At 55.7% G+C, this 133,800-nt stretch overlaps 37 protein-coding genes across 37 annotated transcripts in view; 16 read left to right on the forward strand and 21 right to left on the reverse strand.

Annotated features, from left to right (window-relative positions):
* Positions 1-3,082: 3,082 nt before the first annotated feature.
* D7B24_004984 (uncharacterized protein) lies at positions 3,083-5,477 on the forward strand (the record flags this gene model as incomplete). The annotated part of the gene is made up of 2 exons (XM_028639147.1): positions 3,083-3,149; positions 3,388-5,477. The coding sequence occupies 2 exons, from the start codon at positions 3,083-3,085 to the stop codon at positions 5,475-5,477; spliced, it is 2,157 nt and encodes a 718-aa protein (XP_028499054.1).
* A 3,061-nt stretch (positions 5,478-8,538) lies between these two features.
* ATG3 (E2-like enzyme) lies at positions 8,539-9,687 on the reverse strand (the record flags this gene model as incomplete). The annotated part of the gene is made up of 3 exons (XM_028639148.1): positions 8,539-8,592; positions 8,652-9,126; positions 9,176-9,687. 3 exons carry the CDS (start codon positions 9,685-9,687, stop codon positions 8,539-8,541), a joined length of 1,041 nt encoding a protein of 346 aa, XP_028499055.1.
* A 498-nt stretch (positions 9,688-10,185) lies between these two features.
* CWC24 (RNA-splicing factor) lies at positions 10,186-11,259 on the reverse strand (the record flags this gene model as incomplete). Its single annotated transcript, XM_028639149.1, has 2 exons — positions 10,186-10,643; positions 10,707-11,259. The coding sequence occupies 2 exons, from the start codon at positions 11,257-11,259 to the stop codon at positions 10,186-10,188; spliced, it is 1,011 nt and encodes a 336-aa protein (XP_028499056.1).
* A 2,660-nt stretch (positions 11,260-13,919) lies between these two features.
* On the forward strand, positions 13,920-19,414 carry D7B24_004987 (uncharacterized protein; the record flags this gene model as incomplete). The annotated part of the gene is made up of 2 exons (XM_028639150.1): positions 13,920-19,227; positions 19,281-19,414. 2 exons carry the CDS (start codon positions 13,920-13,922, stop codon positions 19,412-19,414), a joined length of 5,442 nt encoding a protein of 1,813 aa, XP_028499057.1.
* A 1,860-nt stretch (positions 19,415-21,274) lies between these two features.
* D7B24_004988 (uncharacterized protein) lies at positions 21,275-24,376 on the forward strand (the record flags this gene model as incomplete). The annotated part of the gene is made up of 2 exons (XM_028639151.1): positions 21,275-21,775; positions 21,848-24,376. 2 exons carry the CDS (start codon positions 21,275-21,277, stop codon positions 24,374-24,376), a joined length of 3,030 nt encoding a protein of 1,009 aa, XP_028499058.1.
* A 417-nt stretch (positions 24,377-24,793) lies between these two features.
* REV3L (DNA polymerase zeta catalytic subunit) lies at positions 24,794-30,005 on the reverse strand (the record flags this gene model as incomplete). The annotated part of the gene is made up of 4 exons (XM_028639152.1): positions 24,794-29,079; positions 29,146-29,242; positions 29,282-29,724; positions 29,771-30,005. 4 exons carry the CDS (start codon positions 30,003-30,005, stop codon positions 24,794-24,796), a joined length of 5,061 nt encoding a protein of 1,686 aa, XP_028499059.1.
* Positions 30,006-30,378: 373 nt separating this feature from the next.
* On the forward strand, positions 30,379-31,785 carry SLU7 (mRNA splicing protein; the record flags this gene model as incomplete). Its single annotated transcript, XM_028639153.1, has 1 exon — positions 30,379-31,785. One exon carries the CDS (start codon positions 30,379-30,381, stop codon positions 31,783-31,785), a length of 1,407 nt encoding a protein of 468 aa, XP_028499060.1.
* Positions 31,786-32,028: 243 nt separating this feature from the next.
* RPS9 (40S ribosomal protein S9) lies at positions 32,029-32,821 on the reverse strand (the record flags this gene model as incomplete). Its single annotated transcript, XM_028639154.1, has 4 exons — positions 32,029-32,440; positions 32,519-32,617; positions 32,697-32,753; positions 32,814-32,821. The coding sequence occupies 4 exons, from the start codon at positions 32,819-32,821 to the stop codon at positions 32,029-32,031; spliced, it is 576 nt and encodes a 191-aa protein (XP_028499061.1).
* A 341-nt stretch (positions 32,822-33,162) lies between these two features.
* D7B24_004992 (uncharacterized protein) lies at positions 33,163-33,868 on the forward strand (the record flags this gene model as incomplete). The annotated part of the gene is made up of 4 exons (XM_028639155.1): positions 33,163-33,198; positions 33,260-33,327; positions 33,397-33,444; positions 33,538-33,868. The coding sequence occupies 4 exons, from the start codon at positions 33,163-33,165 to the stop codon at positions 33,866-33,868; spliced, it is 483 nt and encodes a 160-aa protein (XP_028499062.1).
* Positions 33,869-35,115: 1,247 nt separating this feature from the next.
* SLA2 (sla2 Src like adaptor 2) lies at positions 35,116-38,578 on the forward strand (the record flags this gene model as incomplete). The annotated part of the gene is made up of 4 exons (XM_028639156.1): positions 35,116-35,147; positions 35,203-35,275; positions 35,421-38,309; positions 38,492-38,578. The coding sequence occupies 4 exons, from the start codon at positions 35,116-35,118 to the stop codon at positions 38,576-38,578; spliced, it is 3,081 nt and encodes a 1,026-aa protein (XP_028499063.1).
* Positions 38,579-44,043: 5,465 nt separating this feature from the next.
* Positions 44,044-45,263, reverse strand: D7B24_004994 (uncharacterized protein; the record flags this gene model as incomplete). Its single annotated transcript, XM_028639157.1, has 2 exons — positions 44,044-44,936; positions 44,999-45,263. 2 exons carry the CDS (start codon positions 45,261-45,263, stop codon positions 44,044-44,046), a joined length of 1,158 nt encoding a protein of 385 aa, XP_028499064.1.
* Positions 45,264-46,516: 1,253 nt separating this feature from the next.
* D7B24_004995 (uncharacterized protein) lies at positions 46,517-47,315 on the forward strand (the record flags this gene model as incomplete). Its single annotated transcript, XM_028639158.1, has 3 exons — positions 46,517-46,704; positions 46,757-47,058; positions 47,107-47,315. The coding sequence occupies 3 exons, from the start codon at positions 46,517-46,519 to the stop codon at positions 47,313-47,315; spliced, it is 699 nt and encodes a 232-aa protein (XP_028499065.1).
* Positions 47,316-49,395: 2,080 nt separating this feature from the next.
* On the reverse strand, positions 49,396-51,416 carry D7B24_004996 (uncharacterized protein; the record flags this gene model as incomplete). Its single annotated transcript, XM_028639159.1, has 6 exons — positions 49,396-49,451; positions 49,604-50,983; positions 51,038-51,170; positions 51,227-51,272; positions 51,328-51,340; positions 51,392-51,416. The coding sequence occupies 6 exons, from the start codon at positions 51,414-51,416 to the stop codon at positions 49,396-49,398; spliced, it is 1,653 nt and encodes a 550-aa protein (XP_028499066.1).
* A 526-nt stretch (positions 51,417-51,942) lies between these two features.
* Positions 51,943-52,793, forward strand: D7B24_004997 (uncharacterized protein; the record flags this gene model as incomplete). The annotated part of the gene is made up of 4 exons (XM_028639160.1): positions 51,943-52,136; positions 52,360-52,519; positions 52,585-52,592; positions 52,754-52,793. The coding sequence occupies 4 exons, from the start codon at positions 51,943-51,945 to the stop codon at positions 52,791-52,793; spliced, it is 402 nt and encodes a 133-aa protein (XP_028499067.1).
* A 312-nt stretch (positions 52,794-53,105) lies between these two features.
* Positions 53,106-55,559, reverse strand: APC5 (anaphase promoting complex subunit 5; the record flags this gene model as incomplete). Its single annotated transcript, XM_028639161.1, has 3 exons — positions 53,106-54,603; positions 54,659-54,752; positions 54,806-55,559. The coding sequence occupies 3 exons, from the start codon at positions 55,557-55,559 to the stop codon at positions 53,106-53,108; spliced, it is 2,346 nt and encodes a 781-aa protein (XP_028499068.1).
* Positions 55,560-56,484: 925 nt separating this feature from the next.
* On the reverse strand, positions 56,485-57,385 carry D7B24_004999 (uncharacterized protein; the record flags this gene model as incomplete). The annotated part of the gene is made up of 2 exons (XM_028639162.1): positions 56,485-57,221; positions 57,310-57,385. 2 exons carry the CDS (start codon positions 57,383-57,385, stop codon positions 56,485-56,487), a joined length of 813 nt encoding a protein of 270 aa, XP_028499069.1.
* Positions 57,386-58,184: 799 nt separating this feature from the next.
* On the reverse strand, positions 58,185-60,276 carry D7B24_005000 (uncharacterized protein; the record flags this gene model as incomplete). The annotated part of the gene is made up of 7 exons (XM_028639163.1): positions 58,185-58,928; positions 58,995-59,071; positions 59,124-59,549; positions 59,604-59,694; positions 59,763-59,895; positions 59,954-60,163; positions 60,212-60,276. 7 exons carry the CDS (start codon positions 60,274-60,276, stop codon positions 58,185-58,187), a joined length of 1,746 nt encoding a protein of 581 aa, XP_028499070.1.
* A 2,967-nt stretch (positions 60,277-63,243) lies between these two features.
* On the forward strand, positions 63,244-64,413 carry D7B24_005001 (uncharacterized protein; the record flags this gene model as incomplete). The annotated part of the gene is made up of 4 exons (XM_028639164.1): positions 63,244-63,501; positions 63,572-63,734; positions 63,792-64,053; positions 64,140-64,413. The coding sequence occupies 4 exons, from the start codon at positions 63,244-63,246 to the stop codon at positions 64,411-64,413; spliced, it is 957 nt and encodes a 318-aa protein (XP_028499071.1).
* A 1,206-nt stretch (positions 64,414-65,619) lies between these two features.
* SUI1 (Eukaryotic translation initiation factor eIF-1) lies at positions 65,620-66,419 on the forward strand (the record flags this gene model as incomplete). Its single annotated transcript, XM_028639165.1, has 4 exons — positions 65,620-65,647; positions 65,828-65,905; positions 66,118-66,210; positions 66,271-66,419. 4 exons carry the CDS (start codon positions 65,620-65,622, stop codon positions 66,417-66,419), a joined length of 348 nt encoding a protein of 115 aa, XP_028499072.1.
* Positions 66,420-67,047: 628 nt separating this feature from the next.
* Positions 67,048-68,298, reverse strand: D7B24_005003 (uncharacterized protein; the record flags this gene model as incomplete). The annotated part of the gene is made up of 2 exons (XM_028639166.1): positions 67,048-67,620; positions 67,720-68,298. The coding sequence occupies 2 exons, from the start codon at positions 68,296-68,298 to the stop codon at positions 67,048-67,050; spliced, it is 1,152 nt and encodes a 383-aa protein (XP_028499073.1).
* Positions 68,299-68,970: 672 nt separating this feature from the next.
* D7B24_005004 (uncharacterized protein) lies at positions 68,971-70,252 on the forward strand (the record flags this gene model as incomplete). Its single annotated transcript, XM_028639167.1, has 3 exons — positions 68,971-69,030; positions 69,104-69,479; positions 69,561-70,252. The coding sequence occupies 3 exons, from the start codon at positions 68,971-68,973 to the stop codon at positions 70,250-70,252; spliced, it is 1,128 nt and encodes a 375-aa protein (XP_028499074.1).
* Positions 70,253-70,564: 312 nt separating this feature from the next.
* D7B24_005005 (uncharacterized protein) lies at positions 70,565-72,332 on the reverse strand (the record flags this gene model as incomplete). The annotated part of the gene is made up of 3 exons (XM_028639168.1): positions 70,565-71,667; positions 71,724-72,073; positions 72,175-72,332. 3 exons carry the CDS (start codon positions 72,330-72,332, stop codon positions 70,565-70,567), a joined length of 1,611 nt encoding a protein of 536 aa, XP_028499075.1.
* A 1,871-nt stretch (positions 72,333-74,203) lies between these two features.
* D7B24_005006 (uncharacterized protein) lies at positions 74,204-76,789 on the reverse strand (the record flags this gene model as incomplete). The annotated part of the gene is made up of 1 exon (XM_028639169.1): positions 74,204-76,789. The coding sequence occupies one exon, from the start codon at positions 76,787-76,789 to the stop codon at positions 74,204-74,206; it is 2,586 nt and encodes an 861-aa protein (XP_028499076.1).
* A 1,561-nt stretch (positions 76,790-78,350) lies between these two features.
* MET3 (Sulfate adenylyltransferase) lies at positions 78,351-80,325 on the reverse strand (the record flags this gene model as incomplete). Its single annotated transcript, XM_028639170.1, has 4 exons — positions 78,351-79,698; positions 79,767-79,949; positions 80,005-80,032; positions 80,157-80,325. 4 exons carry the CDS (start codon positions 80,323-80,325, stop codon positions 78,351-78,353), a joined length of 1,728 nt encoding a protein of 575 aa, XP_028499077.1.
* Positions 80,326-85,593: 5,268 nt separating this feature from the next.
* On the forward strand, positions 85,594-88,607 carry D7B24_005008 (uncharacterized protein; the record flags this gene model as incomplete). Its single annotated transcript, XM_028639171.1, has 4 exons — positions 85,594-85,897; positions 86,004-86,024; positions 86,077-86,134; positions 86,192-88,607. 4 exons carry the CDS (start codon positions 85,594-85,596, stop codon positions 88,605-88,607), a joined length of 2,799 nt encoding a protein of 932 aa, XP_028499078.1.
* Positions 88,608-89,296: 689 nt separating this feature from the next.
* Positions 89,297-90,567, reverse strand: D7B24_005009 (uncharacterized protein; the record flags this gene model as incomplete). The annotated part of the gene is made up of 3 exons (XM_028639172.1): positions 89,297-90,099; positions 90,181-90,435; positions 90,540-90,567. The coding sequence occupies 3 exons, from the start codon at positions 90,565-90,567 to the stop codon at positions 89,297-89,299; spliced, it is 1,086 nt and encodes a 361-aa protein (XP_028499079.1).
* Positions 90,568-91,059: 492 nt separating this feature from the next.
* Positions 91,060-93,137, reverse strand: D7B24_005010 (uncharacterized protein; the record flags this gene model as incomplete). Its single annotated transcript, XM_028639173.1, has 5 exons — positions 91,060-91,556; positions 91,625-91,993; positions 92,053-92,726; positions 92,793-92,851; positions 92,913-93,137. 5 exons carry the CDS (start codon positions 93,135-93,137, stop codon positions 91,060-91,062), a joined length of 1,824 nt encoding a protein of 607 aa, XP_028499080.1.
* Positions 93,138-96,887: 3,750 nt separating this feature from the next.
* Positions 96,888-98,179, reverse strand: D7B24_005011 (uncharacterized protein; the record flags this gene model as incomplete). Its single annotated transcript, XM_028639174.1, has 4 exons — positions 96,888-97,149; positions 97,207-97,747; positions 97,893-97,992; positions 98,063-98,179. 4 exons carry the CDS (start codon positions 98,177-98,179, stop codon positions 96,888-96,890), a joined length of 1,020 nt encoding a protein of 339 aa, XP_028499081.1.
* A 1,195-nt stretch (positions 98,180-99,374) lies between these two features.
* D7B24_005012 (uncharacterized protein) lies at positions 99,375-100,442 on the forward strand (the record flags this gene model as incomplete). Its single annotated transcript, XM_028639175.1, has 3 exons — positions 99,375-99,438; positions 99,515-100,174; positions 100,258-100,442. 3 exons carry the CDS (start codon positions 99,375-99,377, stop codon positions 100,440-100,442), a joined length of 909 nt encoding a protein of 302 aa, XP_028499082.1.
* A 3,678-nt stretch (positions 100,443-104,120) lies between these two features.
* Positions 104,121-105,957, forward strand: D7B24_005013 (uncharacterized protein; the record flags this gene model as incomplete). The annotated part of the gene is made up of 4 exons (XM_028639176.1): positions 104,121-104,385; positions 104,442-105,062; positions 105,113-105,484; positions 105,539-105,957. The coding sequence occupies 4 exons, from the start codon at positions 104,121-104,123 to the stop codon at positions 105,955-105,957; spliced, it is 1,677 nt and encodes a 558-aa protein (XP_028499083.1).
* Positions 105,958-108,150: 2,193 nt separating this feature from the next.
* Positions 108,151-112,860, reverse strand: SRB8 (RNA polymerase II mediator complex subunit; the record flags this gene model as incomplete). Its single annotated transcript, XM_028639177.1, has 3 exons — positions 108,151-111,315; positions 111,373-111,577; positions 111,638-112,860. The coding sequence occupies 3 exons, from the start codon at positions 112,858-112,860 to the stop codon at positions 108,151-108,153; spliced, it is 4,593 nt and encodes a 1,530-aa protein (XP_028499084.1).
* A 2,301-nt stretch (positions 112,861-115,161) lies between these two features.
* D7B24_005015 (uncharacterized protein) lies at positions 115,162-115,801 on the forward strand (the record flags this gene model as incomplete). The annotated part of the gene is made up of 3 exons (XM_028639178.1): positions 115,162-115,198; positions 115,286-115,394; positions 115,549-115,801. 3 exons carry the CDS (start codon positions 115,162-115,164, stop codon positions 115,799-115,801), a joined length of 399 nt encoding a protein of 132 aa, XP_028499085.1.
* A 1,141-nt stretch (positions 115,802-116,942) lies between these two features.
* D7B24_005016 (uncharacterized protein) lies at positions 116,943-118,076 on the forward strand (the record flags this gene model as incomplete). Its single annotated transcript, XM_028639179.1, has 1 exon — positions 116,943-118,076. The coding sequence occupies one exon, from the start codon at positions 116,943-116,945 to the stop codon at positions 118,074-118,076; it is 1,134 nt and encodes a 377-aa protein (XP_028499086.1).
* A 4,736-nt stretch (positions 118,077-122,812) lies between these two features.
* On the reverse strand, positions 122,813-123,796 carry BGL2 (glycoside hydrolase 3 protein; the record flags this gene model as incomplete). Its single annotated transcript, XM_028639180.1, has 2 exons — positions 122,813-123,464; positions 123,531-123,796. The coding sequence occupies 2 exons, from the start codon at positions 123,794-123,796 to the stop codon at positions 122,813-122,815; spliced, it is 918 nt and encodes a 305-aa protein (XP_028499087.1).
* Positions 123,797-124,442: 646 nt separating this feature from the next.
* Positions 124,443-125,990, reverse strand: D7B24_005018 (uncharacterized protein; the record flags this gene model as incomplete). The annotated part of the gene is made up of 3 exons (XM_028639181.1): positions 124,443-125,371; positions 125,434-125,682; positions 125,747-125,990. 3 exons carry the CDS (start codon positions 125,988-125,990, stop codon positions 124,443-124,445), a joined length of 1,422 nt encoding a protein of 473 aa, XP_028499088.1.
* A 2,887-nt stretch (positions 125,991-128,877) lies between these two features.
* D7B24_005019 (uncharacterized protein) lies at positions 128,878-131,478 on the reverse strand (the record flags this gene model as incomplete). Its single annotated transcript, XM_028639182.1, has 5 exons — positions 128,878-129,155; positions 129,210-130,403; positions 130,453-131,065; positions 131,134-131,187; positions 131,242-131,478. The coding sequence occupies 5 exons, from the start codon at positions 131,476-131,478 to the stop codon at positions 128,878-128,880; spliced, it is 2,376 nt and encodes a 791-aa protein (XP_028499089.1).
* A 1,732-nt stretch (positions 131,479-133,210) lies between these two features.
* The window catches only part of CSM1 (csm1-like protein), a gene marked incomplete at both ends in the record, with an annotated part of 1,003 nt that continues 413 nt past the window's right edge, over positions 133,211-133,800 (reverse strand). The window contains 4 exons of the mRNA XM_028639183.1: positions 133,211-133,392; positions 133,452-133,557; positions 133,613-133,658; positions 133,732-133,800. The exon at positions 133,732-133,800 is cut by the window's right edge and continues 109 nt beyond it. Coding sequence (XP_028499090.1) covers positions 133,211-133,392; positions 133,452-133,557; positions 133,613-133,658; positions 133,732-133,800 — 403 coding nt within the window. The remainder of the gene's footprint in view (positions 133,393-133,451; positions 133,558-133,612; positions 133,659-133,731) is intronic.

A 133,800-nucleotide genomic window follows, 5' to 3' on the forward strand; every position in this document is an offset into this window, starting at 1 on the left:
CCCGGCCGCTTATTCGTTTTACAGAAATGTTACTACACGACTCGAAAGGGCTGACTGTAGTAGCCTGCGGGCAGGCGGACCTACCTAGTCACCCGTGCATCAGTGTTATGCTAATGAAGGCTGTATTTTCTTCTGCTGATCTAACTGGTGCTGGTATGTACGGGATGAAGCCCGTGAATGATGACGAGATCCCGATTCCCCGTATTCTCCTTGACAGGCTACGAGGCGGCCAGTTGCACCCACACCATGGATCGTGGGCCACGACATGACGTACCCTGCGTCTTGTCTATGGCATGCCGACCCAAATTCCCTGCGTACCTGTTTATGAGTCCTCGGTGCTTGGCAATTCCCTCGCCCGAGTCCGTGTTCGTGACAGTGTGTGTTGCGGCGCTCTCTCATGGCTGTATTGCCTTTGATAGTGAGACATTATTCGCAGGGTCAAAATGGCCAAAGCAGTGGAGTCCATGCTGACTGATCGATGTCAACAGATCATCTAGTTATGGCTTTGCAATGGATTTCAATGAGAGGCACACATCACAGAGCACATACAAGGGGGTAACTCTGACGTCTGCAGATGAGCGGGTCGGTGACGGATCACGGCAACGGTCAGGCAGCGTGCCTATCGTACGCGACGAGGGGGCTCTTTGATGATAGATGCGGATAGTCGAGTCGTGATCAATATGTAAGCCTGAATAGGTTTGTCGCATGATTAATTGGCTTGTGACCACTTGATGATTGTCTATCGGTCTGTCACGGGAAGAAAAGACTGGACGCCTTGACCAAGCCACAATCAAGCATCTGGTCAATTCAAGGGGGGAAGAGGGAAGAGATCATCTTTTGGACGGTTGGTCAGCGACGATAGGTGCCGCTTCAGCCGTGGGAATCCAATCAGGTCCAAACGGCGCGAGCGACCTAAGGTAGCTGCGAGCATGGCGCATCTCGCACCACAACTCGCGCGGCTCGTCAATGCTTCTGATGCGCTTTGCTTGCCTGTCGTGATGGAAGAGGCAGACTTCCGTTGGTAAGTCAGTCCTGCCGCCCTTAAACGTCCGTCATGTTGGCTGCCAAGGGATAAACAGTGTTGCCCCGATGTCGCGATGATTATATTGGTTCCTGCAGTCCGGAGACGAACCAAGCCGAATCCAGGCCGTGGTTGCATGGCATCATCTCCCCCACAATGCTCCCCACCACTCGGCGCCAGTCGCTGGAGAACAACCCCCCCTCTTCCTTCGATCTGCACTGTGGTCTTGAAGCGTCCATAGGTTTTTTGCACAGATGTTTCGTGCTTGGGGTTTAGTGGTCTGCCTGGCCAGCGGCATCCAAATATAACAGGCAAGGGGTTGTGCAGGCGCCGCTATCGATTGCTTCCGATCCATTACATGAACAGCTTATGTACCGTCCTCGATCGTGATTAAGGTTGGAGAAGAAGAAGACACGCAGTGCCACGAGGCCCAGGTGGCTCATCAAAATAAGGTAATAAGAGCAAGACAACGAAGTCCCCGGCTGTCGTGGGCGCTGTTTCACTGCGGTCGAGCCCAGGTCAGACATCTAGCCTGGTCTGGCAGCTTGAAGTCAATCACGTCGGGAGAGTCGAGGTTTGCCAAGACCGATTGAGACTGACCAGGTGAAGTAGGGCCGGATCAAGGTCCAAGGTAGCGGATACTTCGGAGACAACTGAGGCCTATTTGCTGCACCGAAAGCGCCACGGACATTCCTTCCTTCCCAGATGCGCCTCCAGAACTGCAGATGAACATCTTGTCATGCCCCCCACCTAGATGACTTTCACTTCGTGCGAGTGGCTCAAACCGACCCAACTGGGTGTCCTCATTCACCCAGCCCTCGCTCCTGCCAATGTTGGCAATGCTGCTTTCTCCCCGTCCCCGAAATCCGCACCGTGCCTGTCTGACCCCCCAGGGCCTTTCCCCCCCTTGGCCCCTGGCTCCCTGTCCATGGGCTCCTGCCCCCCAATGGTCCCTGTCGCCCCGCCCCGCTCTTGACGCTCGCAAAACACAAGCCTTTTAAGCCGAGCCAGATGACGACGGGTAGGCATCCCAGGGGTGCTCAACACAGTAAGGCGTCCAGTGTCCACCTAGAGGTTCAGCATCAGATCTAGATCCACTGGGTGCACCTGGCGGCGGCTTCTTGGTGACATGACATTCACTTCCCCGACATCTTTAATCGCTCACCTCGCTCTCAGTCTTCGCTACAGTCGGGCTTCTGCGTCTCCCGTCGTTCTTCCTTTTCCTCTCCTCCTTCCTCGTTCCCTTGCCGTGCCACGACGCCGGAGGAGGCTTCAACACATCCATTCTCACTCTCAGTCGTCGACCCCAGGCCCCCCAAGCCCCCTACCTGCCTACCACTATTATTATACTCATTCACCAGCAACCGAACGTCAGCTTTACGAACCTTGCCCCTGTCGACTGCGCCAGGCCAGCTCTCTCATTCCCAAGATAGCGTCGGATTGGACGGGTTCGCATTCATAATCGCCATCTCTCCTATGGGAACAACGACGTGGTGCCGTCGACTCGAACCCCCAACGCGTCCCCAGCACAGCCAAGCTCAACACGCTCCGGCTGCCCAGGATCTCACGGTGCTGCACGCCATATCTGACCTGACACCGACCAATCCACAACTACCTGACCAGGTGCCATAAACCTCCATCCTCAACTGCATCACTGGCACATCCCAGCTGTGCAGGAGCCATTGAATTTATTTTTTGGCAATGGGATAGGTCTGCACGTCGCACACTGCACCCACCTTTTCCCCAGCAATCCGCCCACGGTCGCACTGCGCTGCGACGCCGTTCAGCAGAAACTGAGTCGTACTTCGCCGGCAACAGCGACGCCCCTCCCACCATCACCAGACTGCTCTTTTAGCGGCTTGCCAGCGTCGCCCAACACTAGTCCAAGCTTCGGTCACGCCGCCCCACGTCCTGGTGCGCCTTACGAACAGTGCCGGACTGCGCTGCAAAGAATCCCCCTACCCTACGTTTGCGCGCGCTCAATCAATCATCTCCGCTACAGGCAGGGCCGGACAAGAAGATCAGATCAGTTCTGGCCTGCACATCTGCGCCACCGCAACAATGGCAGTCTCGGGAGTTCGCACTACCCCCAACGAGGCGCCGCCTCGTTCTCTTGCCCCTCCTTCTGGTACGTTGCTCGCGCTGTGCACCTCCTGCCACACACCCCAGTAGACCACGCCCCCCTGTTCGCCAGTTCGCACACTGCCAACCTGCCTCGGTGCTTGGCTCCCCAGCCCTGCGTCATGTCATCGATGTTTCCCACGTTCCTCCCAACTTTCTCCGCCTTGGCCCTTCTTTCCCTTTTATCTCGAATCCCTTCTCCGCTCGAACCTTCCTCCTAACAAATGTATCTGCATCCTTTATAGGCCAACCGATTCCAATCACGAATGGTCAGAAGCTAAACACGATCACTGCCTTGTCTTCCTCTCCTCGTCAGTACCCTAACGACCTGGCCAGTCCGATTCTCGAAGGGGACGAGACTGGAACTGATTCGCCCAACGACCACGAACCGGTCACACCCGTCAGCGTCAGGTACTCGCAGGAATTCACCACGCTGCCCACCCCGGATAAGCAGAGTTTCCACCACCACCACCACCCCACCACCCCTCTGGTCACGGCTTCCACCCCTTCGCCCGATCTCACCACTACCAGCGCTGCTGGGACACCGAGGTCACCGACAAAACAACCCGTTGCTGACCAAGATTTGGTCGCCACCTCTCTGTCTCGACGACCCACTGGTGCCTCCACAAGTAGCTTTAAACGCAGCATGTCGAATCTTTTCAAGCGGTCCAATTCCAACACTACAGGACCGAAACCTGACATGAAGGAGGCCAAGGGCTTTAACATGCCCAACTTTGAAGGGCCATCTGACACCACCGTCAACGAGTCAAGCAGATTTACCGCGGCCCGGAGGACATATTCAATGAATCAATCACACACAACAACTCGCTCAAACAGCCCACCGTCGCCGGGTTCGACCCTGGAAATGGTGAACACTAGTAAGACCCAGACAGACACCATGCCGTCATCGAACGATTTCAAGAAGAACCGCGCCTCCACCGGGTTCTCCTTGCGCGGGCGTGCGATTGGCTTTGCGCACGCCAACGGTACCGCCCGAGAGAAGCACTCCACGAAGGCAGCTCTCGGCCTCGGAGCACGTCGTCGCAGCTTTGACAGGCACAGCAAGCCCGCCATCGTGCCCGACGAAGTCTGCCATCCCCCCCACATTGAGCGATCGCCATGGGCCATGATGCCTGATGCCGGTACTGGAGTCAAATCCCGACGCCTGAGCATCAGCCTGCCGGACGACTTTCACGTCGAGACAGCCGATCTGCTCTCCGAGTACGAGTACCAGAACAAGCTCCTTGGCCGTCACGGAAAGCATCTCGGCAAGGGGGCAACCTCCAAAGTGACTCTGATGTGTCGCAAGGGCTTCCCTGGTGAGCTATATGCTGTCAAGGAGTTTCGCGGCAAGAGTAAGTCAGACACCACAGAGGAGTACGAAAAGAAGGTCAAGTCGGAATACAGCATCGCCAAGAGCCTGCATCACCCGAACATTGTCGAAACCATTCAGCTTTGCACCGATCATGGTCGTTGGAACCATGTGATGGAGCACTGTGCAGACGGCGACATGTACCAGCTCATCGCCAAGGGGCATCTCAAGGACCCTGCACGCGCGACAGATCGTCTCTGTCTTTGGAAGCAGACAGTGCAGGGCGTCAACTACCTCCACAGCAATGGTATCGCTCACCGCGATATCAAGCTTGAGAACTTGCTCATCATGAACGGAAGCAAGGTGAAGATCACAGACTTTGGCGTGTCGGAGGTCTTTTCTGGAACCCACCCAGGTCTTCGCGAAGCCGGCGGGCAATGCGGCCAGAACATGTCTGACGTACGTATGTGTTCTCCAGGCATCTGCGGCAGCGAGCCGTACATTGCTCCTGAGGTTTTGCAGAAAAAGCAATCCTACGACCCTCGGGGCATGGATGTCTGGGGCACAGCCATCATTATGATATATCTCACCTTTGGTGGAAACATTTGGACCAGAGCCGAGCGTGGCGCTGCACCCCTCTACGACAGCTTCTGCAAGGGCTGGGACAAGTGGAATGCGAAGCACCCCGAACCCGACGCTGTTCTAAGCGACAGGGACTACCCCTTCTTTGAGGCCTTTGATCTCTGCATCAACCCACCCGCTCTGCGACGCTTGCTGTTGTCAATGCTGAACCCTGATCCGGCTAAACGAGCGAGTATCGCAGACATCGCAGGCTACCGCTGGTTCAAGAACATTGAATGCTGCCAATACGACAGCTACGATGACCCAGCAAAGTACATTGATGCCTCGAAGAAAAACGCTACACACGTCAACGGACAGAAGAAGATATTCTGCCACAACCACCTGCCTCTGGCAAGTCAAGGTCATTCACTCGGCAAGATGCCAGGACAGGCGGGCTACTAATGAACGATTCAACGAAGTCATGATTTCCACATCATTCCGTGGCCCGAAAGAGCATCAATACGAGACATGGGCCTGGGTAATAACAAGGGAGAGGCAAGCTTGGCTCGACACAAGTTCCGAGAAAAGGCGTTTGCGTTTGGAAGTGCTGTGGCCCATTTCGAAGGGCCTTTGAAGGGGGAGTTGGGTCAAGTTTTCGCATGCACTTGGAATCGCGATTTCTGCTTCATTGTTTGACTGGCGGACTTCGGCGGACGACTCCTGCACTCTCGTGCTTGTCAAGCTGTACCTTAGACCTCAGATTGCGATGTTTTCAGTAAAGACGGCCAATGGATGAAGATTGGCATGAGGCGTTCTCAAAGTGAATCATCTCGCGCACGCAACAAGAGACTTATTTTCCCCACAAAGATAAGCCGAGGGTGATTGAAAGGGTTCGTCCAAACCCTTTTCATCACAGTACCTATGTAGGTGTGGTTCCTCTTTGCGTTTGAAGAGGGCGGACCGATTGACTATCGAGCGATGTGAGTGGCACGGTGTCCTAGCAAAGCCGACTTTCACTGTGTATCTCCCGCAGACCTCGAGTCGCGCGGAGGCTGTCACACAGAGTAGTCGTCAAGTACACGATACCTGTCGTGCTACCACGCAACAGAGTGCCGGTTCTGCACGCTGACGTCGTCTTTCCCCCACAGTTGGCGAGTTCCGTATGGCCGCGATGGAACGACAGGCTCCTCTCAGTCCGACCTAAACACCACATGCCCCCGTGGTCGGGGCTGGCTGGCTGGAACGGGCCTCCCACCCACCCTTGCGCCCCCCCTTTGGCTATTTCCCCTCCCCATCATCGTCACCATGCTCTCCCCACCTGATAGCTTCGTCTTCGATGAGGTGATAGAATTCCAAGGCTTGCAACCCCTCTAAGCGACCCCAACGCCAAGAGCCCAAATGGTCAGACGAGGAACAAGGCCTGTATGGCGAGATTGTACTGGGAGGGCACCCGCTACTGGTCCGCTTCCCACAGTTACGCCAGTCGTTCCATTGGCACCCAGCGGGGGGGGCCGATAAATGAGCAAGTCGGGGCGCCTCATGTAAGCTGAGCGTGAACAAAACGATATGCGCCTCGCAATCAAGGTTTAGGGAGAGAGCCTTCCTGGGCCAGGACCCTCTAGCGGCACCACTAAGAACGAAGGCGGGAGGGGTGGGCCAGGGTTGTATCAGGATAAGGTATGGACAGAGATGGGACACTACGCGAGCACGATGGCCGTCTCTTCAGCTCGAGTTTCCCGCCACGCTTCATCAGCTGTATGCTTTGCCAGCCGGTTTGCCGTTCGCGCGCAGGTAAGCTTGATTGTGGGAGAGGAGGGTGTGATCTGAACAGGCCTAGCGCTACTTTGTTCGTTGGTCAGTAGATGAAGGCGAGGTGGAAGATGTTGGAAGCGGCAGACTCAGGTTTGGGCTGCGGCGCCTCTACTACCTATCATTGCATAAACTCAAGCGACCGCCAAAATAAAGGGCAACCTCCCATCCCCAGATTACGCGTACAATATGGAGTGGAAGTGGCCTTAGGCCAAGTTCGGACTGCCTCCCATCGCGATGTTCACCACAATCCAGGAACGATTCAACACCCGCCAGTGTCCTATTCAAGGTCCCTATGCTTTCTACTTGGATGTCTGCGAATCTGCCGGCTACTCTGCCACATTGGAAGATTTCTATACTCAGTTATCGACGAGGAGGGATGAGCGAGTTCGCGAACCCAACGAGGCATGGGCGGACGTTGCTTTCCCTGCTCGCATGGCCATCCAACTGGAATTGCGCTGAGTGCGAGCCACCCACGCCCGGCGAAAGTTTCGAGAATGACGACTTAACCAGTCGATGGAGCAAGGTCTGCGACCTGTCTCGAACCATGTTGTTCGATTCCATGGTGCGGTTCTTCGACAGCTGGTGCAGGGACAGGCGCAGAATTGAGACCCAGGAGTACTTGGGTCTCAAAAAGATGTTTAGGCTTATCGGGATCGGAAACTGATCAAGTCTCCAGTCAACCGTGTTACAAGCGATACCGTGAATTCCGAGACAGCAACAAGGGACCTTGGTGCGAGCGGTGCGCGTCCAGTTCTGAACTGTTCAGGCTCCGTAGATTACACCTTGGATCATTAGCTCCTTCGCAGTGGACGAGGCTGTGACTGTTTGTGTTCGCCCGTTGCCGTCCCTCCCTGATGCGTCCAGGATTTCGCGCTCGCTCTCGACAATTTTTCGTCGGACGGACACGGGCATGAGTGCAGGTTTTCATGCCCTGTATCTCACTATGCAGGCCTTTATGGGGTTGTAGGGATGTCCGTAAAGGGGATTAACTCCTTGTCGCATGATTTCGAGCAAGGTGTGGATCTGGGTCCAAGACAACCCCCCCCCCCCCCCTCCCAAAGACAGAATGAGCATCTTCATTCGATTCTGACATTGCAGTAGCGGAGGCCGGGGGTAAGATGAGAAGGTATTGGTGCAGCAGGTGGGCTTGACTTCAGACTAGAAGCGGACCCAATGGTAAGCTCAGGTCGATACCCAATGGTCAGGTGAACTTATACCTCACTCAATCCTCTCGTGTTGGTTCTAGTAATGGGACGGGCTTACGGGGAAAGAGTCCATACAGCCAACTACGACCATTTTTGCAGGCGATATTGGCCATAACACCTACCGGTGGCGAAGCTGACCTATTAAATCAATGGGTTATCCTGAACTGACTGAGATATGGTATCTCCACTGTGGCCAGCCAACCGTTTGCTCTCTGATGGAATTATCAAGTGTATGTGCATATGAGCGTGACCGGATTGGCATCTCTTGGACGTACACGTTTCCAGCCGAGATCCAATTACATATCAACACTTCACTACTGCACGACGTGACAACAGTTCCACCGCGAGAATCCGTATGGTTCACAATGAAACAGGGTGATATATTTCCATCTGTCTACCCGATACCGTTGTCCGCTTCCCCACATCATACCTGTGATCCAAGTCAGAACTCCCAGCCAGTAGGTCCGTTCCCCCTTCTCAGCAGCCCACAGTAATTCCCGCGACGCCTAAATGCCCATGGTAAAGTCGTGCTCGATTCCAGGCGTCACACTGGCGATGAACTATGAGAAAATTGTTAGCAAACGATGACCATAACCAGAGCACGGGTAAATATATTGACCTTGAGAAACACCACCAGGTACTGGTCCACCCTAATCGCAACCTCCTGCTCATCGGCTTCGCTCTGCTCGACTTGCTCCCACTCGTCGTTGCCCTTGTCAGCAACCACCTCTGCAGCCTTGACATCGAGCTTGCCGATCTCATCGACAAGACCCTCCATCCCCTGCTCGCCGCCAACAGATTTGCCAGCCTTGAGCTTCTCGCGACGGATACGCAACGCGGCATCTGCGCGATCGAGCAAGGTACGCATGACAGGCGCGTGCTTGCAGGGATGCACGCTCGCCATCTTGATATTGTTGGCAAAGAAAGGGAAGTCCTCGAGTGTGACCGTCTTGTCCTTGTAGTCGCCTACGATATCATCCATCATGGACTTGGGTGGGAGAGGTTGTCCGTTGGGCAGGTACCCTGAGAGATAAAGGCGAGGAGTGCGGTAGTATGCAGAGTACATTATGTACAAGGTATATGTTCGTCGACCACTACTGCGGTTAGCGTCTGTGAAAAGCACGGCGCAAGATGGCAACCTACCTGTCGTGCCCGTCTGTGCCTACATCTCGGATGATGGCCTCGTCGTCGTCTTCATCGTCCTCCATATCCGGAATATCGTCTTCTTCCAATGCCTCACTCTCGCCGAGGTTCCCAGAATCGTCTACCGTCCTGACATCCCGTGCCTTGAGAGGCTGTGAGCTCGCCAGGCCGCCTGTCCGCAGCCAGCCATCCTCATCGTCGCCAACGCCGGATTTGCCTTCCACGACAGACTCTTCGTGGCCGGCATCGCCGGCAAAGTCGTCGTTAAGCCGGCGATGGCAAGGAACGTTGCGCGTGACGAGGTATTGCTTCCCCGCCGGGAGGTAGCTGGCCCTCCGGCTCGCATCGTCCGCGTCACCCCAAGACCAGGTCGGGAACTTGTAGACGAGATAGTCGCCCGCCGCAACGAACTCTTCCGGGGTGATCTGACCAGACTGGCGAAAGGTAGAGGTGTGCGTTACGGGCGTATATTTGTCTCGCAAGGTATTGACGGTTGAGTACAGAAGATTCATGATGGCGTCTTGGTTGACGAGGGCTATCGATTAACTCGGGTTCAACACGGAGGATATCGGTCTGATGTGTCGGGGGTCGTGCTGTGCAACACGTGTACGGATGGATCCCTCTGTAATTATGTAGTGCTCTGGATGCCTCTCGCCAAGTATGTAGCCTTTGCAATGTTTGATGATGAAAGGCTCTCAATAAGAAGCGATCAGCTGGATCACGGCAGGCGACAATTGTCAGGCAGGCAGCTTGATGGCCGTCCAGGGTCGATCACATGGATGGCGGGGTCGTCTGACGATTGGTGGGGCGATGGGTTGGCGTTGAGCTCTTATCTTATCTTCAACGTGCAGGCCCCGCTCGTCGTCATTATTAGGTCGTAATCGTGTCGACGTATCTACATGTACCTAGTGACAAAGACAGGCGAAGGGCGATGCAGAACTGAGCTTCTTCAGAATTTCATGGCAACGGATCATCATGAACCACAATCTGCATTGATTCTATCATGTGACTCATTCTTCCTCCTCATCGCTGACCTCCTCTCCAGCGTCTATTGCGTCCTGCCGTTTCTTCGCGGCTCTCGCTCTCTTCCTGTCGAGCAACTTCTTGAGCCTTGACGCCGAGTTGAAGACGCCGCTAGTCCCGCTTCCACATGCCGCGCATGTTGGATCTTTCCTGTATCTCTTGAGCGCGCAAGGCTCGCAGAAGTAATGACCGCATCTCGTTACAACTGGTGACTTGTATGGTTCTCTGCAGATGATGCAGGCGAACGGGATGTTCTCAAGCATAGCGTCTTCCTCCTCATCATCGTCGTCTGCCACCTTATTTCGATTTGCATCCGCGACGATGGTTCCACCCAAATTCTTCTTGCCTTTGGCAACATCCTCCCACTCCTTATCCAGCTGCCATCCCTGCTTGTAGTCCTCACGGGCATGAAGGAACTTGCAATTGTCGCCGAATCCGCAGAAGCCTGTTGTAAGGTTAGCAAGGGCGTCCTACGAGACAACGCAGAGGAGATCTGGAGACGACGTACCTGTCTGCTTGTAATCTTTACATGTATCCGGTGTGTAGTCAATCACCGTAATAGTCCTGATGTTGGTTGGTGCTTTGATAGGTCCGACTGTGCGACTGGGCGCATCAGGGTTTCTCTGGACGAAGGATGTCTTGTTTGCCAGGCCCTTGTATGTGCCGTCAGGTGCCGCACGCGTGCTGCCCAGAAGATTCTTCGAGGACATGGCACCCTTTGCGTCTTCATCGAACCAGTTGCTCGACTTGGTGGCGTCGTTGGCGCTGGTGATTTGCGTGTTGCGGTCGGCTGAGAAGACTGGCGCGGCGATGTCCTCGTTCGAGGTGGCGTTGGCTTTAGACGAGGCTGTGACTGCGCCTGTATTCTTCTTTCGACGCTTGATGCGGTGGCCGGCCTCGTCTTCCGATGAGGAGTAGTCGGAGTCGGAGTCGCTGTTCGCTGGTGGTGTTGCTGGCCTCTTGCGGATGTTGGCTTTGCCTTTTGCGCCACGGCGCTTGAAGACCGCGACGGGAGCAGGCGCGGCAGCTGCCTCGGTGCCTGTACCGCCGTTTGGCTCCATGATGTTCGAGCTGTGCAAGATGGCGACGAGGTTGTTGTGCAAAGTATTGAGTAGTCCGGAAAAGAAAGGTTGTCGACAGGGCGATGACACGGGGAATCCTTCTAGAATGCTGAAGACGAATGATGGATTGACAAGCCACTCGGACTAAGCCGAACGCTTTCGCCTCGCCGATGCTAAGCACCTGAGGTACCTAGGTTGCAGGCCTGTGCTGTGGCTGAGGAGGGAAGGTGAGTTACCCATCACATGACCTGGTTCATGGCCCCCTCCAATGACAAAGCAACTCGGGCCGCCCGCCTGCAAGGGAAGCGATCTAATAAAGAGGCGCCTAGCCAAGGTACCGAAGGAGTCAGACTGGCGGCAAGCTACAGGGTACCTATGCATTGATGGGACGGTCTATGATTGGACGAACTGAACATGACCCATCGAATGCCTAGTGCGAAGCTGGTGTGGAGCTCGTTCTGCTAAAATTAAGATTATGCGACACGATTCGTCCAAGGTTCGAAGAAACGCGACTTGTGGTTTTGTTTGTTGATGTTGATGATGACTTGTGTGTGTGTGTGTGTGTGTGTGTGTGCCAGTTGCTGTGTCGGCTGCTGACCCTGCTGTCATGGCATGGCGGGCGCCATGTCCATGTCCTTTGAGAAAACATTGGCCCTGCCGCTCATCGGTTGGCAGCCATGCCACTGGGTACATGATGATTTGTGCACGACCTACAATACGAAGCTCTTGAAACCGCGGGAACACTGGGGCCAGGCCTTGCTTGCTTCTGCCGGGTTCCTCTTCCTCGTCAGGACGCAGGGCAGAGCCCGAGTCAATCACATCTTGTCGGGACTGAGCAAATGTGGAGGAGATCTGATCCACGTTGTCTTGGGATCTGGGGCGGGAAGCATGTCTGACGGAGAGCAGATGACGGTGCCAATGAACACGAGCAGCACGAGCCGTGTGTTTAAAAGTTGTGTGTTCTTCATGCTGCTTCTGCTTGCATGAGACGAATGAGACCATCGTGTATACATGTATTGTGCTTCGCTGGCGTCACTCGGATGGCACAGGCCCGCAGATTGTGCGTCCTTGTACATGTTCACACTACGTCCCGTCCCATGCCTCCCTCGCGCATGGTACCTGGCATATCCAACATGGGGCATTGAAGTTGGCAGATTGCACGCAGGCGCCCCTCCTCACAGCTCGGGTCCTATTCGCTCCGCAACGCTCACGAAGCCCACAATGTGGTCCTGGACCTTGTCCCATGTTCACTTTCGGCCCTGACAAGGTCTCTACGCGCGCCTTGGTGGATCAACGGAGCGAGGGAGACCTCTCACATTGCCCATTCTGCGCATCTCTGGTCTGGCCCTGACCTGCCTGTTGCTCTTGAGGTACGCACCAAGCTGGCACTGGCAGTCGCTGAGACGGCAGCCGTAGGTACTTGCGCAAAAGTGAGGTGAGGAGGGCCTGCGCGCGCTGTGTCCTGGGCTAGGTCTGTTTAACCTCCGAGGTCACGTCAACAGAATTCACACCCATATCTCGATCCTCCTCTCTTTATCCTTCGATCTTCACCTCGACTCCGACCTCACCTACAGCTCCCCTCTCCTCTCTCTCCCCCTCCCCTCGTCCGCCTATCGTCCACGCGAGACAACACCAAACGACGCGGAGGGAAACGAGACGAGACGGCTTCCGGCAGCTCCCCGCCAGCATTCGTCCCTCTCTTGTTTGCATTGATCCCTTGACTTCTCTGCCCTATTCTTTCTTCGCACTTCCCCGAGACCTTGGCCATTTCTCCCTTCCGATTGCTCGCCATTCCTAGCCCTTCTTTCGGTCAGCAGCCCACTTTCGCCAGGCGGGCCTCCCTAATAATACCATTGTTGTCTGTCCCTGCTTGTTACCTCGAGAGGCTCTCGAGATTTTTTGTCTTGTCGTGGGGCACGCTTTCTGCTCTGCTCGAGCTTAGGTTGCGCAAGCGCGTCAAGACGTGACATTTGCGCGAGGTTGATAGGCTGTCAGTGTCTGATTTCCCCAACACGCTCCTTTTGGGCCTTTTGCTGGGCCACGGCATCGAATTGGCGGAATTCGGTCAAAGCGGGCAGTCAGCACGAACGTCCAGGTCTCATCAATCGGGCTACGCATTTCTGGGTTGTCTATTTCGGCCACCCTCACATTCCAGCGACGATCCTGAGTACCACCACAACAACAATCACGATCCCTCTAAACACGACAATTGCCGACCGATAGTTCCTTCCGATTGCAACCCTCGCCAGACCCTTCGACCACCTTTTGATTTCCGGGATCAGCCTGTCCTTCTCTCCTTTTCATGCCCGAAATTCGACCGAATCGTTCGCTCACACGTTTCTGATCTATTTGCTTCGACCGCGTCAAGGTATCGGCAGGGTTCGACTGGCTTCGCCTCAAACAGCTTGACGCTTCTGTCCTACCTTTCGATAGCCATACCCGCGACTCCCCCGCGCATCGCATTGTTTGCCAATCAGTTGCTGCTGGGAATTCGCCCTGAACCTGCAGAGAGACGTCCACAGTGCACCGGTACCCCCCTCACGGCGATCCGCCGATCGGGAAACAAAGAAACCGCCGAATCAACAACTGCCATTTGAAACCGCCTCGCATGGTTCGGACGAAGAGCACCTGAACGCGACGTTTGACCGCTGGACATCACCATGGCGGCATCTTTCGCCGACAGGCCACTGCTGCCTCCGGGCGATGCAGACGGCTCTAACGACCCTTTTGTGTCGCCTTCCGCACCGGCGCACCACCGATACTCCAACTTCGACAGCCAATTGTTTGCTCTTGGTCCTGCATCTTCCCCCGGCCAGGCGAAACGTGCGCTTGAGGCTCACCTCGCCGAAACTGAACGTCGGATGGAAGAAGCTGGCAAGCTAGGAACCGCGCTTGTCCAGCAGCGAAAAGAGCTGGCTCAGCGACTGAAGGAGGTCGAAAAGCTACAGGCTGAAGGAGATCTGACTGATGAGCTGCGCACGAAGCTTGCCGAGATTGAAAAGGAATACAACGATGTAGCACGGGAAACCGCGCGGGCTTTCCTGCCGAAGCAGAGAGTGCCCAGTAACGAGGCCGCTGGAGGTTCACCATATGTACCGGAAGGTCGCGGCGGAAGAGTGAGTCAAGCAGACGGAACACCGGGACTGACATGCACTAACATGATGATCTCGCAGCGTTCCGTCAGTCCATCGAAATTCGAGAGCCAAGCCACAGGATCACCGACAAAGCTCAGCGTCCCGAACCGAAAGATAAGGAACCAACCCTCGAACCGGGTGCACGATATCGAATTCGCAGCAGAGATCAGCACCTCTCTGCTCGCCCAGGTCCGCAACCTGCAGGCGCTTCTCGCCGAGAAGGATGAGGAGCTCCGGGATACGAAGGCCGAGAAGTCTAGGCTCGAGATCGAGACGGAAGGGTTCCAGCAACGGGTCAAGACCCTCGATGAAAGCGAGCATCGTTATAAGGACGAAAACTGGAACCTGGAGACGCAGATCCACGAGCTGATGGCCTCCCAGAAAGAGGGCACAGATCGCGAGAAGAAGATGACCCAGGCTCTGAACATCCTCCAGGCCGAAAAGAACCAGGCCCAGAAGGAACTCGACGAAGTGAAGCTCTCCCACGCGAAGTTGGCCGAGGAGCACGAAGCCTCCATCAAGCATCACGATATAGAGCTCGGCACGGCCAAACGCAGCGCCGCCCTCGCAGAAACCGAACGCACAACTCTGCAACGCAAGATCGATGACTTGATGGGCCAGAACCAGGAACTTGCCAAGGCCTTCTCGTCTCAACGCGGACGAGGCCTCGAGCGAGACCATCATATGGGTATGAGCGACGAAGACTTCGAGACCGCGAACGATAACGTCACACCGGAACACTCACCCCCTCCCTCGCCCATCAAGGGCACTCCACGCCACTCTGTTCTCGAATCCGAAACCCTCAAGACGTCCCTTCTTCATGCTCAGCGAACCATCCAAAGCCAGCGATCGCAGCTGCACCGCGAGAAGACTGAGAAGCTCGAGCTCAAGAGGCTCCTCCAGGACAGTCGCGATGAGCTCGAAAGGTCTCGCCACGATTCTGGTGGTCTCACGAACCGTCGCAGTCGCAAAGTCGATTCTAAAGAGTTCAAGAAGCCCGCTAAGACTCTGCTGGGAGGTCTTCGTTCAAGTCGCAGCGAAATTGTCGACGACCCTGAATGGGAAGAGCACTCCGAGGGCGTCAGTCCCAGACGCTCTTCCACCCACTCCACTCCCACGTCGCGCATGCCTGGGCCCGGCGCCTATCCTATGACCACCGACACGAGCGACCAGTTTGACACTGCCAACGAGACCAGCGATGCCGCTTTCGAGACAGCCAACGAACGTGGCACGGAGACTGAAGGCTTCCACACCGGCGCAGAAGAGTTCTCTGACGACGACGACGCCCAGACCGAGACGGAAAGCCCTTCAAGGTCCCGCAGGCCGCCAGCCTTGACGCTTGCTGGAAACCGAAACTCTTTCCACAGCACGGCGTCGACATCGGCCGACGAAGATATGGATTACAGCGACCTGAGAACGCCGGTAGCGCACTCTTCACAACAGAAAATGCGCCTCAAGGTCAGCCGCGGATTCCTCAACCGACGCTCGCGACAGGCGAGCGAGGAGCCCACCTTCCAGAGCAGCCCGGCCAGTTTTGCAACCAGCAGTGCCAATGGAACGCCCCAGCAAGCCGGTCAGAGTTTGTTCGCCGAGCTGGCAGAGCTCGAAGGCAGCGACGCCGAGTCCCTCGATGCAACGCCCAGTCGCAGAGCTAGGTCTATCACCCCTGCATCTGTGGCTAAGAGTTCGAGCACTACGCCCTCTGTGCTCGCTTTACCTCAACTTGCGATGGTCGACAGTGGCATCATGACCGACCCTGTGAAGAAGTCCCGCGAGCCATCGCCCGACCTGACGAGAACGAGACCTGTCATGGTCGACTGCGGCGTCATGACCGAACCTATGGAACCCCTGACCCCGCGATCCCCAGCCAGTGTCGTTGCTCTCGACAGGCCCACGTCTGTATCTTCTACGCTCGACGCCGGTACCAACTCAGGTCAGAGTGACACCACTGCCTCGAGTCTACCAGATTTCCCCCGCTCTAGGCCACCATCAACATGGTCGTACAGCGATGCTGGTGCACAACACGATCCTGGTATGGACAGAGAGCTGTCTCAGTTCCCTCTCCCACCCACAATGCAACATGGCTTTGCTCTGCCCTCAGCCCCAAGCCTGAGCTTCTCAGCCATTGACAATCAAGACATCGTGCCAGTCCCCGAACCCGTGGTACTCCCTCCCGCGCCTGCGGCGCTAACGCTCACCGCGTTGGACTCCACTGCCATTGAGCCGAAAGCCGAGCCTGAGCCCGTTCCTGAACCGGCACCGGCCTTGCGACTGTCGCCGATTCTCTCGGAGACGGTCGAGCCGAAGGTGGAGCCTGAGGTGGCTGTCCCGGTACCTATTTTAAAGTACTCACCACTGATGTCGTCGACCGTGGAGCCCAGGGCCGAACCTGAGGTTATCCTACCCGCTCCTGTGCTTGGTCTTTCTTCACACTGGTCCGAAGCTGTTGAGCCACGGTCAGAACCTGCGATGGTACCCCCGCCTCCTCCGCCGGCTCCTGAGCTCGCGTTTTCTGCCTTGGTCTCTGAGATTGTTGAGCCCAGAGCAGAGCCTGAAATGCCCCTCCCTCCCCCGCCCCCTATGCCGCAGCTCGTTTTCTCTTACTTCGTTTCCGAAGCCATCGAGCCGAAGGTCGAGCCCGAACCGCCTGTTCCAGTTGCTCCTGTTTTGAGCATGTCTCCTCTCTCCATACACGATATTGAGCCGCTTGCCGAGCCGGAGATCGAGCCCATTCTTCCCCTGCTTGCCCTTTCAGGCATCGTGTCCGAACATGTCGAACCTCAAGCTGAGCCGGAGGAGCCCGCCGTTGCCCTCCCGGCCATGTCCTTGTCTGCTCTGCACTCCGAGCATGTTGAGCCACGAGCAGAGCCAGAACCTGTTCAAGTTCCTTTGCGCCTCTCAGGTATTGAATCATGGGAGGTCGTACCCAGACCTGGCTCTCGTCCCGTCCCGCCATCCTTGACGCTATCTTCAGTCGTTTCAGAGGAGGTTGAGCCTATCACTCCTTCTCACCCAGACACGCTGTCGCCCCGCTTTGCCTTCTCGACCATCGACTCTGTCGAGACGCGCCCGTTGACCCCTCGCACCCCTAAGCGGGATGGCTTTATTCTCCCCCGAGGAATGGAGTCTCCCTTTGTCAACGCCGATCAACTGAGAACTCCCGATGACGCACTGTTTAGCGGAATTGCAGGCCGAGGGCAGAGCGGCAGCGACGCGGGACCTGTGATCGCCGAAGACGAGACTCGCCAGTCTCCAAGCGAGTCTCGCCACCCCGACACGCCCGAGTCCCAGAAGCCTTTCAAGGAAATCTCTTCCAATGTCGAGTCTCGGCCTGCTCGTAAGCCTGCAGTGTCCATGTCGGATCAATCAGCCCAGACTTCTTTGACTGCAGATGCCATCGATGATATGTTCAATGCCAGGTCGAAGAGTCACAACAAGTCCCTCTCGATGGGCAGCAGCTTTGGCACACCCGGCACCGTTCGTATTCGACGCTACTCACAGGACCAAGCCAGCTTGAGCAGTGTCCGGCGCATGTCTATTGAGTCACAACACGATACCACGGCGGCGCCTCAGAGACCTGGCAGCGCAAGCAGCCGTCGCAACTCAAACGTGCAACCCATGCCGCCGCTGCCGCAAAACCATATGGAGGTCATCGAAGCTGCTAGGAGCGGATCTGCGCACGGAACTCCTGGGACCGCCTCCGTCATGGGCCCACCTCTGTGGCCGGCCTCGGCCATGCGCGGTCAGCGACCTCAGACCCCGAGCAGTGTCCGGCCACAATCCCCCGTGTCCGTCAAGGGCACCCCGACACCAAAGGCCATTAGGACGGGTACCGCGGCACACGGGACCGCGATCATCCACTCACCGACCAAGGCCTCGGCTCGCAGTCGCCGCTCGTCCGTGTCTTCGTTTGCGTCCGAGATCGATACGCGCTTTAACATCAGGGCGAACGGTCTGGGCGTGGACGCGACAGGCTTCGGCCCCAACACGGATCCTCGCATGATCCAGGCCATCACGCAGACGATGATTGGCGAGTATCTCTGGAAGTACACGCGCAAGGCGGGACGAGGTCAAATGTCTGAGAACCGACACCGCCGCTACTTCTGGGTGCACCCGTATACACGTACTCTGTACTGGAGCGACCGCGATCCCTCGACGGCGGGCCGTGCCGATATGAAGGCCAAGAGTGTCTCCATCGAAGCCGTCCGAGTTGTGACAGACGACAACCCGATGCCTCCTGGCCTGCACCGCAAGAGTCTCATTGTTGTCTCTCCCGGGAGGCAGATCAAGTTCACCTGTACGACGGGCTCGAGGCACGAGACGTGGTTCAACGCTCTCTCGTACCTCCTTCTGCGTACAAACGATGAAGGCCAGACGGACGCGGAGGAAATGGCAGGCCACATTACGCAGGCAGACGTCGACGAGTTCAACCCCCAAGTTGGTGGCATGCGACCCACGGCCTCGGCGGCGCCCAGCACCAGGCCGCGTATGGCCCCGTCGCTGTCTTCTTACAATTCGCGAACGACGAGGAACCAGTCGCCGGCGATTGACATGTCGATGGAAGTGCCCCGGTTGACGCCAACTCACCAGAAGAATGCCACGCCGCAGCGGCCGTCGATTGGAACTCTTGGTCGGCTCAGCGGGTACTGGAAGAACAGCCAGGTCATTTCGGGCACATTTTCCAGCCTCCGCAGCCGGACAGCCAGCGGGCAGTACGGCAACAGCATCTATGAGGCGAGCGAGGTGCATGACAGTGCCGAGGATGTTCGCGAGATGATTGAGCGACAAGATCGCGAAGCAGACAGGCTGGAGAATGTCCGCGCCTGCTGTGATGGTAAGTCGCTTGCACTTGTACGTAGAAAGACGGTATAGACTAACGCCATACAGGACGGCACGACGTCGGCACTCTTCACCACCACTCGGCCCTCAAGCGATCCCGAGGCAGCCATGCGCACTCGCACACTGGACCATCGACAACACCGAGCGCCACGCCCATGAGCACCACCAAATCCCGCGCTTGAGCGAACCGGCGGTGGTCCGGCCTGGCTCGAGCTGTGAGCAAAGAAAAAAAAGAAGAAGCAACAAACCAAATAAAAACACACTCTCCTACCAGAAAAAAAAAAGAAACAGAAAACAGTACGCCATTCACTCAGTCTTTTCGATTGCCTTCTTGTCACTCGTTACACCAGAATTCAACAAAAACTGGGCTTCACGCCATGGGAATTATCATTATGACTACCTCGCGACTCGCGACTCGCGACGACTTTCACGACTCCCACGACCTGTGTCTTCTTTCCTTCTCCTGATGGAACACTATATCCTCCACGCCACCATCATTCTCTGCCTCTGTCTCTTTTCTCTTTTCTCTTTTCTCTTTTCTCTTTTCTCTGCGTCTCAGGGGTTGCGCTGCACAGCATAGCACCATCACACGGGCCACGGCCCAGAAACGATTTCCTTACCGATTGTCCTGCGTATTCTGCTTCGTTTGTTTGCCTCGGTTTGGCGCTTGACCAGGAAGAACGCTTATCGTCACCGCACCATCCGAGCAACACCTCAAACCAGAGGTGTGTGTTTGTGTGGAAGGCATGATGACGCGGTATGAGGGGACTTGGAGAGCGACACATTGACGAGATAGACACTTTTATTATCCACCAATGTAATGCATAAAGCTGCCGCCATGATGAGTGACGAAGAACGTGTGTACTGCTGCTTCGAGTGCTGTTTTTGCATCATGGCCGACATGGCAGGGCAGCACGATGCATACCTCGGTAGGGACATTGCAAGCAGCCCTAGGCAATCAGCCCTAGGCAATCAGAATCAGGTACGAGTGGATAGCAGTGCGAAGGCGGTGCTGTTGGCGTGTGTCGATCGTCCCTGTGCGGGACGATGACAGTAGCGTCGAGTGACGTGCCAAGGCTGGGAAGCGTCTCCACCAGAGAGAGCTTCGCATGGCGGGCGGCATGGGAAATCACATGACGTATTTCTTCCAGTGCCGAACTTGCCTCTACCGGCCGGCGGAGACTGGGCGCTTGGTGCGACGAGTGAGCTCTTCCAAGGCTCTGCGGGCCAATCCGACCGTGGACAAACCGTCCCGAAACTCGGGCGGCAGGTGGGCTGTCGTTTACGTCGTCTTTGCTGGCGAGTCCTGGAGCAGGTTCTCGGAGGAGAGGCCATTCGCTTTTCGCTCTGTGCGGTTTCCGGGGGGGGGGGGGGGGGGGGGGCGATGGAGACGAGAAGAGGTGTTGCGGGAGCATAATGATACGAGGCGGATCGGGGTTTTCGGTAGCCGGCTGCTGACGATCAGCCAGCCATCTCATTCCTTTGCAACTGCTGTCCCTTGCAGGTTAGACCGTCCAAATGTGTCGTTGATTGATGACCTGGTCCTGTGCCGGCAAAGGCAGCCAACTTGGCTGATGGGCATGTTTTGGGACCGGGGTCGGGGGACCGACTGAACGGTAGGTACCTCTCAACCCACCATCCGTCGTCAGCCGTCAGCGGTTACGTACCTAGGCAGGTAGGCATGCCTAGCTAGTGCCTGGCTCACAGTGCCCTGCTGTCCCCATTCCGGCCCCCCCGCTCCCCACCTCAAGGCTCAAGGCTCAAGGCTCAAGGCAAGGTACATGCTGGACCCTCGGTCTCAGGCCATCAAACCTTCCTCGTCACAACGGTCTGTAACCCACCGTCAGTCAACCACGTCGGTCGCCATCGCTCTTTGTCTCCGTATTCATTTGCTGCAAAACCTTGCTTAGATTTATTCATCTGGCACTGCTTCACGTACAGATGCCATCGCCGGCCCCTCGACGACCTGGCCTCCCGACCAGTTGCTAGCGCGCCTTCCTTCGCGCACCGTCATCGACACTGGCCCTAGGTCCGAAGGAATCATGGGCAGCTTCACCGGCTTCTTGTTCGCCTACATTCTCGGCGGCCTGACATTCCTCCCTCTCGTCGTCGTGGCCGTCCTTGCACACGCTCACTACACCCTGCCCTACCGACAAGACGTCGACGCTGACCGTCATGACCCCAACGCCATCGTCCAGCCTGACGACGACCTGGCCGGCCTCGAGGGGGCGAGGACGGCCCACAAGGCCAAGACCGAGGCGGAGGATGCTCCCAAGAGCAGGTCGACGCAGGACAACGAGGTAGCCTCTGGCTACTTTGCCGTGTGTCGAGAGTACACGCCCATGGGCATCAATGCCCGCCCCATCGAGCGGGCCACCCCCGTCGGATCCGCCACCGTGGCCGCCCCCAGCCAGAGCGTCTACCAGGCCATGTATCGCAGCATCTTTGACAGGAAGCAGGGACCTGGACCGCTCGAGACCAAGGCTGCCGCGAACCAACGACCCAAGAATGCCGGCAATGTCTTCTACGTCGTGCTGAGGTCGGTCTAGTCCATCCCCCAACCCTGACACTCTCACGCACCGACTTGTCTTTTTCGCTGTTGGGTGCCTCGGTAGCTGACTCTGTTGTGCAATCACAGGCACGGCCACATCATGCTGTTCGACGACGAGGAGCAGATCGAAGTGCGCCATGTCGTCTCGCTGGCCCACCATACCATCAGCATATACTCGGGAGGAGACGTCACGCCAGAGGGCGAGCTGTTCATCAAGAGGAATGCTCTGTGCCTGTCACGTCGGAAGGACGATGTCGGCGCCGACGGCCAGTTATCGAAGCCCTTCTATCTCTTCTCAGAAGACGGCTCGGCCAAGGAGGATTTTTACTTTGCTCTCCTTCGCCACCAGGAGCAATACTCCGAGATGGACCTGGACAAGAAGGCACCCAAGCCTCAGCAATTTGACGTCAAAAACATCATCACCTTGGTACAGAAGCTGCATTCTTCAGAAGACCACCAACAAACGCGGTGGCTCAACGCCATGATTGGGCGCGTCTTCCTCGGCCTGTACAAGACGGCCGACTTGGAGCACATGATCCGCGAGAGGCTCACCAAGAAGATAGCCCGAGTGAAACGACCCTCCTTCCTGACCAACATAGTCATTCGCAAAATCGATACAGGCGATTCAGCGCCCGTGCTGCTGAATCCGCGACACAAGGATCTCAGCGTCGAGGGGGAATGTGGCATGGAGGCCGACGTGAAATACAACGGCAACTTTCGCATGGAAGTGGCTGCCACTGCTCGTCTCGACTTGGGCTCCCGCTTCAAGGTGCGCGAGGTCGATCTCGTCTTGGCTGTCGTGCTGCACAAGCTTGACGGCCACGTCTTCTTCAAGATCAAGCCGCCGCCGAGCAACCGCGTCTGGTTCTCCTTTCAGACTATGCCCAAGATGGAGATGACCATTGAGCCCATTGTCAGCTCAAGACAAATCACGTACACCCTCATTCTGCGGCAGATTGAGCACCGCATGAAGGAGGTCATCGCCGAAACGCTCGTTCAACCATATTGGGACGATGTCCCCTTTTTCAATACGGAACATAAAAAGTGGCGAGGAGGCATCTGGCAAGGCGATGACGCCGTCGTCGTCTCACATAGTGTGGAGACAAACCTGGCACAAGAGGGAGATGTGGATACGGTCAATCGTTTGGAAGAATCCGGCGATGTTGACACGGCTGACCTAAAGCCTGTCGAGAAGAGCCACAGCGCTCCCCTATCGGACAACGTGCCACCGACAGGCCTCCTCGGTCGTAAGCTGGCAGGAAAGACATTGAGACCCTCGACAGCTGGTGTGTCGACGGGTATCGAGCCGAACAGTCCTACCAGCTCACGTCCCAAGACTTTGAGGTCCAACTCGATGTCGAGCCCGTCAGACCCTATCGTGGGCACCGACACTGCCCACGCTGATGTGTTTAAGCCGTCCTCGCCACCTTCGGATAACGCCTCGGCCATGATGGCAGCCCTGTCGGCCCGTTCCATGGGCTCAACGGGGCAGACACCCACAGCTTCACCAGCGCGTCCTGCATCCCTGGCCAAGGACACCGACCCCTCGTCCCCGTCTTCACGCGAGGACACCGACAACGAGAAAGAGACAGAGAAGACGCCTGTTGCAGCTGGTCGTCGTAGCACTGCCTCCTCTCTAGAGTCTGCGCCTGCCGAAGACCCCAACAGCTCAGCTGCCTCTTTCGCGTCTTCGCTCAAAGGATCCGTGAAGAGCAATGCTGGCTCGCTCAGGAGCAACGCCGGCTCATTGCGGAGCAACCCGGGCTCCCTTACAGGACTCTTCCGCCGCGATACCGCGTCGGATACTGCAAACAGCAGCTCTCAGGGCGAAGAACAAAATCAGAAGCGGGTCACGCTCGCCGCCGTCGCGAACGCGGCCACACAGGCAAGGCAATGGGGCTGGAACGCGATACAAAGGCACAAAGATGCAAGGAATGGCATCTCAGGAGAAGCGGAGCCCCCGCTAGATCTCAACAAACCGATGGGTCGGGGCAGGCCGCTGCCGCCGCCCGGGACCCCGCTCCCTCCTCCTGACAGGACGCAAAAGGTGACTCCGATAACCGTGCCGTCGAAACGGAAACCGGAGCCCACACCATCACTGCCCGATCGCCCGCAGTCAGATGACAGCATCAACAGCGCAGGCGAACGGAAACCTCCCATGCCGTCGCGAAGACACAGAGAGATACGAGAGGAAACGGGCAACAACGACCTGTTCGTCGTCGCGGCGCCGATGGAGTCGGAACCCTCCACCCCCTTAAACGAGGAGATGACAGACTACACCAGTCGTGCGCCAGCTTGGGAGGCAGGGGTGCAGGAAACAGGATCTTCCTCGGGCAAACCACGCCTGACACCAGACGAAGAAGACCACGCTACGCCGATGGTGAAGCAGGGATCAACCACTGGATTGACCAATTCGGCCAGCCGCAAGGCCGACAGTCCTATTGAGGCGCGGCCGGCTCAAGTACTACTAGATGATGACGATGACTTTTCCGGATGGCTGGACAACACCGAGGAGGAAGGCGGCGAACCCGAGGCGCCGCTTGCTGAAGCGAAACGAGATCTAGCTGCGGTGCCGGCTGAGTTGAGGAGTTAATATGGAATTGAGGCTTCAGGGATCATTTTGTTTCAACATTGAGTTAGGCACGAGAGCTGCATGCCAGTCAGGACCGGGAGTCTGGGTGCACATCCTGTAGTCACGGTATTATTTGATTTATTCATCATAGCTTGGGGCGGGGATGACTGGACGAATGTCGAATACGATGAACAGCTTGAGATGCAACCTCGGATTTGTTTTGACATTACTGTCGTACACACTCACCGTGGAAGCACGTCACGGGGGTGGAATTGCTTTATCGCCGACTTCGCACCGTTTCATGATCATACCTCCTGCATGAACCGCATGTGGCTCAAGGACAAAAACCCTTCATCTTCGCTTCGCTATGCAAACAAAATCAAGGGACCTTCCCAGCCTATCTAAAAAAGCGTATGGCTCGCACCGATCGAAAGCATCCTACCACTCCAAAGCCGCCCTGGCAGCCTCGGCGCCGAGCTCCTTGATCACCGGCTCAAGCACGCTCCTCTCGGCAGCTAGTCTGGTGGCCTGCTTGACCCGTGAGTAGAAGACGGGACAATCTTTGCTATCGCACGCCACGTCATCGAGAGGCGGCAGCACCGCGCAGCTACGGCACAGCTTGACGACGTCGAGATATCTCTTTTCCTCGCGCATAAGACGACTCTGCAGGTTGAGGATGCTCGGCGGGACGTCGCTGCGGCACCGCTCGCAGAGCGTGCCCTCGACCTTCATCTTGACGTCGCAGACGATGCACGAGGCCGACTTCATGTAGCTCTCGAGAGTTTTCCGGCTGGTTCCCTGGCCCTGGCCTTGCCCTAGGCCCTGACCCAGGCGCGTTGCTGCGCCCGTGCGCTGCTCGAGGCGGCGCACGCGCTGCACCTTGGGCATGTCGTCGTACCACTGGCGAACGTTGGCGCCCACGAGGTTGAAGATGCGCTCGAGCGGCGGGATGAGATTCTTCGATATGTAGTACTCGGCGTCCAGCTGTGATTGCGAGTCGCGCAGGAGCGTTTCGGGAGCGACGCAGCGGTCGATTAGTCGAGCGCCCGGCGCGCCGGTGACCACGACGTAGGGCACACGCTCGCCGTACTGCGGCTCTGCGCGGGCGTCTTCGAGCATGCGCTTCGTGCTGATCATGGCGCCCGGCGGCGGCGGGCCCTTGTCGCTGTACGAGCCGAGCTTGACTTCCTTGGCGAAGCAAAAGTCCTGAATGGAGACGGTGCCGCGCATGATCTTTTCGCATTGCGCTTGAAAGTATCCCTTGACCTGGCTCAGGTCGGCTGTCTCGAACAGGAGCTTCAGGGCCTTCTCTTCAATCTTCTGCTCGGCCGGGGTGCCGTCCCGTCTCACCGTTTCGATGCCTTTGGCGTCAAAGTCGGGCTTGACCTGGTTCTTGCTCTCGTATTTGTAGCCGACGTAACGCTTTTTGGCGAGAAGGACACACGGGTGGTAAACCTTCTCGAACTTGAGTTTGATGGGCCTCGGGTTCATGTCGGTAATCTCCTTGGCAATCTCGTTACCAATGTCGAAAGCCTGATCTTTTGTGATGCCCTTGAGGTGGATGAACAAGCTGTCTGTGTCACCATACACCACCTCAGCGTTCCACCGCTCTTGTGAGTGGATGAAGGCAATCGCTCTTTCAAGGGTCTCTCGTCCAGTCTGTACGATGCTGTCCGCAATCTCTGAGCAGGGCATGCGTCCGGAAAAAGAGGCCGAGGTGTAGCCGTATGTGACGTTTGCCAACAATTTGAGGGCCAGCTGTCTGTTGTTGAGGAGCTGCTGCAACGACCTGTCATCCTTGTCCTGCTTCATCCCGCTCTTAACCATAACTCGAGTTTCGAGGATCTCGCCAAGCATCTTAGCTAGCAAAGACTTGCGGATCTCAGGCTTCGCGAACATCATGCCATTGGGCGTGATGTTGATGTGGTCTTTCAGCAACTCGAGGAGTCGTTGATGTCTTTTGTACTCAGTAAATCCCATCTTGTTCATACCCCTCCAATTGGTGATACGACCAAGAAACGTGGAGTAGCACAGGTTATATGCAATCATAACACTTGGATACAGACTCTGAAAGTCCAAGACGAGCACTGGGCTGCTGTAGAAGGCGCTTTGTGGCTCCATAACTAGCGGTAAGCACTCTAGGGCGTTCTGACCGCCCACTTGCTGCCTGCTGGGAGAGACAAGGATGAAGTTCTCGGGCTTCGCAATACGAAACATGATGGACTCAACCTTATACTGGGAGCCGCGAGAGAAGACTGAGAAAAAGTCCACGCCGAGCAGCCGAGCCTGTTCGCTGGTCCGCGGAATCAGCTCATTCGCCTCTATGATGTCGATGTCCAGTCGTGTACGGCTCAGATAGTAACGCAGCAGCTTGCTCATATCGCGATGCATGCCGCTCTTGTACCACTTCGTGAGAGTGCTCCACGAATAGTGAGGTATACGCCGGTGCAGCAGATGCCATACGACGTTCTCCATGCTGTACTGCAGCAGGTTCAGCTCCCCGCGCATGGCTCTCCAAACATTGATCATGTGTCTGCCAGTAACGCGGATGGTCGACGTAGTATTGAAGCCCCAACGGTCATTCTCTTTGCCAATTCTTCCATGTGAGTTGCTTTTCATGCGAGAGAATTCGTCGCAGAGATCGTAATCGTACTTGACGCGGGCGCGTTCGATGAGGTAGCCCCAGGAGCTTCCGTGAACTTCGTATCCCGTCAAGATGTCGGGATCATGGGTTCGCACAATCTCCACCATCCGCACGAAGAGGTCTAATTCTTCCATCTCCTCGACTACCTCGACAGATGTTTGCCGTCGTACCCTCTCCGCCAAGCTCCCATCAGAGGAAAGCAAGACTATGCCTTGGATCATGGCCCCGGCAGCTTCCTGACTAACGCTTATCGAACCATCAGCTTTGATTGACCAGAAAATGCACTGGACCTCATCGTGCTCCGGATCAGGCACAAGATGACCCCTCGTGTTAACATGCACCTCCAAGCTCATTGTACTCATATACTGAATCTCATGTTTGATGCCACTTGACTTCTTCTTCTGGGTATACTTGAATCCGTGAGTGTTTCGTGGTGTTGGCCCATCAATCTGAGAGTAATGATGGTTCATCTTGGGGCTCTGCAATGACTTGAGCGCGGAATCTGATTTTGACTTTCGTTTCGTCTGCTTTGTCTCCCACCAGATCTTCACCTCTCTGTAACTGGGAGGAGGCTTGGCGATTTCCCAGCCTCTAAAGGAGCACATTGCGCGTTGCTCATCGCCAAGAGCTTCATCAAATGCTGGGCTGTCCGTTTCCTCGTACATGCCACCACCTTGCAAGACACGCTTAGGATCAAAATCCGGAAGGTAAGGTAAAGTATTGCTCTCCAGACGAAACTCTTTGCCAGCATACTCTCGAGGTTTCAGAGGGACGTCCGACTCATTGCTGTAGTACGCATCTTGATAAATAACGTCCGGCGTGTGGCCATCGCCGAGACTTGTGGTAACATCTGCCTTCGAGGGCGGCAAAGACCCAATGAGAAGAATGACTTTTCCGTCAGATACGGCCTGCAGTGCATTCAATGCACAGCATGATGTGTTTGACGAGCTCGAAGCCTCGTCTGCAATTTTGCCAACGTTGGTCATTCCAGCCAACGGGACTTTTGAGCCGTTCTCTCCTGTCAACAAAACAACTGTATTGAACAACACGTGTTTTTCTGGCGAGCCCGAAGATGAAAAGTTGTCTTTGTCGATCTGACTGAGACGCAACTTGGTATTTGGGTCGTCTTGGCTCTTGACAACCGGAAAACCCAATGCATGGCTGGCTCGCCCCGGCGGTAATATCTGTCGACCATTGGGTCCAGTCGAACTCCTGAATGTGGGTGACAACCACTTGCTCGGCAGCTTCGTTTCGGGGACGGAAGCAACATTCGGCAGAACCCTAAACTTGTCCTCTTGTTTTCTTGCAGCTGTGTTGTGCTGGGATAGTGTATGGCCGGAGTTCGGGCGCTTAGATTCGTTTCCCAACACAGCAGAGGCTCGTCGTTTTACAGACGTGTTGAACAGGCTCTTGGATTCCCGTGCTCCACGCCGTTTGCTGACCATGTTGTCGACTTCCGCAATCGCAAGCAGCTCTCTTGGAATAGGGATAACGTGAGGGATGCCAGTTGTCAGCCGACTAATGCAGACGCCCTTGAACGGCCCTACTACGGGTGTCGTCTCCCGCAGAATACCTCGTTGCCCGGCACTTGACCCTTTCCTGGGCGTCCTGTGAGTATTGAGAGTTGGCGCAGCCTCGTTAAGAATTTTTCTCGAATCCTCCTTCGCGGCAGCAGTTGAAAAGTTGACAGCTGGAAGCCAGTCCTCGTCAGAGTCGTTCGGGAAGTCGTTCGCATCAAGCAAGTGCTTGTCGATAATCTTTTGCTCGTCAACATCGATGCTGCTGGCTGGATTCTCATCAGGGGCGGTGATCTCTGTCACCAAACCAAGCGCAGGCATCAGATTCGCTGGAAATAAATCTTCGACTGACTGCAAAGCAGTCTTGACCGAGTTTGCCAAAGGATGCTGTTCGACGAAGGTATCAAAGCCGGGCTGGCTTTGATCTTCTTGGTCTCTCTCTGCATCGATCAGTCTTTCTAGGTCCTCTCGGTACTCCTCCTCGTGTATCCAGCCTGGAAGTCCTGTCTGTCGAATATTTGCCGACATGGATACGAGGACTTCGGCTGGAAAGGGGCTACTGCCTGGCTGAGCATTTGTCATTCGGAGCTTGCGTCTCCTTGTTTCGTCTTTCCAAAGCCCGGCCATACTGTTGACCAATTTTAGATCCGAGCGGAGTGGTTTGACGCGTTCAACAAAATCGTGATGTAGCAGACGTTCCTTGATTACTTTGCGATTGGTGATATCCTGAACGCAGATGTCGACTTCAATTGCGCAACGACTCACCCTAGGGAGGTAGAAGTCGTCCAGGATGCTCACTGGCGGGATTGATTGGTCATGCCACAAGTGTAGCGAGTTCCCCTCCTCGGTACAACGCGGTACGGGCGCTCTGAAGTGAACAGTTGAAGCATCGAGAAACCCACACCCGTAGAGATTGAAGTCGGTCATGAATTGCAACAAGTACTGGAGATGGGCCTCATAAGGTTGAAATTTCCGCTTCATGATGACGCCCTGTTGGAAAAGATCTGCCAGGCGTGTCATGACAATGGGGTTGAACATGTAGATCTTGAGGAAGAACCTGTAACCGACATGGAACCCATAAAACGGGATCCCCTTGACGAGAGTGATTCGTGCTACAAACTTGGCATTTCTTGAATACTGATCACGGCGGTAACTGACTGCCAGCGCATGATCAATGGAAAGATGTAAACGATAGATGTATGCGCCAACTATTTTGATTAGCGACACCGAGTCCGTGTGCCAGGTTGTCCTCACCTTCATCTTGTTCGAGGCTGCCGCTATACTCGACATACATGTAGGGAAACGCTCCATGAATATGCGCGCATACTTTCTGGCCCGTCTCGGTGGACCCAAAAGCCCTCACAATAGGGACTTTTGGTCCCTTCGCGGCTTGGGAGGGGTGGACATCGTTCCGTAGTTGGGGATCAAACCGCGTCGACGTGCCTTGATAATGGTCCAAGCAGTTCAACCTGACCCGAAAGAGGTCCATGACTGGGATTTTCAGATCATGGAGGACGTTGCATTGCTCTACTGAGCGGCACCATTATGGAGGAAGCCAGGGTGAGACCTAATTGCAGGAGGAACGTGACGCGACTCCAGTGTGAGATGACTGCCTGCCTGCTCCAACGTGACAAGACTTAGTCGCGCGATCACGTGACACATATGTTACATAAGGAGCTTTCCCCATTCAGGATGCTCGATGTTATCTAATCGTTGACCCGAACCTCCGGCCGTTTTTTGATCCTTGTCGCCATCAAAGGGAAACGCGGTTGCTGCAAATACTTCCAAGTGCTGAAGCGGAAAGGCCCAGGTGACAACGAGAACAGCCTTGTATCGTCAGTATATTATTTGCTGCCGCCACAATGCCACCCCCGCCACCACGTCGGCCGGACTCCAAGACTGGCTCTGGCGCAGGAGCCGCCTCGAAAGAAGAGAACATCTACATTCCCTCCTTCATCAGTAAAAGGCCCTTCTATGCCGGCGAAGAAGGCGACGAACAAAACGACTACCTCGAGCATCAGCGTCTGCAGAAGAAGAATGAACAATCACAGTGGTATGATCGCGGTAGGAAGGCTGGCCCGGCCGCCACCAAATACCGAAAGGGTGCTTGCGAAAACTGTGGCGCCATGACGCATAAGGCCAAAGACTGCCTTAGTCGACCAAGAGCCAAGGGCGCAAAGTGGACGGGGCGCGACATCCAGGCGGACGAAGTGATTCAAGATGTCAAGCTTGGCTGGGATGCGAAGCGCGACCGGTGGAACGGATATGACTCCAAGGAATACCGCAGTGTCGTGGAAGACTTCAACCAGATGGAAGAACTGCGCAAAAAGGCGTTGCCGGCCAGAGATGATGAAGAGGACGAAGGCGCGAACGACGGCGACAAGTATGCCGAGGAAAACGATATGAGCAAGCACCAGAGCACCGCGACACGGCAGCTCAGGTTGCGTGAAGACACCGCCAAATACCTCCTGAATCTCGATTTGGATTCCGCCAAGTACGACCCGAAGACGAGAGCGCTCATTGATGGCGGCGCCACGAATGACAAGGCGGCCGATATGTTTGCCGAAGAGGGCTTCATGCGCGCATCAGGCGATGCAGGCGAATTCGAAAAGGCCCAGAACTACGCGTGGGAGGCGCAAGAGAAGACAGGCGATACGAGCCAGCACCTTCAGGCAAATCCTACCGCCGGTCAGTTCTACCGGAAGAAGCAGCTCGAAGAGGCTGAAAAGAAACGTATCGAGAAGGAGAAAAAGCTCCTCGAAATGTACGGCGACGACTCGCAGTACAAGATGCCGGATGAAGTCAAGAACATGGTCACCGAATCAGAGCGATATGTCGAATACGACGAAAGCGGTCTTATCAAGGGTGCACCGAAGGCCGTTGCCAAGTCAAAATACCCTGAAGACGTCTTGATGCATAATCACACGTCTGTTTGGGGTAGTTGGTGGTCAGACTTCCAATGGGGATACGCATGTTGTCATTCGTTTGTCAAAAACAGCTACTGCACAGGGGAAGAGGGCAAGGCAGCTCTGGATGCCTCTGAGCGGCAGAGAACCGGCCAGGCCTTGCTTGAAGCTGCATCATCCACGAAACCGGCCGAAAACCCGCTCGAGACGAAGCCCCAGAGCGAGGGTGCAGCAAAAAAGAGAACGGCAGAGGAGATGATGGGAGGGGTTTCTGAGGCTGAAATGGAGGAATACAGAAAAAAGCGCACAGCCGCAAACGATCCCATGGCAAGGTTCTTGGGCAAAGACGAACTTGTACAATGATATGACAGTCATACAATAATGATACCCTTCACATCTTCACAGCTTTTTGCGACTAGTACACATGATGGGACAACTTTATGGGTGATATCGTGGACAAAGTTTTGCTTCATGAAGGTCATGCCATTGATCCGTTGGCTAACGCCTGAAGTATGAACCGCCCAATGTCCATGGTGGGAATTTCCACCGCCCGACGCGTTTTTAAGAACCACCCAAAGCCTGTAGAAGATTGAATTGACGACAGATTTACTCTTCGTCCTCATCCTCCTCACCATCGTCGTTCTTCTCAGCCGACTTGGCCTTCTTGCGACGAATGCGACCAGGGCGACCGCCGCCGAAGGCCGAGGTAAGAGCGAAGTCGATGTGCTTCTGCGAGTCGAGACGGACAATGAACGAGGGGACGTTCACGATCTGCTTGCCGACGCGGATGTGGCGCTGGCGGATCAGGACACGGGCGTGGTGGATGGACTTGGCGAGACCGAGCTTGTAGACGCAAGTCTGGAGGCGGCGCTCAAGGAAATCCTCGACCTTAAGGGCAAGGACGTAATCGAGCTTCATACGGGACTCGTCGAGAACACCGACACGGACGAGACGGCGAATGAGCGCATTGCCCTCGAAGAGACGCTTGGGGTCCTTCTCGTCAAGAGTAAGGAGCTGACTGCGACATGTGTTAGAGATTGGACTTTCCTCGACAAGACTTGGTCCTCGTATTTTGGTAAGTCGAAGAAGGACATACCGAGCAGCACGACGAATCTTGGAGAGGGTGAGCTGGACACGCCAGACCTCACGCTTGTTGCGGAGACCGTACTCGCCAACGAGCTTGAGCTCGGAGTCACTGGAATATCGAAGTCAGTTTGGCGCTCACACGACATGAACAGAAGCAAGCTCATGTTCAGTGGCCGGGAGATACTGACAGACGGGCGGCCTCGAAGGGGCGACGCGGGACGCGCGAGGTCTTGGAGTAGGAAAGACTGTTCAAAGTATGTTAGCAAGGCGTCGTCTCTGAGCCCGAGGTATCGTCGTCGACTTACGGAGCCATCTTGCCGACTTGGTGCTTCGCAAACGTGGTTGACGAGGATTTGCGACCAGACTACAAAGTTCACGAACTGGAAAAAAGACTGGTTGTGCGGTGTGGAGCCCAGCATTGAAAGCTCGGGCCATCGTAGTATCACGTGAGGAAGAATTGCCCTAAGCATAGGGTAAGAGCAGTCACCCCGCTCCGGCAAGCGGGACACCCAATCAGCACCGCCCTGTCCACCTGCGAAGCACGGCGCACACACCCGACATTTTTTTCGCCTTGAACAAGTCGTCGCTTCTCAAGATCCAAGATCCTCAACACCAAACCGACGACCACCCCTCCGACGACAATATACCGACAAGATGGGTCACGCTGCGGGTCTTCGCGCGGGTACGCGTGTATGTGACAATTTCAGAATACCAACTCTCGATTGAACGAAACGCTGACGGAAGCGCGCAGTATGCGTTCTCCAGGAACTTCCGCCAGAAGGGCATGATCAAGCTGTCCACCTACCTCAGGCAATACCGGTACGATTGAACCACGACAATTCGACTCGGCACACGAGAAAACGGAAGTTTCTAACACGGATATTGCAGCGTCGGTGACATCGTTGATATCAAGGCCAACGGTGCTGTCCAGAAGGGGTAAGACGACTTCCACAAACCACCTACGCACCTGGCGACGCAGAAGCTGTCGCGGTGTCGGATGTCCGAGACGGCTGCTAACACCAGGAACAGTATGCCCCACAAGGTCTACCACGGCAAGACCGGCGTTGTCTACAACGTCAGCAAGTCCGCCGTCGGCATCATCATCTACAAGAAGGTCAAGCACCGCTACATCGAGAAGCGCATCAACATCCGCGTCGAGCACATCAGCCCCTCCCGGTCCCGAGACGATTTCCTGCGCCGCGTCAAGGAGAACGCCCGTCTCCGCAAGGAGGCCCAGGCCGAGGGCAAGACCGTCCTCCTCAAGCGTCTTCCTGCCGCTCCCCGCGACGCCCACACCATCTCCCTCAAGGAGAACGTGCCCGAGACCGTCACTCCCCTCGCCTACGAGACCACGATTTAAGGTGTTGTTTGTGGGAGGTGCTGAAAATGGTTGGGAAGGCGTATGCGCTATGTCGTCGAGGGGCTTGATGGCCATAGAAAAGGGTCCGCCCCTCATCCGAGTCACGGGCGGCGGCATGGACAGTGGTCTTCGGCATGAATGGAAGATATCACTTGCTTTTCTTGTGCATGGGGTGTTACACGTGAATCGGACAAATTTCAGCATGGAAAGGCATCGAGGTTTCGGCAAGGTCCATAGGGAATGAAAACCATGGCATCTCGGTATTCAAACCTGCAGCCCACCGTGTCACTTTGCTCTAGTCAGCACCCGTTCGCCGCAGCCGCCTTCATGTTGTAACATTGCACCCAACGCGATGACCGCGGCGGGTGGGCTCGTGTATCTACATGATAAGTTCAATGACGTGTTCCTTGTGAGAGGTTCGATGATATTGTTAGCACTGAAGTGTCATACACTGCAAGATTGCCATAGTCCGGTCGCTCCCGCCTAGACACTAGGATATCCGCCGCTTGCCAGAGCTGTGACTATTTCCTTTGCTGAGTGACACCGCCGCCGCATTCTCTGCTAGGCACGGTGTCGTCGCACTGCCCCACCATCCACTCAGACGAAGCATCATGGGGGCGATGAGCGGGTTCAATTTGGCTCTTGCTCTCTTCGCCACACCCAAAGCCGGCAACTTTTCTCAAGGACGACAGCCTTCTGTGCCCCTGCGGCAGTCACCGCGTCGCCAATATTTTGGTGAAATTTACATTGCCTTGAGACGGTTTGAGACACAATCCTCTCCCCCGTGAAGAAATTGTCAAACTGCATTTCGTTCCCTGGCTGGGCGTTATGTAAGCCATAAATATGGGGAGCGAAGCCAACACCACCCACCTCAGGTACCTTCCAATTGGCGGCAGCCTGGCGTTGGGCGCATGAACGTCTTGGCGCAGCGTGCAGCTTGCGCATCATCGTCACCCAGCCACCACGCCGCCCACCACGAATCTCCTGGAGCTCCCACATTGACATTCGTCACTGCTGACGACTGCCACCCAGCGCTTTGCTTTCCAATTTGCAGCACCGAATCATTCGGCTCGCTTCCTTCTCAACGCTGCCGTCACGAAGTATCAACTGAAGAAGGCGACGGCTGCCCCTCAGCAATCGGAGCCTCATATACTCTCGTAACCGAGGCGCTGTGATACCGTCTCCAGCCATTTCCCCTCTCGACAATAAGGATTTTCGGCTAGCGCCACTCAAAGCCATCGGCCAAGATGTCTTCGTCGCTGCAGACTTCGCACACCAAGTATGCAACGCGCTCGTTCCGCCTCCGTTATACGACTGCTGATGCTCTGAACCAGGACCGACCAGGAGCTTGCTGTTAGTATCAAGAAAGCTACCAGTGCCGACGAGACGGCTCCAAAGCGCAAGCATGTCCGTGCCTGCATTGTATACACATGGGACCATCGGTCTTCTCAGGCATTTTGGTCGGGCATGAAGGTGTATGTCTCGCTTCCCCTCCTCTCCTAGCATCATACATGGCATTGTGCAGTGCTGACCAGATTTCCCTAACAGCCAGCCCCTCCTCGCCGACGAGGTCCAAACCTTCAAGGCGCTGATTACCGTCCACAAGGTCCTGCAAGAGGGCCACCCTTCAACACTTCGGGAGGCCATGTCGCAAAAGAGCTGGGTCGATGGGTTGGGCCGCGGCTTGGCCGGAGAAGGTGTCAGGGGCTACGCCCCGCTCATCAGGGAGTACGTCTACTACCTTTTGGCGAAGCTATCTTTCCATCAGCAGCATCCCGAGTTCAACGGAACGTTCGAGTACGAGGAATATCTCAGCTTGAGGGCGATCAACGATCCGAACGAGGGCTACGAGACCATCACCGACCTCATGACCCTGCAGGACAAGATTGAGCAGTTCCAGAAGCTCATCTTCTCCCACTTCCGACATGCGGGAAACAACGAATGCCGCATCTCTGCCCTGGTGCCCTTGGTGCAGGAGAGCTACGGAATTTACAAGTTCATCACCAGCATGCTGCGCGCCATGCACTCTACGACTGGCGATGACGAAGCTCTCGAACCCCTGCGCAGCAGATACGAGGCGCAGCACTACCGTCTCACCAAGTTCTACTACGAATGCTCCAACCTTCGCTACCTCACAAGCTTGATCACGATTCCGAAACTCCCGCAAGACGCCCCGAACCTACGCGCCGAGGATGACGAGGCTCCTGCACTGCCGGCACGGCCCAAGCAGGAGATTGAACGGAACCCCACGCCTGTGCCCGAGCCCAAGTCGCAAGAGCCAGATGACATGAACGAGTTCTGGCAGAGCGAACTCGACCGCCAGAACCGCGAGTACGAGGAGCAACAGCGAGTGCTCGAGGAGAGGCAGAACGCACAGCAAATGGCTCAACAGCAAGCTGCGCTGCAGGCCCAGAGGGACTTTGAGGAACAGCAGCGACAGCTCATGGAGCAGCAGAAGCGCGAGCAAGAAGCGCTGATGCAGCAGCAAATGCAGTACCAGACCCAGGGAAGGCTAGCCGAGCTCGAGCAGGAGAACTTCCGGGCACGGTCGCAGTACGAGCAGGACCAGCTGATGCTGCAGCAATACGATCAGCGGGTGAAGGCCTTGGAGAACGAGCTGGCCCAGATCCAGGGCAACTACGGCCAGCAAATGTCGAGTCGCGATGACCAGATTGCAGCCCTGCAGGAGCAGGTCAACACCTGGCGGACAAAGTACGAGGCGCTCGCCAAGCTGTACTCCCAGCTTCGCACAGAGCACCTCGACCTACTCAACAAGTTCAAGACGGTGCAGCTCAAGGCAGCCTCGGCTTCCGAGGCGATAGAGAGACGCGAGAAGCTCGAGCGCGAGATCAAGACGAAGAACCTAGAGCTTGCCGACATGATCAGGGAGCGAGACCGTGCCCTTCACGACAAGGACCGCGCGTCGGGCAGCAGCAAGGACGAGGTTGAGAAGTTGAAGCGCGAGCTCCGCATGGCCCTCGACAAAGCGGATAACCTGGAGAGGAGCAAGGGCAACGAGCTGTCCACGATGCTGTCCAAGTACAACCGCGAGATGGCCGATCTCGAGGAGGCGCTGCGCATCAAGTCCCGCGCTCTCGAAGACGCGCACTCCAAGGTTGCCAATGGCAACACTGACATCGAGCAGCTTCTGCGCGACAAGGAGGAAGAGCTCGAGGTCTACAAGGCGGGCATGGACCAGACCCTCATCGAGCTCAACGAGCTGCGACAGAATCAGGGCGAGACGGACCACGCTCTGGACGGCCAGATTGATGCGCTCATCATGGCCAATCTTGACAAGATCAACGACATCATCGACTCGGTGCTGCAGTCTGGTGTTCAGCGCGTGGATGATGCGCTCTATGAGCTGGATTCTACAATGCAGGCAGGCAATCAGAACGCCTCGCCTTCCTACGTGCTGTCGCAGATCGAGAAGGCGTCCTCGAACGCCATGGAGTTCGCGACTGCCTTCAACAACTTTATTGCCGACGGGCCAAACAGTACGCACGCCGAGCTTATCAAGGCGATCAACATTTTCGCTGGTGCTATTGCCGATGTGTGCAGCAACTCCAAGGGTCTCACGCGCCTCGCGACGGACGAGAAGAGCAGCGATACGCTCCTCAACGGCACCCGACAGTCGGCGCAAGCCGCCGTTAAGTTCTTCCGCGGTCTCCAGAGCTTCCGTCTCGAAGGCATGGACCCGATCCAGAAGACGGACGTTGTCATCAACAGCAACAATGATGTGCAGATGAACCTCCAAAAGCTGAACAAGTTTGTCGAGACGTTTGCGCCCGGCGCGGGCAAACTGGCGGGCAAGGGCGACCTCGGCGACATCATGGACCAGGAGCTGAGCAAGGCAGCCGACGCCATCGCGGCGGCCGTGCAGAGGTTAGCCAAGCTCAAGAACAAGCCGCGGGACGGGTACTCGACATACGAACTCAAGGTGCACGACTCGATCCTCGATGCGGCCATGGCTGTGACCAATGCCATCGCGCAGCTCATCAAGGCGGCAACGGTGACACAGCAAGAGATTGTGCAGGCGGGCCGGGGCTCGTCCTCGCGACAAGCCTTTTACAAGAAGAACAACAGGTGGACCGAGGGTCTCATCTCGGCGGCCAAAGCCGTCGCGTCGTCGACCAACACGCTCATCGAGACGGCGGACGGGGTGCTCTCGAACCGTAACAGCCCGGAGCACCTCATCGTCGCGTCCAACGATGTGGCTGCCTCGACAGCCCAGCTCGTCGCCGCCAGCCGTGTCAAGGCCGGCTTCATGAGCAAGAGCCAGGAAAACCTCGAGTCGGCGAGCAAGGCCGTCGGTGCGGCCTGCAGAGCGCTCGTGCGCCAGGTGCAGAGCATGATCAAGGACCGCCAGCAGGACGAGGAGCAGGTCGACTACTCCAAGCTCGGCGCCCACGAGTTCAAGGTGCGCGAGATGGAACAACAGGTACGTAAACCAACACAGGCCCCCGCGGACACAGAGACAGATGACGCTCGCCACCATCGGAGCACCCGGTGCGGCACGGTCATCTGCCCCCACGCGACGCGAAAAGACGGCAAAGAGGGCAATTGTCAAGGTGAGAAAGCGAATGTAGTAAAAGATGCTGACGTTTTTCGCGCACTGTACAGGTCGAGATCAAGCAACTCGAAAATGCTCTTGCAGCAGCACGACACAGGTTGGGAGAGATGCGCAAGATCTCGTACCAAGAGGACTAGAGCTGCATCAGCGCCCGCAGCTAAGGGCTGTTTCCCCCAAGAGAAGGCGCGATCATCTTGGCAAGCTAGTCATGTCTCGCGATGGAACGTTTCCTCCGCAGAAGGGGACAGGGGGGCAGGGATGAGAGGTGGCGAGGCGTCGAAGTCGGGAGAGGGCACGGGACTTCCACTGCCTGTCTCCCGTCTCTTTGCCTCTTGTAAGGATCGTCAGAGTTAGTGTCTTATCCGAAATACAAGCCAGGCTTTTGTTGGTTCGCTTGCGGTCTGGGACAAAGCATAGTCTTGTGTCTTTCCAGGTCCACCCTCTATCGACGTCTTCTCACCCGCTCTGTGGCACTTGGCCGCTTAGTCGTTTCGCCGCTCAGCTTGAGCCGGCGTCCCCTAGCTGCAACCGTCCAGCCACATGCTTTCCTCTAGCCTCTGCTTGTTAGCTGAGCGAAGCATGGAAAGAATGTTCCATCACGGCCGCTTGGACGGAACTCCCGGCTTGTAGTCTCGATCGGTCTTTGACGGCACTGATATGACATGCGTCGTTCACACACAAGCGTCAGATTCCAGTGTTGCGAAGCGACGTGTGAGCTAAGGAGTTCCCGCTGTTGAAGTGTCGTCAGGTTTTTAGTCTCCCAAGGATGTACAAGGTGCAGCTTGGCAGCTTGTCATGAGACAGACGGCCAGCTGTCAGAGACCCCATGCTTTACGGTGTACCAATGGGGTCATTCCCGGGCCCTGGTGTGCTTGCAGCAGGAGATGCAGCTCGGTCGCCTGTCTTGCGAGAGACTACGGTCCTAGGAGACAGTCATTGTGCCATGGGTAAATTTCACATGGTCATTATGACGCGCAACAAAGAGAGCCGGAGATGTGACGGTGCATCGACAGGCCCAACGTGTAGATGATTGACCCGTGACCTTCACTAGGATATCACATGTTGAAGAGAAGAGGACCATAGAATGGGGAAAAGAAAATACGGATTCCGGCGGCGCAAACCTGAGGCGCTTTGCGGTGGCATGCGCCTTGATGACAAAACTTCGCCAAGTCGTTGGGCCAGAAGTCCTTGTCACACAGCTGCGACCTTTCCGTCCAAGATCATGCAACGGCGTCCGGCCTCCATGTGCTGGGCATTGAAAATGATTGGATGCTAAGACCAGCCGCCAAGAGCTCTTGGGCTGGTTGTCAGAAGATAGCAAGGGGGCCGGGCTTTGACTCTGGTGCCCGGTCCCGAAGCTGACCGGCGTGGGCCCGTAACCAGTTCGCCCAAAGAGGGTCATACCAGGGCGTACAAGAGCGCCTGACAGACTGAACGCTGTGTTATGCAGCAATCACAGGATCTTGCTGATTATCCGCAGCGCATATTCCCGGCCTGTTTCGCTGTTTCTGTAGAACCTAGGATGACTCATGATGTTTTTGTCTCATGTAGGCTGTAGGACCAGTGTCTGCAGCTAGAATGCTACCGCTTCGTCGCAACACAGGTCCGTGCCTTGCGAAATAGCAACATTCGCAGGACCATTTGACTTTGCCCTCAATGGGGAAGGGCAAGCGATGCTCGGCATCGTGAGTACGAAATGCATGGTTCACCACTATCTCGTCGATAAGTATTCGAGTTGATGCTAGCACGCAAAGTGGCATCTGGACATTGGAGGTGGGGCATACTGATGGACTTGTTTTCTCTTTGCCCGTTCCTCATTGCCCTGGATTGTCTTGCTCCAATTCCTTGGAGCTAACAACGCTAGCACTTTGTTCAGCCGTTCCTAAGTTCCTTGTGACTTTTGCCCATCGCAAACACTCTAGTCTCTCGCTTGCTGCAGCTCACCTCAGATTCGACAGGCGAGGAGGCAGATATGCCTTTGGTTTGACAGACTGCGGGCGACCCTAGCGAAGGAGATGGCTTGGCATTGTAACTGCGGTGGTCCGGCGGTCGAGGCTCTTCCAAATAGCCCCTGTGCCAATCGAACCTCCACAATACCGACATCCAGGCACTCGTCACGGTTCCAATCCAACGCCCAAAGCGGACAAAGAAGAATGGGGAATCTGAGAGCCGAGTAACAACTGGATTCGATGGCAGCGGAACGGCTACTCCGACAGAGCTATGTGTGAACCGCGACCAAATTGAATGCCAAAGATTCGTCGTTACACAAGCTGCGGATCATCATGACATCTAAGCCAATCATAAGGATCATATCGCGGCGCTGGGCTTTTTTGCATGCGGCGCAGTTCGGGGAGTCGGACTTCACAGCGATAAAATAGTGTCTCGAGTTGCAACAGGTGAGTGCTTCTCAACAAGCCACGGTCCAAAGCGTTTTGCAGAGGGTTGCGCGTGCCATGTCCTAGCACCCACCCTATCACCCCAGCGTGTGAGTCTTGGAGCTTCCGCGTCCGTGACGGTCAGACGCTGCCTGCAAGCAGAGCGTATCCCCCGAAGTCGATCAAGCACAGGCATATGACTGGTGTCCGCTTCCCCGAGGCCAGCACTGCGAAATTCCAGGGTCGGTGGAAAGCAACCTTTGTTGAACTGGAATCTTGCATGGACCACTCGGGGGGTGGTAGCCGGATCAGAAGTATGCGCAAGAGAAAGGTGTACCAACTCAGCACAACAAGGAGCAAAAAGTTTCTCCATGCGGCTCTTCGCTCGAGCAAACAAGAGTAACGCAGTTTCATGAACTCGTCATGAAGGTTGATTCGATGTCCAGATAAGCAGACCTCCTTACAGCAGAGTATTGGTCATGCATGTTTCCTACTGTGCGGCAGTGGCTTGAAGAGGGATTTTCAGCATTGGTACTTCGAACTGAAGGAAACTTGCGCATCCAACAACCATGGAACACGGCAACGTTTTGAACGACGGATCGCTGGGGGATCCTCGCACCCGGACGTTTCTTGTGTTGCATACGTCTCCATTGCCTGCTGCTTGCAAGATGTGGCCGGCGTGCGATTCGGTGGAGTTTGTCCTGGCCGAGACGCGCCAAAGGATCAAGGAGGGGGATTATTTGTCGTAACTCGCGAATTGGAGTTCAGTTTCGGCATGACGGTGGAGATAGAGGAGCAATTGAACCGGACAGCACCTTGAGCAATAGGCCCCGCTGAAGAAAGTCAATGGTTTCGGGCGCCGTAGTACCCGAATGCCAACTTTTGCCGCCCATCCTCTAGAGGACAAAAAGAAATGGGACGTGATAGAAAAGGTGCCATTGGGTTCAACTCTTGGTTTAGGCGAGCGTATTAACAGTAGGTACTTCGAGCAGGGTCACAGGCAGGCAATGCGCCATGATACGTTGGTTTGCATCGCCCAGTAGCGGGGATAGCGTTATGTCGGCCTCGTACCCTACTCGTGTGGAGAAAGGCGCATGTAGGGGCGTGCTGAAGTGCCACTACTAGCGCGGTTGGCAAGCAGTGGTGATGTTGTTGGAGAACGACGGATGTTGGATAGAGGAGGATGCCGTCGGGGCTCCTCGTCATGATCTGTGGCACCTCCTTCATGGCTACCTTGTCTTGCATGGGCAGGGGCGACCCCAATCGCCTTGGTCGGAAGCGGGAAAGGGCTGCCCACGGCGCCTTGGCGGCCCTCGTGGCGTTGCTGCCAAATCCTCCCAGACCCTTGCCAGCGCCCGAGCGAACCAGGCTTATTGCTTGAACCCTGACATGTTACACAGAAGGGAGACGATGATATTCAACCCCATTCGCTGGTTTCATCGACCGCTGATCCTTACGCACTACGCCAGACTGATCTTAGTGCGCGAGTCGGCAAGGCAGGGCTGGACAGGGTGCTCGTACAGGCAATCGGGTGGAAAGGCATGCTGCAGCGGCGCGGGCAAGACCTGGCGATGTGGCTGCACGTCCTCTCTGCCTTTTACCTTGCCCACGCTTGCCACGCTCGCTAGACCTCGTGATGGTTGGAGATGTGGTCATGTTGGATCTGTTATTACGCTAGTGCAATGGAGAGGGGCCACGCAAGCATGCTCGACCTGCCATGGCCCCATAGCTTCCCCACTTATTCGTATACTGTCCATCTGTGCGGTACCATGGAGGCTCTTTTCCTGTACAGCAGGTTCGTTCGAGGAGGGAAGATAACTTGTCGACAAATGCTCCAGACGGGACGAGAGGACCTTTGCCCTGGGAAGAGATGCCAAATACATGGCTGCACGTCACACGAATAGAGCTTGCAAGTGCAAGCCCACGGTCGTCGGGCCCTTCGTCAAGTCTAATGATCGTCTGCCCTGAGTTGGCCTGATCAGGCATGAGTAGGCTTCCAAGATGAGCCATGCTCCCCTGCCAACATCCCCGTGATCATACAGATGGCCCAGGCCTAGCCAGACATGTTCACTCTTATAAAGTGGGGAGAACCGTGCACCATCGATGGCCTCCCGCCGTCTGATGTAGCCCGTCTTGCAGGTGCGTTGGCGTTGGCGACCTCACTGTGCGTACTTTAGTGGCGCCGTCGATCCAGCCCGTTTCGTTCCAAAATCGATTGTCCTTACCACCACCCCCCAAGTCAACCCTCATGCCAATCCAATGCCGCCGCCCCTCGAGAAGATCCACCCCTGCTTTGCCGACGAGGCTAGGACAGGCATGTTGCCCAGTATTTGCATTTTTCACCCTGCTTCTAAGTCCCTCCCGCTGCTCAGTATAGGTGGCCAGGTACTGCCGGCCAGGGAAAAGAAGACGCCCTGCGTGAATCCTTGATCTGTGTCTCACTGCAACCAGGCAAGGCCGCCGGCTGCCGTTGCGGTCAGCCCGCTTCCCACTCAAGGCTGGCTCCAGTTAGATCGATCTACCTCGCTCCCGCTTATCTATATCACTCCACTTGTACATCCTACCCCATCTGGGTTAAGCAGGCTCGATGAGATCGGCCTCCTCAGTGGGCCCCTTTCAGTCGTGGTCACGTTGGACGCCTGGCGAGGCTGAACTAGTGCTGCATTAGCATGTCTTGGCTCAGTATGTTAATCTCGACATCTAGTTCCCTGCTACGTGGGCTTCTCACTGCCCATTCATGTCATCATGAAGGTGGAAAGGATTGAGCGTTTCAGCTGAGCTACCGTGTTACATCCAAGCGCGTCTGTGATCAAACTTGTCATTGCTCATCTGTATCTCTTCAGCAGCACAGTATGCTGTTACCATATCCTAGACCATGGCTACTGGTCAGTCCTGAGAAAGTCCATTCTGCGAAAAACAAAACTATGGTCTTCGTATGGGACTTGACCGTAATCCTGCGCTAATCCAAGCCGCTCGCTGCCTGATACCATGCTCTCTCCTCTCGTATCAACTGAATTCTGCTTTGGACAAGGTGACAGAGGGTCGTGAGTAGTTTTGTCAACTCCGCAGCCAGTGTCATCTTGCTTTTACAACAGGACACCCGAATTCGGGTTTTCAGACGGGTTGTATTATCTTAATCGATGCCTCAGCTTTAAGCTGACTGGTTATACCTAAAGGAATTAACTTTGACTCCAACGACTGCCGATCCCATAACTCACCTCACCAGCTTACCGCTCTTTTCTGGATTGCTCCTGGATGTCTTGTTGTGACGAAACGCCTGCAGTGTACTCCATGTCATTTGACACAGTTGTTCCTTGAAGCAAGCTGTGATCCTCAACAGACATCGCCAATCCATGATTGTTGATGAAGAAGAAAGTGTTATCCTCCAACAGTGATGGAACTCCTGTATTGGCTTGGCTCGAGTTGAACAAGACGTGATTGCTGAATGGATTCGGTTGGCCTTGGTGTGGACTCAAGAGGCTCTCATCAATCATGTCATCTTGCATGAAATTTAAGTCTTGAAAAGCAGTCTCATGTCCGAAGGTGACGTTGGGTGCCTGGCCAGAGCCAAGTAAAACCTCATCTTGGTCGGACAAAGAGGGGCTGATACTTTCGTTCCAGGTACCTACAGGAAATATTGTCTCCTCGAGATTATTCTCGAGGGCCATGTTTTGAGAGTGATCAAAACCTCGATGAAGATGACCTCCACCATTGCTGTCCATATTCTGTGGGAATGACTCGCTGACGTGGTTTTGAGTTGAAGAATCCAATATATGGTTGGCCGCGATGGCAGCTTGAGGGTGGAACAGAAAGTTGTTCTCATCGCGAACGTTGGTTATCGTGTTCAAAGCATCGTTTGGCGAATATGCTGGTTGGCCAGAACTTGGTAACACCTGACAATCAATTTCATGGTACTGTCGGGGATTGGGCCTTGATTGCGCGAATACTTGTCCTTCATCGAAGTGCGAGATTTGAGTTGCACAGTCACTAGAACTGGCCGCAATATCGCTTGACTCTTCGTTCTGATCGATATCGCTGGGCTGGTCATAGGTGTCTTGAGCAGGAGCGGCCGGTTGGTAAGCCAAATGCTGCATGTGTGGTAGAGTTTGTTGCATCTGGGCTGCATCCACTGAAAATAAATGACTTAGCTTTAGTGATATTTAAAGTGACGAGAATACTCACAGGTACGGGCTCGATGGACAGGAAACTTGTCGTAAATCTCAGCGACGGAGATCACCGTAGACACATCGTGAGAAGCCACCTCGACCCAACTGTTGACTTGCCAGGTTCTGAAGGAGATGCGGTATTTATTCGGTCCTTCCTTGCTCAGAGTCCACTGACAACCTGACGCTGGAGAGAGAGAGTCAATGACACTCTTCGGGATGACTCGAAGAACGTCCTCCAGAGTGTGCTCGACACCAGCACCTTCGTCGTTGATTGAACTCATACTAGGTCCTCGCCGTCGTGAGATGAATTTGTATAAATGAACTGTAAAGCAGAGTGCGTTGGAACATGCCCCAGCTGACAGTGTTCGACGCCAGTATGTTCGTTGGTTCTCTTGAAAAACATACGGTAGTGAAAGCTTTGCCACTTGAAGAGCCGACGATGGGAAACAAACATGAAGGTCAAGAAAAAATAAGAGACAATCATTTGATCCAGAAGGAACCCAAGTACTGATGTTGGGTTGGCGCGCTTTCCCGTTTCCGCGAGAGCTGTAAGTACCTTGAGGTAAGGTAGGTAGGTAGGTAGGTAGGTAGGCACCTACTTTCGGGGGCAGCGAGGTAGCGACGTCTCACACTGTGCAGTGTGGGGTTGTGTCGCTCTGGAAGCGCAGAACATGGGGCAGCCGCCAGCTCGAGGTATTCTCGTTGAGGCTTGAATGAATGAGGGTAAGGTACTGAAGAGAATCACTAATTCTTGGTTTGCAATGCTTCAGAATAGTAGCACTGGAAGTCTTGGGCTCAGGCGTTAAAGAATTTACGCGGATCATGAATACATCAGATTGAGCAGGCTCGGGGGGATTGAGATGCAGACTTTGGCGATCCTAGGTCATCACACAGGAACTTTGAAGAAACCCTCGAGAGTACTGCTAGTGAGTTGATATGAGGTAGGAAATCGTCCTGAAATGGGGCTACGCATGGTACGAACTCCTGGCTCACCACTATAGAGAAGGATTGAGAACCAGGTACTAGCTGGTTCCGGCTCTGGCGCATCCATATCACCACCCCCAAACGTGTAGCCAACTGCCACAGTTGCTCGAAGACAGAATACTGTGAGCGCTCAATAAACTACCTACCTAGGTAAGGTAGGTAGGTATGTTTGCTTTTTTACTTATTCTCAGCGCAGGGCGGCATTTGCTGAACTCGCCCCGCCCATTGACTGCTACTACCCTTGCCCGCTCCTTCCCCCAGAATCGAGCCAGCTTTCCACCGCCATAGCCTGGCTCTTGCCAATCCCAAAGAGTCAGCTCAATTTATTCCTACCACAATTCTCCTTCACTTTGCCTCTTCATTTCCACTGACCTCCCTCCACAAGAAGTTTGCCAATCCAGAGTCGACCAGAACAAGCATCTTCCGAACATCCTTCTCATCACATCGTCACTTTCCACTTCTCGTCAAAAGATCAACATATCGTACTGCTGCCAAGGCTGGCCATCGACGGTCTTTACATCACTGCACAAAGACGAGAACCTTCAGCAACATGTCTATGCAGTTGCAATGTCAGGTACTCGGTACTGCGAATGTCGACATCGATTCTCAGCTTCAAGAGCTTATAACGAAGATCCTAAGGCTCCAAGTCAATCCTTTTCAGTTTGTAATCGTCGTCGAAGCCGCGGAGTTTCATGCTCTGCAGGCCCATGGTCGTGATTATCTCGCAGAACACTTGAGGTTCGTCGGTCTCCCCTTGTGTGTCAAAAAAGTACTAACGCTCGTCTGATAGTCATCAGCTGCAAAAAGATGTCATTTGGGTACAAGATGGTATGAATAACAGCATCGACCGCTACTATATTGGCCCTCTTGAGACCTTCATCGCTGGAAATCGCATGCTCGTCAGCATCGACGGACGTGCCGTATTGGTTCACAAACCTCTTGCTCGACAAGCTCAAAGTATGACATCAAATCAGAGCAGGCGCACAGTCAAGGTCAAGATCTCGCGGCCGCCCAATTCGTATATCCTCTATCGCAAAGATCACCACAAGCTCATCAAAGCTGCGAACCCCGCATACACCAATAATCAAATTTGTCAGTGTCCTTGAACATCAGTCCTCTCAACATGCTAATTCTTTTCAGCGAAGGTCCTTGGTCAGGCTTGGAAGCAGGAGAAGGCCGATGTCCGAGCTCGTTACCAGACAATGGCTGAAGAGCTCAAGCAGAACCTTCTTCGAGCACATCCCGATTACCGCTACGCTCCTCGTCGACCTGGAGAGCGCCGCCGTCGCAACCGACGTGTGGCTGCTGAGGCTACTAGTGGCATGGAAGGTTTGGATAATCACGTTTGAACAAGTGGTAGCATTGCCAGCCGTGAATCTGGAGGAGATCTTGCATAGGTGTGGACTGCGGTTGCTGTTGTCCTTTTTGCAAACCCAAACCTGCTGTCGTAGTAAGGTTGTTAGCAGAGTAAAGGGATTCCCGCAGGTTAGTGCTGGAGTTGATCACTAGGCATAGCATAGAACAACATCTGAAACTCGACCCCCCACCCATCAAGAACCACCCGCAAGCCATCTTTTAGGTACCTAGGTAGGGTGAACGTAATATGGAGAAGGCGCTCATGTTGAGGTAAACTCCATTCATGCCCAAGGTAGCTTCCCAACCGCGCGCCCATGGACCTAGCAGATCGGACTTGCCTGTACGGTGCCGTTGTGGCACGGTCGCGGCCGTGCCCATATAAGCGTCGCAATTTCTTGTGAAGATGATCCCTCGACTCGGAGAGTCATAAATCTTCTGAACGCCAGCCCTTGCATCAGTTGCGGTACCTTTAGTGGTAGTCAATCTCTGACTCTGTCGGCGGTAGCCTACCTTGGGTATGAATGAGACGGCTGGGGGCTCCTGGGCCTGTGAAGACCCGGACCCAGGTCGGCAGTAGATGTTATTTCAAAGCCAGTATCGTGATCCAAAACATCACGCCAAGATTCGCTATCTGCCAGTGTTACGTGTCGAACAAGTGAGAACATTTTAGGGCCAATCTTCGAGGTGGGGCAAGAAGGCACAGCGTGACACGAGGGCGATGTTCCTGTTCAAGGTAATTACCCCACCGCAGCCTCTGGACCTACCGGATTAAATTCCACTTTGAGTATCCTCCCGCGAGGCCACTGCCGTGTCTGCATTTAGAAGCAAGATCCACTTCCTACCTTGGATAAGGAAGTATCATTCTTCACTCTTCTACATTCGGTAGTAGGATCTCCCTCCCCAGATCAACAGAGTATCTCTGTACCTTTGTGCTGAGCAATGATCTACTCAAGAGTGGGGAGTTGACGCCCGTCACTGTTGGTTGCACTACCAAGATGATCGCTCGACTGTTCTATAAAGTGCGGGCAGCCTTGAGACAACCAGTGAAGCGAGAGGTTCTGTAACTTCTTTTCGTCTTCTGCCATGGGTTGCAGAACCCCAACATGCTACTCGATTGTGGGAAAAAGTCGAATGGAATTACGCCAACAACCCGTGGCGATTGAACCAGGCTGCCGCTTTACTGTTTCCTCGACTGCATGCCGCTCCGGGGCATGGGTCCCTTGTGTGCTCAGGTTTGGCCTCGGTACTTTGAATAGTCGATGGCCCAGTGGCAGGAAATATGTATCGCTCATGGAGCTAAGGGATGCAGCGAAGAGGACAACAAAATGCTTACATGTTGCCCATGCTCCGCAGACATACCTGTTACTACTTGTGTACTGAGCTGTACCTGACCAGATATACATAAAGCTATTCGGGCAGGCGGTGATCATTTAAAGGATTGACGTCAAATGTTACACACAGTTGAATGGCCAAGGCTCTCATGTGGCTAGTCCTAGAGACGGGTCTTGGGGACCAGGCACGCGCCACGCCAGGAACACACAGCAGAAGCTATATGACCGTTCTACAGGTGTAGTATAGATGAATTGGTCTATCTGGGTAGGTAGGCCATGTAGGCTTATTTCCCTTTGGCGCCCATATGTGGTGATATGAATGGAATTGCCTGCCCTGTGGCCTGACACGTAAGGAGACAAACGATTTTGGAATGGAACGAGCTATACTTTGCCTTTCTTCCAGTCGCTGCTCCATATGAACGTCCCACAACGCCACTGCGTCCCCTTCTCCTTCTCGCCAGAGGGCCCTAATGGCCGAGCACATATGTAGAACGAACGACCTGCAGTACAGAAAAGATCAGCGAGGTTTTCATGAGTGGAGAGATTGTCAGACGATCTTCTGTCACTAGACAGGGACTGATCGACGCAAAGCAGGTTCTGAGGAGTCAATACGCAGTTGACAGGAGAGCAGGAGGCCCTAGGCCAACTTTGACAGCGTTGACAGGATTGTACTGACTAGAGATACATACCGCAATTCACGCCAGGCTTCTTTGTTAGAAGACTGATACATGGCTCCTCGTGTTCACACTTCGGCACTACCCTCTTGCCCAGCTGAAGCTTTGACCATGTTTCTTTGACCTGTATTGGGTCGAAGACAGTTTCAGCACTGTCCATTGCAGAGAGCGACAAGGATGTCGAGGACGGTGGCCCCGGTTTCGTTGGCGATCGAGTCTGATCATCTGGCGTAGATGATGTGGCAATGCGGACAGCTGGTGACTTTGTGGGACTACTTTCGTTCGAGGCTGCTGTTTGTTGGTAGGGCGATGGAGGCTCGGCACTGCTGACAGCCGCTGGTGTCACATCTCTGGCTGGCTGCTTGGGTTTGAAAAAGCCCACGAGCGTGCTCTGCGCCATGGACCCTGCAGTTCCCTTTGCAGCTGACTGGCTGTCGTTAGTCTTGCTCTTCTTGGATGCTTTTTTCGACAGCTGAGTGGTGGGTGCTGCCCTCTTTGTTGGTGGCCTCGATGTTTGAGGGCGAGCCGCCTCCTTTGTTGGAGAATACAGGGGTAAGGGTTTACTCTCAGAATTCTTTGGGCCCGAGGGCTCCGCCAATGCCACACCTTGGTCCGAACGAGCTGATAAGGTCTCGTGGTTAGGAGCACTAGCAGACTCTGGCTCTGCCTTGGACTCGGCGAGGGTGTCTGGTGATTCAAGGAACGTCTTTCTTTCTGGCGCCTTGGCAGCCGGCTTCTTCATGAACATGTCGCGAATGCTGCGACGACGGTCGAATTCAGGAATCAGTTTAGCAGACATGGGGAGCAAGTCTTTCGGCGACCATTCCCGTAATCGCTTTCCACCCTCGACCATGCCCTGTGGATTAAGAAGGTCAAGTGTATGGACATCCTGGCCGCCAACCTTGACCGTGTCCCCCAGAGTACCATAGACTGGGCAATGATCTGAGCCGTGGAGTCCTTCTTGTATGTTGGAGTCGATGAACCAATCTTTGATGCCCGCGGAGCATAACAAGTAATCAATGCGAGCGCCGTTGTTGGCTGGTCTCGTGTTCCGCTTGGTATCCCAACACGTAAACATGCCTTTACGATCTGGATGGAAGCAGCGACAAATATCCCAAAGTACAGGTTGCTCGCGCCCAGGATCGCGATCTCCATGAACTTGACCCTCGAAAAGAAGCTGATTGAAGAGCCGTCGCGAGGGAATGGCCATCCAGTCGTCCATTGTCATGTCCTCTTTGCGCAGTTGCTCAGAAAGGTTAATCGTATCAATCTCGGATCGGCTGACGTTCAGGTCACCTGTCAAAATGACCTGCTTACCCGCGGCAACAAGGTTGCGCACCCTCGCATCCAGTGCAGAGAGATAGCCCAGGCGAAACTCTTGTCTTGATTCATCGCGGTTGGCGGGACTGTACGTGCCAATGAGCACGAATGCAGGAAATTCGAGGATCACACATCGGCCTTCTGAATCGAGTGTGGCTTCATCGATGTCGCTGGAAAGCTGCTCAGCGGTTGGATAGCCGCCAATCTGTTGCTCTTTAGGCAAGTCTCGGAATCTGGTGCTTGAGTCTGGAGGACAAAGAACGCCAAAAATGCCCTCCTCTGCACGTATGGGGCAGCACGTGGCATTCCGCGTGTAGATTACCACCCCGGAATAACCTGCTGCTTGTTAGACACGAATCCTGTCAGTCTTTGGGGGTGTGAGTAATTTGCCTTTTTTGTATTTGGGAAGACTGAAGTAAACGTCCCAGCCAGGAATCAGAACCATGTCGTCCTTGAGGTCTTTACGCTGAATCTTCGTCTCCTGGAAGATGACTATGTCTGCCTCCAGTATGTCGAACATGGCCTGGGGGATAGTCAGGTGGGACAGCTACAGAGTGGGTTGCGATCATGTCAACCAACCTCGAATGTCCGTTTCTCCCTCCATGGCTGATACCCAAATGGGTTCCTGCAGTAATTTCTTCAGCACCAGCAAGTGGCGGCATGGTCTTCGCCTTACGGACCTGATACCATTGACTGACCTTGGTCAGCGGAAGAAGCCATAAACACGGTTCGGACATGACTCACCGTTCCATGTAGTAATTCGCGGCATGGTGACTGATAATGACCTGTTTGTTGGTGGAAAGATGTGGCTGCCTAAGCTCACGTTCCCTCTGCTCTCTCGCCCCAGCGCATGAATTCTCGCTTTTTGGTCGGGATAGGCATTGGAGGCTGAGTGAGGAAGTCGTACCCGTCGTCGGCGCCGGCGGGATACTTGAAAGCCTAATAGAACTCAACCCTGATCAGCCTTCAAGCGAATGACTGGCACACGAGGCCGTGGAAAGGCTGCTCCTTTGCCTCAAGAGCGGGTCACCGAACGCGTTCATGTCACCGACAGTGAGCACCGAGCATGTCCACAGTGACGCGACCAGTCGCACGACGTCATGTGACCTAAGGACAACCTAACTGACTAATCAGAGACACACAACATGGGTTGAGTCAGCGAGTCTGGTGTACTGCGTGCCTCAATCGTAAGGCAACAAGTGACGTTCAATAACCGAGCTTGCATGACCTGATGTTGAACTTCGCATCATCACGACATCCTCGAACCTCCGAACCGCCAGTTCAACGACACCAAAATGCTCCCCCAGCGCCAGATCCTCCGCGCCGCGCCGCGCTTCGCCGCACAGCTGCGCGCTCCCGCCCAGCGTCGTCTTGCCAGCTCTGCCGGCGAGAATGCCTTCATCAGCGAGCGCCAGCACGCCAAGGAGCACGCCAGCGGCACCACTGGTCCGTCGCTCTCCAACCCCTTCCGAGAAACTCAATTGCCCTTGTTGGACTTTTGCTAACCCAGCGCAGAGCTCTGGAAGAAGATCTCCGTCTAGTATGGCCTCCCTTGCCCATCGGGCCACTTTCCTGAGCGATTTCCCCACACGATAGTCCACAATCAATTGACGCCAATCCGATGGCGATGGGACACGATTTTGTCTATCGATGGAGGCCGGAGGATTCTGAGGTGGTGGGCTTGAGCACTGGCTAACGTATGGATATTGTAGCGCCTGCATTCCCGCCCTGGGCCTCGCCGGCTGGAACGCCTACTCCCTGTGGAACGAGCACTGGGAGCACTGGAGCCACATGCCCCCTCTGGAGGAGCGCACTGAGTACTCTTACCAGAACATTCGCACCAAGAACTTCTCTTGGGGCAACGGAGACAAGGTGAGAAGACATTGATGTTTCCCTTCTGACTTGGATATCAGACGCGAGCTAACACATGCGGACAGACCATCTTGTACGTATATCACCTCGAAAACCATACCTGATGTTGGAAGCCGGGCGCTGCCGACAAGACGGGCTGCGGCCTTGTCGACGCCTCCATCATTCTTCGGCAAAGCGCTGGCGTTCCCCTGTAGGCTGATTGCCAAGTCTCACTTGCTAATATTCTTCTCACAGCTGGAACGACGATGTCAACTACCACAACAAGGACAAATAAGCGGGTCGCTTTTTGTCACTCGGAGGCCACAGTACTTTTTGGATGACCTCGCGAGGAGCAGGCAGACAGTGGAGATGCTGTGGTCTTTGTGTGTTGCGGGCGGGAACAGAAGAGCGGAGCAGACCGACACAACTGTACATGATTTCCTAGACTTTGAGCAATCAACCAGTCCTCAACTTTGAACCCACGGTGAAACGACGCGTGGCGTGCTAGATGTGATTCAATGGTCCAGCCGTTCCTCGCAATGCACTGATCAGTGGTGTTTCAACTCACGCGACGAAGAAAACGGAGGAGCACTAGAATTAGAGTCGCTTACATTGCCAGCACGGCGGCATGTTTACGCAGGGCTACATATGTTGCTGCACAATCTGCGGCAAGGGCCTTGTCTCCCGCCACGCGCATAATCGTTGCCTTCTTGGCCATCATCTCGCACTGCTTGACAATCTCCTCGACGCTCGAGTAGCAATCGAAGGCCTTTTCCACGGCACGCAGCGCTCTGGTCATGCACTCTGTCCGCCTAGCAGAGCCATTTGGCGCACCACCAGCGAGGCCCATATTTGCATCGGCGAGATGGGAGTACAAAGTCCCGCTCAACCTCGCAGAATCGCATTCCAGGCTTCGCGGTAAGATGGCCGTCAGTAGGTCAATGGCCGCTTGGAATTCACCTAATGAGGTGAGTATGTTGGCAATGGCACCGATGGCATGCCACAAGTTTGGCACCAACCGTGCACGCCACGCCATGCTGGCAGCCCTCATGGCTAGGGTGAAGCCTCGCTGCGGTCGTCCAGCCTTATCGTACAAATGAGCCTTGACGAGCATCAGCTGAATGCGGAGTGACAAGTCTCGGTTCTCTTCTTGTAGCTCCTCAAGCATGTCCTCCACCTTCTCGAAGGCACTGCTTAGATCGCCTCGTCGCTTGAGGCAGTCAATATGCAAGTAGTCAATCATGAAGGCTATGTCTGGTTCCATGTCGTCCATTTTGGACTGCAAGAGCTGGGAGAGTATCTGCTCAGCACCGTCCAGGTTGTTGTGGCGCAGATCGCGGGTGAGCTTGATGATGCCTCGGTACTTGAACCAGTACTGGCTTGGTTTCCAGGAGCGCAGCGCATTCTCGTCGAGGGCCTCGAGCTTCTTCAAGGCGTCGTCGTACTTGCCCCTCTCTGCCAGCTGCACAGCTAGCCGACAAGTAACTTTCAATTCATCGTCAAAGACCGACTGGCGCGCATGACAGCGCAGAAACATCTCACTCTCCATGTTGGATAGATGCGCGAGACCGATCCGGTCCAGTAGTGCCATTTTCATCGAGAGCTGCGCTCCGAACATGTTCTTCATGTTCTTCTCGACGATCAAGTGGGAGCTGCGCACTAACAGCTCGAGGGATGTGGCGACGCTTTCGCCGTTCATGAGGCCCAGCTTTGCCTCGCTGATGAGTACAGAACTCCAAAGAGTGCCCATGTTGGTCTCCTTGGCTTTGACGCGAAGATATGCCAAGCTTTCCTTACCAGCACCGAGGACACTGTCTGTCTCTAGATCGCGGATCAAGTTTGGATGCGCTTGTCCGTAGTGGAAAAGCCAGTTGAGAGAGAAGTTGAGGCATGTCATGTCGCGATTCTCCCGCGCAGTCGACACTGTTTCAAGCATGGTCGTAATTGCATCTTTGTGGCAGCCAAAGTCGGCTTGCAGTACGGCCAGGTTCATGAGAGCATACTGGTAGTAAAGTCGATCTCGGTTTTGCATCGTGTAGTCGAAATATCGGTGCAGGTAATCGAATGATGTGGGATAGTCACCTGACCGCCACGCATCGAGAAAGCTACCAGGCGTCAGTTTCGAAAGGAACGCATCGTCAGCCAAAGCAGCAGACAGACCTGAGATAGTGCGCTGTGCTGGGCACCACAACGCTGTCTTTTACGAGGTCTCGGAACTTGTGTTGAACCTCGACAGGAACGCGGTTGCCATGTTCTATACAGTCAGCGCTCGCCCTGCGCCATGCTTCGGTGACCTCAATGACGTACTCTGCATCTGCTCGATCTGGAACTCGAGTAAAAGTTCGACATCGTCCGTGCTCACGGAAAGAGACGATGGCTCGGCGCTCGTCAGCAGGCTGCCGTAGGCAACTGAGGCAAGAGCCTCGACGCCTTCCGGGTCCCAGTCATCGTGCTCACCAACCTCAAGGACGTGGTCGAAGCTCATGCGGCCAAAGGAAGGGTTCCGTCTTCTCCTGTAGGATACAGTCGGCTGTCGGTACTTGACGAATTCCTTCCAGAGCTCGGTGCTATCGTGGAACCGTAATCGCGAGAACTCAAGCTGACAGCGTCTGACGAAGGTCCCAAATGGTGAATTGCGCGTCAGGCGTATCCCTGCCTGGTCGGGTTCTTCGTCGCCCTGTCGTCGCAGTTGCTCTTTCGACTTGACCATTGCCTGCGACTGTCTTTCAAAGAACGAGTGCAGCTCATGGAGGGAGTTAATATCCCACAGTCTGTCGAGGAAGCTATCCCACAGCTTTCTGCCCGGCAAGCCTACTAGTACGGGGTATGGGTTGAGAAGGCTTTCGAAGTCTTGAATCGATACAACGATGCTGACGGCCTTTTTCGCCTTGTCCCAGCTGGCCGCATTACTGGAGTGAAAAGATACCGGGTCGTAGTCGAGGACATGAGAAGTGATGAAGGAGAGAACGGGGATGATGGCAGCATTAGGGACATGCTCATCTGTGTAGAGCTCAATCAGGGATAGTATGCCAATCTTGGCAGGCGTGAGATACCTGGCCATGACGGATCTGCTGATCTAGTATGGGTTTATATGATGTGCGGGAATGAGTTGAAAGTCCTTGCGGTGCAAACTTGCGTGAGCATCGTGATGCGAGGCTTGTGTTGACGGCACGGTAGCTTAGCCTGTGCGTGAAGTGTACCTTCGGGCGCGACTTTGATGGACAAGGCCCAGTGGCCGAAGGCTCAACGCACCTTCCTGCGAAGTTCAGAGCGTGAGTCAGATCTGTGGCATCGGAGACCCTGACCGCTAGGCGAGACCTTGTGGTGGTGTTGACCTCGCCGTGGAGTTGCTGTTGTCATATGGACGGGAGGTCGAGGTTCGCGACTGACTGCATAAGCTTGAGATATGCGAGACCCACCCGCGCGATTGGTCTAAATCGAGATTGATTTATGGCCAATCAAATTCTGGCACTCCATCTTCTATAGCTGCCATCAGGTACTTGACCTTAGTAGGTACCTTACGAACAACTCATATAAGCCGAGAAGCGTAGCATCACAAAATGGCGAGTCCGGTATTGCAGGGGAGGCTGCAGGCAGGACCTCATCTATACAAATCGTATTGATACATGTCATATTTCACAAGGCGAGGGGGGCCTCCAAAGCGTTCCTCAGATGCCTCTCCTCCCAGACCCGAGGAATCCTATTCGTCGAAGACTTCGTACATCCAGAATGCCGGGCTGGTCTCCTACGCGAGCCCTGCCCGCCCTGAGACGCCCCTCTGAGACCTTCACCTGCTGGCTCGAGATGGATCGATGTCTCCGCCACTCGCAGTGCCCCTGTAATGTAGTTTTGACTGCTCGTATGAGCCGTGTCCATGTCGGCTGTTTGCCTTCAGGTCGCTGCATGAGGTCTGCCGCGTTCATCCTACGACTTTCGGGCGACTCGCATATATCTGCCCCTGTCCTGTCCGGCGCAAGCCAGCCATCTCAAGTCTCTCGCCAGCGGATGCTCTTCCCTTGCTTGTCTTTCAGCTCACTCGTCGGCTCTGGCGCCTCGCCAGCGCCGATGACAGTCGCGTCCTCCACGTCGACGTCGTTCGTGGCCCACATGCTCTCGATGCAGAGCGCAAACGGCCCGGGCACGCGGTCCGTCAGCCCAAAGCCCACCGTGCGCACCTTGCGCCGCAGCATCTCCGTCTGCGGCTCGACGACGAAGCCGTGGTTCGTCCGCACAAAGTCGTTCCACTTGACAAACACCGTCTCCCACTCGCCCGGCCGCTTGGCGAACAGGCGGTGCTGGTGCAGATCCGTCGGCACGACGCTCTCCGTCTGCAGGTTGACAAAGTAGCTGCGCCCGTCGGACCGGATGCGCATCGCGAGGTACGTGTACATGTCGATGTCCCAGAGGCTGCGACCGAATGCCGTCGCCGGCCTGTCGAGCGTGCGCCACGCCGCGAAACCGGTGCGCTGGATCTCGGGCTTGTCCTTGGGCAGCTCCGTCGATATCGTGCCGTGGAAGCGGGCGTAGCCTGTCGGTCGGGCCGCGGACGAGGGGTGTCGGGGCTCGGTGTCGCTCGAGAAGGGCGCCCAGTCGAGGGCGCACTCGGAGAAGCCGCCGATCTCTTCGTCGGACATGGTCTTGCAGTTTGTGATGGAGTGTGCGTCGGGGAAGCTCTGCAGCAGAAGCGGTGCGAAGGGACCCTTGACGGCCTCCGCCGTGAAAGCTGTGCCAATGATCCGAGGTTAGTAGACGGACATGGTGGAGCGGCGCCGGGCTTGTGCGGCAGAAAAGGGAGACAGGAAGTTCCTCACCAATTGAGGCCAACCGCTTGAACTCATCGACGCTGCGACCCATGAAGCCCTTGCTCAGGGCTGACGTTGCTCGCATCGTGACAGTAATGCCGGTTGTATCGGCCGAAAGGTTGTTGCTGATGGTCACCTCGAGCCAGTCGGCTCTGTGCGGTTGCAGTGCATGGGTAGGAAGATGTATGTTCGTGCCCCTGCAGCACAGAGAAGTCTGTGTCGCTCTCGTGCCAGCCGAAGGATGGACTTGGGGTGACGGAGGAGGAGCAACAGGCTGGCTTGCGATGTTTCGGAAAGCTTGTACTGGGTGGGAGTCTGTCGGCTCGGTCGCCGGCCGACTGGTTCTGGTCTCCACACGAGCTTTGGCCACGAGCGATACATATTGAACCCCCCCCAACACGTGACGGAACAACGACGTCTCTTCTCATGCTCATGGATCCAGAATGCAAAGTACGGAGCCTACGTCATTTCTTCAATGCATCTTATCACATGATTCCCGCCAGTATTGTGTAGTTATCATGTGTATTGGGGAGCATCTGACCGCTCCCGGGTCCTGGAAAACCAGGAAGAAAAGCAGATCGCGCAGTTGGTTCTGTTCCACAGTATGACAAGCCTCCAGGCCTTTGTGTCATCGAGACTATGCGTGAAGAAGCTTTACCGTCGCAGCCCTTTCTTCATAGCACTCCGATCTCGTTGATCAGGATTGTCAACTGTTTCTCCGCAGGCACATATTCGCCTTGGGTATCTTCCCTACCTCCAACTCCAAATCACTGGAAAATCAAAAACGCAGCAGCAGACCCTGAAACGTGAGAACCCCAATCACCCAACCGATCGGGGTCGCAACCATTGTTCGACCCGGGGCCGGGCGCACGTGCTGGCTCGGTTCACTCCTCCTTGAGCGAAACGCCACCTTCCGAAGTGACCTGGCCGTGGCCGGCTTCGGCATCATGGATACCGTCATCGTGGTTGTTGGAATCCTGATCCGTGGCCTGGCCTTCGGCAGCCGAGTCGACCATGTAAGGACCGGGAACGAAACCATGAGCAGCCCAGCTACCAGGATGATAGTAAGCTGCAGGCATGTGTGGAGCCATGACGAAGGGCGAGAAGTGAGGCTGCGGGCTCTGTTGAGGATAGTACATGGCAGGCGAGGCCTGGGGCGTCATCATGGTATACTGTGATCCGGCAAAAGGGGAGTATCCCATGGTGGCGGCGAAAGGGTTGCCATAAGGTGAGGTGTGAATCCAAGGGCTCATGGGGCTCATGGGGCTCATGGGGCCCATGGGACTCATGGGGCTCATCGGATTCGCAATGCTTGGAGGCGGCGCCTGCATAGTGTTTGCCGGCGTGACCTGATCAAGTTCGGAAGGAGTGCTAGCAGCCGCCTGTAACTCCTGATGATGATGATGCACCTGCTTCATTGGCGTCTCCTGAATGTTGTTGTGAACGCCGAGGACATGTCCCTCGCCGATCTCTCTAGGAGCCGAGTTGGTCATAACCTGGGGGTACAGCTCACGGTTTACGTAGCTCTGAGCTGGAAGAAGGCCCTGGGGACGGTTGGAAGGGAAGGGGTGCATGATCCTCCTCTGCACACGAAGGAAGCCCTGGTTGTCGGGAGTGACGAGTCCGTTCTGCCACGGCACAAGTCAGTCAAGAGTCTAGGGCAATGCCTAAGGCTATGTGCTCCTGGCACTTACCAACTGGGCAATCGCAGCGTCAGCGACATCAGCGTGATCGAATTCAACAAAGGCATACGCCCGACGGCCGTCTGAAGCTGTGTCAGCAAAATGAGATCCGGACGCAATTGCTGCGTGATTTGGACTAACTGTTGGTGGTGGTCTGCCGAATCTGAACCCTTTGAGCTCGGTTGAATCCGCTGACGATGGTACGAACAGCGGCTTCGTCAATGTCGACAGGCAAGTTGGCGATGTAAATGGACCGGCCATTCGACCCATACTTATCGTTCGGGGCACGATGACCACCTCCCGGTACCGGAATCCTGTCGGAAGTGTCCCTATGATTGAAAGGACGAACGTTGTAGGTCATGTGATTGGCGAAGACGCCGACGACGTCACGACGGGGATCAAACAGATCGTACGTGATAAGCCAGGCCGTCTCAGGAAAGTTGGTCAGGGACTGAGTTTGAGAGTGGAGGGGCTCAACTCGGGCAAGGGTGCCCTGAACTTCCATGAGGTTGGTCACCTCAGCACGGGTCATAACCGATCCATCTCGGCGGTACAAGACGAATTGGCCTAGCAAGATTTAGCGTAATCTCGTGGACAATGTTGAAGATTCATTCAACGTACAATTTCCCTTCACACGCTCGGTGCGACAGGCTCGACCAAGAATGATACTGCCTCTACCCTTCAAGAGGGCAGTGCGTGCATTATGAGCATTCTGAAAAGGCGTCAGTCAGGAGCAACAGGAACAACTGGGAGTGCCAGTCTGGTGTTTAGGATACCGACAGTGAACTGAGCGAAGCCGTACGGCATCTGGTTCCGAGTATCACGGCGAATCTTAACAAAAACCGTACCAAACTTTGAAAACGTCTCGGTGACGGCAGCCTCAAGAGTCTCGTCGCTCTGAGACTGAGGAAGACTTCAGAAGGGTTTGCCCGTCAGTGTCAAGTCTTGGAATCAACTCAGGGAAGGCATACTTGGCTACGAAGACGCAGAACTCGGACGAGTAAAACTCCTGAGCGTCGGGCACGCGGTCCTCATGGAAACCAAGAACGCGAGCCTTCGAGGGCGAAGTCTCGACCTGGACCATGGACGAAGAGATAGGACCAGGGGGAGGGGCAGTGATGGTCAAAGCACCAGGGCCTCCCTGGAAAACGTCATCCTCGGCAGACAAGTCAACATCGGTGCTGATGGGCATTAGCTCATCACTCCATACACATGAGAGTACAACTGACCGTGGCTGGCTGATAACCAATCTACCGAGGCCGAGATCGTCGGGGAGTTTGCCACCGGACGCCATCTTGACTGGTCGGAGGGCGCGTAGTCACTATATTGCTGGACACGCTGGTGTCTTCTTTTGAGGCTGTGTAGTGTTAGTAATGATCAAGCTGTTGCAAAAGCTCCTTCTTTCTAAGAAGTGATAAAGATAGGGAAGGAGGACGCCGAGCGAGGTGAACAAGACGAGCCAGACCGGAAGGAGCAGACCGGAGAGAGCAAACCGGACGAATAGTCCCGGACGAACTCTAGAAGTGAGCTCGTGAAGGGAAGAAGGGCTGCTGGTGGTTGCAAGAGTAGGAAGTCGGGTGAGATTAAATACCCTTCTACTTTCGCTGTCGATGAGGGAAAGAGAAGAGAATCAGTCGAGAACAAGCGAGGAACTGATGCTCGTGCTTCGAAAAGCTGTGGAAGGATACCAGGACCTTATTGCCTCCTCTGTAGTAGCCAAGAGAAAGGTAGAAGAGCGAGATCGAAGTTCAGCTGTTGCAGACCGTGCTTGGGAGGCAGGCAAGATGAAAGAAGATGGGCGAGATCGAAAGGTAGGGCAGCGAAGATCAAAACAGAGAAGGAATACACGTACCGTATTAACTTCGACTTGTTGTATAGGTCGGGAGGATAATCAGTGTTTGGTGTATCTACCTAGATAGGGAGAAAGGTTTGCTAACGGGAGTGGTCAGCGGGACAAAGAGTTCGACGAAAAGGCTTTCAGCAGAGGAGGTTTACCCAGAAGTACCGAATTCCACTGGTGGGGAAGCAGCAGTGTTGAATCAGTGCAGTAGATGAACAGGCCGGGGTCTGCCAATATCGTGAAGGTGCGTGGGGAATCACGATCCTGACTTTCCCAGTGAACGTGGACGTGTAAGTGTACGGGGGTATTCATCAACGATAGCCGGAAGGAACACGTAGATCTAGCGAGACGTGTTTTAAGTGTTAGAGCAACTGCCCTGAGTAGTGGCTGTGGCGTCTGCCCTCTTCATGTGACTAGGGGGTGATCTAAGCTGCGTTTTTGTGACCCTGACAGCTCAAGATGACACCCCGGCTTTTGTCTTGGCCCCTCTCAGAGCCATGATACCAACAGGGTCATCCACACTGAAGACCTATGGGAGACTCACCATGCACCAGGTCATAAAAGGCGCATCGGCTGGCCAAGATCTTCTCCATTTACCTCTGTCAAGTGTCACCAAGAAGTCATCATTGACAGTTGAGGCTCCCACCAACGTTCATGCAGACTGACTATCTGTATGAAACACAAAAGAAAGTGCCTGTGATCCCGGAAATCCACGGCAACCAAACCTTGTGCGACAGTGGCTACCTTACCATGGTTGACTGACTCTACTGCAACTAGCTGGCGCGATAAACTAGCTGCTACTGCCTTACTTGAGCGAAGGAGAACGTGAATTCTATCCCTGGTATAGGCCGAAGGAGCCCTCATGCTGTGGGCTGCTGATAGCACCACCTTGGAGTCGACACAGCCCAGAAAGGAACGTTCGAGAGCGGCGTCACCATGGATTTCAGAAGCTGGCTCTCAGACTCAACTGCGGCCTGAACATCGGGTCAGAGTAGTAGTGAACGGTAGAACCTAACGCAGTCGCCACCGGGTGGTTAAATGGTCTAGCCGGCTATGCTCTTGAGATCCTCCATCGGTGCATCGGAGACCAGTTTCACTCTACCGACGCCGCTTCAAGAATGCAGATGATCATTATGGTCCAAACGTTATTCCAGTCCCACGTACACAGATACAAAGTCCGTGACGGTCACACGCTGCAGCGCTGCAGCGACCATCCGAGTTTACAGCAGGGTAATTGTAGATACGACAGATCTATGTTCAGTGGTGAGAATACGGCCGTTCGCCGCTCACGAGCTTAACTCTCGCAGACTTGTCTTGCTTGTTCTCGGATATTTCTAACAGCGTTCAGAAGGGTTCTTGGATAGTCGGAAAGAGCCGCAAAAGACTGACTGAAGACAAGTTTTGCGGCATATCCGTAGGTATAAACACGGCAGCCAGGGATTTACTTCGGCAGGATATTTTGTTCCACATTGTGCCGTTGGCATGTGTTCAGGTGGTGTGGGCATCGCCGTTGAGCCCGTGCAAGGCGACAATGTCGACTGTGCTTTCGGCGACAAGGAGTAACCCCAGGGCTGCGCCAGTAGACTGAATATCCTCGGTAGAATCAGACTCGAGTTGAGGCGGGGAGGTAGAAGTAAGCGAATTACGTGTCAGAGTCAAAGCCGAAGCAGGGGCTGTGTAGGAGGGCCCTCACGTAGAGCTGTCAGGGCTCCCTCTCCCGCTTCGAAGTTTCGTTTTCAATCTTTCCAGAATGCTTCAGTTGCATATGGATAAGGTTGCAACAGATAAATCAGACAGAGTATCAAGAATCATTACAAGTCTTACATCACTAACCCTACTTTTTCAGAGCTCTGAGGCACAGCCAAAGTAATGAATCAGGGTTCACGCAAGCAGTGAAGTCCTCCCAACACAGAGAATACATTGAGCCAGTAGCCTATGTTACCGACTATAGTTCCTTTCGTCTCAGTCGAAACACAGTAATCAAGGCTGTTGCCCGGTTCCAAAGACTACCTCCTCTTGCCTGGCGACACTGCTTGGTTTGCTGCCAGTCTATTCTGCTGCCTAGAGTAATATGAGGCTGAAAGCTTACCTTTAACATGATAGGGAGGTACCCAGACCTTTGCCATGCCACTTACTCGTAGGTATAAATGGGGATTCAAGACAGAGATCGATCTTGGTCCTCACGAGAAGAATAGGTCTCAGTTCGGACGTGGCATTCAAGCAGGTACCGCTGTTGTTTCCCGACGCGTGTACCCCGCTCCAGAAGATCCCCCACTATTAACCTTGTCATTGCAGTGTCTTCGCGGAATCGCTCATGAATGACTTCTGCTCGATACAACTACTGATGCTTCGGACGCTTCGGCGTGGAACTTTGCTCTTCACTGGAACATCGTCGACGGTGGATACGCGATCTTGGCGAACATGTCGGAAAAGGGGCCAAAAAGGGCGACTCAAGACGGTAGTGTCCCCTCACTCCTAGATCTTACAACGGAAAACATCACACCCAACACGATTCGGATCAATTCGCAAGGAAATAATGCGCGGGTCACATACCTTGCGTCGCGGCTCGTAACACATCTGCACGACTTTGCTCGAGAAACGAGGCTGAGCACGGAAGAATGGATGGCCGCATTGGATTTCCTGGTTAGATGTGGGCAGATCAGCAGCGATGTCCGACATGTGAGTAATCGAGACTGGCACAGGGAAGCCCCCATCGCCAAGCAAACGTAGAATCTGACGAGCGACGTAGGAGTTCATCTTGCTCTCCGACGTCCTGGGTCTCTCCATGTTAGTCGACAGCATCAACCACCCCAAGCCGGCTGCGTCGACGGAAGGATCCGTCTTGGGCCCCTTCCACACACATGACGCACCCACGCTGCTGAACGGAGGCATCATGTCAGACGATGAGGCCGGTGAGCCTTTGCTTGCGATTTGTACCGTCAAAGATAGGCATGGCAACCCTATCGCAGGCGTGAGCATCGACATCTGGGAAACAGACAGCTCAGGTCACTATGACGTGCAGCGACAAGACAGGGAGGCGCCGAGCGAGCGGTGTGTCATGACCTCTGACGAAGAGGGTCGTTTTTGGTTTCGCGGCATCAAGCCTGTGAGCTACCCTATCCCACACGACGGGCCCGTGGGCAAGCTGGTCCAGTTACTGGGACGACACTGTTGGAGACCAGCGCACATGCACTTCATGTTTGCCAAAGCAGGGTGGGATCAATTGACCACGTACGTTATCCGACCCTCATGTGTTTGGTGTCTGATACAATTCGATGAAAGCATGAGACTGACCGAGGGACGTCTGGGTGGAACAGGGCTTTGTTCATCCGCGGGGATCCTTACGAATCCTCGGACGCCGTCTTTGGCGTCAAAAAGAGTCTGGTTGTGAGCCTTGACAAGGTGGACGAGGTGACGAGCAGCGAATTCGAGGTCCAAGAAGGCACATGGCTTTTGCGGTATGACTTTGTGCTCGTATCTGAAGAGGAGACGCTCGCTCTGCGGGATCATAATGCTGTGGCGGCATTGCGAGATCTGGGCTTGACGCACTTGAAGTTGGTGGATCACCTGCCGGTTCCTGAACTCGATTAGGCGGCAGACTGCCGTAAACACAAGGCGCCAGCGAATACCGTTCTGGAAGCTCAGTCGTCCAGTCCTGGCTGGAAGCCTGATGAGAAGATGTGTTTGTCTGGCTTGCTGTACGGGCATCTTCAATTCCAGCAAAGGGGTCCGAGCGGAGAGATGGCAGCTGGGAGGTACCGTTGACATGTAAATCGACGATCGATCTCTGCACAGCACCAAGAGTTCCGGCACCTGTCGTCGAACCACAGGCTCAGTCTGGCCGGAATCGGGACATGACACATGACGCAGGGGCAAGTCGCCTTGTGTGATTATCAATATGTGCGACAACGCATGGTCTCGAGGGTCGGGGCCAGGCAATAGTCATTCTTCACATTCGCGAGTCAGATGACGGACAGTAAAGGGCAGGTCTCACCACCCACTCGAAGCAGGTGGCTAGCCTGCTTCGCTGGTTCTGCACCCGTCCGTAGTTGGAGGGCCAGTTCTTGGGGGGGCGCAGCTTGAAAGACACGAGCAGTCAATACAGCAAGTATCGACACGGAGCGAGGCACTGGGGATCCATGTAGCCCATTGCTTTGACATGGCTCAAAGTACCGGCATCATGTGTACATGTACACCCTTCAGAAGCACTACTTCACCATCGAGCAGCCAATGACGCGACGACGTCAGCCACTTGTAGCCCACCTTCCCGAGAACAGTGGGAAGTCACCCACCCTCAGCCCCCCCCGAGTGCACCTGTTTGCCTGCCTTGCCTGCCTGGGGCTGCTTGCCATGCTGGTTCGATCTGGGCATGGGAAGGTACCTACGGGGGACACACTGTGAGGCGGGTTGCTGACCTTGCCCCCTCGGACAACCCGCCCGCCTCCCCCCCCTTCGCATTCGTCCTTGGAACCTCCCCGAAGCCGCTACTCATATTCAGCTCCTGGCTCGACTCCCAACCTGCGCGACCCGCCCACTTTCTTACATCACCCTCCTGACTGCAGCCTCATCGTATAAGAAGCACCCCAACAGCCTTCTTTCCCGGCAGAGCAGCTCTGCCGACTGTTTTCACCACCGCATCCTCCGCTCAACACCCGAACCCTTCAAAGGACCAGACACCGCACCGCCAGCCGGATTCTCTCAGCCCAGCGAGACACTTGCCCAAGTCGTCGGTCGCTCGCCCTCGTGCCCCTCCATCCCGAACCCATCTCCCACAGGTACCCCCGACCGGCCGAGTTTATGTCAATTGAAAATCTCAAGACCTACGGTTCGTCTCTCCCTCCCCGGCGTCTTCGGTCGTTGCCAGCGTCCGTTCTGCGTTGCTGGTGTCCCCGAATCGTCCGTATTCGACACCCAACAAGCCAGACCCGCCACCGCCGACCGACCCTCGGGACTTTCGCCCCTGCCACCCTTGTACCGAATCCACCCGCTGACCACATTGTGACAGACCCCTTCGCCGAAGCCGACGAGGACACAGGTGTACAAACCAAACAGACTCAGAATTACATCCATATTCGCATCCAGCGTACGTGATCCTTTGGACCTTTGGAGTCCTATGCCGGCAGACGTGCCGTTTTCTCCTTGCTCCTCCTTCTTCCTGAAATGCCGCACATGAGCACCGCACCCCCACGTTCCAAGCCGCTGCCGCCCGCCCCCATCCTCAGCCTTGCCATCCACGTTGAACCGCGTGACGCGAGCACTCACGATTGAACCACGCTGACAAGTGACGTCACACAGAGCGAAATGGACGTAAGACTCTGACGACCGTCCAGGGTCTTCCGAAGAAATTCGACCAAAAGAAGATCCTCAAGGTGATCAAGAAGAAATTCGGTGAGCCTGCATCGCTTCGACAGTCGCACAGTAAGACATGGCTAACATGACGACAATAAGCCTGCAATGGAACAATCGTCAACGACTCTGAGATGGGTGAGGTGATCCAACTCCAGGGCGACCAGCGCAAGGATGTCCAAGAGTTCCTCATCGACAAGAAGGAGGGTCTTGAGTTGGATTCCAAGACCATCAAGGTCCACGGCTTCTAAGCCACGACGCAAGTCGCCGCCATCCTGCTACCGCCAACCTGCAAAGATTGACGATGCACGCTCGGGGACAAGGGCGGGTTGAAGAGCCAACGTGCGCCAATTCTTCCCGCTGAACCATGTTTTGCCGTGCCTCATGATCTACACATCAATGGCACGCGGAACGTGGAAGGATTCATCGAGCGCCGCAGGATGGCCGACCTTGGCGGGAGACATGGCCACGCGGTCACCCGCAGAGGCGAGAGCGACTTGCGCCGATGACCATTGGTGCACGGTATTCACAGATAGCGTTATCCCACAAGGAGGTCACGGCTCTCGTCTGCCCCTGAGAACAGGCCTAAGGTTCTCGTCCTTGTGAGCTCGAGCCGGAGCTAGGCAGGCTTGTAGAACAGGGAGCAGACCAGCTGAATAGACACTACCTTCGCCAACACGAATGTGTTTTGTACGGGTGACAATGTGTAAACAGCAAGTGAAGTGATGCATTGTTTTTTTTATTGTTTTCGTATTTGGGGGGTTCATGACAAAGCGTACTTGGAGGGGGTATCATCTGCGTAAACCTGCCCGACTGAAATGAAATGGATGTGCCGACGATGTCTTGCCTCTCCTGACGAGCCTCGCTCGCAAGCCGCTGCTAGAGCTCGCACTTGGCGTCCAAGTCGCCGTCGTTCTCGCCCATCATCTGCGCCCAGTACTGGCGGCACGCGCGCACAATGTGGAGCAGCGGCGCATCGGGGTAATCGAGCCGGCTCGTGTGGAGGTGAGCCAGCAAGGCGACCATGCTGACGAAGCTGGCGATGGAGAAGATGTTGATCGAGGTCGACGTCTCCTTGCGGATGTTGATCTTGCGCTGCGTGATGTGATAGCACAGCGTCAGGGCCTGCGGGTGGGAGGAGGTGGGACACACGGTCAGCAAACACGAGGAAGAACGAGCTCGCAGGTGGTCGACCTTGCGGGAGCGTGGAGGAGGAGGAGGAGGAAGAGGGAAAAGCAGGAAACTCACGGTGGCGATGCTGATCCAGCCGGGGAGAAGCAGGCGGGCGTCGTCGAAGCCGCCGGCGATGAAGAGGATGCGTTCCGTCAGGAAGGCGTTGGCGCAGTTTATGGTCAGGAGGCGGATGATGGCGGCTTGCGGGGAGTAGTTGATGAGCCAGCGGGACATGAGGCAGTCGGCGAAGAAGAAGGAGAGGTAGGCGGAGGAGCCGCACTGGCAGAGGCGTCAGCAGGAGTCATGCGTGAGTATCATGGGTCGGCCTCTTGTGCGAGGATTCAAGAGAGAAAGAGAGAGATGGAGAGAGCAAAGTACCCAAATGACACCCAAAGACATCTCGGTCCAGGGATACGTCGACGTGGTGCTGGGGACCTTGGAGGTGCCAAGCACACCTCTCAGGCTCGCTGGGCCGGCCGGGCACATGGTCTCGGGAGGCCCGTCTGCGGTGAAGCCGGCGGCGGCGACATCGGCGCCGAGGGCCTCAAGCAGGGTCTTCCATGGCAGGGCGAGTAGGAGGCGCAGGAGCAGCTGCAGCGCGGGCCTGAGACCCCAGAGGATGGCGGGACATATGGAGAGAAGACGGCTGAAGAAGAGCCAGGGCCTCCAGGCCTTGGGGATCTTGAGGACGACGGCGATGCGGGGCTCGAGAAAGGCAGCCGATACGACGCCGGGCGAGGAGGGGCGGCGGCGGCGTGAGGCCGGACGCGAGGGTGCTGCGGCGGCCGTGTCGAGGGGACGCTGCTGTGGTGCTGGCGTCCTCTGGCTCTGGTTGTGGCTGTGACTGCGGCTGTGGGACTGGATCTGGGCGGATGTAGAAGTCGAGGTCGATATCGGGGCCGACGAGTACGGAGGGGGTTTCGAGTCGGAGCGGGAGCGGGAGTGGGAGTGGTCCATCTAGGACGCGGACGTTGCGGTCAAGCGGTGTCCTGAGGGGCTCCGAGGGGTCTTTGGGCGTGGCGGTGATGGCGTGGCCATGGGGGTGGAAAGCAGTCGGGAATGCTTTGTGTGTGTGTGTGTGTGCCGGGAAGGCGGTGATGGGATACGTGAACGGAGGACACAGTAGCTCGAGGTAGGTAGGTAGGCGAGGGAAAAAGCAGCTCTCAGGGTAGGTAGCGGCGGCTGGTTGTCGGCGGACGAAGCTGGCTGTTGGAGTCTTCTGGTGGCAGCTACCTGTGCCAACGCCTGTGCCTCTCTGCTTGACGACGAAATTGACTCGTGGGTGGGCAAGGGAATGCACAGAACCCTGGACCTTTTGTGATGTCGTGTGCTCGCGGTGAGGTCACAGCTCGAGCTGCCTCCTTCCTGAACGGTCCAGTCGGGCAGAGAGGAGTTGTAGCGACGAACAGGACAGGGATTGTGGCGGGGGGGGGGAGGATCCAATTATGCCGTGTCACTCTGTTGGTTCGTGCCTAGAGTGAAAGGCACGCTGTGACTACCGCTGGCATCCCCTGATTGCTACCCACCGTGACCATCATGTAGTGGACGTGGACTCCACTGGCTGTCTCGGTAGACCCTTGCAGGACAGTGAAGGCAGTGCAGCTGCCAGCAGCCGGCTCCAGACGTCACATGAGTTCCAAAAATTTCCAGTGCTCGATCAACTGGAAGCTTTCCACCATGGATCATCAGGTCACCAGGTCGTGATCTCCTACGCCCGAGCTCGTTGCGCCGCCCAATCCACCTGGGGAACAACATTCCTCAGCACGACTTCCAACCAGGGACTCTGGTATCCTCAGTCTTCGATCCCCCGAGCGAGCGACCTGCGACCGTGAAGCCTGATAACAAGCGTCGTTCCAACCCAACAAAACCACACAACATGTACCGACATGCGAGCAGGCCGCTGCTCGGCCTCGGCCGCCCCCGTCTGGCCGTCATGTCCAGACAACAGGCTCGCACCTACGCAAAGAAGGAGAGGCCAAACGCCAACAGAGCCGCCCTCCGGGCGAACCAGAGGGTCAGCGACACGGCCGCCGCCGCCCAGTCCGGCAACATGATGAAGCAGCAGAAGGAGGCCATCGAGCAGGCTACGACGCGCTACGCCGGCAGCCTCTTCCCCGGTACGTGCTTTGCTGTACATGGTATAGAGAGAAAGAGAGAGAGACATGATGGAGAGACAGAAGGACGCAAGAAAACATCATGCTAACACGTCTCCCGGCCAGGCACCTTTATCCCCGTCCCCCTCTCGCGCGCCCCCCGCGCCCCGTCCGCCTTTCTCGGCTACCAGTACACCCGCATCAAGTCCTTCGCGAGCGACTTTCTGAGCACCTTTGTCCTGCGCTTCCAGTCCCGCCCGAGCTTCTTCAAGAAGCCCCGCGCCGACCTGTACCGTGCCCGCGCCCGCGCCGCCGGCACGGCGCTGCATGCCCGCCTCGGCCACGCCCTCGCCGCCGGCGATCGCGAGGCCCTGCGCGCCATCTGCACGCCCGCCCTCTACGAGACGCTCGGCGCCACCCTCGACAAGCGCAGCCGTCACGAGCGCACCACCTGGGACGTCGTCGCCACCCACCGCACCTGGCTCGCCGCCCACCGCGTCGGCGTCCTGCCGCCCCCCCTGCCCAAGGACACCATGATTCAGCAAGCCGTCGTCGCCGTCGACTCGACCCAGCGCCTCGACAGGGTTGACGTGCGCACCGGCCTCAGTATCCCCGGCGCCGCCCGCGTCCAGAGGCGCACCGAGTACCTCGCCATCACACGGAGGTGGAACGGCTCTACGTACGTGGCCGGCGACTGGAAGGTCATCGGGAACGCCAGCGAGACGACGCCCGAGTCTTGGGCCCAGGAGCAGGCCAGGATCGCTGCCATGGAGGCGGAAAATGCAGACAAGAAGCTCAGAGAGGCAGGCATTCAATAGATGGAGGCAGATCCAAGCGGCAAGAAAAGCGTAGACAGGAAGGGAGCATGTAACAAATGTATACTATGTGCAATTACTCGATGATCTAATTCAGATACATAGGAGTCGGTGGTTTGCTCCACGGCCGAATCCAGACTAGGGAGGCTTATCTCCCGCTCCTCTCATCAAATCAACATCCTTCCACAATCACGCATGGCTGAGCGTTCTTGACCAGCTGCAGCAAGTGCTCTGGACAGGCAGAATTGGAACCGACACGTGAACATGTCAGTTTTGAAGCTGCTTGCACTGCCTGAAGTACACGTCAGATGACACTCAGAAGAACTTGCCGGCAGGCTTGGATCCGGCCTGCTCGTGCTCTGAGCTGACGTCGGCAACGTCGTCGCCAGAGCCGCTCTGGCGGTAGTGAGCCTGTTCCTCAGGGCTGGGGCCGAAGCCGGGGCCGTACGGCCGGTCAAGGGCGTCGAAGCGGCAGCCACTGCGCTTGGCCTGGATGTACTGGAACGACAGGCGGCACGCAAGGGCGGCAAAGCCCCACACGATGCTACCGACAGGAGCCGCCACAAAGACGCCAAAGACGCTCCAGTCATCAGCGTAGAGACCTTCAGAGATGAGGAGAAGGTTGCCGGCACGATGAACGTCTCCATCGTAGTAAATGACACCAAAGAGGAACGATGTGAGGATGCCACCAAGTCCGCCAACAATGACCTCGAAGCCACGCCACCAGTAGCACTTGTTTGAGAGGCCAATGCAGAGCACGGGCACGATGCAGGCGGAGACGAGATCCGAGATGAGGTAGATCTGAAGGACGGACGGGGCCTCGAGGGCAATGACGATGGCAGGAATGATGATCAGCAGAATGCCGGCACGAATCCACCAAATGTTCAGGCGGTTGCGGAAGAGATCGTTGGACGCTGACGAGACCATGGCTGACTGGAGGGTGTCAAAGGCGGAGCAGGACATTGTGACGACCATGACGAGCACAACCCCAATGACCCAGGACGGGAGACGATCCAGGAGAATGAAGAAGGCAACCGAGCCGGAAGTAGCCACTTCATCAAGCGGCAGGGCACCAGACCAGACAGCAATGCAACCAGTCATGCCGACGAGGACCAGGACGCACAGAATAACCGTGGTCGCGAGGGACACGCCGATCCAAAGGTCCTTGTCAGTCTTGGAAGCGAAAGCGCGCAGCCAGTAGTTGGACAGGAAGAAGTTGTTCGTGAGGATGCAGACGGGCAGGATGTACAGAAGCTGCCAGCCAAGGAGGGTGGGCTTGAGAAATTCTGACTCCCGGATCAAGGAGGTGTCAATGTCGGTCAGCGCACCAATGGTGGCGGCAGCAATGACAATAAGGCAGATGACCATGCCTCCCTGGATGTTGTCTGTGACAAAGGATATCTTGAATCCTCCCAAAGCTGTGTCACGTCGGTTAGCAATGCCCCTCCAGCAAATGAGTGCGCTGTAAACATACAGGTGTAGATGGTGGTGACGGCAACCTGGACAAGCATGACGGGCAGCTGGTTGACGCCCGTCAAGGTCGTCACGACCTGGCCAATGGCAGAGAGTTCTGCCGTCAGGTACAGAAAGAGGGTGAAGAGCGTCGCAGCGCTGAGGTACAGCATGGCTGCGGTGCCATAGCGCTGGCGCGTCCATTCCGTGAGCACGAAACCTTCGGGGGTCTTCCGGCGGATGATGCTGCCGAGAGCCGCAAAGATGAGCAGCGGCAGAGAGGAGGACAAGGCGTAGACGATGACGCCTTGCACACCGGTGATGGTGGCCAGCTCCGGGTAAGCGAAGAGCACACTCGATCCCAACCCTGCGCTGTTAGCACGACAATATTTTGGGGGGAGGGGAAAAGGGGGAGAGGTCAGTTGGAGCGGCAGCACGTTCCCCACGCAAGCATTAACTTGATCGAGTATTACGGTACAATCTCAGCTTCCTTTCCGCGCACGGGACATTTCTCCTCTTTCAGAACCGAGGGAGAGAAGTTGAATGCCCGTTGCACTTCAAGTCGGCGCCCGTAGTGAGCCGCATCCTCTTCCGCCTCCGGGGGCGCATCCCTCTCCAAGGGGGGTCCCATCGTCCGACACGACGGGAGAACATTGAGTCAGTGTATACAAGAGATTGCTCTCCCGCATAGTCGGAGAAGGGATCCTCTTGGCAAGGGAAAACGCGCCCGGGGCCTCAGGAGGACCATAGTCATCTTGGGTACGAACCTAACTGCCGGTGGCGCGGGTGGCTCTTGCTCGATTTGCCACTTAATCATCACTGGAGGTGTGAAGAAGACTCTCCGTGACGGTGGTGATCATGATGCTTGTCGAAGGGGTTTTGCGGCTGGGGAGCTCGAAAAAAAGATCGACGGATACAAGTTTTGCTGCCGCTCTTGCTCTCTGGAGAGATAGACTACGCTAGGCGTAGACGCCTGCACTCACCACTGGCGATGAAATTAAGGGCGACGGGGATAGCTAAGAGCGTGTTAGCTCTGGTCACACACGGAGATCGAAGGGCAAGATGTGAAAAGTGATTCCAGAAGAGGGAGCGAGTGGGCGACTCGACAACCTCTGCTGAATCGTGAGGTGAGGTCTAACCCGTCCGTGTTCGGTTTCCAGACAGGAACCCGCCCTTGAGGTCATGTCTGTACCGGTAGGCCATGCCCAGTCCCATCAAGCTGCAAACATGGTCAGCACGCGCAACTCGGGTAGAACAGGTGGGGGTTTGAGGTACAGGAAAAGGCTGTAGGTGACGAAGATAACGGCATTAGATGCCTGTGTCGACGGCTGCACCATGTTGGATGGTGACGACAAGGGTCGGAACGATGTAGAGAGAGAGAGAGAGAGAGTATATGTGTGTGAGATATGGGAGACGCAGATCAACAAATGTTCGAACCAAGATGATCGGAGCAGAGTGGTCTCTTGCTTTCTAACACGGTTAAACGATGGAGCGGTGTTGGGAGGTTCAAAGGGTCCAGGTGAGGAAGGGTATGGTATGAAATTTTTGCTCGCGATCCATGATATGACACTAGAAGTAGCGACTACCGGCCGGGTTCAAGGTAGGGAATACCCGCACACACGCGCAGTCTTGTGCCGAAGCAGTAGCAAGTGGGCGGGCGCCTGACTGACGAAGAACCGACCGGTCGCCCCTCCTGCTGGCCGCTCGCCTCGCGTGGCGTAGCGTGGTGTGCCCGTAACGAGAGGATTTTTAGTGTGGGGGGTCAACCGCGTGGGAAAGGTTGTCGTGGCTGCTACTTCATTTCAGGCGTCCCCACCAGCGGCAATCAAGTATCTCCCAGGAGATGGAGGTGCCCACAGCTTCTGGGTCTTGTAGCTTGGCTGGACCCGATCAACAAGGTTGGCTCCGGCGTAGTGCCACATCCTGGGTGGACTTCTGCCAATTGGACGACATCAGGCAGCCTCCTCAATGCAAACTTCGCCAAACGCGGCAGCCGTTCACTGCCTTTTTCGCTTTCGTCGCGCTCGTGAACGCACCACAGACCTCATTGGATGTTGGAATGGACAAATGCATTCGATATGTACAGTGTTGAGCAGGAAGCTGAGAGAGAGTCATGCTAAGATCAGCCGCCCGTCTGGTCATGTCTTCGTTCCCTTACGTGCTGTGTCCCCGCGTCTAGCGTCGTGATAACCTCTCGTTCTCACTCCTTTATCAGCCCATGACAAAGACAGTCTCTGATATGGACGTCTCTGACAGGCATGTGTGTCATACATGTCATACAGCTGGCCCTCACTCCACATACCATCATCCAATACAGTTCGTTGCTCAGAATACCCCCCCGGACATGGCCACTCAGTCTTGCGTCGCTGCTATGTTCCAACACTTTCATCCCGCCCCGTCCCCTTGACGCATCAAGGCCCAATCCGTTTCAAATGGGAAGACTGCCGTCTTGGGGCAGCACCGTTTCTCACAAAACAAAAGCTTTGCGTCGGGGTATCAATTTCAGTTTTCTTCGTCGTCCTCCTCGATGGGCGCAGGCGTCCGTCGCTCGGTGCGCCTCTTGGGCCGTCGGTGTCGTGAGCTGCTGATGTTGCTGGCCGAATCGTCCGGCATCAGCTCGAAATCCTCACCACCCCACTCGCTGTCGCTGACAGCATCGAGCTCGCTGCCTGTCGCCCACGCCGGCCGCTCGTATCCCGAGTTTTGCGAGTTACCCGAGTTGGGCTGGTTGGGCAACACGTCGATCCGTCTGCGATGCTGCAGGTTGAGCATGAGACCGGCGCCTCGGTTGCGCAGCGCCGTGCGAACAATCTCGGCCCGCTCGTGCAGTGCCTCAAAGGCGTCTTCCAGAACTTCCATGCCCTGGTAAATCTCCCGCTCTGCCTCGGCCAGGGCTGCCAGCTCCATCTCCTCGTCTCGGGACACCGCCTGCCGTGTCTGTGCCGATGTTGAGGTGCTGACGAACGAGGCAGGCGTCGCGCCGCGCGAATATACGCCGGAGAAGGGCGTCGTGTTTCGAGACCCTGGGAGTCCCGGCGTCGCTCGAAGGTTGGGTGTCGGTCCCCGGGAAGGGAAATACCCACTGGCGGGTGTAGCGCCACGCGACTCGCCCGTGGGAGTAGGGACATCGTCCGAATCCGCTCCCGACCAGAGGAATCCATCAAACCTGCCAGAGGTGAGAATTTCCCATTCGGATGTGTTGATGTCGGACAAGGACACGAGGAGGTCGTGGGTCTCTGGGTTCTTGATCAGGTATGAAGCCGTCTCGGCATCACGTGGCGCCTGCTGCAGTCTGTACAGCCTCTGGAGGGACAGGCCGGCCTTGATGATAAAGTCGGAGCGTGGCCTTCGCATCGGAGTAGGAGACCGAAGAGAGGGCTGAACTTCCCGAGAGCCCGACAGAATGGCGTTGAAATAAGGCCGGTCCTCGGGGTCCATGTTTGTCAGGATCGCAAATGTGAGGGTTTCGTCATCGACCTCTTGCGGCGGCGGCGCGTGGTTATCGCCGCACTTATTGAGCCACTTGTCGACAGCCCCGCGAACCTTCTTTGACTGTCGGAGGTAGTGCTCGCGGAACTCCTCTGCAATGTCCGGATCCATTTTGATGGGTGAATCAGGCCGAGGAGGCAGGTCCGCGGACATCTCGGCGGCCTTCACGCCTAGATCGGCCAAATCGAACGGTGGCCACTGGGGAAGGTCAATGCGGCCGCTGACCCATTCGAGCACCTCACCCCAACCCAGGCCTGTGTGCAAGTCCGTTCCCGTATCGCACACCACGCAGCTGCAACCGTGGGGTGGCAGTTCACGGGAGAAAACATTCTCCAGGCGATCGAGGAGGCGGCGCGCCACGGACCGGTGGCCCGTCGCAACGGCTATAGAGCCGCTCTTCTCGAGGACAGTGTTGTATTGGTTCAACAGGTTGAAAAACGGCGCAAAGAGCGTCTGGGCACCTGTGAGAGGAGGGTTCGAAGGGCGTGTACCGTTCTGTCGGGGCAGAACGGCGAGAAAGTTCTTCGGCAAGGCGTAGGGAAGACCGCCGTTCCGGAGCAGGTAGTCAACTCTGGGTGCTTCCTGCACACTGGCGGCAGGCGGAGGCGGCGGAGGCGGAGGACCGCCAAAGTCCGTTGCTGGCGTGTCGGGGGGTCTGATTTCGCCGTCCTGAAACGGCGTGAAAGGTTTGTCTTCAGCGCTGAACATGGATGGGGGGAACTGAGGTGTCTGGGTCGGCGTCTTTGGGGATGAGTCCTGGGCACTCTCCGGCGAGGACTCGGCGTCGACAAGGTCTGATCGCCTTCCATTTTTGCTCGACACACTCCTCTTGGACGATGACCGGGAAGGGCCTCGCTCCGCGGCCAAGCCCTCCTGGACGCCAGGAGGGATGTAGGCGGCTGTCTTGTAGTATGTCGCCTGACTGGAAGACTTGGACTTGGTGCTCAGACGAGACTTTTCCTCGTTCCTCGAAGCTGACCTCGAGATTCCGCTCAGCCTCGAGCTAGGGCGCTCTTTTCTCGCCTCCTTGGCGGCGGTGTCGGGCGTGCCTGATCTCCGCTTGCCGGAGACGTCCGTCTCTGGCGGGCTCGGGGGACGGGCCTCCTTCGTTTTGGATCTGGAGGTGGTGGAATAGTCGGCCGACTTGGAGCGCTCCTTCTCTTCGCCTCCCAGATCGGTGGGCTCGGGCGTCAAGGGCCCTGACCGCCTGCCGGCTGCCGAGCCCGAGAGGTCTTCTCGACTGACAGCCTCCTTGCTGTGCGCCTTGCTGAACGACGGGTAAGGCACCGAAATACGGTCCATCGAGGCAAGCGACGTTTTGGACCTGCCGAACTCGAAGACAAGCTCCGACGTGGATCCAGCACGTTCTTTTTCCTTGTCCCTGTCCTTGTCCTTCTCTTCTCGCGTGCGATGACGTCGGTGTGAGTGAGAGTGCGAGTGGGAGATTTCACTGCCACCCTCCTTCTTGTGTCGGGAGGATCGTGTGCCGGATTTGCGGTGCTCCTTGTCACCTTCGAAGGTCGGCCGCTTGCTCTTGCTCTTCTTCTTCTCCCGCGGGCGCTCATCGAGATCGACCTCGCGATCATCTTTGGTAGACATGGTGGAGCATTGGTCTGTGCCCTAGCCGGTGACGAGGGAAGAGCCTCGTGAGGAGTGGTCGAGAGTTGTGTTGGGGCGGAGAGGGGGAAAAGGGGCGGAGGGAGGCAGGAGAGGCTCGGTGGGTGCCAGAGTATGGGTATGTACGAAGCGAAGCGGAGTTGACGAGTGTCTCGAGCGAGCCGTGGGCAGACAGAAAGCCGAGCGGCGGAAAGATCGTGGCGGTCAGCAGCGGGGGAGGAGCAGACAGGGCTGTCGACCTCGAGTCGAGCGCGAGAGGGTCCGCGATGGAGTCGATCTGGAGCTTCAAGACTTAGCGCAGGTCTAGGTCATGATGGGGAGACCTTCAGATCGCAGGTAGCGCAGGTGGAGAGGTTGGCCCGTTCCTTAAGACGTTCCCGACCCCAGGCAGGCGGCTGTGAGCAGTCGACGGGCGAGTTTCGCGACTATGATTCGACGGAAGATCCTGGTTCTGGGCTGTTGGCGAGACCACCAGTTGAGGCACCCAGGTACCTAGCTTCAGGCCTGACGTGGCACCAGCGGTGAAGTCACGCTGCACAGACCAGGTGTGAGCGGGAGGGGCGGGGAGCCTGCCTTGGGGGGGAAGGGGGGGGGGGGGTTTTAACAGTGCAGTCTCTTCTTCGTCTCGAGGCATCTGAACTGAAGACGCAGATTTTTGACTTGGGCACGAGATAAATATGATCACCCGTCGAGAAACTCCAGACTCTCTATTTACCATTAATATGTATGCAGTCATGCGCTTTCGTTTTCACCAAGACGCTGCTCATACCCCCAAAGCTCCTTTCTCATGCTCCTAACCACCACCGAATACTCCTCCGCCCCTCCATCTTGGCACGTCATACCGTGCGTAGGTCCCGCTGCCCAAGAAGAATAAGGTAGAATACGATGAATGCTCCTTCTTCCCCCGACGAATGGCCCCCGATATGCAGACAGAAGACCACACACACACACACACGCACACACATACACACCCCAGTGACACCATCCACAGGTCCGAACCAAAAGCGGTCCAGCATCGGGCAGCAAAGAATAGAAAGCCGCCCAATCATGCACCTCGCTCACCCCGTTCACCACACTTAAGCGCCTGGCTAACCTGTCTCGACTCCCAACCGTCACACCACTCTGACCACACAACCCACACACATACACGCACCCACTCGAGCAGTTCGATGAGGCATCATGGTCGTTCGTCGTATCTACAGCCGCCCCTTCAATCATCATCGCCATCATTCGTCTGAACTAAAGCAACTGTTCTTTTTTTTTCTAAAGACCTGGCTTCTAATCTCTGCCTGTACCGTCTCCAGAAATCATCATCATGCATGCATGCTAAAAAAAAACCCTTTCCCTGCCCCTCCCATCCCTTCCTAGATGGAAGGGGGACCCTAAGGGCACCCAGTGTTTGTTCAACGCAATTAAACAAAGGAAAAAGACCCCATATGATATAGCGTTGCCTTCATGATTTTATATCCGACTGCACTCCCATGTCTGTTCTCTCTGCGTCTAGTCCTCTTTTTGGTAGACGCAGAGACACTTTGGAACTCCCTTAGATCCTGTCGAGAAGACCCTGGCTCTCGAGCAGCAGAATGATCTGGTGCACGGCTGAGCGGACAGTCTGCTTCTCGATATCGACGGTGAGATCCGCCTTGGCGGGCACCTCGTAAGGGTCGTCGACACCAGTGAAACCCTTGATCTCGCCGGCGCGCGCCTTCTGGTAAACACCCCTGCGGTCGGTCTTCTCAGAGTACTCGAGCGACGTCGCCACGTGGACGAGGAAGAAGGGACCCGCCTTCTCGATGAGCTCGCGGGCCTGGGAGCGAGCATCCTCGTAAGGCGCGATGGGCGCCGCAATGACAGCGGCACCGGCGCGAGTCAGCTCGGAGGCGACAAAGGCGATGCGTGCAACGTTCTTGGAGCGGTCCTCGCGGCTGAAGCCCAGCTCGGCAGAGAGCTCGTGGCGGACGGTCTCGCCAAGGAGCAGAGAGACGGAGCGGCCGCCGCCCTGGTTGAGAATGAGCTGCAGGGCACGGGCGATCTGGTCCTTGCCGCTGTTCTGGAAACCCGTCAGGAAGATGGTGAAGCCCTTGGCCGCAGGTAGAGGGTTCTGCTCGCGGAGAACCTTGACGACCTCGGGGTAAGAAAACCATGCGGGAATCTCCTTGCCGGTCTTGAGACGGTTGCGGAGCTCGGTGCCAGAAATGTTGGCAGTGTGAGTACCGGGGGCAATCTCGTTGGCGGGCTGGTACTCGTCGCGGTCGGGGATGTAGATCATCTCCTGGAACTCGACCATCTTGATACCGAGCTCCTCCTGATACTTCTGCACGGCAATCTGCGCATCGTAGGCGCCGTACCAGTCCTTGCCGTCCTTGTTCTTGCCGGGGCCAGCGTGGTCGCGACCAACAATGAAGTGGGTGGCACCGTGGTTCTTGCGGATGATGGCGTGCCAAATGGCCTCGCGGGGACCACCCATGCGCATGGCAAGAGGCAGCAGGGCGAGAGCGGCCATGCCGTTGGGGTAGCGGGGAAGGAGAGCCTTGTAGACACGGACACGAGTGAAGTGGTCAATGTCACCAGGCTTGGTGAGGCCGACGACAGGGTGGATGAGGACGTTGGCTTGTTGGGAGCGCGAAGCGCGAACGGTCAGCTCGCGGTGAGCGCGGTGCATGGGGTTACGGGTCTGGAAGGCGACGACCTTGTTCCAGCCGAGCTTCTCGAAATGTTGCCTCAGCTCGGCGGGCGTATACCTCAGGTCGACAAAGTCGTAGTGAGCGAGCCTCTGCACGGCCTCCAGCTTGCCACCGACGTAGAACTCCTTGGCGACCTGGAGGAGGTGCTTGATGCCGGGGTGGGTAACGTCGTCGGGGCTTCCGAAGACCTCCTGGGCCTCGAGGTTCCTGCACGACGTGCGTTAGCACTCTGACCTACTACCAAGATCACTAGTAAAGAAGGAAAGGGAACGTACTTGTTCGGCTTGTAAACCTCCTCGACAGTGAGAATGGCAAGCGCACGGTCGTCACGAAGATCACGGAGGGTGATGCGCGCGCCGGGCTTAATGCCAACCTCGTCAATGGTCTGCTGAGAGACATCGAGGTTGATAGGCATGCTGAAGAGGCTGCCATCGGCGAGGCGGTTCTCCTTGACAACGCTGAGGCACTGTTAGCAAGCTGTATGGGTACCGCGCATCTTTGAGTGTGACGAACCCGTTGTAGTCCTTCTCGTTCAGGAAACCTAGTAATGGGGGTTAGCATCGTTGTCTTGCAGTCTTCCACTCGATCGTTGCGCATTCAAATCCGAGCCTGCTACTAGCGACAACGACCTCGCGTGACTGTGTGCCTCGGGGACAAATTCTTACCCTCGAGAGGAGAAAAACCACCGTTGAGGATCAGTTCAAGATCGCAAAGGTGGCGCTCAGTCAGGGTGAGGCTGGGGAGCTTGTCCGACTCCTCGAGGAGCTCGGCCTGGCGAGGCGCATCGCGCACAAAGAGGTCCTTCAGGACACCACCGTGGGGTGTGTTGGCCATGGTGGTCTGCGAGGAGGAGGTTGAGGTCTGAGTATGGGGCTTCGCGGGGTCTTCCGAACAGATCGACAGGTTAGTCGCGTGCTCGAGTCTTTGGAAGCTTCTTGTCGAGACACAGATCGGAGAAGAGAGGTCAGAATGGAATGGTGAGGGAGGACACGGGAAACACTGCACACACGACAGCCGGCGAGCTGGCCATTTTATCCAAAGCGCGACTTTGTCAACGAAAACGAGCTTCTCCGTTGCCGGCGCGAATCAGCGGGCCTTCTCGGTTCACCCTACTGCCTGTCTCGTCGCAAAATGTCGATGAAGGTGGACACAACCTGTCTAGCTCCGAATGACGTGATCGGTACATCGGCTTCGTACCCTGCCCTGGGCGAATCAGCTGTGGCGCGTGTCATGTTCCTGGCCTAGGCATTGCAGGAGCCTCGCGGCGGCGTTGAAGACTCTTTCTGAATAATGGGGTTCACGACGTCACAATTCGGGACCGTGTGGACGTTGCCGGCGGATATATGGCTGGATTCACCCCGCCCGGTTTGTCGCGAGCCGTGATATTGTGTCTTTCCATCCTCCGCGTCCTTGCGTCCGTCAAAAAAGGTCACCCCGCCAAAGTGTGGCTCGAATTCAGTGCCCCTCCAAAGTGTGGCTAGATTCCCCCTCCGTCGTGTGGCTCAGTGGAGCGTGGGGTGATCCCGCGCGTTCTTGGACCCTGCGAATTCGCCATCGATTTCTTGAATGGCGTGCTTAGTACCCTGGTGCGCAACCGTCCGCGGGGATGTCCATACAAGCATCCCTTTGAACCGCCACGAGCCGACATCGCGGTATAAGACTCAATTTCAGAGCCGAAATGACAATCAATCCGGACTGTATGCGCCCAACCCCGCGTCGCGCGACTTGTGCCATCTTGGGGCTGGATGATGATGTTGCTTGGCAACTCTCGTAACACGCGGGATTGGTTATCTCATCCTGGTGTCCTAATGTTTCTTGGCGTGGCAGAACAGAGGCGTAAGGCTCGGAGATGATGTTTGCGGACGAGATCAAATGTGTGGTCGGTTGAACGATGCGGGCATGCGTTACTGCGCAGCATGGTTGACGTTTGTCTACCATGTGAGCTCTCTGCAGGCCCGGACTCCTGATGCGTATCGGCGTAGCCGGCGGAAAGTGCGGAGGCAGCTGATGATCCATACAAAGTCTGGTTTCGTCATTTGGGGGTCGACCATCAAAGCAGCGCTCGCCACAGGAAACACCAAGTAACGATACTGATGCGTGTTCGAGTTCGAGAAGAACGGAAGCCATCGAGTGGCCTGCAACAGCGTTGGGCTCAAGGACAAGGCCTAGAACCTTCTATGCATTCTCCCGCAACCGATCTCGAGGCAGAGGCGTTTCGGCCTGGCTTACTTGAAAGAGCCCCTAGTCTTTCGTCGACTTTAAAAACCAGCCGTGGAAGCCGGGAAATGCCTCAGCTCGCGCTACAAAGATGCTTCAGCTGCGATTGTGCAGAATGCAGAAGTTGCCGCCCAAGGGGGCGGCTGCAGAGGCAATCCCATCGCAAGCGAGCGCACCCTCCTAAATGTGGGGCTCGCTGTGTGTTGCCCGAGTCCGGAGCCTGTGTGTGCGACGTAATAGTCTCGGTTGCTCAGAACAGACATGCCGCCATTAAATGATTGAGTGCTATGGCGATAGGTGCCTTCGATACCCAGGAAACCAACCATATATTGACTGTAGCGGAAAGTACGGATTTGAATCCTGGAAGTACAGTGGCTGGGGTGAGCAAGCTGGGGCGTTGGTTTTAGTTTCGAACTTCTTCGTCAAGATAACCGTCACACTAGACTCTCGCGTTAAGAACCCGCGAGCCAATGACTCAAGCGGTGAAAGCCCGACGGGTGGGCTTTAGAGGGCGGGAGATGGGGCGGGGTGGAAGATCTGCGAGAAGGCGTCCAGTCCTCGTGGCGTCGATGTGCTGTTCCCTGTCAGAGTCCACGCTGTCAAGCTGTCTTACAGCCCTCCAAGTAAGGGTGAACTGTGTCTGATGGGATGATTTGCTGTGGTGTCCTCAGGATGACTGATGGTTACTTGGCAGCCATTGCCGTCCTCAAACAGATGGCATGTACTTGTACAAGACCATTCAACAAGCCGAACCATCCGATTCGAGGCACAATCGTAGGCCGAGCCAGTAGTCTATGAGTCGGTGGTCGCCGCGGAAAATAGGAGGTTGGACGACTGGCTGCTTGGCAGTGCTGGCACCCGCGAGTCCATGGCTTTTGTGGGATTCAAAAATCTGTTCATGTGTTAGGAACGGTGCGTCGCAGCAGCCGTCGCAGATGGGAGTCAATGAACGAGTATGGTCCAAGCGGACTGCACGTTTCGTGATCGGGATGGTCGGCTTTCCTGGGGCGGCGCCATAGCCTGACGATCATGTCGCATGTTTGACTGTATGAGCAATGCCCAGGACACAGACTGTCAAGAAGCCTTTGCTGTAGGAACTGGTGAAGCAAGGTCAAGGTGTGATTGATGCACGGTTAAACAGTTGCAGTGGCCAGCAAGGCAGCCAAGATGGACAATCAAGAATCCATGATCAAGATCCCAGTTTCCAACCCTCTTCTCCTGTCACTCATGAACCAATGGGTGAGTGCACCGACTCCGTTTGGGTGCAATGGTGATCAGAAGGCGCCTGCAGGCTTCTTGCGCTGTCAGGGCAGGGACAGGGGGGCTGGGCGCCTGGTCGCCTGGTCGCCTGGGTACCTGCCTGGCTCCGAAAACATGCTGCTTTTAGGCACCCATGGTGAGAGTTCGTAACTTGAAGGGTTGTTGCCGGTTTGGATGCCATAAAAGCCTTGAGTACCCAATTGATACCTAGGTCCCTCCCTAAGGTGCCTAACACGAGCTACATGAACATCGTTCGAGGTTATCGGAAGTTTTTCCCACCCTGGAGTCGAGTACATACTTACAGGCCGAAGTTTCGCGGAGGTTCTACGTCAAGACCCACTTAATTAGACCCACTTATCCAGAAGGTACAAGAAGGCACCTTCCTACCCAGATTCTAATAGCTACCAGAATTAAGCCATAGATTCCAAGCAGTAACTAAGAATTTCAGGTAATAACCCTCTACCTCTTCTTTTTAACGTTAAAATAGGGCAATAGCACCTAACCCGGGATTAACGGATCTAAATCCTAACTCTTTCCTCCTATACCTAACTTTCTACGCGCCTAATTAGTCAACGCCTAGGCCTATCAATCTATCAGGTTCAACGCGTTATCCAATCAAGTCGTAAGGACCCCCTACTACGCCCTAGTCGCCCTCCTATTTTATTAACTAAGGAAACTACGTAATTAATCGAATATATTACGAGTAGCTTTAAAGGCAGGCGCGTAACGTAGGAAGAGCTTATAACTTCCCTTTTTAATAGTAAATATAGGGAATATACTATCCGTTCTACTCTATAACGTAACGGATTTAGAAGGTACTAGGCTACTAAGAAGCCACCTCTTTCCGAGAGAGCTAAGGCTTTACGCCTATAATTTATATAAGTAAGAGCCTATTAGACTATTACCGACTAGAGCTAGGTATTATAGACCGACGAGACCTAGGTAATAGGTAGCCTATATAAGAAATAGTAGGTTATACGTAGAATAAGCGAGGCCCTAGAACCGACCTACTTAATTAGTCGCTTCTAGCGTAAGTAGGGCTAGATATTCTAGGGCTCCTTCTTTAGTAATAAAAAGGGCCTTTATTTATTCTAGGAGAAATAGTAGGGTACTATTATAGCTACGGCCTATTAGGAGCGGGTTATACCCCTAATTAATTATATTTACTAATAGAATAAGCTCCTACTTATTTAGGATAACGTAAGTCCCTATAAGTAGAAGGTAACGCTAGAACTTCTTTAGTAGGAGTAAATTAAATAGATTAATTAGCTACCTTTTAGTCTAGACCTAAACCTAATTAAGTTAGTCTGGAACTAGATTAAGGACTATATTTAGGATAAGTAGGGTAGATTTAACGAGAAGCCTACCTAGTAAGAACTAAAGAGGTAAGTATAGGAAGCCTAGGAAGCTATTCCTAATTAGTTCTTAAAAGGGCAGGTGGAGACTATGCCTGACAGGTGCTAGGCGGTCCTAGCAGCTGGCGGAGGCTATACTAAGTACTAGATAGTTCTATATTATAACCCCTGTAACTCGGTACCTGCCCCTACAGCGATACTTACCACACCCGACGGTAAACTTGTTTGTCTGGAGGGGTGCATTTAGCTCAAAGAAGACCTAACAACAGAAAATATGTAGTCAGGTCGGTGCTTCAGGCTCTTTGCATCATCAACGCTGCCCTCAGATCCTACCATACCAGCAGTCCATTCGAGTCTGTGCGCTCTTTGTTTCGAAGAACGAAGAAACAACCGCTTCGCCCCTAAGGTGTGGCGTCGATTGCAAAGTTTTCCCACAACAGTCTCAAGCTGGACAGACAGGAGGATGACCGCGGTGGCAGGTGTAAGGATGTCGAATTTTGGAAACGACAAAGGTCGGAACGACAGAGTTTAAATGGTCCCTTGCCTGCCAACGTAGGTATTCAGGAATTTCGCTTGACTGAGGCGGGGTGGGCAACTGAGCCTGGATGATTGCGATTCTGCAAGAGCGGCAAGGGAGCTAACCCTCGACAAGACAGCAGTATGTACAGGTACCCAGCACGCCTGGCGAGTATGCTCAGGCCTTGCATCTCATTCGACCGTCAAACCAGAGCCCCTGCTAGCACCCTGGTCAACCTCGCTCGTTCGGGTGCGGCCATCGAGCCAAGTGTGGCCCAGAGGTCGGATGGATAATAAGATCATATCGCACCCTGGCCGTCTCAAAGAACCCTATCTGTTGCTTCTCCTTCTATCGTTGCTGTTCCAGCATACCCGATACTCCCTTCTTGAAAACGCACTCCTGCACAGTCAACTGCAGTCATTCCGACTTCATCGAACCTGCAACCTGCCGCGAAGGCCTCCGCCATCTCGCACGAATCATCGAGGCCTCAGAGCGTTTCAGTTGCTTCGACCTTCGACCTTATAGTCCACGGCGTCTCGCCCGACAAGACGATAACGCGCCTCCCATGATTGCCAGCCCTCACATTACGACTCCGCGACACCACACATCTCCAGCGACACGTTCGACAATCCTCAAACGTACCCAATTCTCCTAATATCTTTACATTGCAACACCGAATAAACTTCCGGGGCCTTTTGCCCGACGAGTGCGCCACACGTCCGACTTTGTCAGCCTACATTGGCTTTTCACGACATGGCGCGGACATGGAGGGAAAGCTGGGTTGTCGTCTTCTGGGTTGCCGTCGTTGGCTGGATCGTGCCATCCCTGGCTCAAGATCGAGAGACAGTATACCAAGAATTCAACGACACGAATGGAGTGACGCGACAACTTGCTGTCGACAGGTACCCAGCACTTTTTTCAGGCGATTTTGCCGACTGCCTCGGAGGCCAGAGCTTGTTCAATATCACCAAGTTCGATACCGGCTATTTCAAAGACAATCTGACCGTGGTCTTCCACCTGGACGGCAACACCAATGTCAGACAAGAGAACTTGATCAGTACGTTGTCTCTCCCATGGCCGCCTAGGCCTCTGCGTCGAGACAAGATGAGACACCATCCTCGACTTTCATCTATGCATTAACTAACATTTCTTCTTTTCCTAAGTGCACATCACTGTGGAGGCTTGTAAGACAACCCCGGATTACTCGGCCACAAAAATGTACTAATACTTTTCAAGATGGCAAGTCACGATTTGACACGACTTTTGACCCTTGCGGCTCCCCCAGAATCGACAGGTAGGAAATAGATCATCCGGAGCATTCTTGGTGGCAATCACTGATCGCAGTGAACAGTTTGTGCCCCTTAAACGCCGACAAGGCTGTCGAGGCCTGGGCTGCTTTCCCAATCTCACCTAATGATGTCGAAGGCATGCCGTCCATCTCTCTGGATATTCCCGATTTCGAGGGTTCAGCAACGCTTCGCCTCTTCGCCAACTCCAGCGAGACAGAGATTGGCTGTTTCCGGGCTGTCATGCACAACGGCAGGTCATTCTCACACCCAAATGCGATATCGTCTGCCTTGGGTGGTTTAACCGCCATAGCCATCCTATCCTCATTCGCCACTGCTATATATGGCGTCAGCATTCCTCACATCCGGACGCACTACGCTCACTCCTTCTCGGTTCTCATCATTTTCGAGGCTTTCCAAACGATATACTTCTCTGGCGCGCTATCTGTCAGCTGGCCCAGCGTTTTACCAGCCTTCTGGAGCAATTTCGCGTGGTCTACTGGCCTCATCTATAGCGAGTCGATAGTCGATTCACTTGCCAGCTTTTCTGGCATCAGCGGCAACGCCAGCCAGGTTGGCGGTGCTGGTTCTGCCGTCATCAATACCGAAGGTGGCCTCGTTCAACAGATCTACGGACGCTCGGTCGGATTGCTCACGCCCAAGAACCTCATGTCGCGCGCGGTGACGCCGTATAATGCGAGCGACCCTTACGACTACAAATGGGGAGGCAATCCCGTCACGCCGGGAATGCCACTGCCAGGTACTTGGCAAGGGTTCCCCGGCACCTTATCAATGGTCGAGATTCCAGCCGCTGGTGCCTTCCTTGTCGCACTCATCTGGTGGGTTGTAGCCATTGGTCTGGTTGCTGCGTTTGTCACCGCATGCAAATTGTTGCTCGACTTCCTGGCTGCTACGAACATCATCAAGGCTGATCGGTTCACCTACTTTCGTTCCCATCTACCTGGTTACTTAGCGGCCAGCGTCCTGCGCACGCTCCTCATCGCATCGCCCGCCTTGATCACTCTCGCTCTCTTCCAGTTCAACATCAAGGCACCCGCAGGCCCCGCGGCCATAGCCGCCATCATATTTCTCATTTTGCTTATAGGCATGGGTGGGCTCGTGACATATGCTTGCTACTTTCGACTCCGTTTCGGCAAATATGAGACCGGTCCTGACACTATTGTTTTCGAGAAGGGAACACTTTTCAACGTTGTGCCGTTCATCGCAGCCACACGCGCGAGCAATCTTGAAGAAAAGGAATCGAGTGTGAAGCGGTACGGATCGATGCCTTTCTTCCGCGTGCGCTTCATCGACGATGATCCCAACAGGACAACCGTTCACAAGGATGAAGCCTACATCAAGCGATTTGGCTGGCTGGCTGCTCATTATAGACGGAGTAGGTGGTGGTTCTTTGCCATTTGGTTCAGCTACCAGTTAATCCGAGCCTGCTTCCTCGGTGGGGGCGTTCGCAGCCCCCTGGCCCAGGTCTATGGACTGTTCATCTTCGAAATCATCTCGTTCGCCCTCTTCATCAAGCTCAGTCCATATGAAGGTCGTCGAAATTCCACTGTGGCCATTTGGCTGCTGGGAGTTTCCAAGATTATCACAGCTGGCTTCTCGATCGCCTTTCTCCCAGAGTTCGGCATCGGCCGTATCCTATCCACCATCCTTGGCATCTTCATCATCGTTGTCCAAGCCTTCCTGGTGCTAGCCGTTCTGGCACTGGTGATACTTGGTGCTTTTTCCTCCTGGATGTCCCTTCACCGCAATCGCGAGACCTTCAAACCAGAGAAGCTCGACGGCATCCGCATCCAGTACTACGAACATATGCAGAACACGGCCCCTGATATGCCACCTCCACCAAAAGCAGACGCCAGCAATACCGAGGCAGTGGCGCAGACCTTCCAGGTCAACGACGTGCGACGAACGCGCAAGATCGAAGACGAAGATGATGAACTCACCGACCTTGAGGGGCCAAGTAATAGCTCTGCCATTCAACTAGGTCCAATTAACCGATCCAGCCGGGCCAATAGCGTCAGCTCCCGCTATTCAGTAGGCAGCCTGCCTCGGCGAGCGAGGCCGCACCGCACGTCTTGGAGTGCCAAAGATTTCGCCGAGTGGGACGCCCAGTCCGATCGCGCACTTGCACGTCCAGAGTCGCTGGTAGGCGGCAGCACCAGACCTCTTCAGGCGCACAATCGACAGCGGAGCAGCTCTCTGAGGCAGATTGCCCATCTCAATTCACAGGCGTCATTGAAAATGCCACAAGACATTCCAGAATTGCCCAGGACATCCTGCGAGGCTCGAAGGCCCATGACGCCGACGCGTGAGGTGTCCGAAGACAAACTGGAGACCCTGGAGACGCTTCACTCCGAGAAGGGGAAGGATAAGGTCGCTGATGACGACTCTGATTCCGCGGATGGAAAAAGCAAGACAATTCCATTTCCGCCTCTCCCTGAGCACGACGAGGACAAGCTCTGAATAACTCTCAGTACCGTCTTCTGCATATATGCTAGGGGGGCACTCGGATGCTGCTAACGATCTGCGGGCGCCCAAGTAGAGTCGTACGACACCATCTATGCCGTGCTCTCTGCGTCTTTTCTTTTCTCCTACACGCGCGAATAGCAGCACTCGAGGCTGGCCTTGAATGACAGCTTTCCTTGTGGCCACCACGGGTCAACTCTTCTGTGGCAATGGTGGTCACAATATTTACGACACAACATGAAATCATGGATCATGAGGCGTTTTAAGGTTTTGAAGAGTTGTCAATTTCTGAGCTCTTTGCATCGTCAGCACGAGCGGCTGGCTCTATCAGTCTTGTCTCATGGCCGCCGATGGACGGGCACACATGCGAGAAAAGCCCAGTCGTCTTCCAGGCCCTCTTGTCTTTTTCTTTTTCCAGCATTTCCAATTGTACTCCATCGTACTTGATGTATGATTGTCTGGCGTTTCTCGATAGATCATCAAATACGCTTTAATCACATTCCATATCACAAGCTTGCCCATGGCAATCAAGCATGAGTCCTCTTGCATTGGCGATTAGAAACCTGTCATGACTTTGGTTTGTGCATGTAAACGATCCCTTTTGGTATCCAGACATCCTTTGGTTGTGTCATTGTTTTCAATTTTGCTTCTGTGTATTTTCTCCTCCATAACCAGGATGAACATGCTCAGATGTAACCCTTGAGCACGGCGGCCTCGGCGTTGAGGATGCTGGAGCCGGCCGCGCCGATGACGGTGTTGTGGCTCAGGGCGACAAACTTGACGTCAAAGATGCCGCTCTCGTCCTCGCGTACGCGGCCGACGCTGACGGTGTAGCCCTTGCCGAGCTCGCGGTCGAGGCGGGGCTGCGGCCTGTCGGGGGCGTCAAAGACCTCGATGGCGGGCTGCGGGGCGCTGGGGCAGCCGAGGGTCTGGGCCTCGCTGACGTAGGAGCGCAGGGCGTCCTTGACCTCGTCGGCGGAGGGGGGCGGGCGGCGGGCGAAGCGCAGGGAGACGCAGGCCGTGTGGCCGTCGAGGACGGGGACGCGGGTGCAGGTGGCGCTGACGCGGAGGGCCGACTGCTCGTGGACGGCGGTGCCGTCGGTGGCGAGGGTGCCGAGGATCTTCTGGGCCTCCGTCTCGAGCTTGTCCTCCTCGCCGGGGATGTAGGGGACGACGTTGTCGAGAATGTCGAGCGAGGACACGCCCGGGTAGCCGGCGCCGGAGACGGCTTGGAGGGTCACGACGGAGACCTGGTCGACGGGGCCGAAGCGGGCCTGCAGGGCGGCGAAGGGGATGACGAGGCCGATGACGGCACAGTTGGAGTTGCAGACGAGGAAGCCCTTTTCGAGGCCGTGGTGTTTGCGCTGGTGGGGGATGAGGTCAAGGTGGGAGAGGTTGACGGTCGGCACGACGAGGGGCACGATGGGATCGCGGCGGTGGTTCTTGGCGTTGGAGAAGACGGGAATGTTGGCCTTGAGGAACTCGGTCTCTGGCAAGGGGGGGTGGTCGTCAGCACAGCGTGTCTTTGCATAGGTACGTTAGAAGGGAAGGGCAGAGGCAAGGGACGCACCAATGTCGCCAGCGACATCCGAGTCGAGACCGCTGAAGACGACGTCGCAGTCGGCAAACTCAGAGGCCTTGCACTCGCGCACGACGAGGTCGCCGACGGCGCCCATGGGGGTGGCCTGCTTCCATTTCGCGGCGTCGCGGTACTTTTTGCCGGCGGAGCGCGAAGAGGCGCCAACGGCGACGAGCTGGAGGTGGGACAGCTGGCTGAGCAGCAGAATGAAACGCTGTCCGACGGAGCCTGTGCATCCAAGGACGCCTGGGGGGAAAAGATACAGGTCAGCCGTTGTTCGTCACGCTATCAGTCACGAGCCACGTCCTTGTGCAAGGAACACGGCAGAGGCGATGGTTTGTTTGACATACCGCACTTCTTTGTTGGGAACTCGGCCATGATGTACCTTGATCTCTCGACGCTGTGTGAGGGGGGATTCTGGTCGTTGTTCGTCAATGGCAAACAATCACCTAAATATGGCTCGAGGGGGATTTCGTCCTGAGTCGGCGAGTAGTGTGAGTCAAGTACCACGAGGCAAGTACCAACACCACACCCAATGGCCCGAACCAGCGACACCATTTCAGCGTCCGGGATCGGCCACCCCGCCAATGCCCCTCTGTGCCCCTCTGTGCCCCTCTGTGCCCCGCCATCGGAGTCGCTCCAGGGCCCTTGCCTTGGGAACTACGAACGTACCTATACATTTCAGTTGTGATAGGCCAATTGCTGGAGACCACGACATGTCACACAAAGAAGCCGGCAAGTCTCAACAGCGAAATGCATTTCCTTACACAGAGCACCGTAACAGGCACAGTAGGTATCACAGCTAGTGGAAACCGTCAATTGGACGACCAAATGAGCAAACAAGACAGCCATCGCTTCTGACACACTACATTACACCTTCTCTACCTTCTCCTCCGAGCCCGACTCCTCGCTCCTCGCGCCGTTGAGCTTCTTCGCCACATCAGAAGTCAGGTACTTCTCCATGTTGGGCACTAGGACAGAGCTGACGAGCAGAATGAACGAGAACGGAATCGTCGTGTAAAAGACCATCTTGAAGCTCTCCGTGTACGCCACCCTTGTCGCTGCGCCGACGGCCGCGATGACCTCGTTCGTGATGCCTGGCACAGCCGAGAAATCGCCAGCCGCGATGGCCGCGAACAGCGCCGTCAGCGACGTCTCTGGGAGACCCGCTTGCGTGGCGGCTGGCACGACGAGCTCGGGGAGCTTCTTGCCGAGTTCGTTGTTGAGAACCGAGCCGTAGAGGGCCTGTGCGATGGCGCCGCCGAGGCCGCGGATCGAGCCCAGGATGCCGGTTGCGAGGCCGATATCTTGGGCTTCCCAGACGAGAGTGACGCCGGGGAAAGAGATGTTCTCGATGAATCCAATCGCTGAGAGGGAAGGTCAGGTTAGCCTGGGACTGGGCCGGGCTCAGGGAGGAGGGCACGAAGTGGCTTACCAACGCAGACGATTGTGCCTGTGGCAATAGTCACGGCCCATCTATCGGGAGAGATGGCGACCATGGAAGTCATGAAAGCCAACGAGATGGTTGCCGCGATGATGCACTGGTACTTGACCTTGGGCACGTAGGAGATGCAGAACCCGGCGATTGTCTGGCCGAGAAGCACGCCGCCCCCCACGACGGAGCTCTGCCAGCCAATCTTCATCGAGTCGGTCGTGTACATGGTGCCAATGATGACGGGCCACAGCACAGTGAGCGAGTAGTAGACCATGGATCCGATGGTGGCGACGACGACGATGGCGTCGAATCCAATATTCTTGAACATGCGCGGGGGCATCAGGGGCTGCTTCTTGCAGAAATAACCCTCTTTTGGAACCTGGTCAGCATCGATAGGGGTAGCACGGGGGCACATGGAGGACACATACCATACACAACAAACGACACCATCAAGGCGAGACCGATGAGCAGTGTGCAAAGCGTGGCAGCGCTCGCCCAGGGATGGGCCACACCGCCCCAGGAAAGGCCGATCAGGAACAGCACACAGCCAGACACGTAGAGAAAGATGCCGACAAAGTCGAGGTCCTTGGTCATCTGCCACCTCGTCTTGCCCTGAACATGAAGCTGGCTATACGTCGGCGGGTGGTAGAAGAAGTAGTAGAGCACGAGGGAAGCGGCGCCGAGTATGTCGCCCATGAAGTAGCTCCATCGCCACTTGGAGGACGTATTGTTGAAGAGTGAGCGCGCAATGACAGGACCGAAAACGGCAAAAGGGAGAGACGACAAAAAGACGATGGTCACGATAGGACCTCTCATCTTGTTGGGCACGAGCTCGCCGAGAACGATGCCGAAGGAGAGCTGGCCGGCGGCTGCGATGCCGTTGCACACGTTGGCGGCGATCAACGTCTCGACGTTCTGTGCACAAGATCCGATGATGCACCCCACGAGACCGAGGACGGTGGTGCCGAGAACCATCCACCTGCGACCGTACATGTCGGAGAGACGTCCAAAGAGGAGGAAGCCGATGGAGCTTCCCATTGTCCAGAGAGTGGCCACCCAGCTGATGTTGACCGAAGGGCCGATATCTGCATTGATGAGCAGCCTGGACAATGTGTCAGTAGTTCGTCTTGATGGAGAACGAATGAGTAGTCAAGATGGGTATGCATACAGGGTATTTGCGGGCAGGACCCAGCCCAAGTACGCACAGATGCTGCCGAGACATTGAGCCTTGAGGATTCGCTAAGTATCAGCTAAGATCATTGTAAGTGTTGAGTTGAGAAAGACAAACCACCACGGTCCCGATGAAGCTGGCGCTGCGGAAGTATCCCTTGGGCATCTCGTCGTACTCTCCGCCAATGGCTTTGGCATCGATAAAGTCGACAGTGCCATCCGTGTGGACAACCTTGGCCACATTGCCGTCGTGTTCGAGGACCTGACGGATGTCGTTGCCGTCGGTCTCAATGTGACGAGTATGGGACTTGCCATCGACATCAGTCCGTCCATCGGAAGACATGATGGCGGATGAAATTCGGACGTGCACACGACGGAAGTGCGTCAATCAGGCTTGCTTGCTGGAGTGTAAAGGCAGTGACGATCGGTCAGATCCAAGGATATGAATGTGCTAGGCGGACATAGTGCTGCATGACTTCCCCCAGGAGAACAGGAAAGGGAGAGTATATGTATAGCACGCACGTACAGCACGAATGGAAGATGCCACCCGGGTCGATGCACACCCAGCCTGGTGTAAGCAAGAAGCTCGAGGTTCCGGATCCCGGGAAGTGCGGAGGGGACACAATCGCGTCCCCGCGAAACCCCAGATGACCCCAGACACTAGCTATGGGAGGGGGGAGGCAGCTGGAAGAGCTAAGACCAGGAAGGCATGGTCAAGGTTTTGGCGTCCCATGTTCTGGGGACGCGCACGAGGCGCTGGCATGAAAAGACTCTTGTCTGTTCAGGGCGGACTGTTCGTAACATGGGTATTGACCTGGAATGCGCTCTGGACATGTTGCCCAATTCTGAGCATAAAGATTATGACGACAATGCTTAGTAGACTGTTGCAAGGTGTTGAGTTCTTCATGGCTATAACGTTGACTGGTTCACTAGGTACGCTCCCAAAAAAGCACCTCTATCGGCAGAATTGACTATGAGCCGTGTCCCACTGCTGTCGCTGTCAGGCCTTCATCTCCCTCCAGCCATTGCGAAACAATCCTCACTCGGTGGTGTATCGTGGAAGAGAGGGGGAGGGGGCTTGTCAGTTAGCTTACATCCTTCTCGAGTTGGCACTGAATCGCGAGCAGCACACGTAAGGTGAGGACTCAAAGACCTCCATGACTCGAAAAGATTCAGGATTGGGCGACTTGAGCCGTGCCCTGAAGCGAAGCTGGGCAAAAAAGACAAGGGACACACGGCGAGGGTAGGCTGGAGAAGGAAAACGATGTCCGGGACTCAAAAGGCTGGGGACCGGGCAGGTGTACCCACTCAGACGCCGAACACGGTACTCGAAGGGTACTCAATCGAGGCCGTCAATACAGTGGATCACTTGAGTCCCCCCAAGTCTCTTCAAGGGCGTAGGATATCTTACCCGCACATTCTCCCCAGTCCTCGTCCCGCACTCACGAAGCCGAGTTGGTCAGGCACCCAACGCCATCATGTAGACTTGACCGATTAGGAGACAGGGCGCCAACTCGACGTTCCTTGTCACTGCTAGCTCAGGTGTTAGAAGGGTTTCCGCCGTATTCGGCTCTTAAGCCACATCGTGCCATCCAGCACATGGCATCGCAAACTCAACCACCATCAGACCAATCGCTTGAATTCCCTAAAGGACGCTTCCTTAGACAGAGCGACAGCCATCGTAATATCCATGAGATCTGCGGTGTCAAACTCGGGGCTTCGTTGTATTGACATGCCTTCGAATCCATGAGATCACATTACTGCCGACCTCTTGTTCTCGGCTGGATTTTGCCGCATGTGATATGCCCAGAGGTCCAGGCGGTACGGCTAGACTCGCTGTCACGCAAGAAGGACGCATTATTGATTTCAGCCTAGGAGTGATAACTTTACGAGTTCGCGAGGACCCCCGAATTTTCGTACTGTCACCTGCCACCCATTGGTCCTGCTTTGACGACCAATGATACATGATCCTTCATCCGGGGTTCGTTGTCAAAACGGAGCAGGGTCTCTAGACATCAAAGAGACAATCCACATTAACCATCAAGGGATCATCTAAAGAACATGCTACGAGATAGAACGGATAAGATTGGTGCCTTGGAATAAGAACCTGGGCCGTCTGCCCTTTCGGCAGCTTGGTGGCCGAGCGCTAGGTTCAGCATGTTGACACTCCAGTAAAAGCGAGATACAAAGACTCAAGATGCTTCGGTATACTTCCCGAAAACTGGTGATGTACCGAGCTGATCTTGGCGCCTACTTGATGATCCCAGTGTCGAACCACTGTGGAGATGGAATACGTGTGAGCTTCTGCCCAGGTGCATCTACAACATCGTCTTGTCCACAAGCGAGGAAAAGCCGTAGCAAGATGTCTTCCGTTCCCAACCATTGTTCTGTGTCAGCGCAGCGGCCTCGAGTTTCAAGACACTAGGAGAACGATATCCCTTGGTGTGTCGAGGATGGTGTTGCCTAACTACCAGTGACATGTTACGGACCAAAGGAAGCTATGAGCACGACAGTCCACGACTTCTGTCTTTGTTTCAAGGGTGGCACCGAGGAAGTGATCTCATATCAAGTAATTCACACCTATAAAGTTTCTCGGCTTGTCCCGGTGCTCCATTACGAAGTGTTTCTTCAGGCTAACGTAGGGTGCCTCGGGCGCAAGCACCGCGTCAGCACCCCGTCTGATCGCTGGCTGCAGCAATCTTCCACACCCAACCCTAGGCATTCTGAAGCGTAGCCTTATCCGCACCTCTCGAGCGCCTTTTAGCAGGGCCTCGACCGGTCTAAACGCAGCGTCATTGTGCGGGCCTTGGCTGAGGCGTGGCTGGCCAGCTGTTGGAGCGTAAGAGAGCAGTCTTTCAGGGTAGTCTATCAAGATCATATCCTTGACCTTGGAGTGTCTAACGCGCTCCAGCTCTTTGCTCAAACAGTTGACTGCAGATAACGAAGCCACGCTGGATCGAAGCCGCCCATACCCCCGGAGCTCGGTCTGCAGTACAGCCCCTGAGCCGCATTACCCTCTTGGTTATCCTTTTCCGCTCAACACTTGGTGGAGACGGCCTGACCCTTACAGACTCCTTAAACTGGAAATGGCAGCGATGTCGCATCCGAGTGCGTATAATATTCTGAGGATGGGTCTCGATGGCTAGTAAAACCATGTACTGCCATTCCTCGCACCTCTTAGCAGACGCACTTGACATTCGCCCTGACCTTACAGAAGTTGAACGACCGCCCGGTTTGTAACATGAGTGAAACTAAATCGCCAGGCAACTCCTGACAGCTCGCCTTTACATCCCATCAAGTCTGTTGGCGCGCTGATCTGGTAGCAGTCGAAGGACCATGACCGGGCGTCTCTTCGACAAATTAGCATGGACATCCCCTTGAGATCCAAGGCTTTCCGAGCCTTCTTTGACGTGCTAATGAACCCCCATCGAACAGCAGCATGTTGAGGCACATCGGGGGTGGTATTGTGGAGGGCCTACAATCGGATTCATAAGTGAAAGTAATCCAAGACTGTCGTGGACTTGTCGAATTGAGTGATGATGCAGAGAGGCGTAAGCATGACCAACCGAAAAATTGAAAGGCCATACCCGATGCAGGGTGCCATCAATGACACAAAAAGCGAAGTGAATATATGATATTGGGCAGCTCGTGGTCTACGCGCGAGGTCAATGTATTGTCACAACATGTCTCTCTCCGTTCCAGTAATCGCGAACGCTAGATATTTGATAATATTGGTGAGCTCCATAGACAACACGCGCCATTGATTCTGCGTCGTGGTCTGGACAACTACCTTAGCGTTGTAATGCAACGACGTAACCAATGCTATTGAACAACTCTGGTGAAAATGTCACCAGGCCAGCCTCGGATGGCGGGCAGCCAGCCGGGTAGCGTAAGCCTTGCCCAGACGCCAATAAATGCAGCAGCCAGTCTTCTCCATGTGATGATGCCAAAGGAACAAGAGGGCGATGATTGTCATACCCATTTCATTACACCGTAGCTCGAATTCTTGCCCTCCTGTCCAATAGGGGGTTGTGAAGGCATATACTTCCAACATGGACTGTCCATTCGAGAATCGATCAAGCAGTAAACGCTCTCACGCCGCACTCGCCAGCGTGGATGTGCGTTCGGATGCGTACAAGTGAAACTGTGCAAAGATAACCATGTCCTCGGCGATGGTACCGAGGGACCCAACCAACCACGGCAGGGCCTTGAGAAGATAGTGCGGGTCCTGTGAGTACGCGATCAGACTGGCGCCGTATGAAAGGTTGCCCGTCAAGGACAGGAGGAAGAATAGCAGAGCGAGTCCTTCGCATGACTTTTCGCGGTAGTTCTTGACAATCTGGGGAACGCGTGCGCTGAGAGCAGTGAGTTTGTCTGTCCTTGGCAGCGCTGGCTCAGGGAGGTTGACTTACAGGAGGTAGCAGACAGCGCTGAAGTAGCCGAGGGCCAGACCGACCTTGGCCATGGTGCCGTCCTCCTCCGGCGACTGGGGGTCTGACGATCCATGGTCGGCATCCCAGGCGCCGGCCTTGTATGAGATGAACCAACCGGCAGCACCGACAAGCCACACAGCAAGGAGGCTTAGGGTGTTGTGCAGCCAGGGGTTGCTGTCGGGCGTATCGTCCTCGCCGGTCACGATCTTACGCAGCGGCTCGAGTGATGTTTCGGTGTGGACTTCGTGGCGCCTCTGCGACCCAGGCAAGCCAGTGGAAGATGTGCGGCGGCGCGACTCGTTCAGTAGAGGATCTTCCTCCCCTGGGGCATGGTCGTCTGTGGCGCGCGGCTGGCGGTGACGCGAGGAGCGGCGAGCATTCTTCGCGTTATAATACATGGATTGGCTGATCAGGACGATGTCGGCAATACAGAAGTAGAAGGCAAGGGCGACAGCGCTCGGTGCGAGATGTGTGAACAGGGCGCCTATAGTGTTGCTCAAGTTAGCGGTGTGTTCGCGAGCTGGACGTATCAGATTGAGCCTGTGAGGATGGCCTTGCCATTTTGGGCAGTACAGGCCGTGAACTCGCGATGAAAGATCGCGAGAGGGCAGGGAGGCATGGTAGGTTCCACGAAGAGCCATGAGATGTATTGCGGGGGCACGAACCAACGAGGTTGGTAATATCACCAAGCAGCCAGATGAACAGAAAGCCCATTGAAAGGCCATCGGCACTCTGCGCCCTGTAATTGGCGATGAGCTGGGGCAGCTGGGAACAGCGTCAGTCCGAGAGTCGTGCATTGGAGGGTCTGAAGCTGTGGCGGGCGAGGAGGGGTTACCAGAAGGCAGATCCAAGCTGTCAGGCTGATGCTTCCAAATATTCCAGATAAGGAATCGCGAACCGTGGGCGTGTGATGCGACAGGGCCATGATGGCCGTAGGGATGATGGAAGCCATGTTGCTGAGCGGCTCGCTGGGAGTTGTGAAGGAGGAGGACAGTCGTGGGACCGCCGAGAAGGAAACCTGCAAGTTCTCCTTCGAAGGCTTTTCCTTTGCAGCAGCGAACGATACAGAAATGGCTGGCGTCGGTCAAGCCGAGTTGAGTCAGGTGGGAATGGAAAGGTGTGTGTCACGCTTTCTTCAGCTTGCAGGACGCACCTTCCCTTAGTGGTGCGCTACAGATGCTGCTATCGAGCTTATCGCGCCAGAAATCGGTCCCTGCAGCGCCCTGTAACCCAACGCGCAGGTCTCAGTGGCTGGTTAGCCTATGACGTCGTCGGCCTAGCGGGCTGCTTGCAGGTCCCCGCATCTCCGACCTCGCAGGCTACAGCCAATCAACTCGGTGGCGTTTCCGAGTCCGAATCACCAATGGGTGGTGTCTCTTTGTCATCAGAGAGCGGTCCGAATAGCATCAATAGCAGCCGCAAGCCAGTAAACTCCATCATAGAATCCATGAGTCTGTGTTTCGATATTGATGAACACCCTCCATTGAGTGATATAATTCTGAGTTTCAGGGTCAAGCTCCCACTCTCACATTGTCTAGGTATTTCGACACACCCTGATCGCGCGATCGGGGGGTCGTCATCGCCTGCCGCGGTTAGTTCTAGGTTCATGACTGAGGAACCATCAAATGGAGTGTCATGACATTGAACGCGGGAGTTTGTCGTGAATTGCATGGCGATCTCTACTATGATCATTGTCGCCGCGACATGTCAAGCAAGCTCGCGCATCGCCCTCAAATGTCATGTTATCGGCGATGTCTTGCGGCCTTCTCTCACGCTGGCGCTGACTGCTCTTCCAGGGGTTGACTCACTGATTGTGGCTGGCACCCAGAGCACCCAGCACGTGCAGCCAGCCCATGACCCAACCAGTACCTAAGAAAGGTACCTAAACGAATCATCTGTTTCAGCACAGTCTCCAACGCCCACTATGATTCGCTATGGGCGGCGAGGTTCCTGTGCCAACTCAGCTTGAGTTGGCCGACCACATGGCCGCCTGGAGGGATGCGATCGCCCATCCACCCATCCTGTGACCTTAAGGACGCGACGAGCTGGCCACATCATATAACAGGCCTGCCTCCATAGGAACGTATACCAACTGTTCATTTCGGCCGCTCTCCATAACATACAAAAACCACTTTTGACCTCGCGATATGAAACTCACCCAGACTGTAGCTCTGCTGAGTGCAGCGGCACAGGGGACGCTGGCTTGGGGCAGTATGTAACAGTCTGCTTCGAGCAGCCATCTTGCAGGATGAGAAGTTCTTTGAACATGTGCTGATGGCTGCTGCAGGTCTTGGACACGTCACGACGGCATACCTCGCCAGCCATTTCGTCTCCAACACGACTGAGGCCTTCTTCCAAGACCTCTTGCGCAATGATACGGCGGACTACCTCGCCAACATTGCCACATGGGCCGACACGATCCGGTATACGCGCTGGGGCCACTTCACTGGCATCTTTCATTTCATCGACGCCAAGGACGATCCACCGTCGTACTGCGGCGTCGAGCTCGACCGCGACTGCAAGGAAGAAGGCTGTGTTGTTACAGCACTTGCCAACTACACGCAGCGGGCGCTGGATCCGGAGCTGAGCGCATGGGAACGAAACCAGGCGGCCCGCTTCGTCGTGCATTTCATCGGTGACATTCACCAGCCGCTGCATGACGAAGACGTCTCGAGGGGAGGTAATGGTATCCACGTGCTGTGGGAGGGAAAGGAGTTCAACCTGCATCACGTATGGGACAGCTCCATCGCTGAGAAGCTCATCGGCGGAGCGAGGCGGCGACCATATGATAACGCTAAGAGATGGGCTGATGGACTTGCAGAGGAGATCAAGACTGGCAAGTTCGCGGATGAGAAGGCCGAGTGGCTGAAGACGGTTGACTTCAACGATGTCGTGGGCACGGCGCTGTCGTGGGCGCGAGAGGGCAACGCATATGTCTGTACCCATGGTAAGTGTGTTGCTGCTTAGCGATGGGTCAACCCATACCCCGTCAACCAAGCGTACGAATGGCTTCTGACAAGACCTTGGCAGTTCTGCCGGATGGACCCCACGAAATTGTAGGACAGGAACTGGGCGGGGCCTACTACGAGAAGGCGGCGCCGGTGATTGAGCTGCAGGTCGCTCGAGCTGGCTACCGTATGGCTGCCTGGCTCGACCTCATCGCGGACGAATTTGAAGCCAGCAGGGTTCAGCAAGGCGACTGGCAAGAGCTTTAGTATGGCCATTAATGAATGTTCTGACCTGCGGCACACACAAACCTACATTTTCTGGTCGTATTGCAAACAAGTTTGGGAGTCTCTGATGTGTCCTGACTGTCAACGCAGCAACCATTGGCGGCAACGACCTCCGTCGAGCCAGGGTGCCATGGGATCGTCGACGAAGGAGGCATGGCTCGGACACGTCAGCATGGGCACTTGCGGAAATCAAACTGACAGCCGTTCCTGCCGAGACTTTTTGATCTGCTGGTTGAGTACTGTAGATTGACTCGCTAGGTTTGATTTGCGCCGTCTCCGCGTTTCTTGGTAGGCTCGGCAAGGCATTTCCGCCCCTGGATCCCCCATAAAGTGGCGCCATTTTGCAAGAACGATCTGGGCCTGTGAATTTGGAATGACGGTCGCGTGGAAGCATCGGAGAAACAAAGACTACGACTTTGCAGCGATGAAAGTCAAAGTACGGGCCGATTTGAGGTGTGATGTCAAGGCGTCTTGAGATGAAATGTGACATCCGAAGTGCGGTACCATTTCGCAACGTAGACCCGCCACCACGGGGACTTGGAAAGCTATTACCAACTCTGTTTGCAGTACGACGTCGTGCTGCATAAGAAAGTCATGGTGATTATTCAAGTGCTGGAGTCGAGATTGGGGCGACGTTCAGGTCACGGAAGCACGGCGATTTGAGCTTGGCCTTTATGGGTGAAATAAAAGGAAAAAGCGTGTTTCTATGTGATCTTCGCAGCATGGCATCGCTAGCAGTTTCAAGGTTCGCCTAGGTAGACATCTACCTGTGTAGATGGCGATACATACAAGACCAAGTTCCCCACGTCAGCTGAACATCGCGACGTCAAGATCGGGGCGGCTTGGGACGGCTGGGAATGACACTCTGCCAGCAAAGAAGGCAACGAGATCAAGAGGATGAGAGTGCGGTTTCCAAAGGGGCACGTCAAGCAGTTTCACCATGTCCACTGCAGTCTCGAGTACGCCCTCAGGTTACAGAGTTGGACGCTGGCCCAAGCACACCCAGTCCCTATAGACAGGGGTGGACACAGCCAAGCCATTGGCATGGCTGTGGCCCTGTGGGACATCGGAGACGCGCAGAATGTGGTGTCCCCGGATGCCGAAACCCAGACACGATATGAAGATAAGGTCGATGGTTGTAGTGACGCAAACATATCGGCGAGCCGGATGCTGCAGTACCATGTAGTGTAGCAAGTGCGCTGAAGTACGGTTTCTATAGGTGACGTCGGGTATCCGGCGCTGTCGCTTGGTTCTGCCTGCAGTTGCTGTATGACGGAACGCGGAAGTCTCCTCTGGCGGGACCAGAAAGAAACTAGGTTCGTTTTGCCAGCCTGTCTGAGCTCTCTCCCGCCGAATTTGTTTCCATTCAACGTCGTCCCATAAGCTGTGTTTGTCGAGATCGATAGACTATGGACAGTGGCTTATAACTCATGCTTCCGTAGCAATTGGGTAAGGAGGCCAATCGGAACGCCAAGAGAGACTCGGAGACTTGAAGCGCGCCAAGGCGGGACGATGGGGCACTCAGACTCTAACTCTAAAATTCAGCGCGTGCTCCACGTGAACGCCCCCCCCCAAAAGGCCCTGCCTGCACTGCATGTTCAGGGGTTCCGCCAATGTCTGGGCAGGGGGTGTCCAGAGAGGAAGAGGCAGTGGTGCTTGATTCAGTAGTCGGCTGGTCCTGGATGATACATGTCCGGGATGATACAGGATTGAATGGAACAGCGCGATGTTTGCTGCCTCCCTGGCTGCTGAATTCCGTAGGAACATTCTTCTCTTGCTGACGCCGAGTGCAATGTGATGTGCCTTGATCATCCGAACTTCCGGCCAAGACGTGAAGGCCTGTCAGTAATCGTCAGAGCGCCCTGGTCGGGACACCCCAAGCCTCGCAAGGGCACCCTTCAGATGACAAGACAAATGCTCGGACGTGTATCTCGTTGGCAGGACGGTGCGGAGCGAACGAGAGCGCCCAACGCCGACAACGACAGCAACGGAGCGATTGATGTTTGGTGCTAATGAACGGTTTGTCGCACTATCAGACCAGCTGCCGTCTGATATTCCAACAGTCGCTTGCCCAGGTCGGCTGCCCGCCCTTTCACGGCCAATCAATTGCTGCCGCCGCTTGCTCGTGTCGTCGTGGTGCGGATGGCCGTTTACCATGGCCGCGCTTGGTCGACTTTGGCCGGCTTCCGTAGATCGACAATGTGAAGACAATGGGCACGTATGCGCTTCGATCATGTCCGGGAAGCGCTTCGCCTGACACTGGTAGCCTCACTTCCCGACGAGATGGGCAGGAACGCTGGAGACGGAGGGTGTGTATGCATGTGGGGTTGGTCGGGACGACTGCTATTGGCACATTGCTGTGGTTGGGAAAGACAGATGGAGATGGAGAGGGAAGAGAACACTGCGATATGGGGCAGGCACCAGGGGGGGGCTACGGTCGCGCCTGCACTGAGCTTAGCCCACCCCCTGGACCGTCTCGACTTGCTTCATCGCCGCCTGAGCTCAGGCGGGACGAAACGCCATGTGCCTGATGTCGCTCACTGCATTGCCGCCATTGGTTCGCTGAGCACCACAGGAGGTCCACTGATCCTCTCCTGCGACGACAGGAGCCGCATGCGCCTTCCAACGACAAGATGCCTCCTTTTTTGCCTACTCCTCCACGCCTCTCCGTCCTTCTCTGTCATCTGCGTACTACTTACTACAAGGATCCATCGGCCCTTGACTCATGATTGCGGCCAAGACACGCTCCGGAGACCATCTGTGCGATGGTCCAGGTGAATGAAGTGAGCACGCAGCCGCGGGTGTCCATCATGGCTTCTCCTACTGCTACACAATCCGACAAGCCGGACGCAACCAATGACACCTTCTCAGGACCCTGCCGTCCAAGAAACCTATCCCTGTGTGCCATCTGCTAAGCATCCAGATACAGGCACCCCGGCATCAGAACTTGCGATGCCGTCACATGGCCCAGCAGAGACGGACAGCCACCCCTGTTCCGCTTGTCGCATCCTCCGTCTTCAGACAACGCTATCGAGAAGTCTCCAGCATGCCCCAACCTGTCTTGTTTGGGGGGCGGCCCGCCCTCTCGTCATCGCGCCTTCGGTCCAAACACCAAGGGACGACCTGTCAGCCCTCCTCAGACCCTCGCCGCGCTCTCTCAAGGCCCCTGCGCCGTCGTGTTTGGGATCCGTGGAGATCCCACCCGCGGCTGCTGTTCGCCCTCGCCCTTGCCCTCGCCGTGCTTTGCCCAGCCCTGCGCATAGTCAAGGCTTGACCAGGGTACGGCTTCGCTCGACTATTTTGCCAGATGCCTCCCCTCCTCCATTCATCCCATCCATCATCCGCTTCTTCTTCTTCAACCCCTCCCTTTTCGTTTCTCCTCCTCCTCCCTTAAACGCTGCGAGTGTGTCTTCACCTCTGCCTTTCATTCATTTTCAGTCTTCTTTTGCATGTCCCGAAGTCTGTGACTGATCGCTCCTTTTCTACGTCTCCTCGACAACAACGGTCTGGTACCACCTTACTTTCAGTTCAACTTTTCGCCCTTTTAGTCTCCTCGACGGACTTGTACATCAATTCTTCAGTTTCGATTTGAGACGATAGATTCGATCAGTCAACAACACATTCTCACCCCACCGAGACAATCACAACCATACCATCACCATGCAGATCAAGAGTGTTCTCATCGCCGTCGCCGGCCTTGCCGCTCTGTCCGAGGCCTCGGTCATTCCTGGCCCCTCTCCCTTCAGCAGGACGCTCGCTCGTCGCCAGTTCCGAGGCGGTCAGGGAGGCGGTCAAGGAGGCAACAACGGCGGCAACAACGGTGGGAACAATGGTGGTAACAACAACAACGGCGGCAACAACAACAACAACGGAGGAAACAACAACGGTGGAAACAACGGTGGAAATAACAACAACGGCGGCGGTAGTAAGTATCACAGAGCATCAGTCAGTCGCTCACCCAGTCACTAACACTCTTCGTAGACGCCGGCGCCACCCAGGTCTGTCTCGTTGACGGTGTCCTTCAGGAAGGTTCAAACCAGGCTGGCCAGCCTGCTGATGGCGCCGTTGCTTCCGCCACGGACGACTCGAACTTCATCAACTTCTGCCAGGGAGAGGACTTGACCAACGGTGAGCAGAAGACTGGCGGCTCTTGCAACGGTATCCCTATGGGCAAGATCCCAGCCCAGAACAACATGGTCTCCAGCATTCTGGTCAACCCCGCCCACAATGACAACATTGAGGCCAACACCGACTTCGACATCCAGGTCCAGGTCGACAACTTCGCTCCTGGAGCTTTCACCGATGCGCAGAGTACCTATTATTCTGCCCCCCAGGACCTCGATGGTCAGGGCCGCATCATTGGTCATACTCATGTCACCGTTCAGACCTTGGGCGGCAACCTCACCCCTGACCAGCCTCCTGACGCCTCTACCTTTGTCTTCTTCAAGGGAATCAACGATGCTGGCAACAACAACGGCCTTCTTTCTGCCACTGTCACTGGTGGTCTGCCTGCTGGCAACTACCGTGTCTGCACCATGTTCGCAGCCGCAAACCATCAGCCCGTGATCATGCCAGTCGCCCAGCGCGGTGCCCAGGATGACTGTAAGTCGACCATGACCCATGATGATGATCTCTCCCTGACCAGTCACCAGGCAACAAGTTTACTGTCGGCGGTAATGGCGGTAACAACAACAATAACGGTGGCAACAACAACAACAACGGTGGTAACGGCCAAGACCAAAATGCAGGCAATGGTCAGGGCCAGAACGGTGGTAACGGTCAGGGCCAGAACGGCGGTAACGGCCAGGGCCAGAACGGCGGTAACGGTCAGGGCCAGAACGCAGGCAATGGTCAGGGCCAGAATGGAGGCAATGGTGCCGGACAGGGCGCCGGCGCCGGTCAGGGTCAGGGTGGAGGCAATGGTGCCGGACAGGGTGCCGGCGCTGGTCAGGGTCAGGGTCAGGGTCAGGGCGGAGGCTTTGGTGGTGGCTTCGGCGGTGGCTTCGGCGGAGGCCGTGGCCAAGGTGCGTAATGTGAAGTATAAAACTTAGATTGAATCCTTCCTAACATCGACCTAGGTGGCCAGAACCAGGGTGGTAATCAGGGTGGTGCTGATCAGACTGCCGATCCTGCTGCCGATGCTACTGCTGCACCGTCCGCTGACGCGACTGCCGACCCTGCTGCCGGAGAGACTGAAGCCGCTGACGGTGCGAATGCCGGCGCTGATGGAGGACAGGGTGCTGGCGGTGCTGGTGGTGCTACTGCGGCCAATGCCGTCGGCGGTATTGCAGCGCCTGAGATCTCCGACTCTGGCAACGCCGATCGCCCGTTTGAGGTCAACGGCAACACCTTCACCAACCGTCAGACCGCTGCCCAGAGAGCTTGCGACATTCAGCAGAACCAGTGTGCGGACGCCGTCAACGGAGGCGGCGGTGCTGGCTTCGCTCTGTCTGACTGCCAGGGACAGGTCGCCGCTTGCGTGGCTGAGCTTGCCTGAGAAGCCTGAGAGACCTGAGAAGGCTCTCTGGTGCAACTCTCACAACCCCCTTAACTCCCCTTGTGTGCTGCCTCTCTTCAGAGCGGGCCCGAGTCTACGTCGGTCATGAGTCACCCGATGTCCTACATATCTATCTTCTAATGTTTGCCCCGAAGTTCATGTATCTGTTGGCTGTATGCCATCCCGAAGAGGGTGGGAGGGATTTTGTTTGCCGTTGACATAGGATATGCAAGATTTGACTAGAAAAGGAATTGAAGACACATTCCAGCAGATATCTGTGTTCTCCCATGCCATCATGGTACAGGCACTGATCATGTCGCTCCAAGTAGCAGAGAATGACAGCCAGCAGCACTTGCTCCTCCGGCCTTCAACTTGGCTTGCGTAGCCAGACTTCCCAAGACTGGTCTTGCTGGCCACGGTTCGTGCAGGAGCAATTCCGGAATACATGCGTCTCACCTCCGAGCTCTGGACCTTAAGGAGCACTGCTCATGCGTTTTGTGCCGGAACGTCTGAGCCTGGTTTCTGAAACGGGGCGGAGGCGTCTGGTGTGGTGGCCGGGGTGTCCGAGGGGCCTTGGGACGAGACGACGTGGCCGGCTGAGCAGGGATGGAAGATTAAGTTGGAATCTGCCAATGTGCGTGCAATTTTCAGAGGGGTTTTAGAAAAGCCGGCACTGGCCCATGAGTTCTTTTCGGCATCTTGTCCGTGGGTTGTGTTTGGTGTGTGGTGTTTTCTGATGATAGTAAGCTTGCGCTGTTCTTAAAATTGAGGCCAGCCGGGAGCAAGCGCGTTAGGTCTGGTCTCATGAGGAGGAGGGTGTCCGTTTTGGGGCTGTCAAGTCCCTTTCCCAACTCATTTTGATTCTCACCGAGTGAGCGTTGCATCGTTTGCGCGGCTTCGGGACGTTACAGTAACGTGACATTGGCGATCGTTAGGCTATTGCCCCAGTATGGGGTAAATCGTCCATTTAAAGTGCCGACGGGATGAGGGTGCGAGCTTATGCTTACCTAGGTGCTACTCAATATGCTACGCCTCCGTACGAAACAAAGGGTCGTCAGATGTCACGCATGCGTAAACCTTATAGCACCATGCCAAAGAAAGTCTCCTAGTCAATGCCAGCGAAGACCAACAGTGCTCATCCCCTTACCACAGCGAGCGTTGGCATCTAGTTCAACGCACCTTGCAATGCAGCCGTTATTTTCCCAGGAGTAGCCGAAGTCATCGTCTCAGCAGGCAGCCAACGCTCCCATGCCTTCTCGGACTGCCACTGTAGCCTCTCTCGCTCGAGCGTCGAGGCCATGGGCTAGCTAGCAACTGGTAGGACTACGAAGCGTCTGTTGTGTCCTCGGGACGCTGCCTTTTTTTCTTCTTTTTTTTCTTTTTTGCGAGAATTTTCTGGCGCCCATGATCGCGAATTAATGTTTCCTTCGTGAATATTGTCACGAAGAGATGAATATCCTGAAACAAAACAACATGGTTATCACGTCATTTGGGAATTCTTAGGTTTCCAACAGCTGGCAGCGGGCACGAAGCTCTTGCAAGCACAAAAAGAGAGCGACGGACGTGAGAACCCCAAAACGCTTCCAAGGTCGTACATGACAAAGGTCCCATTAAACGTGCCAGAGTGTGTTCCATGGACGTAGACTGCACAACAAAAGTCCCATCCTGCTCGCCGCTCAACGACAAGGCTCACGACTCGCCTCAACCCGGGATTGACATGAAGCCTTAACAACAAACATAATGGTTTGTTCGCTTACTGCATCTCCGGAATGATCTGCTTGAAAAGTACTCAAAGATGAAAGACGTGTAATGGGAGCATGGAAACATTGAGCAGAGGGACAGCGATTTGGTCTCACAAACCCCCCGTGGCATTGTGCACAGACTTAATTGGTATAAAGTTTTATTGGGCCGCTTACTCGAGCCCCTACATCGGCAACGTGGCCATATACATAATGAAGAGAATAAAATGGAAGGGAAGCTATAGTCATGTCTGTGCTGTCTCTTATCTCGTGAGACCTTGGCGTTGGCCCTGGCCCCAGCCTCGCCCGAGCCAGACCTGCCGAATGCGCCGTCCCACCAAACGCCAGGAAAACGCTGAACAATGCAAATCGAAGGTGGTACAACAAAACAGTACTCGTACCCTAGCTCCAGTCGGGCTGGACTCAGAAAGACTCGCTCGCACAACGACGTGTCTCATTGTATTTTGATGGCTTCGAACAGAGACAAGCTCAGAGCCGTGTCGTTTTCGCCCACAATCGGCGACGGCTCACTCAGTAATTCCCATCGTCGGAATATGTACGGTGTCAGCCTCGCGGAACCCTGCACGCTAATGGGGATCTTCGGTCTGGGTGGTCCATTTGACGGTGGCGTTGGCGTCTGTCGATGCGCGAGCATAAATTGCTCCATCCAAGGCGCGGCGTAGCTGAAAAGATATCGTATCCCAGCGTCAGACGTAACGGGAGTTTGAAGTGAGCCTCCGATAAGGATGGCGCGCACGCACTGCAAGCGTGACTCTTCGGGTAAATGATCAACGAGGAATAGGGCGAGGTCGAAAGTCGTCTGTCGTAGTTGCCGACCAGAGCTTGCTTCCTCACAGCTGATGTTATCAAGCTCAAGCATGATGCCGGACAGCACGACGAGCATGCGTGCGCGAACATCATTGGCCGCCGCCGTCGTGGGTGGTTTCATGCTGGCTGGCTGCGTGGGCGACAACACCGGCTCGTTTGCCGTCGTGTGAAGTGTGATGAACTTTAACAAGATGGGCAGCCAGTGCTCGATAATCGCCATCCTCAAGTCCTTCCCAATTATGTCCGTGGCCGCCAGCAACTCCCAAAGCTCCGTCAACTTTTCTACCATGGACATGTTGAGTTGAGTAGCCTTCAGTGCTGGCCGCCCACGAATGATAGCCTCGACGACCGATAGCAGACTTTCTGACAGTCGAACCGTGTCCTCAGATGAGTCCCTGGCAGTCGACATAGTCTTGAGCGATGGTACTAGGCTGAAGAGCCTCGTCTGAGCCTGCCGCTTGAGATGATCTGTGATTTCCTCGCTCAGATAAGGCAGCACACTCGTCCACATCATATTTTTCGTCTCCACGGCCTGGTCCAGGGCTTTGGACAGCATGTCAACGTGAGACGGAGGCTGTTCATCTCCACTGCTGCCACTCGCTTTGCTCGCTGCCAGGCCTATCGAAAGTTTCAACTGGCAGAATGGGAGTGTAAAGTCGTTGGCGAGCTCCAGCACCGTTTCGAACGTCATAGGATCACTCGGATCCCGAGTCGGCGCCAGCAGTCTTGTGGTGATACTAGCAAGCACCTCGCTCAGCGGCGAGTCTGCAAGCTTGGTGCCAAGAATTTGCACGGTGGTCGGAGAATCGTTCAGCACAAGAAGTCGTAGTAGATCCAAAACATCGTCCCGAAGATCTTGCCGGGCCAAAGGGGCACTTGCTGACATTTCGGAATTTTGCAGCTTAGAATACTCGATGAGAGAATTCCTGATAAGCACAGCCAGCTCCCTGTGGTGTTGCTGTGGTGCCACCCGCTGCTGTACATAGAAGCGATATGCTTCTTCCTGTGAAAGGGCGTTCTTAGGCGGTAAGGGACTGACGACGAGCTGAAGGACCTCTTGCATGTATGTTGACGTGCAACCAATTTGACCTCCGACTACTTTGCTGGGATCGACTGTCGTCGTTGTCATGATGGTAGACAGCCCCAGGCAGCCAAGGCTGATGAGGAAGGGATAAATGTCGAAAAGGGTTGGTCGTGTCTTCATAATGCTGACATGGTGGACCCAGTCTGTCATGCGGACGTCAAAGTGCTGAGTGTCAAAGATACGAAGCCTGGCCAGAAGGGCACTGTAGGCATGCTGCTTCTCCGAGTCCTTCGCCCAACTACCCTCGAGACGCGTGACGACGGTGTGGAAAAGTCGGTCCATGGTGGGACGGTCGAGGCTCGTGCCGCCAGTGAGTAGCCTTTCAATCTCGTCGTTCAGCTCGCCCTCCGCATCCTGGAGGCGCGCAGCCATGTTGTCCGAGACTGGCGAGCAAGCGTCGATCGCTGTGCTTTGATCGATCTGTTGGAGCTCCTTTCGAAGGTGTGCTGACGTGTTGGCCAGGCCCGGGAGCCTGGCGGTCAGGGCTCCCAGGGCCACTAGCAGCGGTCTGACTCGAACTCCTTGCTCGTCGTTGACAATCTTCATTCTCTCGAGTAGCAGATCGCAGAGATTCCGCGCCACGTTCATTGCTGCGAAGGTAGCCAGATGAACGTTGACTGTGTCGGCGCATGAAGCCAGTATGTCCGCATCAGGGAACCTGCTGGTCAACTTGATCATCTCGGCCATGGTCGTGAAATCCTTGGCTGCCTCCAGTATAGACCGAGCATGGTTGAACGCCGTCGGAGAAAGATGAATGTCGGAGCTGGATTCGTATTCGTCCGTCTGAAAGATTCGTAACAGTCGTGCGCCGACCTCAGTCTGCAACGCCCGGCTACTGTTGCTGACGGCACGGCATATCTTGGCCAGCGGCATCGGTCTCCTTTGTACTGGTGATACCTCTGCGTTGGACGAAAGGCCGAGAGCGTGACGGATAAAATTCCACGCGGCATCGATATCTCTGGCTTCCTCTGCCACATCGAATGCCGCGCGTCGCAGCAGGTTTGCGCGGGTCGCTATCAATGATGAGCTAAGCGCGCTCAGCGGCAAGTCGATGAGCAGTCTCGTAGAGCAGGGAGCATCGGGTTCGGTATCTAGCGAAGACGTCATCCCCCCGCGACCCATGAGCCAGATGATGTACTCTCGAACGTTGAACTGGCCAGTTCTGACAAGTTCAGAAATCAGCTGGTAAAATAACCGCTTTGGGGTCACCCCCTGAGGAGGTGCAGCGCCGATGGACTCAAGGATCGCCGTGGTGATATCGACACCGGTAGAGGCCCAGGCGCGGAGCAAGCTTGCAGCAACATAGATCCTGGCTTGTCCAGGACGGTAAAAAGAAGTCGACCACTCAAGGACGGTTCTCACAATCATTCGCTTGTCCTCGCTGACATTCCAGCAACTCGATGCCAATTCGTTCGTATATAATGTCTGGAATGTCGTGTCAAGCTGTTTAATCAGGATCTGGCGGTTCGCCGGTTGAGACTTGCCACTTGAAGCAATGAGTATCTCGTTTCGTGAGTTTAGGGCTTTGTAGGCGCTCAGAACGGCATCGTTGTCTATGGGGATAGAAGCAAGGAGGGTTTCTCGACAACGAAGCCACGTCGTGGGTGATAAGAAGTTGTCTGGGTAGGAAGAGAGCAAGGGCAGTAGGAGTGAGGTGAGCTTGGTGGAGAGCTGCGTCAGAATGTCGCGATCGGGGTCGTTCTGGATCTTGAATCGGCCATCAGTGCATGTTCTTCCACAGAGAGAGGTGAACGAGTGACATACCGTGGTGAGGTGGCTGAGTAGAGCATTCGCTAAGCGGCGGCCGTGTCTGCGAAGACGAAGCAGGTCCTTCCAGTATATTTGACTGATCAGGATCCACATGGGTAGCTTCGACTGGGTGCTGTTTTCGAGGCCGCCGACCAGCCAGTCCATGTAATGATCGCGGTCGACTAGGTGTTCAGCGTACAGGTGTGTAGCCAGACGTATGCTACAAACGTTGGTCAGTAACGTCTCTCAGGGCTTGAAGTGAGGAAGAGGAAGAACCTACGCATACTGCACCCTGGCCTTCCAGTCAACCTCTCCGAAAGCAGATGCAACGCTCTCAACAAATTGCTCGACATACAGGGTCCAGTCCTTCAACCACTTGGCCTCGCCACCCATGACGACTGTACCGTTTACGCCCTTTCTCTTGACGGTCCTCAAATCATTGGCGCCAACACAACGGACCAGCCACACTGCACGCTCTGTAGGTACGTTCTTGTTGAGACAGTGATCGAGAAGACCTTTGCCGCGGATTCCGTGAGGAATGGTTCGACTCAGTCGACGAAGCGAGATGGCCGGGTTCGCCAGATCGCGCATCCAGACTTCCCGCTTGGTATCGGTAAGGGTGACGCGAGGTGGAGGCTTAAACGCCGAGGGTGCGACGACCTGTCCGTTGTGTTTCCTCTGGTTGAGGACACCGACAAAAATACTCGACAGGAGGTTAAGACCGTTCTTGTGCTTCAGAGCTGGAAAGATGGCAGGCTTCGCTGAGGTCGTCTCGGCCTGGGTGACGGGTGCCTTGTCGAAGTAGCCATTCTTGATAACAGCATCGGAAAGGCGGTCCTCTGGGTGATTGCCAGTCCACGAGAAGAAGTCCGCATTGCCCATGTCATGGGACTCCTTCGCTGTGGCCGAAGTACCGTACCCAACTTTTGTCGCATCCGCCTTGGGGCGGTTCAGCGGGGCATATCGTGGGGCGTCGGGTGGTACTTCGGCGCTGTATGGTTTCGGACGACCATCCTTCTTCGTGGCTATGACGGCAGGCGTCGGGTCCTTGGATGGCGTCGGCAGCGCAAACCTCGGGCGGCGTTTGGGCATGGGCATGGGTGGGTTGTCGTTGTCGAGCGGCCCGGCTCTGGTAGAGGCGGGCGAGTTTGTGTCGGCGAGGCTCGATGCGTCGTTCTTGGGGACGAGGCGTGAGGGCGTGAGGTTCTGGGGGCTTTCGGTGGCGGGCTGGAAGAGAGTAGAATCGTTGGAGAGCTCGAGCTTGAGGCGGGAGCCTCCCCTCCTCGGCACGGTGCCATATCGGTTCTGCGCGACGGCGGCATCGTTCGAGTCGCCGGTCAGGTCGATGAGATTGCTGGGCTCCTTTCGGACGGGCGACGGCGGCAGATATTGGGCAGAGAGGGTGCGCTGGTGAGGAGGCCGTTGGACCGTCAAGCCCGAGCTGCTCAGGGTTCGCTGCTGGGGCGGTCGCGGCTGGACGCCCATCGGGGTCCGGGAGGTCATGGCTAGCACGGGGATGGCTGCGACATGCTGCGCGATTGTTGTGGAGGGAGTCAGTTGGGTCGGAGGATTGATCAGACAAGTGGCGGCGACGGAGCGATATCGATGAGGGTTCTGCGAGGGGTGGTCACCGGGCCTCGCGACGCTGGGAAAAGGGTCGTGATGATTACGACGGACGGCGGACGCCGGATGAGATGATGTTCAGCCCCGGGCACAGATGACAATGCAGACGGGGCTCGAAGGGCTCAAGAGGTGTGTCGGGGTGCGGCTGTTTGATGGCGATGGCGACGATGAGAATGATGAAACAGATTAATGTCGTGATAGTTGTCAAGCCCGGTAGGAGTATGGTCAATCAGAGACAAGCAGGCGCTATCGAGGCGACGCAGAAGCAAAGGAACCAAAGACGAGGCGGACTGGACGGGACGGGAGCACAGAGCACAGAGCACAGAGTACAGAGTACAGAACAGAACACAGAGCGTTGGTAGGTACCACCGAGAGTAGGAGCAGCGCAGAACAGAGTACGCCAAGCACGACCGACGTGACTAGGGTCCGGACAAGGTACTTTGCTTGGTAAGATGGGCGTCGGGGTACCTTGGATGGCCCAGTCCAGCGGCGAACTAGCTGGCCTCCTGGCTGGCTGGCTGGGACGTGTCGCCAGTGCAGGTGTGCGCACCAGGCAGGGAAGGGAGCGCGAGCCGTGGTAGGCGCGGCGTGGGAAGGAGGGATCGAAGGGGGGCTTTGGGGGGGTGTGGTGGGAGGGGAGGGTCAGGCAGGGCGCAGGTCCCCCCCCCCCCCCTGTTGCAGCGCACCCAGCAAGGAACAAATCGGGGGCGAGTAGGAGGGCAGGACGGTTTCGACATTTCGCCGGGGGTTCGGCGTTCGGTTGGCGGGGGGTCCAAACAGCCCTCGAGCAGGGCACATGGTAGACGTTGGCTGTCAGGGTCGTCGGGGATCCTTTCCAGCACGCCAGATACCTATCTACCTACTGACTGGTAACCCCCCGTCAGTGCCCACCTCCCCAGTCACGCCACCCGACAGCCCCCGCGTTGAGTCTTGCTGTTCACTGGCTCGTGGCGAACAGTGTACCTACCCGACGCGAATCGCCAGAATGCCCCCTTGCTCTCATGCGGGCGGCTTCGTCACGAGACCAGACACGAACCGATCAGGTAACAAAAGTCGACGAGATAGGTAGACAAGTGCTCGCTGCGATTAAAAACCCCGCACAATGTCTCTATCTCCTATTCCATGCACAGTTGACGAATCCATGTCATGATTTGTCCACGTCGTCTCGGGCATCGCTCGCTCCGCAATTGTTGGGGGTTGCGGATTCAAAAGGCCTAATCTTGATCACCTGCAACGCTGCCTGTCTACCTACCTACATGGTGGGTAGATAGTGATTGACTTGAACCCCGAGTGGTAGTTCCCGACTACCCGTCTCGACTAGCCGGAGCGAGATTTCCACATGTGGTTGTCGACCCTGGTCCCAGTCGCCCTATCGGTTATGGGCGAACCCAATGAAGGACGGCTTTCCGATGGGGCTCCGGGTACTATCTAAGCATCGCTCCAGCCTTCAGCTCACACCTCGGAACGGAGTTTCTCACTCCTGTAGTGGCAGATCCCATGCCCCGTGCCCTTACACACAGCTTTCGTGGCATCTCAGCTCGGCACCAGGTAGAGAGATAGGGCCACCTACATGGTGGGGTGTTGTTGCATCTGGCTACGCGCAGATTTGACTGGCAGTTAACTGGAGACATCATACGTGGACATCCAAAGCCCCAGAGTGGTGTAACGGAACCGGATCTGTGTCCCGGCTAACCCGCACATCGCTTCAACAGACACAAGACGATCCTATCTCTGGCATCCTCGGTGCTCTGGAGTCCTCACGACCAAGTTCATGCGCTGAGTGCTGTTCAATGCAAGTATCCTGTTCTATGCGTACACTCGGATATCCCTGTTAGCAACACGGGCGGATCCTCGAGGACCCTTCATCTCGATCTGCTCGGGGAGAGGGGTGCATCCTGTTGTTCCGAAACTGCGATAAGTCGACTGCAAGCATCGCACCCTCCCCCCCTTCTTTTCTGCCAATCCTGTTGTTCGCGTGAGTCTAGCCCGCCACAAGCCACAGAGGGGCTTGCTGCCCCACACTGCTAGACACCTCAGGCCAATATCTCCAATCCCGCACCCCCAATTTCACCCCCAACCCCAGATTTCCCATGCGACTGCACAGCGACGACCGACTCCGCCATTGAAGCTATCGTGTCTCTGGTCTCTGCCGGCACGTCAACCATCAACAACCCATTCGAGATGGCTTCCAAGAAGGACATGCGAAGGGCCGACCTGGGTACGTTGTTCTGTCCATGCCTGACCCCCATCGATCTTCCTTCTACCACATTTTCGTCTGCCAATGCCCCAACTAATATCTCTCCAGTCATCCCCTACCAGGCGCCCAAGCCCAAGGAGACGCAGGAGCTCTCCTCCACTCTCTCTAGCACCCTCCCCATGGCCGTCATGCTGACGCGCAACCGCTTCATCGGATGGTACGAGATTTACCCGCAGCCCTTCTGGAATCACACGTGTCGTCGCATGTCGAGCAAGCCTCTTGTCTCCGCCCCCCCCCCTCCAACTGTTGCGAAATCAAGATGTGGCGTCTCCGCACGAGATCATCAAAGAAACTGACACGTCGTTGCACAGGGCTGCCGTCATCTACAGCGTCCAGAACTGGCTTGGCGAGAGCGAGGATCAGAAGAAGACCGCCACCACTCCAGGCTACTTCAACGTGACCATGTCCCGTACGCAACCCCGCTCCTCCTCCATCACAAAAGGTGCTAACAACCACATCACAGTCGTCTCCCTTCTCGTCGCCTACCTGCCCCTCTTCCTGCCTCCTAAGCTGGCCGCTGCCGCCACTGGCACTGCGCCAGCCGCTCCTCTTCCTTTGCAATGAACGTCTCGAGCGAATCATGTAGCAGACGGTAGATGTAAGATGTCTGGAATCTGTATCACACGTTGAAACCAGGGACGCCATGGGGGGAAGGTCCCAGGCCCTCGCAACCAACATATATTCTGGGTGGAACTTGGCGTCGTGGGCTTCCTTGAGGTTCTTCCTGTGCAGGTTGGGAGCAAGGGACTCGCTTTGCAGCGAATGATTGTACAATACCCAGATATCCAGGGACGGCTTATGTTTTAATCACCACGTTAAGATCTCCTTGCCAGATTATGGACTTGCTACCCATGGCCTCTGTCTGCGCTCTGGAGATAGCCTTGACTACATCATAATGGGTATTATTCTATTGTTATATACGCTTTGGTGCTTTGACATGCGAGACATACACCTGAAGCAATCGTGTGGCTGACGAAGGAGATAGACCAGAGGCTTAGCTGTCGAAGAGGTCTTGTCTGAGATGCTATATTCTTGAAAGCTCCTTGAACCACTTTGCCTTGGCTGAGATAGTGTATGTTCGCCATGTGCAGATTTTATACAAGCATGACATTCCTGGAATATCACTGAACTATCTCAAACTCGTCACGGAAAATCATCGTTGGATGCTACTGCAGCAAATGCTTACTTAGACACACTATCTTTATCTAACGGCTATGCTATCTCCTTCTTCTCTCAGAACGTCGAGGGAGTCGCCGGTCTAGAGATAGACAAACTGCCTTTGCCTATAGAGACTGCATCGTCTTTTGGCTCGAAGCATCATGATTATCTTTGTCTATGTACGGCGGCAAATGCGATCAGTCTTCCAAGTCGACAGATCTCAACGCACATGGTTCTCAAGCGTTCCGGACCCGTTACTACCACTCTTGCACGCTGCATAACGAAACAGCCCGCTGTTCAAATGCGGCCTTGGGCTGCGGCCTTGTGTGCTGTCGTAAGGCCCATCTCCAGGCTCAGTAAACGACGATGAACGTTGACGATACACGTTAACACGTTGACACGCGCAGCCACGACGACCACATCCCAGAACCCCTCAGCTACGGTCCTACCCAGCTCTTTCAGACAGCTTCAACTCGCACGAACCAGGAAGGAGGGCCTTGTCCAGGGACCAGACATCGAAAACTCGCCGAAATACTACGTCGTGTCCATGGGTGCCTTCCCTCAATTCAGGGTGCTCAGGCTGCCCCTGAAGATCATCAGGATGGTTATCGATCACCTCTCCCAGAGCGACACCATCAGTCTTGCTCAGACGGGCCGCGCCATGGCCAAAGTTGCCATCCACAGCATCTACTTCAAGGACCGTGACTCAGGCCGACAGTGGGCTCTCAATTTGGGCTGCGATCTTGGCCTAGTTGACCTCGTTCAGAAGGCCGTCGAATACCGGTATGACCTCAACAAACTCACAGACGAAGGCGTGCCTCTCTCGCGTGCGGTCCGCCACACCCACCTCGGCGACAAGATATCGGTAGTCGAGATGCTGCTACGCAACGGGGCCGACCCATCGCTCTGCAGCAGCCACCCCTTGCTCACCCACTTCGCCCACAACAACGGCCTCGTGCTGGGCCACTGCCACACGACCATCCCAACGCTGCTCCTCACCCACGGCGCCCGGCCCTCGGCCATCGAATCCAGCGGCATCCGCCTCATCAACCTGGCCATCGACCGCGCCGACAATCTGTGCTGCCACAGCCACGGCTCAGTCTGCGTCCTGCGGCTCGTGCAGCTCCTTCTCCGGCACGGCGCCAGCGCCAACAGACCCCTCTTCACCGGCAGCGTCTCGCCCCTCGTGCGCGCCATGTGCTCGCAGCACCGGCCCGTTGACCTCTTCCACCTTCTGCTCAACAACGGCGCCGACCCCGGCGCCGCCTCCGACCTATACCTCGCCCCTGGCCGGCCCTTCCACCTCGCGCTGGACCTGCCGCGGCAACCGCAGGTTCCGCTGAAGTGGGCCATCCTCTACCTCCCCAGCACGACCGACTGGGACGACAGGATGCAGATGGCCAAGACCCTGCTCATCCGCGGCGCCAAAGGCAGCCAGCTCTGGCGGAACATGGTCCTCCACGATGTGATCGAGGCGGCGGGCTCGGATGAGAGCGCTGCCGTCGTGCCTTTCGGGGTGGCCTATGATCTGTGCGCGCTGCTCCTGCAGGGGGGAGCCAATCCGAATTGCATCAAGGGTGGCGAGATGCCGCTGCAGAAGCTGGCCTCGGCTCATGGATTCAATGAAAAGGATCGGATGCTCCTCGCCGGATTGTTGATGGCCGGAGGAGCTTGGGAGTAGATGGAGGATGGTTCTGTGATGACGACGATGATGACGAGGCCGAGCTACGGAGCCGAGATACTGATACGGAGGGTTTGTGGCGCTCCTACAGAGTACTGTCGTTTGGGAGTTGGGGAGTCTCTTGTTTGAGAGTCAATGTTGTGCTCAAACGCTGTTTACCTACAATTCGGCATATGGTATACCCCAGGAATTGCGACCATGTTTACTAGGGTCAACCTGACTGCTGTCTGTGGCTATTCACGAGGGTGCGCGGTGGTCATGTTTCCGTTCGCTCCCAAAATCCATACGAGGTCGATTCCGAGTACTCAATGTGGCGGCATGGTTTTGGCGATTCAGCATCGCACCAGGCGGCCCAAGCAAACCCTACCAGTAGTCAACCGCCGGATCTATCTTCTGGGGTCGTAGAAGCGATCATTTGAGATGATCAGCCATCACTACCCTCATGTGGGGGCACAAATTTGATGACAGGTTCACACGGAGTCATTTCTCAATGTGTGCTCAAGGTGTGCAAGATGCATACTTCGGGTCGATTCAGATACGGCTTGCCGTCAAAGGTCACGCATCGGGAAGGATGTGAGAGTTGGTTGGTCTATGTCTCAAAAAGGGTGCCTCGTATGTGTAAGGACAACAAAAAAACGTCGAAAGTCAACGATTTTCGGGGAGGTGGAATGGCCTCCGCAGCGGGCTACGTCAGTTCATGTTCCACAGCATACGAAGCTGAAGTTGGTCATGATGAATGGCGTTGCCGCGTCCGAAGTCGTTGAGCAGCGGCAGATTTCGGGAGGTGGAGCGGAGCCCTTCTGTGACGATGCATGACTAAGACGATGTTCGGATGGTACCGATGGTGGGCCACTACTATGTGGTACGGCAAGTACGGGTACGGGTAGTGAATGCGCCTACGGAGGCAGGTCAGGGGATCAGGGGTCGTCTGTGGCCGTCGTTGGGTGGTAGGTGCTGGCGCCAACGTTCGCCGGTGCATTGAATACCCAATCCCCACCCGCCGCAGATAGAGATCAAGACCACATGGTTGGGAATTCGAACGAACCAGTCGATCCATCTGCAATATCCAAGATCCATGGGTTGGAATATCGGCGGCAAGCGCAGAGGACGACGACGACGATGAACAGTCGTCATCCTTCGCACCGCAGCAGCGGTTGATGGCACGACAACACAAGAGGAGGAGAGAACATCAGCCAGCGATCAGGCACGGTGGGTTTCAAGGCCGTGGCTGAAACCACCACTCGCCCTCGGCCGTGACACCTTACGAGACGGTTCTCGTCACAGGCCTCAATTCACAGCCCTCGCATGGCCCCATTGTCACCTCACCTGGTGGTATTTCGCGTTGTGGCTGACATCACATTCTCTCATGGCCCGCCAGTCGCCTTCCCAGCCCTGATCCCTTCCATCCATGCTGTGCCTGGCCCTTTGAGATCTGCAACGTCAGGTGCCGCTCGGTGCTGCTCAGTGCTGCTCAGTGCAACGTCAGCTCCGCCGCCCCCCCCTCTCCTGCCGCCTCTTCGTCTACGGTAGGGAGGCTCGCGATTCTTTTCTTCCTCTGACAACCCATCCGCCGGAACGACACCATAATTTCTCATCGCGGGCCCAATTCGCTCTCTTCCCGCCGCCTCGCCCGCGACTTTCTTTCTTTCGCTTCGATTGTCAGCTGGTCTGTCCCTTTACTCCTCCGACCTTGCGCCCTGGCGGTTTAATTCTCAAACCCCACAATCAATCAATCTCGCCCCTCCCAATTTCCGCCCTACCGAAAACGAACCACGCGCCGCGATCGATCCAGCCTGGCGCCATCGAATCGAACCAGACGACTACCTGCCTCGCCCGCTTTTTTGAGTTGGACTTGTCATTGATACACACATACAACCCACGAAGCCCACGCCGTCGGATCGTCCCGAACGGCAGACGAACGACGATCGCTATTCCGCCCGTTCGACAGCTGTCCCGTCCTCGCACGAGAGATAGCCCGATCCGTCACGATGAGGTTAACTGTCGCGGCCCTCCTCGCCATGGCCGCCTCCCTCGCCTCCGGTGCCGTCGTCATCACGCCCGTCACGCAAAACCAGGTCGTCGACAGAGTCAGCGGTGACTGCTACTTTGGCGTTGCCACGCCCCAGGGCTGCGCGTGAGTGAAGGGCCTTCCAGCTGGTGTTGGAACTCCGGACTGACGAGGTGTAGACCCCTTCGCAAGTAGGAAGCGACTACGACGAAAAATGAGATACCCCGCCTCGACCGCCGCCTTGCTCTGCCGAAAATCGAACTAGTCTTAATCAAATGCTCTTGAACAAATCCACAACACCATGCTGGCGTAACCCGCAGGCAACAGAACAACGTCGACAATAAACAGAAAATCAACCTGCCTGCGCCTAAGCCAAGGTATGCATGGAAGAAGTCGGGAGGGACGGGAGAGAACGATACGGGGAGAGACCAAGAGAGAAGTCGTCGACGTGAGAGCGATGAGACGGGAGACACAACCTCATTTTGCATCTGCAGCGAAGTAATGACCACGACCACAAGCTTGCACGTCACGCCGGCTTGGTCTGGACTAAGCAACACCCCCCATCCCTCCTTTTCTTCTTCTTCTTTCTCACACATAGACACACTCTTGGAACATATGCGCCATGCCGGCCGCAACAATTTAAATTACTGGGAAATAGCGAATGCTTGCCGAACACACGACGCTGCCCGTATTACTGCTTCCACGCGCGATCCCTCCCGTGTTGCCGTCCTGACCGCGCCTTCTGATACCACATATGCACGCATACATCAAACTTTTTGCTCTCTCTCTCTCTCTCTCTGTGTGTGTGTGTCCTTTTCTGTCCTTGTCAACTTCCACCTGGGCGATGCTCACCGGACCATGATCCTCTCGCCGTCTGCGTCCTCGTTTTACTCTGCCACGGCACATGATGCAATGCGATAGGACGCAATGAAAAATCAAACCAAAGGCAACTGACAAAAAGTCAAAGGCCTTCGTCACCAAGGCCATGCTTTGGCGCTCCTGCCCTTGTATCGTTTTGGCGTTCGCCCGTCTCTCCTGACCTCTCAGACGCTTTGGTTGATCCCCCGAGGGTAACCCTTACTCTGCGGGACCATTAGCAAAGTCCCCGGCCTCGCAGCTTCATCGCAGCGCAAGGTTGGGAGAACAAGAAAGCAGGACGTACAAGGCACTCATCGCACGCCGCGTGGCTACCCGGCATCCAGTTGATGGTAGGGTATGCAACACACTGACCCGTGTTGTAGTACATGCAGGGATAGCGGTCCGACATGTTGGGCAAGCTTTGCGGGGAGGGGGCTCTTGGGGGAACGCGTGTGTCCCGAACAGCCGTGTGAGATGTCTGTATATGACGTGAAGAGGTAGAGACGGAGACCCGGGGTGGGGAGGGGCCGAAGAAGTAGCGTTTTCTTGTCTCTGTGGTGACGAGGGGATGCAATGAAAAATGAAGGTAAATGCGGCCGATGAAACTGATTTCCACCTCTTCCACGGCTCACCTTTTCGAGGGACGAGAAGCAAACTCGACTTATATAGATCTTCGCCCGTCGCCCGTCGCCCGTCGACCGTCGATGGCTTCACATGTCCACCAAGAACACCTGCCAACGTCGTGGGGGAACGATCGATACGGTGTCTATTCTGAGGAGCTTTCGACGTGACAGCAACGAGTCCGGATCTCACGGGTCTCTGTCCGCGGCGAGGTGGTTGTGTGCACGCGGCGCGCCTCCGGTCGACTTGATTTGATGCACGCCGTTCTAGTCCGCAGCATGCACTGCGACCCCTCACCTCGCCCCTTCTTAGCCTTGCTTGTCCTATTCATGCCATGCACGTCGTTCTATTGTTTCCTCCTTCTCCCATGTTGTGTCACCCCAGAAAATCCGTGGCGATGCCCGCGTGGGCTGATTGAGCCGACCCTCCCACAACCGCCGTTACATCAGTTCATAATACAGACAAGACGGGGAGTGTTCCTCATAGGTCTCGCTCTCTCTTCCTAAGGCTGCCACGTCATCTCGCCTGTCACTCGTCCCTTACGTTCGTCGCCCACAGGACCATTGATATCGACTGGATTGCTTTCACCCCTCGACCCCCTCCCCCTCGTGGTGCCGGTCAATCAGCCGGCCGGAGGGCCCAGCTCCTGCGCCTGGGGTCGCACGTAGCCCGAGGCCGAGACCCCGCCACCTTATCGACCTAGTCAGACTGGCGGTTACATCCGGTGACACGCGGTCTGGGCCGGTGTGGACGCCGGGGGGCGCCATCCGGGTATTAGGAGATGGCCGATGCATCATATCAAGTCTGCTGCCACCACGACGAGGCAATGGACGAGCGCTACAGGACATGCCCCCCCGCCCCCCACAACTGTTGACATCCAACCGCATGTCTTTTGGCTGAGTTCCGAGAGCCCAATGCCCAATGACCACCTAGGGCAAGCACAAAGTGGCTTGCATGTTGACAGTGCCAGCTGGCTGAAAGCCCAAAACGAAAGAGTGTAAGAGAAAACATGGCAATACTCACAAAACTTTTCGAAGGACTTGGCATTCCCATGTCCTCATAGGAGCTTCGTCATACGCATTCTTGCCCAGGTATACCCTTGAGCACTCATGCAGGAAGGAAGCAGGCTTGAATAACCAACGTACAGATTTAGGGGCTATGAGGTCTGCGTCCGGTGTTGATCGTCGTACGCGCAACTTCGTCCTCGACCAGTCGTGGATACAGGAGCAAACCCACTCTCGCGGCCCTCTCAAGAACCCTCCTCACATCGAAGGGAAAACTTGGCTCGCCGATCGGCCGTCATGACGCCCCAATGGCACTCGGGCGCCTCCACACCATCCTCACCAACGGCATTCGGCTTCCAAGGCTCGTCGAACGCCTCAAACACAAAGACGTTGTACCCCCAACCGATCATGCCGCACACCGCTTGTTGGTAATACTGCTCAGCCTGCGCCTTCCCAGGCGTCGCGTTTCCGTAGCTGCTCCCTTCGCTCGGCCATCCGGTCTCTCCCACCCAAAGCTCCGGCATCTTGCTCCCTCGTGCTCTGTCTTCCACGTGAAGGTACGCCTGCGCAATGCTGTCAAAAAAGGTCGCCGTCGCATTGCTCACGGCCTGCTTCTGCCAGTATGAAAACGCATTTACGAGGACAAGGTCCGCTGCGTTCACCACGGCGTCAGCGGTGCCGTCCTGAAACTTGTTCCAACTATCGGCCGTGCCCACTCGGACTCCTGGTGCCGACACCCTGAAGTCATTCATCTTGGCCGCCAGTTCCGGGCCTGTAAAGTTCCTTCGGTACAACGTCTCGGAACCGACGGTCACGGCGTAGATCTGCGAGGCATACGCCGTGTCGTGCTGTAGGACGGCAAGTTTGTCTACCGTGTAGGACTCTTCAAGATCCGGCCTCGACTCGACTGTCAGTACCCTCACCAACCTCGACAATCTCAAAGGAAAGGCGAAGCAAGCCTACCAGATACCCAGAACGACCTGGAAGCCCTGGCTCTTGGCGGCGGGAAGAATCTCCTTTGCCGTCTTACACTGATCTGCGGCGTAGATACGGACGAGCTCGCTGCCCGACTCTTTCTTGATGGCCTGCATATCGGCCTCGTAGTCGGCCTGAAGTTTGCAGCTGCCATCTGCGCGCTTGGACCCAAGATCGAAGCCTAGAGTGCCAGCTGCGACAGCTAGGTTCGAGAGAAGGGCTGTGAAGGTGATACAGTCGATGATGAGATGCATGGCGGATGTTTTTGACGCGTGTGATTCTTAGAAGCGTAGGGACAACGTATTGAATGATGACGACTTAGGAGTTCTAGGATGCTGATCGACGATATGGACATGACTTGGACGAAGGGAAATGTTCCCAAGACTGTTGCCGAGTCACAGATGCTGGGGACAGACCCAATGGAAAAGACCAAAGGCAGTCACAGGCAGCCACTACGAGGCAGGAGCACTGGAGGTAGCACTTTCACCCCCACTCATAGCAGCACCTTTGTGCCTGGCGGAGGCGTCCGAATCATGGAGAGTTCACCTTCTCGAGCTGTCTGGTGGTCCAGGACGTCGCACAAAGATACAACAATGACGATGTTCAAGACAGGAGGGACCGCAGATGCACATGTCGCATCAATTAAAAAGCAACCAGTGCAAAACAACAGCATCATGTTCTCATGGATCCTAACTAGTTGTATCCAATGCTAACATGTTTCTCAATATACCAGACATGCGGTGGAAAGCGCCCCCATCGTGCGTCCAATCCGTCTTTGGGATGCAGTTGCCCGATACAATGCATCGTCCTAACGCCAGTACACCAGAGATGATCCCAAATGCAACTATATGCGAGCTCCATTTCCCTTTTTATAGAAACAAGAAACAAGAAACAAGAACACTACGAGAGGAACATGGCGACGGCGACACCGGCCATAGCAACCCAAGCAGCAGCCGGCGTCAAGTGGCCAGCAGCGCTGTCGCCGTTAGACGAGCCGCCGTTGCTGCCGGCGCCACTGTTGCTGTTTCCACTGCTACCCGTGTTGCCCTCGCTGGCGTCACACTCGCCGGTAAACTTCTGCGTCTCGTTGGCGCCAGCAGGGATCATCTGGAGGTTGGTGCCGCAGTTTACATAGGGAGCGAAGTGTAGGGCGGGCGTGTCCATGTCGAAGACGGTGTAGACCGATCGAAGAAACGAGTCGCCGAGAATATAGCTACCGTCATCGGCAGAGTCGGCACCCAGAACGCAGGTGTTTTGACCGACGTCCCAGATGAACTCCTCGAGGGGCACCTTGACCGTATAGCCATCAAAGGTGAAGTCGATGCTGCCTTCCATGTTACATGGAACGATGTACAGGTTCACGGAAGTGTCCATGCGGCCGCCGAGGTCGCTGGCAATATCGGCAATGAGACCCGAGGGCAGGTAGCTTAGGGTGGCGCCAGTATCGAAGAAGACGGGGAGAGAAGAGTTCCTGTAGGAAGACGAGTCGGAGCCGGGGGTACTGAGGCCAACGGAGTCCATCTGAACCCAGTACCTCCTCAGGCGCTCGCCATTCTGGGGACCAAGGATGGGCATGGTGTGCAAGTCGCCGCTGAATTTCTTCGTATCGACGCCGCCAAACGAGATAACGCCGCTGCCGGTGGGCTCATCCTTGGTGCCGAGGGCGACACCAAATGCATGAGTACGGGTCACGTTCTGGTTGACCATCTCATCGACCACGCTGGGATATTGCATGTTGATACCGTCACCAAAGCTGAGACCGAGAATGCCCATGGTCAAGTCTTGACTGTCGAGTCCGTAGCCGAAAATAACCTGGTCGAGCTTGATGTCTGTGAATTGTCAGTCCTGCGGTCTAGGGGCGGCGGAGTGGCATGGGAGTTCAGCGACTTACCACTTCCCGGGATCGCGATCTGATCCGACACATACTGAAGCGCAACATCGCCCTTTCCATAACTGATGGTGTTCTGGGTCTGGGAGACGCGCGATGTGTCCGAGTCGGCGGGACGGTAGTGACCGTAGGTGTCGCAGATCTGCGCCTGGGAGGAACTGCCAGCGTTCTCGCAATTCGGGTTGACCCAGAGTTCGGAAGAGCCGGTATCGATAGCGACGCGGACCGTCTGCGCCGGGCTTCCAAGGTCGACTGCAACATGTCAGTGTCTACGAAGAAGTCGGAGGATGCTGTGACTGGTGTGCCGAAGACATACGCTCAATGAGGTAGCTGGTAGATGTCACATTGATGATCTGGACGTTGGTGTTGTCGACCTGTCGCTTGCTCCTCCTCCTCAGCTTTTCAAGAGACTGTATGCGGACATCCTGATAGACGGGGAGGGACAGAGGTGCGGCATTGGTGTTCGAGGGGGCGGCGGAGGCTTTGTCGTCGCGGGCAGCGGAGAGAGCCAAGGATGTGGATGTCAGGGACAGCAGCAAGTAGTTCTGTAGTAGCCCCATGGCTGTGGATGTCAAGCTGTGACGTGCCGGCGATGGCTAGTCTGCGGAGGACCCAAGACACAATAAGAGGAAAGAGCTGCTCGAGGAATGCAGACGTGACAGGTCTGGATGAGGCAACACGGAAGGCGTAAGGTCGGCGCAGGGAATCGTCAGAGCAGGACGCTGTAGAAGGAGAACAACGAGCGGATGCAATTCAGAATCAGAAAAGGGCAGAGATGGGATGAAGAAGGAGGTAAGCAGACGCTAACATGAAGCCCCGAGCACCACGCAATGGACAATGAGTAATGAGCACTGGGTAACGAGCGCCAAGCCGAGTATCAAGCACCAGAAGCAAGCTAAGAAATAGGAAAGAGGAATAGGACCAGCAGAAGCAGCAGGCCTCCGAATCGTCACTGACGCGTCCGCAAGCCACATCCCCCTTCGGGTTACCTGCTGCTCGCCTGGTGAGCGGGTCGTCGCTGGACTTCGCTGGGCTCATCAGTGGAGAGTAGCGGGGCGGGCCCGACGCAGGAGGCGGGAATACGTAGGCGAAATTCTGCAGGAAGGGTACCTACCCTGAAAGGGTAAGCAGTACCTTGGCAGAGTTACCGTCGTGGGCGGGATCCGGGCGAGGCAAGTCGAGACGAGACGAGACGAGACGAGACGATACAGGACAAGATAAAGCAACGATAACGTGTATATACCCCTGCCATCCCGCACTTACAGAATGTATACATTGGCACCCACAGGGCAGCGATAACCTTTCGGGAGGCTTTGCGCATGTGTGGGCTATATCCATCGATTGCTCTGCTCGTTGCTTGTCTTCCCATGCGTCTTGAACAGGGCAGCTGGGTACCGCTGGTAGGTACTCGGGGTACCCTATGCGCAAGAAGCACGGCACATTGGAGCCGGCATTGCGCAACCCCCTCCAACTAATGACCCTGATGCCGTGGCCATGGTGCGTTGCAGTGAGCGTCGAGTGTGCCCGATGACGAAGCTTACGGCGACTTCTCTGGCAGAATGGTCCGGGGGGCGGCGGGCATCAGTAACTCCTCTCTCTCGTGTGACCTGGCTTCCAGTGGATCGCGACGCCAAGCTGAGTGTTCAGTTGTTCAGTTGTTCCTGTAGCACCTGATTCCATATTCACGCCCCCTGACACCCGGCTTCCGCCTTCGATGTACCTGGGCGTTTGCTATGCAGGGCCTCTGCACGTTCCAGGCCAATAAGCGACCGCACAGGCGAGGCTTAATAATAACAATAACAGGCATTTGCGGCTGATCTGCACCGCAATTCGGATGGTTGTGAGACGGTGGCAGGCAATGCAAAAAAGTTCTTTTTCTTCGGGTCGCCCTCGGCATGCTACACAGGTAGGGGTGCTCATGACTAGAATTGGAGCATGCAATCAATCAATCAGTATTAGACGGATCTCGCGCCAGGTCACCAGACTCCGATCTGGACTGGAGAACCAGCCAGTTCGGTTGGCTCGGGGAGAGCGACGCGGCACCGACGTCACATCAAACCTTACTGACACGTTCTGTCTGGCTCTCTGTCGCTGGCCCTTTTGTTGGACTCTCTTCCGTCCACCAGTCCACACGCGGCCGTCGTCACCCAGAGACATGTGCGTACCCCCCTCCTGTAGCTCGTCCCACACGGCAGCAGCAGCAGCGGCGGCGCCTCCACTGCTTCTTTGCTTCGCCTTGCCAGGTAGTAATTGTGGAGGAGCTTAGGGGCTCACTCTAGGCACCTAGGTACCAGGTAACTAGGTCTGTTTCGGGAATGGGCGCGCCACCGCCACACCTCGCACATCGCAACTACCCCTTGCGGCACCTTACGTTCTTCCCTCCATGCTTGCGTCCTCGCCACAGTCCGCCCGCCATGAGTTTCAATGTGAGATGGCCTGAGACAACGGCCCCTTTTCACTCGAGAATGGCACGAGTCGCTTGAATTACCACTTCGACAATTACGCTACATGGGGCAACGAACAACTCTAAATGCCGCTGGCGGAGGAGTACGCTACTCAACGGGGAACTACGTGCTTCAACGTGCGCGACTTCGCCATGTGCCTGGTCTTGTGGCCTCTTCCGCATCTGTTCGCTCGTTCTTGGATCCATCGCCTTGGCGCCATAACACGATCTTCCAGCCAGGGGGGGTCGAGTTACCGAGAAGTATACGCCGTGGGCCGACTCTGTCTGGTGTTTGCGGCCGTAGGTATCACAAGGCTGGCCCACGAGACACTGGGAGATCATCGTGGGTAGTAAGGCGCTGCTGGCCTTGCAGCGGTTCATGGCCGCCTGCTCTGGCGACATGACGCGATCCGAGGCTTCCGTGTCCAGCCCGACCCTTTGTGGCCGGTCTGGCAATTCTTTGACCACCCAGACTTCAGATGCTTTTACTAGCTCACTAGCTGCGAGGCTATACACAGCTGACATTATCGTTGGCCTTGATCATACGTGCCACATCATGAGACGGGCATCACTCTTCACGGGCACCGATTGTTGCGACGCAGCAAGATACATATAGAAGCAATGAATTTCGCGAAGTCCGTCACAACAGCGAGAACAGTACTCCATGATACAACATGATCCCCTTGCCTTGACAAAGTACTGATGGGCGCTCCTGGTCCTGGACGAGTGTAGTGCGAGTAGAGTAGAGCAGCACTGGCTTGACCGGAACGCCATGTTGATCGATAAAGATAAAGAAATGAGGTGGAATAGGAAAAATGTTGATCGGCTCACCCTTGGCTTCTCCTATCGCCGTGCCGCAGACTTGACATGCCGAAAGGAAGCGAAAAGAAATGGACATCGTTGAAGCTAGTCTTACAGGGACGTTTGTGAACTCATTCGCTAGGAGGACCCATTAAAGCGACCTCAGCGTCTTTCAACATGGCACAACTTCCAGCCGCAACACATCAGTCCTCGTCGAAGATCTGGTACGTGTTCTGGAGAATGGTGTCGATCGCCTTGATCTGCCAACCCGCGTCCGCAATGGCAGTGCTCGGATCAGTGCCCATCAGCGTCGGGCCAAAAATGACGGCCAGGTTGTGGCAATTCATCCGGTTGACATGCGAGTTGTCCATGACTCGATGAAGATGCAGCGCCAACGCTCGCAACGTGGCGTAGTTGGGGTCGGGCAGGCTGTTGATGATAGCGTGGAGCGAGTCCCTCCTGACAATGTCGTCTTCGTGTTCTATATTGTGTTAGCAAGCAAGTCGGGAGGCAAATTGACACACGAGAAACTCACTAGCTGCCTCAATGAGCGCCGTGTGCTGCTCCATAGTGAGAAGAGGGTCTGACAGGTCGCGGAGAAACTGCTTCAGCAAGCCTGTGACACTGTTCACGTCGTGGTAGAAGTTTTCTGGGTTGCGGAAATCCAATGCTGGGTTGCTCGAGTCCGTGTCAAACATGTTTTTGAGCTTGTTGATGTGATTCAGCGACCCCGATTGCCTGTAGATACCCTCTACCCCAAGGCCAAACAGATCGACTGCCTGGATGCACTGATAGACAACCATAGGCACCGCCAAACCGTCGCGCTCATAGAGGCGTTCTAGTGAGAGACCAAACACAGGCCTAGTGGGCATCGGACCCGCCTGCGCCGGAGGCGATTGTCGGTTCTGCGGAGGAGCGGGCTGCTGCAGAGGTCCTGGCACACCATAGCCCGAGCCCTGAGAGGCTGGCCCGGAGGGAGGATGTTGCTGCAGGGGATTTTGGCCTGGTTGCTGCCACTGTGAAGACGATTGTTGATGGGGCGAAGACGACATTTGCGCTTGCTGCTGTAAGGGAGGAGACTGTTGTGGCGGCGGTTGCTGTGGCGAGTTCTGGAACGAGAGAGCTCCAAGCTGCGGGGGTCCTTGCGAGTTTGATGGGTTGTTGAACTTGGATGCAGGCAGAGCCGAGTTTCGAGAAGGCTGCTGGAACGACGACTGTTGCTGCTGAGCCTCATTTCCGTGGGACAGCATGTTGCCCTGGCTGAAGCTGCGGCTGTGAGCTGAACCCGACTGCTGCCCCTGGCCGCTGCTCGGAGGGGGTGGACCAGCACCGGGAGGAAAGCCTTGGCCAACTGATGCGCCACTCACTCCGCCGGGAACTGTCCCAGGAGGTCCGGTCTGCTGGAAGGTGCTCGTTCTTCCCGGTGCGACCGCTTGCTGGTGTCCCTGTCCTGCGGGTGTCCCCCCATACTGGCTTGGGGGCGGTCCTTGGGACTGCTGGCTGTTGGGCGCTTGCTGGGGACTTAATACTGGGTGGCGTTCATATTTGATCTCCCCGCTGCTAGGGGGGAGTCTGTTCTGCTGCCCAGCCACATAATCATTGACGTCTCTGTCATTGTCAATGGCCATGACAGCTTCACGCAGACTACGCGCGCCGCTCGACTCTTGTCCAGTCTTGATGGGGCTGATACTGAGCCCGTTGCTCAGGAGAAGCTTCTCGTTGAACGAAGCTGCCACGCGTTAGAAGAGGAGTACAGCGCTGGCGAGGAGAGGGCCTACCAAATTTCTGCATTTGCAAGGTGACTCCCGAGTCTGTTTCCGTCACAAGATCCCGTAGGGCGCGGATGGCCTCGGGCCGAGTCCTTGTCACCAGCTCATGCTTCTCCGACTGCAGATGCTGCACCTTGCCGTGGTAATCTTGGTCGGCTCCCTGGACCTTGCGCAGAAGGTCTTCTTCGTGTTGAGGTCCAGACTTGCTCTTCAGGCTGAACATCTTGCCGCTCTGACGACTGGTGTCGCCAGTACGAGCCCTGTCGTACTCGTCGGCCAAAGAGTCGTACTTGGCTTTCGATTTGCGCAGCACCGTCTCCAGCTCTGCCACCCTCTGCTCTGGAGCCAGACCGTTGACCTTCCAGCCCTTCCTACTGCGCTCGGCAACAGCAGCCAGCTCGACCAGATCGTCATGCATCTGGTGCAGAGAAAGAGCAAATTGCATGCCGTTCTCGGCCATTCGTTCGTGAATGTACATCATTTCGGTATAGGCTTGAGCAAAAGTGCCTTGCTTATGGTCTGGTAGGTGCATGGTGTCGTGGCTCATGCGAGAGAGCTTCTTGAGGGAGGATGCATGCGTTTCTTCGATGGCTGATCTCTTCTTGAGGAATAGAGCGAACTCCTGTTTGTCCGCTTCGATTAGCATTGAAGTAGAAATCATTGAAGCCTTATCTGATGCATCTCGCTCACCTTCGCAGAGGCAATGCTCGCCTTGAGCTGGTTCAACATGGTCGAGACGCCGATCTGAGCACTTCTGTCAGCTTTACCGAGTGCGCCGGTATTCGCGGGTCATATCACCTCCGAGGCCAAGACGGTCTGTACTTGGGCTGGCGCCTCCTTTCCTTGCGATGCGGATGGCTTCGGCGGCAGTGGGCCATTGCCGTTGCCAGCGTTCTCTGGCGGCGCTTGGCCACCGTTGTGTGAAGCACTCGGTTGGGGCGGAGCGGCACTGTTCCCAACAGAGAGGCTGCCGGCGCGATCACGTCCCTGATTCTGAGGGAAGTCCCCGGAAGCGGGGGACTGGAAGTCGGCCATTCTTGTCGATGCGCCGCGTTGGCCGGAAGACGGAGCGCGCGTTGGTATTCAGAAAGGCGGGCGCAACAGCCGACGGATTTCGAAGGGGGGAAAGCGACAGGAGCTTCCGGCAGGGAGAGTCGAAAGACAGGGGTAAATCGGTAGTGCCGCTGTGGTTGTGCTCGGTATTCGGGCGATAGCGGACCAAGAGGTCAGCTTGGGGACGGCGATATGTAATGTTTCAAGGCCGAGGGCCACGATGTCTTTAGTCTGAGGGCTGCAGACAAGGCTGATGGGTGGTACGAGACAGCGGGATGGCTGGTTGGCAGTTTGGATGGCTAATTGTAGAACGTGGAGACAGGTTGTCAGGGTCGAGTTGGCGTGCACGGTCTTCGCGATGATGAATGTGGGATGACGATGCTGGGGTGGCTGGTGCTGTGCCGTTGGGCGAATACGAAAGGAGCTGGCGGGGCTTGAAGCAAACAATCCGAGAGCTAGGATGGGGCGAAGTCGTAGTGAGGTTGGCTGAGTGGGAAGAGACGACGCGTAACGAGAAGGCGATCAACGGGCGAAAGAGGGTAATTGCTGAAGATGATGGAGTCGCGGCACTCGCACGTGTGATACTCAACCTGTTTGCCAGCGATGTACACACACAGGATCATGCATGCTTTGCGCTTTGAGGGAGGGGTGAGGGGGAGGGGATGTTTCCAGTGGCCACGCGCTCTCTTAGGAGGAGAGGCGCATTGATCAGTGAGGTAGGTGCGCTACACTGTCGCCTGCGGCGGGAAAAAATCCCCCTTTCTGAGCTGTCGTCCCCGCCTACGGGCCAGAGCTACCCCCCCTGTTCTGTTCAGGGTCATGCTTCCCATTTCTTCTTTCATCTATTTGACCTCATGGAAGCATGGAAGCATGGAAGCATGGAAACAGCATGTGAGAATTGCATGTCAGTCATATACAACTATTCATGCCAGGCCTCAGGATTGATTTGTGATCGAAGCTGTCGGAACACCTGGGGCTAACAGTAGGGCCATATCACCAACCCATGCTACCCCAGAGTCGGACGTCTGAGGGTGCCAGAAGGGGACTTGACATGCGTGCGATACATGGGGCATACGTGTTTGCGACATGTGGAAGATCGGCGTGCAGGCGTTCAATAATTGATTGACGGCAGTGATTGCGGCGCATGCCACGTTCCTCTCCATACCTTTGGTCCGGTTTGGCCACACAAATCAGTCTCCATCGCTGTTAACCACGCATGTGTTTCAATCAGATAGCCTTCGGAAAGCATAGTGATCAGTTCCCGCAAACTTCTGCCAATCGGTCATCATGACTCTGTCAAGCAACATCTCGCCTATCCGGCGGTGGCTCGGCTGTCATCCCAACTCCCACTAAGCTACGCCAAGAAGTGGTCGATCATGGAGCCTCGTGTCTCAAAGGCGTTTTCAATGGCACTACATGGTCATAATGGCGATCAATGGCTCGTCTGACAGTGTCACGAGGCAACGCGAACAGATTGATCCGGGCAGGGTGAAACGCAACACGCCGTCTATTGCCCTTGCACCAGCTCATCTCTCTGGTTCCCCAAAGCCGGAAGGGGGGCCCTCTTTCATCTTGCATAGTTATGATCCTAAGCTCTCGTGCAGATAATCTGACCACCCGGAAACGCAAACACCCAAACTCCAACGCCTGAACGTAGGCTTGCTGCAGATCTTTTCCCCCACCTGTCCTCGACTTTTTTTTATCTTTGAGTCCACTAGTAGAACAAAAGCGCGAGAGGCTTCTTCTCGTCGACGTAGCGATCCTTGAACTCGTTGCGCGTCAGCCATTGGGCCAGCGGCAGCATCGTCTCCTTCATATCCATGACGCCCCTTTTCTTCTGGTCAATGTGCGACGCGTCGACTACAATACGATCCAGCTTGGCCAAAGACAGCGCGCCTGTGCAATCGAGTTAGAGCTCCACCACCAGTGAAATGTGAAATGCTTGTGCAACGTACCATTGTCGACGAGGGCCATGAGCCTCGCCGGCGTCCCGACAGCGATACCGGTCCGCTGACTCTGGAGGAACTTAGTCTGCTCATCGACTTTCATGTGCTTCGCAAACTGATACGACGTTAGTGTCATAAAGTTCTGCCAGCTTCCGCGCGAGGACACCCACAAGCTTCGAGACGGTGCTCTCAGCGGTCTGAAACTTCCTTGTCGCCCTGTTCCCCCAGATTGAACATTAGCGACCATCCCTCATGTAGGGTGGAGGAGGTGACGGAAGAGGGTACGCACCTCACAAGATCGGCCGCGCGTAGACCTGCGCCGGCAACGATGATGGTGTGCGGTGTGCCCTTGGCGGAA

This window comes from Verticillium nonalfalfae (genome assembly GCF_003724135.2).
Source record: "Verticillium nonalfalfae strain VnAa140/NRRL 66861 chromosome Unknown scaffold_3, whole genome shotgun sequence".
NCBI lineage: Eukaryota > Fungi > Ascomycota > Sordariomycetes > Glomerellales > Plectosphaerellaceae > Verticillium > Verticillium nonalfalfae.